Source organism: Chrysoperla carnea, chromosome 4 (genome assembly GCF_905475395.1).
Source record: "Chrysoperla carnea chromosome 4, inChrCarn1.1, whole genome shotgun sequence".
Taxonomy (NCBI): Eukaryota; Metazoa; Arthropoda; class Insecta; order Neuroptera; family Chrysopidae; genus Chrysoperla; species Chrysoperla carnea.
In genome coordinates this window covers 61,448,613-61,592,791 of record NC_058340.1, presented here as the reverse complement: position 1 = coordinate 61,592,791, position 144,179 = coordinate 61,448,613, and the positions used below count along the sequence as shown (strand labels likewise).

The 144,179-nt window shown below is 28.0% G+C and overlaps 4 protein-coding genes across 5 annotated transcripts; 2 read left to right on the top strand and 2 right to left on the bottom strand.

Annotated features, from left to right (window-relative positions):
• Window positions 1-36,861: 36,861 nt before the first annotated feature.
• LOC123298151 (myc protein) lies at window positions 36,862-102,631 on the bottom strand. Its single transcript, XM_044880068.1, has 3 exons — window positions 102,594-102,631; window positions 100,283-101,528; window positions 36,862-38,611 (listed from the first exon to the last, which is right to left on the bottom strand). The coding sequence occupies exons 2-3, from the start codon at window positions 101,346-101,348 to the stop codon at window positions 37,806-37,808; spliced, it is 1,872 nt and encodes a 623-aa protein (XP_044736003.1). The 5' UTR covers window positions 101,349-101,528; window positions 102,594-102,631; the 3' UTR covers window positions 36,862-37,805.
• A 2,551-nt stretch (window positions 102,632-105,182) lies between these two features.
• LOC123297363 (G patch domain-containing protein 1 homolog) lies at window positions 105,183-108,021 on the bottom strand. Its single transcript, XM_044878994.1, has 2 exons — window positions 107,901-108,021; window positions 105,183-107,830 (listed from the first exon to the last, which is right to left on the bottom strand). Exons 1-2 carry the CDS (start codon window positions 107,965-107,967, stop codon window positions 105,186-105,188), a joined length of 2,712 nt encoding a protein of 903 aa, XP_044734929.1. The 5' UTR covers window positions 107,968-108,021; the 3' UTR covers window positions 105,183-105,185.
• A 1,134-nt stretch (window positions 108,022-109,155) lies between these two features.
• Window positions 109,156-116,460, top strand: LOC123297804 (zinc finger CCCH domain-containing protein 18-like). 2 transcript variants are annotated; one of them, XM_044879594.1, is made up of 7 exons: window positions 109,156-109,303; window positions 110,262-111,422; window positions 111,484-111,773; window positions 112,984-113,913; window positions 114,526-115,065; window positions 115,129-115,462; window positions 116,233-116,460. In XM_044879594.1, exons 2-7 carry the CDS (start codon window positions 110,279-110,281, stop codon window positions 116,457-116,459), a joined length of 3,465 nt encoding a protein of 1,154 aa, XP_044735529.1. In that variant the 5' UTR covers window positions 109,156-109,303; window positions 110,262-110,278; the 3' UTR covers window position 116,460. The 2 variants fall into 2 exon arrangements, with proteins under 2 accessions (XP_044735529.1, XP_044735530.1); XM_044879595.1 differs by lacking the exon at window positions 109,156-109,303 and adding an exon at window positions 109,639-109,755.
• A 6,974-nt stretch (window positions 116,461-123,434) lies between these two features.
• On the top strand, window positions 123,435-134,501 carry LOC123297592 (UBA-like domain-containing protein 2). The gene is made up of 2 exons (XM_044879319.1): window positions 123,435-123,687; window positions 132,430-134,501. Exons 1-2 carry the CDS (start codon window positions 123,577-123,579, stop codon window positions 132,673-132,675), a joined length of 357 nt encoding a protein of 118 aa, XP_044735254.1. The 5' UTR covers window positions 123,435-123,576; the 3' UTR covers window positions 132,676-134,501.
• Window positions 134,502-144,179: the final 9,678 nt, after the last annotated feature.

Sequence of the window (144,179 nt, the reverse complement as noted above, 5' to 3'; positions counted from 1 at the left end):
TACTTAGTTAGTTTTATGCTGAGTATTTATTAATACGGACAGAGCCGAGCTAAGCGTACGAGCGTGTTACTGATAATAAACTAATTAAGTATTACATAGTTAATCAATTCTTAAAAATGCTTTATAGTTTATTTTTACTTTCATAAATGTATTAATATTGTAACTTTAATGTATTTACCTTTCTGTCATTCACACTTTTTTAATGTTCAAGTGTAATTTGAAACTCAAATAAATCCAACAGATTTTGTCGATCACTTGTACTACTAGCAGATTATGAAACGTGGATTAAAAGAGGCAATTACCCCTGTAATTGTAAAAATAATGAAGGTAAGAACTTTAAGCATTTAGCAAATAGCTTGTAGAGCCAGGTCAGAATTGATTAGCTGCAGAAAAAAATTTTCGATTTTTTCGAACGGATTTGTCATTTTTCATTTAGAGCAATTTTAAATCAAAAAATACAAAATCTACGACGCTAAAAGATAAATATCTAAGTAAATGTCTTCAATATCTCCAGAATCGTTCCAAAATACAAGCTTCTCTATAGAGTTTCAGGCAATGTCTCAAAAACTACTAATTAAAGTGTAAAATAAATCCGATTTTTATATAGGTTTTGGGATCAAAATATTACCCTATTTATATAAATCAAATTTCATCAAATTCTTTGAAATCGGAACAATTGTTTTTCCTCTATTTTGAATAAAAAAACATTTTCAAGAGTAATTTTTGTCAAAAAAATTTCAAGTCCAGGGACAATAGGGTGCATAGATTCTGAGATTCCCCCCAAAACCCTATACGAGAAATGCTGAAATCCTATACAAACTATTAATGATAATTTCTAGTTAAAATGAAATTATAACTCTAAAAACATCGATTTTCCTTATTAGAAAATCTATTCTCGATACAGAACTGTAAATTTCAAAGGTCGAACATATTTTCTCGGAAAATCGTAAATTGTTGTTAGCTAGTTTACAGGTGTGGGAAAAAACTTGTAAAATATATTGTTCATTTTCAGATAGTGGGAGGTAACTTACATATACCTACAACAATCTATTAAAAGTCCCATCTGCAAAAACCTACCTTACACGGATGAACGGATTAATTTTAAACACTTGTATAAGTAAGTAGGTACCATAGTTCTATTATTTACTTATTATTGATTGAAAATACCAATAGTGTATTGAATTGATTGATGTAAATAAGAAAAAAAAAAGTATTATTATAGGATATTGTGTTCAAGGCAAGAGGAAACATCCAATTTTTTTTTTCTTCCTTTTAAAAATTATATTTGGAATTGTGTAAGTAAATATCCTTTTTGAATAATACTTTGAATATGTATATGTAGTGTTTTTTGTTATGTGTTTGTCAGATATACATCATGATGCCTAAAAGAAAGTGACAATCGAGAGCGTTGCCATACATAATTTTGTTACGTTTATATACCTGAATTTAATATGTATTTGTTTATGATAAACAATATTTATTTTATGGGAATTTATGAGAAAAAAATTTGCAAATAGTTTCTGTACAAAGTGTTCAAAAAGTAAGTACTCATAAACAAAGTCCTGTGTCGAGACTTGAAATCACTATCATAAATTTGTAAAAGTAATGCCAAACCTTGTTGTCCCATTATACAGAATTAAATATTTTAGTCCATAGTATAACAAGGTGGAAAAAAATTATTTATTTGCAAAAAACCGTGATTTTAAAAACTCAATATCTATAATTTATGCAATACGGTGGTTGCCATATGTCGAGTTTGCCATATTGCCCATAAAAATGTAAAACTAGACTTGATACTTAACAAAATTTGAAATTAGAAAGAACTGTTAAGGTGTAACCGAACAACCGAATATTGTGAAAGATACGAAAGAGAAGCGCCATTGCTATGCTCTTCATCTTGTTTAAATAGATAAGTGCTAGGGTAGCTAGGTTACCGGACCATAGGGCACTCCAAGAACTTAAAAAACTGAGTAGCTTGTCACAAATGCCTCTTAGCTATCAAACACAACTATTGGACACCCAGGGATACTGTTTGCGATCTGAAGGCTGATTCTGACTGAAGCCAACTTCTGATGCTATAAGATGTATTTGAAGAATAATCGGTGGTGCTCAGGGAATACAATCTACCATCGAGAACGTCCATAGGTAACATAAAAGCAGCTATTGCAGATTATTGATTAAGAAGCAAACATGATCAAAAGTTTGGGTATACCAATACATCAGATCCAACACAGCAGTTATCAAGAATGGGGAAATTCTTATCCATCAGTGACCTAGTCTTGCTAAGACAACCACTGCTATTTAATTTTAAACTAAACTTTAAAATTAAATAGCAGCCTAAAATGGCTCGGGAAAACATACAACATGCCACAAAATTTTCAATATTTTCATACTGTACCCATTCATCGAAAAAAAGATTGGTAGTGGCCCAGAAAAAAGATTTTCATTATTATCGAGACCATTTATTATCATATTGCTTGCAATTGTCGCTTCCTATAGAGCCGCAAATCACTTAACAAGCGTCAAAGCAAAAATCGAAGTCTTGAAATTAAACGGTTTAAGAAGTATTATACACTGACATTTTTATTAATGTAGCACCAATTGTTACATCTTTTCTATATTCCATTAACATTCTAGACTTTTCAACAGAAATCAAAATATAATTCAATTCCCAAATGGTGGGCTGTACCTTTCTATTCAATAATAACATAAATCATTCGACATATACATTAAATATTAACATCGAAAATTATGATGTTTTTACCTACTCAAGAAATCATAGATAGAAAAATGGATATATTTTCTACGAATCACTGTTAGAATTTAGAAATTTGGCGCCAATATAAGTTAAAGAATGTCACGAGACATCATATTACTGTAGTGTGAAATTTTTCTTTCACCTTATTTTTGCATGTTACACTTTTGAAAATGCATAATAAATATTAACATCATCAAGCGACTTGTGTATATAAAATTAACTGCAGTTCTTTTGCAAAAATATATCCACACTCAAATTTTTATCTTCTTGATTTAGACACCCTCGCGGATTACAACCTTTGCAAATGCACAAATTTAAAACGCACAAGAAAAAAGAAAAATACATTCATAAACTTTGAAATTTTCGAATTTTTGTTAAAATGTTGAATATTGATGACTTTAATTAGAACTAAATTTGTAAATGCCATTCTGAAATCATTTTTTTTACTTAACAATTAATATAGCTTTTTATATTATATCCTTAATACAATTCATTTTCAGGAAAAAGCAGTTTTAGCTCATTAAAATTTGATTGATGATTGATATCGAATTTACCACATAATCCATAAAAGTCTAAAAATAGACTTGATACCATATCAAAATTTGGAATTAAAGTGGATTAAAAAACGAATAAGCATTCAAAGATAATTGCCTGCCTCTTTCTTACAAAACAGAGTTTTATATATAATCTTTATGACAATACTCAACAGTGACGTCACTTTTTAAGTATATTCCTCCTCGTTTAATAAAGACCTCATATTTTGCGTAGGGACTTCTAAAGATTTTTCATTCCGCGCAGCGCGAATTTACCACCTAAAATTAAAAAAAATATTTCGTCACCATCCCCATGCCTGGCATATCGATCATTGGTGTCTTTTTTGCTGAATTCTAACTGATATTTGTTATGCTGAATTATTTTCAGGCAAGAAAAACTCCTGCAAAACAAATATATAAATTAATATCTGTATCCAAAGCGTCTTAATCAATCAAAATCCAATATTATTCCAGCCCAAAAATTAACTAAAGAAAAATATTTTCAATCGTAAGCGTAATTCTCAAAAGAAGAATTGGGCATTACCATCTCTATTTCTCAAGGATATTGGAAAACCAAACCTATTCAAACCGATGTAAACGGAAACTATTCCAGATTTTGATGGATTCTAATGCCACAATTTTCTTCCGTGTGCAATAAACAGACGAATTTGAAAATATTTTTCGATTTAATTTTGTTTTAAACAGATTGCAAAAATTTATTTTACTTCGAGTTAAGTCGACAAAAGTCGCCATGAATTTCGTTCTAATCAAACGTCAGAAAATTAGAACCCTTCGTAAGTAGTTCAAACGATGACGATGCACATCAAATAAAACCCACAAATTAAATGCAGTTATTTCCCATGCCCTCCATCTATTTATACACATTAGATTATATAATATAGATGCAAGTTACCACACTACAAGCTAATAGAAAGAATACCTAGAAGGGAAAAAAAATTGAATTTCAACCAATCTATAACATCCATAAGCCCACCAAAAAACCGACGACACACACGAGAATCAAACAAAGATGGCAAACAATATTTATGAATTTATTCACAGAAGAATATGGTTATGATATAGTAAAGCAAAAAAGATTTATTTCAAAATAATTTTTACACATATACAAAATAATATATCTACAGGATGATTTACTAATAATAAGAAGCATTTTATTTTATGCAAACCCAAATGTTCATTCAATTTTTTGGAACTATGTTCCTTATCGCACGATATTTGTTCGCTGGCTGGGAGTTAAAACCAGAAAAACTGTAACACAAAACTGACACCAAAAACCGACATCTAGGTTACATAGGAATCAAAAACTTATTCAATCGATCCAGGTTGCCATGAATTTGGAGTTTAATAATTTATGTTTTATCATTTAAAAAAATTGAGTTGTGAAAGTTATCTGAAGTTAAAGAAAACAGAGATAATATAAAGAAAGTACAATGCAATTTTTGTGTTATGTCATAATAAATATCCTGATCAAACCAAACGTAATGTAGTTGCTTACAAACTGGGTTGACTACTAAATCAGAAGTATGTCTTTTTTAAACTTATAATACAACTATTTTATACAGTTAAAACTAAAAGTAGCGATACAATTAAATTCTTTAAAGAATCAAACAAGTATTTGACTTCTAAAATTAATACCTTAAATTTTCAGAAAAAATGTTTGTAAATAAAAAAAGTAAGCGCTACATTTATAATGTACCAAAATCGGAAAAAAGGCCAAATATTTCACGTCACAAACTTGGATTATTCATTGGGCCAACATCATAAAGTCTGCTAAAAATCACAGCTACCGAATTTGACGCCACATACCCCATACTTTCAGATGACAATATTTCGTTTAAATGAATTATTCATGAACATTAATTGTAATTGTAATTGTTTCTAAAAGATCATACTGTATATAATTTTGAGGGATACCAAAAATACAAAAAAAAAAAAAAATAACATTGTCATAAATATATAGCAACGCTCATAGATCATAGATCATACACATAGATCATAACTGTAATATATCTTTTTACTTATAATAATAATAATTCTCGTCTATTCATTGTGTCTTTTTACAACCAGAAATTTTTAATGAAAAGAAAATATTACGAAGAAAAAAGGAACTTTTGTTTGGTTGGTTCATACACATACATAGCATACCCAGGTATACTTAAAATTTATTTATTTTATAAAAACATCTGCTCACTCGGAGAAGAGAAAAGAAATAATTTCTTTTAGATAAGTACAAACAATTGAATTTAAAGCAAAAAAAAAAAGTAGGAGAAATTGGTTCAAATTACCGTAGCTCCTTACACATTTAATTTTATTTATTTTTATTTCTTTTCAAATCGGAAGCTTTCACTATGCTGTAAATGTTTATACTACATACATATTAGGCACAACAATATGTAGATAAATTTTTATGTACGGTACTGTACCGTAAAAGTACAGTTTTACGATGCAGATTTTCTAAAGTTTTATCATATTGTAAAATCAAATTCTGAAAACAGAAAAAACTATTTTTACAAAGATTATTTCTTATGTAATTTGATTAGGTAGTATTAACTAAGGATTTCGATAAACTTTGATAACTGTAGATACCTACCTACCGATAATAATCATAGTTCTAATAGGGTATTCCACTATTTTTGAAAAAGTACTTCAAAATGTTGATTTTGCTAATAAAAAGCCACCAAAAATTTATTTCGGATAAATACACACGCGCTTTCTTGCCAAAAACTTAAATTAAATTTTAAACCTTTTTTAAACTGTCAAAAACGCGGGCATCCAATTTGATGACGTAATATGGGTATCACTATACGAAATAACACAAATAAGTTTGACAGATATATTCATAGACATCTGATTATAATAAATATAAATACTTATCTATGTATATATTATAACCAACTGTCTACACTGAACTAATTAAGTGTCTATGACTCATACCGCTATGACATCACAGCAGGGATTGCCCGCGTTTTAGGTCACGTGATATAAAGTTTAAAAATTGCGATTTTTAATTTAAATATCTTAAAAGAAAAATGTGCTTTTATGACTCGAAACAGAATATTTAAGTATATTTTATTTATATTTAAGTATTATTTATATTTAAGTTTTAAACATTTCTACCCTTGAAATTTCGAGCTGTCGTAACTATAAATAATGCCTAAAAAAGCATTCACATAAAGCTTCAATCTTTTAAGCTCAATGATTGAAATATAGTTGAAATATAGTATGGCAGTTTTGTTTGAAAATTTGTTGTTCCTACTAAGTTTATCAAAGTCGTTTTGAACTCCCAAACTGATTTCCTTCTTTGCCAAGGAGTAACCACAATTACTTTGCTAAAAAATTATTGGATGAATTATCTTGTTATTAATTATAATATCAATACATAACTCTGGACTCCCTCCAGCCTGAAGAATCTTTGAGTTAACACCCTAAAAAATGAAACTATTCCCAAGAGTTATCCTTAAATAATAATGTTTTCATAACATTTTTTAAATACTACATGAATATTAAATGTTGATAATCACAAAATGATAATGCACTTTGTACCTGTCAACAAATATTTGATTTTTTCTTAATGTCTAGATTTTTAAAATAATAAGTAGTTAAATGTTTCAATAATTTTATTTCTTACAACTACAAATATATATTTTTTTCTAGAATTAAAAAAGTTGTTAAAAACAAAACCTCTCCTATGCATGTGCATCAAAACTGAGAAAACTTCAACAATAATTTACGATTTGATTATTTTTTGTGTAAAACTAATATTTACGATAATATTAAGAAAATAATATTTTTGCAAATTGCGGAAATTGATCCTAGAGTACATCTCTCATAGAAAGCATATGTTTAGTCTCTAAGCCTCATTTTAAGACAATTATAAAAAATTATCCATCATTAGATAAAATTAATTTCTGAGATAAGATTAATTGAAAAATTTTTTTTTTCGAATTCTGGATAGATGATGACCCCAATGATGGCACTCTCGTGGTCTGCTTGTTCGCTATACCACCAGAGTCACGTTATTTAATCACTTCGTAGATTGAATAATAAAAAATGGTTTTTCCCATTTATGTTAGCTCTCAAAAAAATGTATAAATATTAACGGATGAAAATTTATTTCGAAATATTGAAAAAAAAAAAAAAAAATAGGCCACCATTAATCATTGATCTATAAATGTAATATATAGGTAGGGATAATTACAATAAATTATTGTATATAATACGTAATATTCATTAATAAGAGTGCAATTTTATTGAATTAAATTGTCAGATAGTTTTCATGTCAGTAAATTATAATGTACTAATATTCTAAATAACTATAGTTTTTTTTTTAAGTTTAATAATGTGAAAATTATTACTATAAAAAAAACACATTATGGTCACTGATTGACATATAAGTTTTATTATTTATATTGCATTCAACAGTGCAATAGTAATCATATAATTGACTATTATTGTGCAATAATACAATATAATTGTTGTAAATATTATTACAATACTATGATATTTGATAAACAACAAAAAGTGGTCAAGAGTGTTATGCACAATATGCACAGGTTAAGGTTCTGAAGATCTGTTTATTTTTTACTTAGTTTTATTATGGAATTTCTTGGATTTCTTGTTCAGTAATGATAAACAAGCGCGAATCCAGCCAACAAAAAAATGGTATAGGCACAGAACAGCACTCAAAAATCGTCGAAATGCGAATCGGAGTATGAACTCGCTCATTATCGATACAGTGTTTTTTTATAAAGGAGATGTTTACAAAATATATGACGCCCTAATCCAAATTTTGTACAGTGTATTTGTAAATTAATAAACCTGTCAAATGTTGGAATGTTCGCTCACAAAAATTACAAAAATACATATTTCGAAAAAAATCTCTCTGCGTGAGATACGCTGGCCAGAAGAGTTACGCGAGAGAAAATAAGAAAATAAGAGGTCCACGAGGGAAAATAAGAAAAAATGATTTTCTCTTACGTAGGTTCCTCTTTCTCATTTATAGACATTTTATTGGGTTAAAAAGGCGGGTTTTGGCAACTCTCATTTGTAGAGTTTTCTTGCTTATCCAGATCTCAGGTATGACTGTGGACGATAAAACCGAACGGCATGTGATCTACTTTAAGAATTCCCGTGTGTGTGAATGTCGCTGCCAAATAGCTTAATCGGCCGTTCAATTAACAATCTATCATTTTTAATAAACAGCGTCGTTCAACATGCTGCCTGAATGATTTTCGGCTGTATCGTCTAATACAACATTTAATGAACAGGCTGGCTGATGTCTAGGCCATTCATATAGTAGGGAGACTATTTGAAAAAAAAAGTCTTGTTTTTTGGTAATCATAATAACTTTGTTTTTAAAACAAGCAGATCTATTTCTAGGATCACATTTTTCTTAATCATTATAATTTATAAAGTTTGATTATACTTTCATCTTAACAGAACAACCTACCAGAAGTTGTACACAACTCGAAACTTAACAAAGCTAATATTTTTCTTTACTAAAGCATCCTTAAATGATGAGTAAACTTAACATATGAATGTTATCGTGAGTTCTCAGACTATTAGGCTTCATATTTATATTTTGATATGAAAATTATTTGAGTCAAAAAATATCATATTCCACAAACTGAAGGCTGGCATTGTGTTTTATTTATTGCAATTAATAGAGAACGGATTCTGCAGTAAAAAAGTTAACATGCACACACTAATAAAAATTAATTTCAATGGCAATATGAATTTTTTTTATTCAAGAAACCTTAAGGTAGTACAAGCGCCAAGGCAAGTATAGACTTGCGATTGAAATTATTTGTTTTCAATCTTATTTTCAACTTTGATGATGAATTTTGTACTATGAACTTCATGAATATAGACGAAAAATCAGAATACAATTTTTCGATATTTGCCTTGGTTTTCAAGTGTCGAAAGCTAAATAATTTAACAAAATTTTCAATTCCCGCTATTTTGAAAATTACTCCAGATATCGAAAAATTGTATTCCTACTTTTCGTCTTATATTGTCAAGTTATAAAACATAATTCACCATTAAAATTTAAAAAAAAATATTTTTTTTAAATTTGTGTCCTCACTACCGTGCTCATACACCCTTAATTAGTCGGACACAACGGGTTTTTTTTTTCAAAAATTTATTAAGGTTTTAACTTTATTTTTTTTTTAATTTTCATCGACTAGTTTTAGAGAAATCTATGAGAACATATCATCCATCTACCGTTTTCCGATAAGACCAATGCTAAATATGCCTACTTTTGAAGTTAATTATTTATTTAAATAATCGTGCAACCCCCTCTAAAATTTTCAAAATTGAATTAGACTTAGTCCAAATTCATGTAAAAAAAAATCAAGCCTTTTATCTAAAACTACCTGGGGCTCGTACATCCTTAAAACATAAAGATACGTTAAAAAAAATCATGGTGTTTTTGGGTTAAAAAAAAGTTCTTTTACAATTTTTCTATTTTTACAAGTTTTAGACTAAAAACCATTTTTCTTAAAAATCTCTGATTGGCTGATTAGTATGCGACGAAGTTATTTTCTCAGCAAACAAGGATTGAAGAATTAAAAGATTATTTTTCCCTTTTTATTAATTACTCAACACTTTCTAGTTTGATCATTAAGCACCGATTTTTTTTTTCTTATTAGCGTAAAATTTAAAGTATTATAATCCGACCTTAAGTAATTACAAACAAATTAAATGTAATTAAATTAATTATAAAATATGTATTACTAAATATTTAAAATAAATTAACTGATTAATTAATAAAAATAAATAATTAATTCTGTATGCACTTTTGTTTATTTAAAAAAAGTTTCCCATTTTATTAATTATAGCATATTGTTCAGTACCAGTAATAAGTTAGAGTAGTATTTCAAATACTATAACAGCAAATTTTTATCCAAGGTGAGATTTTAATAGAGACATAATACGTAGAGAGACATAATACATGCTGTTATTCATGATATTCAACGTCGTCTTATCTGCTGACTATGCAAAAATATAGCCATGAAAATTTATTAAGAATATAATATAACAAAGGACCCCGCAATATTAGATAGGAAAATGGTTGTCTGTGAAACTTTTTCTAATCCACACTTAAATAATCTTTGGACCGTTCTGATCAAAAGCTTTTACCGCCACAAAAATTTTTAAAGAGTAGTTTTCGAGCCATAGGCAATCAAAGCTACCTATACGTTATATTTATAGTACCTATATGACTAGGAAAATGGCTTTCAGTGAAACTTTTTCCAACCGTCGCGGGTAATATAACTATAATGTATGTGCAGCTTTGATCACCAGTAATTCGAAAACTATCCGTTAAAAAATTTTGTGGACGTGAGAGCATTTGATCAGAACAATCCAAAGAACATTTTGGAGTCGGTTTGAAAAAGTTTTTCAATATTTTTATTAAAACAGTCAACCATAATATATATGTAGCTTTGACGTTAAAAGGTGTTGAGGCTGCGAGAGTTTTTGATCAGAATTATCAGAAGAAAATTTGGAGGAGGGAGGGGGAGGGGTTAAAAGCTTCACAGGAAGCCATTTTCCTATGATATACTTAAACTGTAATATATTCGCAGCTTTAATCGTCCATAGCTCGAAAACTGTTCATTAAAAATTTTTGTGGCCCTGAGAGCTTTTGATCAGAATGATATAAAGAATATTTAGGGGAGGCAAGCTATTTTCCTATCTTATACTGCGTGGTCCTTTATTAGGAATACACAAAAAAAAATTTATAATTTAACAACCAATAGAATTGCGGAAAATTTTCAAAAAATTACACAAAAAAGTAAAAAATAAATAAATGTCGAGACTTCCCAAACCCAACTGTCCATCGAATAATTATTGAAATCGAAATTCTGATTATCTTTCGCTGTCTTCTATCCAGACAATAATATTCCATATCAAATTTATTGAAAATTGTAAAAGAACATCTTACAATATATAAATGACCTTTCTGTTTCATGTTAATTGAATAAAATAAATAAATAAATATTAAAATATAAAATAAATACAACCTAATAATATTTATAAAATATTATTAAATAATTTATTATTATATTTTATATTTTTTAAAGACCTTCAAGTTATGTGATGTTGGAAAAGTTTTTATTTATAATGGAATGAGTTATACAAAGTAATTGACCGAATGAAAATTTCATAATTATATTTTTATCTTTGTTGTATGCATATAAAATGGTTATATTGTTTATCATTTACATGTAACTTGATATTATCAATCATTATCAAACTATCATTTGTTATTTTATTTGTAAATTGCTCAGTTGGTAGGGTAAAGTGTTGAGCCATGGAGACAATTTACCTTGCTATAGCATCCTTTTATTATGGTACGATTCATTAATTACGTAAGCATGATATTGACGATTTTGAGAGATTTTGCTAAGAAGGGGGATTCCCTTTTCCCCGTTCTTACGTAAACTTCAATCTCGGTTTTCCGAATAATAAAAATTGTTAGAAAAGTATCAGTCATACGAAAACTCACAGTTTGACGTAAATTAATGATTTTTATTCTTCAGCTGATAATTTAATTAGGTTTTATATACTGTTTCATTTCTATCAGATATAGATTATCTTTATATTATTAATATTTACACCTCCCCCTGGACATGAAAAGATTTTTTAAACCACAATAGAGGGTTCCTAAAAGTAAAACATTTGTAGCATTTTTAATCGCATATCTCCTCTGAGTAAAAAAAGTTTCCTAGAGTAAACTGCAAAAATAGTAGGCTGATGAGATACCTCCCCAGATACGTTCAGAGAAGGTGAGCCTTGGTATATTAGAGTGTGATCCTTAGTACATCATAGTCTTGTACAATCGATAACAGTTAATTTTAATATAAACAAAAACATATATAATCAAATTGTGATCCCGAGGTGCAGTACTATTCCATTCAAGTAAGACAATAATTGTGTTAAAAATCATCAATAAGAAGGTAATGATGATTTTATAAGGACAAATCGTATTTCTATTTCTTTCTATCGACAGTTATTTATATTTTTTATCATAATATAAGCTTTGAATATCCAAAACAACTCCTGGCACCTAGAGCCCCATTTGCAGAATATTTTCTTAAACTTTGGATGTATATGTATCACCACGCAAATAAGTCCAAAAATGGACAGGGTATTTCAATAATTAACTCAGTCAATTGTTTGTTTTCACTTTCTATATCAAAATGTTAGATAATAAAAATCAAAATAAATTTTCATATGACCATCAAGGTAAGGCACATAAGTGTGCTATTTTTAACCCCCGAACTAAAAAAAAGGGTGTTATAAGTTTGACCGCTATGTGTATGTGTATGTGTGTGTGTGTGTGTGTGTGAGTGTAGCATCGTGGCGCCTGAACCGATACGATGAACCGATTTTGAATTTTTTTGTTTCGTTTGAAAGGCAATTTAATGGAAAGTGTTCTTAGATATGTATCAAATGCGAGTTTAGGGTTCCGAACCCGTAAAAATTTCTCGGGGGTTTTTCAAATTTTGTAAACTTCACTTGTATTGATACGACTGTAATTAAGTTTATCCCGAGTTGGAGATGGTCAATCAACTCTAACTTTTAATGGTAATTGTATTATGATATCTTGAAAAAGTATACACTTTAGAATTTACAAATTTTGTTTAATGCCTTTTTTATATAATTCGAGGTGGTAAAAAGTTTATTTGAAAAAATTGATTAAAATGCTTTTACTTCTCTATCCAACTCTGTTAATGAAAATATTAAATTCAATATTAAAACACACTTTCTTTTTCCACAAAAAACAAATTAATGACTCAAATCAAAAGTATTATAATCCGTTAATTTATATAATATACATGTATACATATTGTAATATATGTTTAAAGTAAAAAAAAAAAAATTGATTAAAATCCAACCCAGAAGAAGAAATCCTTGGAACGGGGCCAAATACAATACGGAAAATTAAAATAAATTGTTAAATACAGTGTTTAGAGACAGATAGACAAACTCTTTCACCGACACAACGATCATGCACATAAATATATTAAATTTACATACATGTAGTAAAACACCCACGATTTTTTCACTTTGCATACATACAATGTATGTATTTTTTCGTAGTCCAGTTTTTATATATTCTGATTTTCACAAAATGTTAGCCTTTCATTTTTTTAGGGCCATTTTAATATATTATACCTAATAGCTCGTTTTTTAGCTAACCAATCACAAGGTAACTTCTGCAAAGGTTGCAGAGTTTGACGAGGGACAGCATGTTCTGACATCATAATGGATCTATTAAGGATCTAAAAGGTAAGAGATAGAATAACACTTTAAATCAGAAAGTTTCGGACAAACATGTCATTGTTTCATTTAATCGAAAGAAAGCGTTAGTTACAGAAAAATGCTTTAGCCAAAAGTTGTCAAGGTCAGTAGAGGACACTCGCCTGTGTCCATGACTTTAACCTTAAATTCCAGTTACAAGGTCATTTGACTTTTTCTTCGAATGATCTTGGACTTAGAAAAGATATTAACACAGACGACTGACTTCCTTGAATTTTGTTATCCTTAATAACTTTAGGAACTATGTTCCTTATTGCACGATACTTGTTTGCTGGTTGGGAGTTAAAACTAAAAAAACTGCAACAGACAGCATGTTAATCCGACATATATGTTACCTAGGAAAATAAGACTTTTTCAATCGATTCAAGTTGCCGTGAATTTTGAGAAAATGCCCAAATGTTTTTATAACTACCAATATGTATTTTTGTCAAAATTTTATTTTTTATCATAAAAATTGAGTTGTGAGAGCTATCAGAAGTTAAAGAAAACAGTAAATTTAATATCTTGATCAAACCAAACGTAATGTATTTACATATTGGATTGATTATTTAATCAGAAGGTATGTCTTTTTTAAACTAATACTACAATTATTTCATACAGTAAAAACTAAAAGTAGCAATATAAAATTAAATTCTTAGTATTTAACTTCTAAATTTAATACCCAAAAATTTTCAGAAAATTATTTTGTAAATAAAAAAAGTAAGCGCTACATTTATAATGTGCCATGGCACGAAAGGAATATAGTTCCTACCGAGGGTCCCACGACTCCTCGATTTTTTATATAAATATTTCTAAGTCGTATTTCCTCTGAAAACTAACGATTTTCTAAAAAATGTTTATAATAAAAATCGTTAGTTTTTTTATGAGGATCAACTTTCTAATTTAAAGTGCTTACCCAGTTTCTTACCTTTTAGGATATAAACTGATTGTTACAGCAACTCGGCAACTACGTCCAATCTGAAGTCAGAACATGATGTCCCCCGTCAAACACCGACACCGACTCCAAAAATAACAATAATTTTAACTGCATTATATTATCGTTATTTTTTTACTTTTTAGTGCATATTATTATTTTTGGAAAAGATTTTCTTTTGGAGTCGGTTTTCTTTGTGTTAAAAGTTTTTTTTTACTTTGTGATTTTTAGTGAATCTGAAGTACACTAACTAATTTTTCACTAAAAAAGAATCATCGAAATCGTTTGACGTGATATTGAGTTATTCGTCCTGTTGTCGTGCATAATGAATGCAAATTTAAGACTTTTATGGTTTTCTCATGGATGCCGTTGTCAGAACTAGACCAAAATGAAATGGGACCACACAGGAAGCATCAGCTTTGAAACAGATAAAGAATCATCAAAATCGGTTCACCCAGTCAAAAGTTCTGAGGTAACAAACATCAAAAAAATAAAAAATAAAAAAATTCAGTGAAATTGATAACCTCCTCCGTTTTTGTTTGAAGTGGGTTAAAAATCGGTATGGTTCCAAAATTTTAACAAATTTAAAATAAAACGTCTATTTTTCCTGGACCATGAATTGTCTATGTATATTCCATACACAGTTAAATCGATCGCATAAATACGTACGTCTATGCTACATTGTAATATGAATACATTTCACTACATATTATACTAACATACCGACTATTTATCTCAATTCTCCTCCGCTTTGAACTAGTTCTGGAATTAGGACATTTAAGTTATTATAGCATGTATATGTTTTGTAACTTATCTAAAACAATAATTATATACCGATTCATATTTATGTGTAAAGTTCAAAAATAAAATACAATTTGATGGAGAATCATTTGTCATTCAGTTTTAAACTTATTTTTGTAGTAACTACCTCTTGTCCGTGACAGTATGTGATCGGGAACGTTCAATTATTTTCTAAATGAGTATCCAGAAATAGAGGAATTAGTTTTTTTTTAATTTAATGTGTTTGATCTTTCAGACAAATAATTATTTTAAAATAAATTTCGAATAAATGCATTATTTGGGCGTATGTTTTCCTATACCCTTTTGTTTCGAATTCCTGTAATTCCTTATTCCTTATTCCGCTTTATTCCTTATTCCTGTAATAAGGAATAAAGCGGATGCAGATACATCTGAGATAATATAGTTGCCCAATCGCTTTTAATAAACGTTGTACCACCTTTAACAAAATTTGAGAAGATATTCGAAATGGATTTACTAACAGGTCCTACTCTTCGACTTTAGTTAGATGAGCTATCACAGGAGACTCCTCTATTAAGACTTTGAGGTTGAGTTACTCATTTTACAGTCACTGCATAAGTCAAGAAACAAGAATAACAATACACACACCTTTGGCAAATTGATTAACCAAAACCCAAAATCATCAAAACAAATATTATTAATCCCACAATCCATGTTTGTCAAACTATTTTTAAAGTCAAGTAACTTTGAAGGTCTGAATGACTTTGATGGGGAGTAAAGAGCTGGAAAAGAGCAAGAAGAAATGTAGAGCTCGCTAGTTACAACCTTACTAGTCCTTTTTACCTTTTATTAATTTTATTTCCTTTATGTAGAAAATGATTTTGGTCTTGTATAGCCCCCGCGGCTGGAGATTGTGAAATGTTCAACCTTCTATGGTTCATCGGCTTAGACAAGCGTCTTTACATATCCCCTAAAGAAAATTAGTTTGGGGATAATGGGGTTAGATTGAATGATTTTGGAGGTCAGTTAACATATCCATTACGTATGTAATTTTAAAAAAATTCATAAATATTCCGAATCAGCATAGATTTTGCTAGGCCTTGGTTTGCTCGGCTAGGCCAAAGCTTATAAATTTAGTTCTGATTTTCAATCTCTTGCACAGTATAGGTTGTTTGCTTAAAGGCGCTTGATTAATAGCAAGCACATACACTGCAGGTGAAAACCTCGTCTGTAGAAAACACGTAAATAAATGCACATACTTATTATGCATTATTCTTAGAACTTATGAACACACGTAAAATTCAGGTACAAAAAAACAAGGATACCATAACAAACGCGAAATTAAAGTTTGTCTTTCTTGCACTCTTGGGCAAGAAACTTGGACTTGGGCCAATATCTGACACCCAGCGTTGAAATGATGTTATCATTCAATGCTCGTACAAGAAATTGGTATAGTCTTGGTTTCCAAGCTTGTCCCGATGAACAACAATCTCCATTCAAACTTGAATCAAGTACATCTATCTGGGTATATCATAGAGAAGTGGAAGTTCTCATTAAGAGATGGTCTTCTTCTTTACACATAACTCTGATAAAAAAGCATCGCTGTTATTATTAATTACATCAGTTTTAAAAAATATTTATTACCTTGTTTTCAAGATTTAGAGCACAAACAAATAGTTTTAATATAATTGGATTATATATTTAATAATTTATTATAACGTTAAATCAAAAAATTTTCCTAAATATGTGTTACTTAATCAAAACATTACTTACTACCTTATAGCAACAAACCAATAACTTAAAGGTCTTTTTCATTTCTCCTCTCAAAGTAATTATGTTGTAAATCAACTTTCGCGAATTTATTTATAACATATTTATATTATGATGATATTCGAGCAATAATTTTTACGGTAATAAAATTTATTGACATTTTATTTAACTGATAAAAAAAAATATATCGTTTTATCAATTAAAAAAATTAATAATATATATAATTTAATTCAAATATAAAAATGTAATTTAATTTATTTTTATTTCTGGCCAAAAAAAGTATCTTAATTTTTTTTTAATAAAGTCTTTATAAGTAATTGGAATTGAGTTCCAGTAAGGTGGTACATAGATTACTAAATTCAATTATATTTTTATTACAAAACCAGAACGATTTTTTTCAAAACCTTATTATGAGCCGAAATATTACAAAATAAAAATAAATAAAATTCGAAAAAAAACTAGATTTGCATCATGAAAAGGTAAAACAGTTGGAAATTTTCATTTGTAATGATGCAAATCTAGATTCAGTCGAATTTTATGCATTTTTGTTATGTAATGTTTCGGCTCAAAATAAGGTTTTGAAAAAAATCGTTCGAACTATCCAAAAGTACATAAAAAATCGGCAATTTAAACAAAATATGAGAGCCTGAATTTTTTTGAGAATATTTAATTTAAAACAATCTGATCTAAAAATTTAAATAGAAATATATATTATTATTACTCGAACATATCTAATTATTATTTGCAATACCATATTATTAATTAAAAATTAAAAATATATATAATAAAAAAGAAAAAAAAAAGATTTTAAGTTGAGGAACCTGATTCTAAAAAAAAAGTGCTAGTTAACATTTTGTATTTGTAACAGCAAACAACTACTCTAAATGTTGAAATAAATAGTTTTTAAGATTTGTAACATTGATTAGCGCGAGATACACACAATAATACCTACTCCTACCAATAAATTACCTAGTTTTTTGAAAATATGTACTCCAAAAAAAAAAAAAATATATAATAATAAAAGATTTTTTTTTTTTTGAATATGCAATAACAAAATATGGTATTTGCTTAAGGTAGTACTATCGGTAGTAGACTTTGCATTCAGAATTTAATGAAACTTGGCATAGTTGTCCATTATCATAATTAACCAGTTATATTTTTAGGGGCCATCAGAGAACTGAAAATCTGAACGTCCAGTTTTGTGAAATAAAATAAAATCTGTGATTTCCCATAAGGATCAATGTTAAAATATCTTTAAAATACCTTTTTTTTAGTTCTCTGAAGGCCCCTAATAATATAACTGGTTAATTATGATATCATAATGGACAACTATGCCAAGTTTCATTAAATTCTGAATGCAAAGTCTTAATTAAATTCTGATAGTACTACCTTAACAGTTTAACATCTACTCAAACTTTTTTTTTTTTTTTTAAATTGATGGTTTTTTTTAAAAAGAAAAAAAAAACCGGAATAATAACCCCGGTCAATATTTCGTTTGTTGTGTTTGGAAACCTTCTAAGAAAAAACAACAATTAAGTACTTATTTTTATCTCGTAATTGCTTGTTAAATCGGTCAAGTGCAGATCTTACCTCCAGAGTAATTCAAACATTTAAAAAAATTCCCATAAGTTTCAATTTTTATACAAACCAAAGCCTCAGAGGTCAAACATTGGGAGGAACGTAGTTTTTTTTATTATCAAGTCAAGAAGACATTTTGTATTTTTTGACACACTGGTATTGTGTTTCTGACACAATCATTATGGCATTGTAAGATTATGGCGTCCATAAAATATAAAAATACTCAATGTTTGAAATTATAACCATATATACCGTAACTTATACTGCAAATTATTTTGCCAAGAAAATTTATCAAGAAAATTACGTAATTTGACTTCATTGCGACCCTACCCTGACGTAGCTCAGCGTAGATTTTGAACCAATCCCCCTTCTCCTTGACCTGGTTTATGGAACATTAAAATCTTTAGTAACTCCAAATGTTAGTATTAAAAAAAATTAAAAGACTTAATGGGTACCCCGAAATATACATTTAGGTATCTGTAACGCTCATCTTCAGAGCTACAGACATCTCTGCAAATCGTGCTCCATATCGAACTTCTACCTAATTCGTTGAGTTTTCAAAAAAGGTGTTTTTAATAAAATTTGTCATTTTTATGGGAAACATTTATGATGAATAAAGTTTTGCTCTATCTCGAACAATTTATTATATGTATAGTTTTGCGCCATCTTAGTCCCCATAAATAGTTTTACTTTTGTATCTCTTACGTATTTTTAAACATAGAGCGGATTCGAAAGTAATACGAAACGATGTGCAAAGTTTCTGACACCAGTACACAGGCACTTTACGACATAATGCTTGGCACAGCGTACCCTGTAAGATTCTATAAAAGTCATTCTATAAAAGTCATACATAAACTTTAAAAGGTTTCAAAACTAGTATAGAGAGTATTTAAATACTTAACTCTGTTAGTTATATTATTTCAAGTTACTATTAATCTTTATTTTCTGCATTAATGCATTTTAAAATCTATTGTCACCATATTACAAAAATAATAATAATAATAATAATAATTCCAATAACACAATATTTAAGATTTTCAAGTGCGTGGTAACTTTACCATAAATAACAACAATATGCATTAAAATATTGAATGAAAGAAAAAATGCAGGTCGTTTGATTGCTTCCAGGTAAAATTATTTAACAAAAAAGTAACTATATAGTTCTTCAATAATTAGAAAGCAATAAATCAGTTACAAAAAATTCGTGAGTAACAAAGTACCATCACTTAGGTCAGATTTCTTCATCATTAAATATTTCTTATTATAAATATATTTTTTATTGAAATTGAATTTTTCGTATTTTAATGATTTTGAAAACATGTGCTTTCTTAACCTGAACTTATTAATTCACATACAAATTATTAATCCTCTAACTTCATTTAGAGAGAGTGTTGAGAATGCAAAGCTCCTCAAGAGGCTGAGGATTTAAAACCTCTATAAAGGCACAACCTTGACACTAGTCTAACTTGCAAACCAATTTTCAACCCTCTACCTCCAAACAGGGAGAATTGTCTAACGTTATTGTGCTTGTATTGAATTCAGAGTCAACATGTGTTTCGGATTGTTTCGATGGCGCACACGTATCTCTAACTCTGATTAACGCAAACTATCACTGCAAGCCTTAAATCATGAACAATGTTTAGCTGATACGTTCAAATGTTCAATTTTTGTAAGCAGTTGCTTTGGCAATATTTAAAAAAAAATATATTATTTTACCAAAATTTTTCTATGTTCCTTATCGCACAATATTTGTTTGCTGGTGATACCAAAAACCGACATCTAGTTCACCTAGGAAACTTTTTCAATCAGGTTGCCACGAATTTTAAGAAAATGGAAAAATGTTTTTATACCTGTCAATTTGTATTTTTTGTTAAAATCTATTGTTTTATCATTTAAAAAAATTGAGTTGTAAAAGTTTTCAGAAGTTAAAGAAAACAGAGATAATTTAAAGTAAGTACAATGCAATTTTTATGTTACGTCATAATAAATAGCATAATCAAACCAAACGTAATATACTCACATTGGATTGACTACTAAATCAGAAATATGTCTTTTTTTAAACTAATAGTACAGTAAAAACGGAAAGTAGCAGTAAAATTAAATTATTTAAAGAATGAAACAAGTATTTGACTTCTAAAATTACTACCTTGTAAATAAAAAAAGTAAGCGGTACATTTATAATGTACCAAGGTACGAAAGGAATATAGTTCCTACCGGATATCCCACGACGCCTCTCCTTTCGATCTTTTTTTATATTTAGAAAATGACTCTTTACCGGCTATAAGTGCACTGAGAAATTATGATAATTTAACTTTGTCTTCCAGTAAATGAAGTCCTGCTGTTATAACTTGGTCTACCCTCTCGTTTGACATTCGAAACAGTACATAAGTCTATACTTTCCAGGGGGTTTTAAAAAAATATAAAGTTTGCGTAGTCTCATTTATACTTATTACCTACACCGACACAATAACAACATATGGAGAATATGCAACAAGTACTACACATAGGTATCCCACAATCACATTACATTATATTGTATAGATAATAAGTATGTATAAGATACACCAGCAAAACCACTAATCACAAATACCAACAATATTGGTCAATTTATTTTTTGGTTAATCAATTTATCTTCATATTCTTTATAAGATAGTGAAAATTACTTTATAGTAAATCACAACTCTTGAAAATTAAAGAGAAATTTCATATTAAAAATTATGTCCCGAAAGGGTACTAAAAAACTGTAATAATGTCATAAATATCATCTTCGCTAAAAAAGCGAAAATTTTTTGTGTCTACCCAAGTAAATTATTTTCATCGAATTTATTTGATTTAAGATCAAATAGCAGTTTTTTGTCAAAATGGGTGAAAAAAAATAAAAAAAATTTGCAACATTAATGTATGTCAAACAAGCAATACCCACCCGCTTTGCTGAGAAAGTTCAACTTTAAAAACAAAGAATACCGCGTTATAGCCCTCACTTATGCTCCCTTTTGTTCACAATTTTGTGGATTTTAATTTTTTGGTGCGAAACCAAATTTTTTTTTTATAAAATACAGTCTATGTTACTTGCTGACAATGTGGCATTCTATTGGTGAAAAAATTTTTAAAATCGGTTAAGTAGTGGACTCAGGGCCGGATTTAAATTTCTGCCGCCCTGGGGCACTAAAGAAAATGCCGCCCTATGACTGAAATTTTATTTTAATAGTTTTGATATCTCATTTTTTAAGAATTAGAATAACTAATTAATTGCAGAAAAAAGAACCGCTTCATAACGAGCTGACCATCTGGTTGCAGATAAAGTTTTTAACGCAATTCTTTTTTCAGCATGAGACTGTAAGACTTCCCAGCGATGCGTCGATGCAGTAAAAAAGTTGTATAAAGTTTGTACTGTATGAAAGAATGACGCAGCTTCTGGGGCGCATTCTACTGCGTGAACTCCAACTAAATTCATAGAATGAACAGCACAAGGAGCATGTTCTGCAAGATATAATTTCATGAATTCTTGCCTGTAAGCCCGAATAAATCCCTGATACATTATTCGCGTTATCATATGACTGACTTTGACAATCTGAGAGATCAAGATAAAAAAAACTCAAGAACAGATAATACAGCAACTAGCAAATCTTCAGCTTTATGTCCAGAATGCTCAATAAACATGAGAAAAAAAAATTTTTTTAATTCTTCAAAAAAAAACTATATTTATCAATTCCAGAAAAAAAAAATCAAATTTTATTTTTTCAAACAATGTTTATTTAAAAGAATTAGTTATTTATATATTGTATAGGAAATGTTTTCTCACTTTACAAATTTTGCCGCCCTAGAAAATTTGCCGCCCTGGGCGCTAGCTCCGACTGCCCCTAGTGTAAATCCAGCACTGAGTGGACTCAAAATTGACAAACTTTCATACAAACTTTCATCTCCTATATCACCCCCTTAGGGGTAGTATTTCGGAAAATCCTATAGGATGCCTACGCCATACACATAACACACTCTCCAAGTTTCAGGTCTCGATCAGCGGTTTATGCTGTGCGTTGATCAGTCAGTCAGTCAGTCCATCAATCAGTTCTTCAAGACAAAGCATTTTATATGTATAGCAAATTATTTTTCCTAATTTTTGACGTCCCTACAGTTTTTCTTGGAATTTCCTTGGAAACAAAGTTTAAGAAACATTGAAAAATTGTTTTAATCGAATCATAAGTAAAGGAGTATACAACGTAAAGTGTCTAAAAAGTTCTAATGTGTAATGATGATGTTGTGAACAATAGGTTGTTTGGGGACGATGTGGGTTCTTTTTAAAAACACTGGATAGAGTCTCTCTTAGCTGTAAAACCCAATACTATGGTGTGTAGAGTAAAAGGAGTATCTTCTCTTATGGCTGTTGTCCACAAAATGGTATTAAATAAAGTGGCTATAATGACACCTAACTCCCAAGTCTTCTCCAGTGTGGCCTTAGCCTAAAATTCCTCTTTGGAAGGACTAAGGCCAACTATCTCTAAAACACACTATCGTTATCTTTTAATACTCTGGTGTATTGTGTACCCGCAAGTCAAATAATTCAATCATTTAGCCTCCACAACTTACAAGTAATTAAAAAAGCAATAACAGAATTAATAAATAATAGCTTATCATATTACAAAAACAAAAAAACAAAAATTCCAATACCTAAGCTAGCTTAACTTACATTTAAAAAAAATAAAAATTGAATATACCAAGGGCGGTACTTAAAGTGAAAGTGGTGCAATGCCAACTCACACACACAGTCAATAAAATAGGTAATTTTATTAAAGTAATATATAATTATCTATGTAATACCAAACCACACTTTATTAGTTATAAACACCTAAATAAAATGCACATTTAATGCCCTTTAGCCAAATGTGATATTCAAATATAAAATAATAAGTAGATATTATTATTTTTATTCTATATCATTCAAATATAATGTACACATTTACAAATACTACAGTCATTTAAGGTAGTACGAGCACCAAGGCAATTTAGGATTTAGGATTGAAATTACTTGCACCTTATTTTCAACTTTTATGATGAATTTTGTTATAGCTTCATGAATGTAGACGAAAAATAAGAAAAAAAATTTACTTTTTTTTAATTTGTGTTCCCTATCGTGTTTATACATTCTTATTAAGTCGGACACAACGGGTTTTTTTTCAATAATTTATTAAGGTTTTAAATTTAATTAAAATTTTTTTTTTTCCACCGAAAGTTTTTTGAGATCCAGATAAGAAAAGATATAATCCAGATATCAAAAAATTGCTATCTTAATTATAGCCTAATTTCGTTTAATTATAGCCTAAGCTCCAACGAAAATGGGAAGAAAATGCAAATTTTCACAACTTTTTCACATCATTTTTACCATATCCTATTATTTTTTATGTTATTGTCATCCAATTAATTTTCAAACTAATAATTTTGCAATATGGGAGTGATGGTTATTTAGTTTCTCCTTGAAATGTGTAGTTTTGATACGGAATATTTTCTTGTGGAAATTAATTTCCACCAACTAGTTTTGGAGAAATCTAAGAAAAGATCCACCTACCGTTTTACCATAAAACCAATGTTAAATATGCCTACTTTTGAAGCCATTTATTTATTTAAATAATCGGGAAAAACCTTCGCCTTAAAATTTTCAGAATTGATTTTGACTTGATTCAACTTCATATGAAAAAAACAAAGTCTTTTATCCAAAATTACTCTGGCGCTCGTGCATCCTTAACCGTCTTGAAATACAAAAGCACATAAAAGTCTTTGATAGCGTTTTCCTCGGGTCCTGTGAAAAACACCAAAATTTTAACAGTAACTTTTCACGTTGTTAAAATCGGTAATTCAACAATTTTATTTCAAAAAATAGTAAGGGAGACATTTACAATCAAATTCTACATGTCACCAAAAGTTTACCTTGCTTGCAAAAATTAAGAGGTAAAATCCAAAATGATTGTACTATAATGTCATAGATTAATAGTCGCTTATTAGTTATTACTTTTATTATTATGATTATTGAGTTTAGTATTATGACCTAAGCAATAGTAACACGAATACGCTGGTTTATAGGTTTTATAGGTTGTTCTTAATGTCAACTTAGATACTATATTCAAGCCATTTCTTTTAACAAATACAAGTCATTAATAAACAAGTAAAAATTTTAAAGCCTCCACCCGACCTCATTTTCAATGACGTGCATGTCATACATAGGATCTTACAAATACACTGAATGTTAAAAAGCGTGGGGGTATATTTCTTAAAATAAAGCTTTACATTACAGTTAAGCGTATTAGTTCGAATATTTTTTACACCATGATATTTGCCTTCCAATTAATTTTATAGTCATTCAATTTCCGCATTTTATCCAGCGTTTTTTAGCCCTCCAAAAGGCAAGAAAGGGAGTTAATAAAAGCAAAAACCGTCACGTCATGGCTTTTCTTTTTCTTTTTCGCTTTTATCTTGTTGTCCCCCTTCCTTCTTACAAGTTTATACTTGATACTTCTTCTGTGCTGAGTTTAACATTTTGCATATGATATTCTGATGTTCCGGACAGCAGTTTTGATGTTCTCAACTGCCCTCGCCACTATTGAGAAAGCTGAGCGGATTTTTCTAAATTAAAGTTGATCAAAAACTTTTTGTGTAACTCAATGTAGCAAAATAAACTCAATAATTTAGCGCTACTGTCTATCAAAAATCAAAGAGCGCGAAAGAACTTCAATAAAATAATAAATGAGTTTGCTTCCTTAAATTCTCGGGAAAAGAAGTTTTAGTTATAAGTTCTTGCATTTTTTTATATAATAAAATGTTCTGAATTGCAAGTATATATCATGGCTGTTTCTACAGGTTAGTATAAGATGTGAATAAAACTTTTTGATTGATAAAATACAGTTATTTTTACTTTGCATTTCCACATAACGAGTGATTTTTGGATGGGTCTCCTAATTTGGTTTTGCCCTAGGTCTTTTTCAATTCTACTTTCGGCCGGTGTACACATACTTTTGTTCAAAAAGAACATACATTTATCTGGTCAAGTAATAACTTTTTTTTTTCCAAAAAAAAAAAAAACAATGATTTGAAATAGCTACAAATAATAAACGTTCGTTAATTTTATTGCTGATATTGATTTGATAAAAATCAGTTTCAAGTACTTTTCACATTTTATAATTTCATTGAATATACTCTGTTGAATATCCAGTATTCTATCACATTTCAGTAATGCAGAACCAAAATATATTAAGTCGAGTTTCTATACAAAATTGTACAATTTCCATAATAAATGGTTATATCATTTCTATAATAATATTGTCTACATGTTTTAAGAAAATATATGAAACAAATCTACTAACGCAACGATTTTATTAGCAACACAAATCTACTCGTCATGTGAAATTTCCAAGAGTATTTTTGCGTTAACCTGGAAGCATTTGCTTTATACAGCGTTCAAATTCAACTTTAATGCAAAAACTAAGAAAAATCTCCAAAAACTGAATTTTGATTTTAGCCATAACTTGCCAAGTCCGATACGAATTATTCGTTGAACTTTGTAACCCAGAAAATCAGAGTCAAATCACAAAATTTGTTGTGAAGGATCCGAAAATTCATTTTAAGGTTGATGCTTTGTAGTTAAATAATGTGTTATTTTTAGCTTTACAATACCACACAACTACAAAAATATATAATACATTGTGTGCAAATGATGCTTATAAATTTGATAATATAGATATCGTTCTTCAATCATCAATACTCCAACTATAGTCTCTGTTCATCAAATGATGAATCTTCGATGAATTCATAATTAAATTAAAAATATATTTTATACCATCGGCAACCTTATATTTTTATGGTATTATTATAATCTCTCTCTAGATTTTTTGAATTGGAAATATCCAATGGAATGGATTACCTATATGATTCATCATTTTTTCATCCAACTTTGAACGATAAAATAAAAAATGGTTCCCGATGACCTAGGAATTTTTTGTGATTTTTGAAAACTTTGTCAAAAAATATATTTATAAAATTTTATTGAAATTCCTCTTATTATTCAATCCTTGCATATCTCCTTAAGAATTTTTCGTCAAACTGACTCGGTCGCCCAAAAAAATTAATTTCAAATCACAGCAAAGAGATTTGTTTTTAAATCGGATTTCTCGCCTCATCATTTGTATAAAATGATAATACTTCAAATACAACAATAACATTTGTACAATGCAGTCTGTTTTTAATAATATAATCATCTAATACCTAATATGAGTAGGTTGTTGAAGTGTATGACTGTATGTGTAATGTCTATCTCTATAGTGTAGTACTTATTGTATGTAGTATGCATGTGAGTATTATTAATACTAGTATGATCAGTGTATTTATACGGTGTTTTATGAATGAAAATTTAATAACAGGAAATAAATAAAATTGTACAAATATACAGTTTGTTATTATGAAGCAACTTAACATAAATAATATTATTATTTTTATACTATACTGAATAAGTGAATACTCTTGTTGTATATGTGTTAGTGTATGCACATACTATTTATAAGCTGGGCAAATTTATTTTAAACTGCATGAGAGTTGCATTCTACAAAAGTGAATCAAACTTATAATATTATTTTAAAATAATTTCACTTAAAGACGTTAATGTGCCACCAATAGTATTAGTATAGTATCAAGATTATATTATTTAGATTTTAATTCAATTGAAGTTATTTTTGATAAATATCGATTTATGTATATACTTTAAACTTCAACGAAAAATTCAACGAAATTAATTCGATAACTGTATATTTTTTCTTTCTTAAATCCTTTTAAATCATGCTTTGTATTATCACAATTTTATTTCTCTATTTATATCGTATACGCATGAATGTCCTTAGGTGTCATAAGAAAAATTAACATCTAACAGAGTATGAAGGAGCTATAGTGACTTGTTAGCCCGTACCAAGGATCGTCGAAGAAAGCCTAAGACTTTAGCCCATTAAGTTACATAGACTAAGCGTCAAACGATTTTAAGCGTGTCAACATCTGAGGTAATTGTTTGGATCAAATACATCATTTCGACGGTGTAAAAATGTCAAAACAAAGTGTTGATGTCATATTTGTCATTGTAGATTCGTTAGAAAAAAACGTAAAGTGTTACTTATTAAGTATTTTTTAAGTCAAAAAGCGAAAAAGTTCAGTGAAATCAACATTTTTTATGTAAAACATTTTGTGATAAGAAAATTTGACATTCAATGTATATGTTTTTGATAAATGGTTCTATATTCTTTTAATAAATGTCCCTAGCTAATAGTCTAAGATCCCAATTAGGATCGACCTTCACCCATCTGTTTACCGAATGAAAATTATTTTTTATGAAATATAAAATGTTAACAAATATCCCTGCAATGGGTTGCCTAAAAAAATGTGGTCAAGACTACTTTTAGTGAAAATATCAAGAGTAAAATTTTTTGAAATTTTTCACTGACTTACATATCTAACGAATATTGATCTACTCGAAAGTAAAAGCCATAAAGAATATGCAGCAGCTATGCTGTCTGCCTCTTTTCGTTCACTATTTTCGCATTTATACAAGTTGTGAATAGTAATTACGTTCATCTGTTAATTCATTGCCTCACATATATAAATAAAAATAATTTTATTGCAAATACGGTGCTATATGATTGTCCACAAAATATCAGTCAAAAAATAAAGTTTACAAGCTTTCCAAGTTTTGATATTTTTATTAAAAGTTGTCTGGACCATATTTTTTAGGGCAACCCACAACAGGGATATTTGTAAATATTTTACATTTCATAAAAAATAACTTTCATTCGGTAAACAGATGGGTGAAGGTGACCTTAATTCGGATCTTGTACTATAAGCAAGCAATTATCTCAGATGTTGGCACACCCTTCACTGTACAGAAAGATACGCGATGCTTAGTCTATGTACTTAATGGTTTAAGCCTAGGACCTACAGGAATCGAAGATGAAGCTGAAACAAATTTACAATGAATGTCTTGATCTCATCATAAATAAAATCAATCGACGCTTCTCAGATACTTTTCGTTGGAGATACTTTTCAGATTTCATGAAGCTTTCGTCGAAACGTTCGAATTGATGGCAGCTGTTGAGACTTGCAAATCAACGTTTTTGACATTGACTGCAATTAATAGGCCACAGCGCCTGTCAATGGCCCATGCTCGCATGACTGATCTGATGTACTTGGCTTTCGAAAGATATTGCACAGATGCATTGAAAATGAATATGATTTCTCCGAAAAAGTTTCTTTAGTATATTCAATGTGAACTGAAGGGATGGATATGCATCAAATACATAGTACCCAGCTATTATTTATCGAATAATTTTTTCAAATGATGTTAAATTTACAATCGTCATACCTATTCAGTTTTTTTACTCATAGAGCAGCAATTCATTCATCATGTTTAGTAATATTCTATACACACATATTATATAATAAACAAACATTTGGTTTATTGAGTATAGTTTACATACTCAATAATCTGATTAGACATTAGACAACCCGACATACATCCACAATATCCACATATATTCCACAATCCACACATCTACTCAATAATGATCATCATATCATCATCATATCTTATTATTACTTAACACTTTAACTAACATATACAAAAAAAAACATAGGTAATCTACAGTGTGTTCACTTCAAAAGTATTCACCCTTAATAATTTTTAATCTGAGGTGATTATTGTCTTCAGTGAAAACACGTCGTTTTATAAATCGCAGAGGAAGTTTAAAAATGGTACCTAGAGAATTTTAGGTTTCACCCCTTCACCCCTAGCCACCCTAACTTTTAAATTTCAAACACTTCCAACTTTGTTATACCTCATTTTGATAGAGCATAAAATTCTCTATTCAACCATGATAACAAAAATGAAATCGATCGATTGGTTCTTAAGATAGACTACACAGAAGATTAAAGCTACCCACCCTTCTTCATATCTAAATCGAAAACATGTCGATTTAGATATGAACGGGGAAGTTCAAAAATTGTACCTAGAAAATTTAGGTTTCATGCCTTCATCCCCACCCACCTCAACTTTGAAATTTCAAATGGCACCCCCTGCCTTGTAATACCTCATTGGAAAGGGCATACAATTCTCTCTTCAACCATGACAAAAAAAGAAATCAATGAATTGGTTCTTATGATAAACTACACAGACGATGGATTTCATACTTTCCATATTCTGTGTTGTCCAACTTCATGTGGCACCTCCTACCTTGTGATACCTCATTTGAAGGGCACACAATTTTCTCTTCAACCATGATAAGAAAAAGTGAAATCGATTGATTGGTTCTTAAAATAGACTACCCAGAAAATGGAATTAATACCTTCCATTTTCAGTGTAGTTTATCTTAAGAACCAATCGATCGATTCCATTTTTTTATCATGGTTGAATAGCAAATTTTATTCCCTTTCAAATAAAGTATAGCAAGGTAGGGGGCGCCATTTGAAATTTCAAAGGTAGGGTGGCTAGTGGTGAAAGGGTAAAATCTAAAATTCTCTAGGCACCATTTTTTAACTTCCGTAGATATCAAAATCGACGTGTTCTCACTCAAAACAATGTTCACATCAGATCATGAGTTATTAAGGGTGGATACTTTTGAAACATACTGTATAACTTAGTATTGTAATTGTATAAACAAAATTATAACTACACACAAATCGAATAATGACTGATTTTATATCACTTTTGTTTGAAAAAAAAATACACAGTTTTACTACTTTCATTTTCAAATAACTATTAAGTATGTATACAACACCCGTTTTATGTATGGTATTAGTTTTATCATAAAATAATTTAGGTTATGGTCATTGATTGTATTTTATTGGTTAGTTGATTGTTCTTAATTTGTTTATGCATAACGTAACGCTGCTTCCCACAATTTCATTTTACGAATTTTGAATCTGTATACCGGCGCTAGTGAGCAGCTGCAATGAAAATCTAACGCTTTCAACCTATCAGTAACCAAGTCCAGTCCAGAGGGAAAGAGGGTATGTCTTCCCAAATAATGTTTAGGGAAAATAACGTTAGCAAAGAAACTCTATCCAGTGTATAGTTTACCAAAAAAATGTATGCACTAATGAAATTACATTGGAATGTACCAACTCGAATACCAATTAGGAAAAAGGAACTGTCCAAAATGTCCTGAAAAAAAAAACATTCTAGAAGACCACGATCATCTACCGGCTCCATAAGAGAAAGAGAAATCATCTAAAGATTTCAACAATCTCCTAGAACATCTCCTCGGCAAGCTCTTTATTCGCTCTAAGCACAATCAATGAGTTGAAAGTAGTTATAGTAAGCAAATATGCTCAATTGCCAAATATAATCAATAAAAAAATATTAGATATCAGATATACCTTCCGTAACCAGTGACAACCTAATCAGTGACAACTAAAAATACGAGTAAGACAAAGAGACAGCATTTTTTTCTACCTATCTCATTACTGTTAGAGAAACTGGGATAGGTAGAAGAGTCGTATACCCGTTTCGCTTCCTTCTCTATGAGCCTTGCGGACTTGGATAAAGGGACACAAAATAAAGTTTATGGCACACAATAAAGTTATAACAATGGTAGCTTCGGCTTAAAATAACTCGCCCATGCCTGGTCTATGGTACTGGCAAAGTGGCAATAAAACTGTCCACAACAATCACTTTGTCTCTTCACACATCTCTCTGCCCGTATTTGCTTTACAGTTGGATAGTGAGCGTTCAGTCCATTCTCTATGTCTACGGTCAAGAGTTTATTAGAAGATTTGAATTAAAAACATCAACTCTATCCTTTATCAAGAATTGACAGATTATCTTTACTTAACAATTTTATAAAACTTGTATTTGAACAACTAATTATTTTTATCACTTTTTAACAAATTTTCACAAAATATTTAAACCAGTTGATATTATAATTAACACCATAAACCATATTACCTAATTAATAATATAATAATAATAATCACCATTATTAGCATGGCGGCAGTACTTTCTTATCAAATTAACAGATACTTAAAACTTACCCACTTTCTATTTTTGGTACTAAAAATAACAAGAAACAATTTGAACTAATTCTTTGTAAATAAAGTCAAACCTCTGTAAAAGAAGATTCCTTCGTCTTAACATAAGTAGGTATATAAATAATTAATAGGTATATATCGAAATACTCTTTTGTATGAGCAAAAGAAAGTAATTTTAAATAAAGTATTAAAATTGTGTTAACTCTTTTGACGTGATCTTGTTAAGTATATATAAAAGAAAGGCTCCACGAAGCCAAAAACTTTTACGCCAATTATTTTTAACCTTTTTTTTTAGATTATAATGAAAACGAAAATTCCAGAAAATTTTCTGAATAAACAATTTTCAAACTTATTGAAAAATTAACTTTAAGATAAATTTCCAACGATTTTAAATTCTTTATAGTGTTCACAATACACCATAATTTTTTTCAAATTATTAAATTAATATTGATTACCCTAAAAAATTATTTAGTGTGAGATACACGTTTTTGATGACATTACAACAATATACAAGTAAAATTTACAAAATTTAAAAAACCTGCGACAAAGTTTTGGGGTACGGAACCCTAAACTCGCACTTGAAACTTATATAAGAACACTCTCTCCATTAAATTACGTTTTTCCTTAAAGCATTTTGAAGATCGTCCCCAATTTTTTAGTTTTTTATAGGTATAGAACCCTAAATTCGCACTTAAAAAAAAAATTAAAATCGGTTCTTCCGTTTAGGCGCTACGATGCCACAGACACACGCATGTAGCGGTCAAACTTATAACACTCCCTTTTTTTTAGTTCGGGGATTCAAAAAATGACTTAAAAAGACCCATTTTCAGCTTTTAATTAAGATTATAAATAATGGAGATCGACTTCCGGGAGTGAAAGTTTTTTATTGAAATATCTTTCCTCTTCTTTTAGAATTTTTTTTAATATTAATATTTTATGAAAAATTGGCGAAAAAATAAATACCTTTTTTTCATCTTTAATTGTTTATAAATTTTGCAATTTTTTATGTGCTGAAAAATGTTTCTGGTACATTTTTCTAGACATCATTCCGAATCCAACGAGCTGTCGTACGTATTTTTATGACCAGTATTTCTATATTTCACTAATTTGAACTTGTTGACTTTTTCGTCGGAAGTTTCGTGAATAAGAAAAATTCACGTCGTTAAGAAATAATTTAAGAATACTAAGTGTAAAATATGTACTTACTGTAATAAGTGGCATCAACTTGAAATACTTACCTATTTTACACTTTGATAAAGCAGCTTAATAATTTCTTTGAAACACACAAATATTTAACTCAAAATTCAAATTTTTATGTTTCTAATAACTTACGATACTTACCTAAAGATAAACTAGAGCAATAAACTTTATTTAATCCGTTACGGATCATCAGTACATGAAATACAGAAAGTTCACGAAAGGATCAAGGAACGGATAAATATATAAATAATCAAAAAATCGTTTTTGAATCAAGCATTATTGAAATATTGTTTATTATTGATTTATAATAAGTTTTCTTTTATAAGGAACTACAACCAAAAAATTATCATTTTGTATTTTCAGCCAGAATAAAAAATTCTCATCACTTCGTCATTTATAATCAATTATTATCATAGGTGAAAAATACAAAAAAAAATTATTTTATATTTAAATAACAAAATATATATAAATATATATTATATATACATACATATTTATACACATATATAATATACACGGCGTTCCAAAAGTAACAAAACCTTACATTCAATTTTTACTTAACCGTTACTTTAGGAATACCTTGAATCAAAAAAAAAAAACTATATAATATTTTTTAACTGCTTACAAAAAAAAAAATAATAAAATAAAATAATAATTGAAATTATTTTTTATTTTTAAATAAGAAATTACAACAAAATTTAAATAAAAAAATTAATTAGTTGTTGTAAATATTCTTCCTTCTTTTTAAAAACGAAGAGTCATTGAGAAAAAAAAAATCACTGAAATCACATATAATTCTCGGATTGTGGTTAAAATTGAGTAAAATATTAATTTAATTTTTCATTTTTCAATTCAGCGTATTTTTAAATTATATCGATGGATGCAAAAAATGCTATTGGAGCATGAACATATTTAAAAATTAATTAGAACAAAATTTGAGCAAAATTTCTTTCGCTTACGCTAATTTTCACCACAAAGGCTCTTCGTTTTTGTTTTTTTTTGAAAATAATAAGATTAATTAACATATTCTATCAACATAATAATTAATATAATCATAATGATATATATAACATCCCCTTCCGAACTTTTTTTTCAAATAAGTACAAAAAAATAAAAACAATAATATAATATTTGGAAAAAAAATGTTTTTTTTTATAATCAAGTGTTCACATTTTATTATAAATTATATCAATCAACCTGTAATATTTCATTTTTTGACCAAACACAAAAAAAAAAATTCATATAAAATTAAAATTAAATAAAAAAAAAAATAACTTTGGTAAATTTTCTATAAATCAATCAGAAAATGAAATTTACATGATAAAATAAATTGGTTTTGGAACACATTTATAATTAATAATTAATTAATAAAAAATATGTATAATAAAGATTAATAATTATTTTTTTATGTACAATCCTCTGATATCATTGATTGATAATTTCAAAAAAAAATATATAATTTTGAGAAAATTTTTCTTAATAATTGTTACAAAAATTATCAATTCATTTTTTTCAGGATAAAAAACATTGCATTTACACTATGAGTGGAAGAATCATCGAAGGGCGTTTTCAAAACAAAAAAAATTTCGAGTAATATTATTTCAGTGATTGTACATTTTCAAGAGAATTTGTTTTCGTTTTATTAAATTGAAAAATGAGTTGTAGAAAATTTTTAAAAAATAAAAAAAAAATTATTTTAATTTTTTTTAATGTGAAATATATTCTAAAATATATATCCAGTAAATTATTTATACATTTTTTTTATTTTTTATTTATATTAATAAAATACATAATCTATTTTTCTAGACACAACTTCTTACTTTTTTGTGACACGTAAATGTATGCTTCAATTTTTTTTAACAGGTACTTAAACAAGTTTAAATTACATATTCCCACACTTTTGTGACAATGTGTAATATTAAACTCAGGGAGGTAATATGTTTCACTTATTTTAAAAAAAGAAAAGTTTTTTTTTTTTGTAATATTTTTTATATTTTTTTTTACAATTTTTTTATGTTTTTTCATAATTTTTTTCTTTAATTTAAAAATTTTCACTGAACTCATTTTCCAATCAACAATGACAGAATTTTTTTACCTTTAATAAAAAGTGTGTGTAAATGGTTATAAAAATTAAACTCGGATTTTAGGTACATTTTGTAGGTTTATTTTCACTTGAAAATAGTTTTATTTTTTTTTTTAATATAATAAATTTTTCCTTCTCTTCAAAAGTGTACTTAACACAAAATTAATTATCTACTTAAATACAAACAAAATTCACTGAAAAATGATTTTTGAACACATTTTCATGAAAAACAATAGCGTTGATTTCCCATTTGCAAAGATTTTCAATCCCTATCATATTATATGTAAATTTTTGCGTTTTTAACTACTTAAAAATTAAATATTGAGAAATAAATTAATTAGGAAAGAAAAATTAAAGAATAAATTCTTCATATTAAACAACCGTTTTTAATTCCAAAATTTTTACATAAATTGAAAAAAGTTTTAACCTACCGTGTGTGAATTTTCTAGGATTAAAAATTTTCTTTTACTTACATGTTATTCTTAACATTAATGTATTTAAACATTGAATGCTTGACACACCAATAATAAATCTTCTTGAAATACATGTCACATTAAAAGAGCGATGTTATTTTAACATGTTTTCTTGTGGTTATTTTAGGTTGTTCGACTTCGCATGTGGATTTCATCAAGTTCTCTTATTATCCACTACGTCTCAAAAGGGCATTTATTATATTTGATTAGCAGAATTCTGAGTAGGCCCTTTTTCGTCTGTTATACAAGTTCAAGATAATTAAGTATATAAATATACGTACGCATTATATTCCTTAATTTAATTTTAAATATAAAGGATGATTATATATTTGTTTATATAGAATAATACATTTTGTTTTGTTTTAATAATTACAATAAATTTAATAGTTTATGAAAATCAAAAATACAAAACCTGTAACCATTTTTTTTAATTTAAAAAAAGTTTTTATACTGAACGTAAAATCATGTAATGCTAGTAGGGATAAAACTAAAAAAATTTGATATTAATTAGTTATCAATTCAATCGCCTCGTTTTGTTTTATTCCTACCAGCGTAAACTTAATTTCATTCTGTTTTATAAAATTTATAAGAATAATATCAGATAAAAAATTGTATTTATACATATGTAGGGAGTGAAAAAATTCTCTCCATATAACGAATTGAAATCAACATGGTTGCCACAGATAACATTTTTCCGTACTGAATGAGGCAACCTTTGATTAAATTTTTTATATATTTTTTTCTGAATGATTGTTTTTTTGTTTTCATATAGGCTACAGAACAGGCTACATTTTCCAAAGCAGTTCACAAAAAAAAAAAAAAAATGAATTAATAATTCTAAAAACAAAAAAATGGCAACTTTTCAAGTTATAAAAAAGATTAACAAAAAAAAATTCTGAAATATTTACAGTGTTTAATTTTAGGAAGTGCATTGATTTCAAAAAAAAAAAAAATCTATATATATGTTTTTTTACTAAATAAAATGTTTTCTAATCGCGATCGCGACAGTTAAAAAAAATGAAAAAAAAAACTGTTTGTTGCTATATTTTTGTTTTACTATCCACTAATATTTCTAAATAATAATTTTATTTTTTATTATCATAATTAATTAATTCATATAATATATATATATCTTAATAACTATCCTCGATTGAGTTTTTTAGAAGTAAAAAAAATCACAGATCAAACAAACGCTATATTTTTTTTTAATTATAAGCGTAATTATTTATAATAATTTTTTTTCATATTATTAAGATTATTTTTTTTTCTATTTACACCAAAATATTTGAAAAAAAAAATCATTATTATTCATAACAAGTATAAAGCATATTTACCATTTATTTTTTTTAATTTTTGTATTTTTTTTTTAAATAAATTTTCTGTGTTTTTTTTGAGGGGGGTATTCTCCATTTTCTTTTTTTTTCCAGATGTAATTTAATATTTTCTCAAGAGCAATTGTTTTTTCTTAAAAATTTTAAACAAAAATTAATTAAAGTAAATTAGATCGTACTCAATCATTCGAGGGGGTGTTGATTTTGTGTGAATATTTCATTAAGTATTTTATAAGTTATAGATAAAAGATATTATTATTTTACTTTCGAGAACGTTCTTGTAATATTCTCTTTCTCACTTGTTGTTACAGTGTCTTTCTCTCATTCAAAGTGATTTTTATTTACTTTATTTTTATTTATTTATACACATTTATTATATTAGAGATATAATAGTTAATAAGAATAATAATATTTTTAAATATTTTTTTAATTAAAATTCATGCATACTTTTTCGTTCTTCCTCATCATTTTGCTAATTAATTTTTTATAATAATTAAATCGCATACCACATACAATCTCTAACCTAACATTTTCAAACGTCAAATAATATCACATAAGTGGTTTATGTCACTCAATAGTCCAAAAAAGATAGTGCTATACATATTTAATATAATCTATCCTTGTTTTGTGTCAATAGTCTATATTTTACAATTTGTTTACACTAAACTGACGTCATAATATGTTTTGACAGGACACACTTTGTTTATAAGCGATGTTTTTAGCATGTCTCTAAGCATTTTTGTATGCGATTTTTTAAAATTACACACCTCGTTTTATTTTAAAATAAGAAATAAAATTGTTTCTAATCAAAAACAAAATAAACGAATGATGTTTGTTTTTGAGAGGATGGCTACCTAATCTCTTGGAGCCGTTCTAATTAATTCAATTTGAAAAAAGATGAAAAATCAAAGAGTTATTTTTAAGCATTCATTTGCATTTTTACGATCACACTATTTATCAAGTTGTTTTTTAGGAGAATAAACCCTACACACCAACAAAATAGAGGATTTGATTTAACGTTTTGATGCTAACAATCGTCTTAAATATGATACTCTAGCCTTTAAACCATCTTGGTGCCTTTTTAATTCTAATTTTGTTTGTTGTAAATTATCCTCTAATCGACTAACTTCATGACAATATTCAGCAGCATCACGTAATATATTTACCTTGGCAGCCCGTTCTTTATTACATACAGATGGTAACAATACACGTAAATCATCAAATGCATTACGTAAGTCTACACGACGTTGTCGTTCCATATCGTTATGTAAACTACGTTTATCACTGTCGGAATCACTTGAATCACCTGAGCCACGTTTACGACGTTGTCTGTAACTTCGTCGAGCACGTTTTACACCTTTTGATGTGGATTGTGTGCTTGATTTTTGTAGGTTATCTGTGGCACCACGTTTTTTGTTCACTCTTTGTGGAGGTGACGATTGTGGGGTTGGGGGTGGTGATATTGTTATATTAGGAGAATGTTGGTCTTTGATGTTTCGACTGCTGTAGCTACTGCAATTTGTACCACTACTGTGATTTGTTGTGACTGATTGTTGTGAACCACTTTGTTGCATGTACTCAGTTTGTGACGTAGGAACTGTTGTGGGAGTTGTGGTACCGGTTCGATTGTTATGATTTGGTAAACGTGTTTTTATTGTACGTCTACGTTTGTTTATCGCTGTGGCTACGGATCTTTGAAGTGTTTGTCGATCATATAATGAGGGATTTGTTGGTAATGGTGCTTTTTGATGGTATTGTCGTAGCATTTGATGGTGTGTTTCACTGCCGTATACATTTACAACGTCAATTTCTTCTTCTTCTGTAACAATTAGAAAAAAAAATTTATTAGCCTTTTGTTTCCATATCAAGAAAAAAAAGTTACAAAAGTTCGAATTATTTAGCAACTTAAACATCTGAGATCTGAGTAGTTCAGAGTCGATATGTAGACTGAAAATGCGAGGCAGTACAACTATTTTCGATTGCCAGGGTGCGATCTAGCTATGAAGCCGCAACGGGGAAAAATTAATATTTACCGCCCTTACACTCATACTATATACAGGGTGTCTTCTCTAATCTCATAAACTAAAAAGGTTAAGATTTAAATACTTGGAATTATTTCACTAAAATAAAATCCAAATAACAAATAAAAACGTAGAAATGTTCAAAAAGAAGTAATAGATTATGCAAACTGCTTAGGTGCTTAGACATACAGGAAATACTAAATTCACACATAATGACTCACAGACATCGCCAATTTTAATTAATAAAATAATCTACTTTTCACATCAATTACGATTATATACAAACAAAACAAACGAACGGGTACATACATAAACAATTTATGTAGGAAGATAAATATCTTAAAATGTATGCGGGGGCGTTAATAGAACTAACGTACTGAAAAAACTCTCTTTCTGCGCCAACAACAAGAAATACTGCGATATGTCTGAATGACGATCATAGCATACAGTATTATTATTATTATAACTGCTTGAGAAGTGGGTCAATGTTCCTCTCATGTCAACTACATACACATAAACACCACCTTTGCAAGTAGACGATGATGGTAAACTGAGAACTATTTCACCACCGACAGCAACCTCCGCACATCGGGAGTACACCGATATAATAACGATAATATTTGACGACAATTCTCAATAATATCTCTGACGATGATATCTTCACGTTCTTTGAAAAAAAAAAAACTTGATTCATTTAGACGGATTCACTCACAATTGTAGAGAGCACAATCTCTCTGAATTGGTTTTGTTTTACTTCGAATTGTATAGACAGAAGAATAAAAATGTAATATAAAACCGACAAATAGACGCTATAATTTTGTTACAGTCTATTACATTGTATGTATGATGCGTTCTCATTCGTTGTCGACTTCGAGAACACCAAGATTGTGTGTATTGTGTGTGTGACTGTCTCTGATGGTGACTACTCTGGGTAAATTTATTTTTATATACATATTATTTCGTACATATATCGACTGGAAAAAATTTCAAGTATATATTCTATTTCTTTCTGGAACTATGATATTAAATACCCTTCATTGCCGTATAATATACTTCCAACCAAAAATAGTTCCCTGTCAACATTTACCTTCACTAATCTGACTATTTCTTCCTGAAATATCGATTAGTCATGAAGTTTAGACACATTTACTCAATTAAAGTGGTAAGAAAAAGTTATAAAAGCAAGTGAAATTTACAAAATTTTAGAAACCCCCGACAAATTTTTCGGGTACGAAACCCTGAGAATACTCTCCATTAAATTACTTTTTTTTCTTACTTTTTTTCTGGTTTTTGAAGATCATCGCCTATTTTTTAGTTGTTCCGGGTACGGAACACTAAACTTGCACTTGAAACATAGCTAAGAACACTCCCCATTAAATTACCTTTGAAACAAAACAAACAAAATCCAAATCAGTTCATTCGTTTAGGCCACAGACCGACAGACACACATAGCAACCAAGCTTATGCACTCACTTTTTGGTTCGAGGTTAAAAATAAGTTGCTCACACTAAAATCACGAACAGTTATCCGAAAAGTTTTTATCGAAAACCAAATGAATTTGTGATATAAAGCCTATTACTTTTTTGACATTGCTCAACTGTTAATCGAAGCATACTTTCCCCATAACTGTTTAGATAATTATCAACTTTTCACCTTAATACAGCTTTTTCACAGTTTACTAACGTACATTAAAGTGAAATAATATGAAAAAAAGCTTAGCACAATCTTTGACAGATATAAATTTAAAGGTATTATAGCAGTAAACTGAAGAGATTGTTTTAAGTCTTATAAAACACGATGACTATATATTTGGGGACTAAAAAGATACGATACACACATTTATAAAATGTTATGTAGAAAAACTTATGTCGAAATTCGAGGGGGAGAAAGTACGATGAGAAAGTTTTTTTGAATAATACCAGAGAAATTAAAACATATTTTATGTTATGTGAAGTAAAACATTTCGTGTGACATTTATTAGATCGAACAAAAACTATCAACAAAAACAACGAATAACTAAAACTACTTGGTCACTATGTATAGTTAGTTTCATGATGAAACCTTCTAGTTTTTTTTGTTTTTTTATTTATGTTTCATTTATAGTCTCGCTGAACACTAAATTCTAATTTGGAAAGTCATCATAGGTTTGTTTTACTCCAAGCACGAAACACCGAAGAGTAAATTGAAAATTAAAAGATTTATTAGGTTTTAATTTTGGTCACTTTTTTAACAAACTGAAGGTTTGCGATTGGGTCAATCACATCACTATTTTGTTATAATATTTAAATATTGTAGAACCAACTAAGAAAAGATTGTTTAAAGCTTTGTTGCATTTCAAAACAACAATATTTGAAGTTCACCAATATATTAATAAGGTACATAATCTAAGCTGTACTGACTACCCATGCGGTTGTGTCAACTACACCTCTCAATCCTATACGGTAGTTGTATCACATTCGAGGCTTTTTTTTTCAGTGTGAGTTACTCATTTATTATATGTAAATAATCGTTTTGTCGAGCATGTAAATTTCACAATATTAAAAAAGGAAACGATCTAAAACATCACGAAATTAAAATCAACCCAAACTAGTTTACTTAAGTCTAAAATCCTTAAATGGTAAATAATAGTTTTATAAAAACTCGAAACATTCAATAATGATTTTTCTAAATGGTTTGTGATAAAAACAGACCTAATTTTCAACATAAAAAAGCAGAAAATAAAACAATTTCTAAATGAGATAGAGATATACAATCAAAATATATTATAATGTATTTGAGAGATTAATGATATTCCCAACTCTTTTCGACATACAACCATTTTCCATTATTAGTTAGTATTGTCAATGCCCACACACATTAGTTAAAATCAAATTTATAAATTTAAATTAGTGCAAAATAATATTCAAATAAATGTGTACAGGATGATTCAGAAAATAATATACATGATATCAATTCTATTCTGCGGAAAAAATGTTCAAATCTAGATAAAAGAATATTGTGAAATTCATATCAGAGCGTGATACTAATTAAAAATAGTATCCCAATGGTTCAGAATATCTTAAAAAAATTTCTTTAGCATTATTAAAAATTAAACGTTCCTACAATATTTAAAAAATTGTACAAACGGTCTCATAATGCAAATATCAAACATTTTCACGATCTACGTCCTTGGAATTCTAGATTTTTCTTTATATTTTACTCTTTTAACTAGTCCGATCATGTCAAATCAAGTAATAATAACAAAAAAATTTTCACTTCTCACAAAGATGTTGAAGTTTTTCGAATAAAATTAAGATCAAAATTATTTGTATTATGTGATGGCTTAAAAAAATAACAGGCAGAACTCGAATACTTCAAATGCTGACTCAAAGAGGTCCGGTTTGGGTCCAGAAAAATATTATTCGTTATTTTGTAAGTAATAGGGTATTCCACTATTTTTGAAAAAGTACTTCAAAATGTTGATTTTGCTAATAAAAAGCCACCAAAAATTTATTTCAGAAAAATACACTGTTGCCAAAAACTTAAATTAAATTTTAAACCTTTTTCTAAACTGTCAAAAACGCGGGCATCCAATTTGATGACGTAATATGGGTATCACTATACGAAATAACACAAATACGTTTGACAGGTATATTCATAGACATTTGATTATAATAAATATAAATACTCATTATCTATGTATATATTATACCCAGCTGTCTACACTGAACTTACTGATGGTCTATGACTCATACCGCTATAACAAAACAGGTGGGCTTACCCGCGTTTTAGGTCACGTGATATACAGTTTAAAAATTACGATTTTTAATTTTAATATTTTAAAAGAAAAATGTGCTTTTATGACTCGAAATCAGAATATTTAAGTATATTTTTACATAAATTTTAACTTTTTTTCAAATTTCATGATTTATTTTTGACTAACGATAATACCCTATTGAAATTTTAAAAAATGATATTAAAAAAAGAAGTAGACATTCTTGAACACTCTGTACACCAAATGATATAAATATTCAAAGTTCAATCACCAGAATAATATAATGATTTTCTCTCTTCATCGCATTTCATACATACATTACAAATATATACACGGTCTGGTTCCTTATTACGGTTAAAAAATTGTTGTTTTTTTGATAAATTTTTATTAAAAAATAAACATTTTTATCATTTTATATTTTTTTGGGTGTCTATGTAAAGAAATAAATTCATTCAAATTTTTATATACTTTAAAAGTTTTTCTTAAAAAATTATTTTGTTGATAAAAAAAAATGATGTTAACTTTGTTGTAACTTTTTATAAAACTTGTATAACATTGCATAATATTTTTTTAATGATAACACAAGCACATTCCAAAATTTTATTGAAAGGTTTATGAATAATAATTATATGATATGATGGAAGATATGTTTTTAATACCAAGTGAATCAACGAAATTGGCCAACAATCGCATAAAAATTTGCACTTAGAATTAAAAGCTATCTATGGACACGCTAGTATTCGCACTGCGTGTGAGTTTTTTTGGAGGCGTTTCCATGGTAACGATACACTACTTTAATTATAGAATTGTATGGATGCATATATAATTGTATGGATTGCATTTATCACTTACATTGAAAATTTAATATTATTGTCTCACAAATTTAAATAAATAATTATGATAATTTACATTTGAAAAATAATATTTGTGCAATTTTATTTCTTATTTTCACAATTTTTAATGCATTAAGTTTAATTTATTAGTGTTTTTCAATAATTTTAATTTGACATTTTCTATAACATGTAAAGAATTGCAAATTAGCTATAACAGACTCCTTTTTCGGAAAAATTTTTCACTGGAAGCGCTGGCATCGTTTTTATTGTCCCTGCCATGACTACGCACAAAACGAATAGAAAGATGGAAATTTTCATTCGACATAGTCTAAAATGACTTTAATTTAATCTATCGTTTTACCATAAAACCAATGTTAAATATGCCTACTTTTGAAGTCATTTATTTATTTAAATAATCGAGAAAATTCGATTTATACATAGTCCAACTTTATATTTAAAAAAATCAAGCTTTTTATTTAAAATGACGGTTCTGGGCTCGTACATCCTTAAAATTATAAAATATGCAATTGCGGCACTTACAGATTTAAGGCTAACAGAACAACATAAATTTAAGGTTAATTTGTATTTAATCCGATAATATTTAAGTGGAAGAATTTTAAAATAATTGGCTCACTTGATTAGGTACAATTGTAATAGTGTACATTTTTTGTGAGACATTTTGTAAGTAGATAAATTTGGAAAAGTATGGATAAAAAAAAAACGTAAAGGTTAATGAACGTACGATCATATATATGTAGTTTAATTAGTATTTATCAGAATATAATGAGTATCTATAACTCGTATGTGTAACACAAATATGGCTAAAGATTGGCAAACAAACGGTGAACAAACAAATTTTTTCAATTGTATTGTGTATATTTATTTTGTGTGGATAATGCACTCCCAATAATTATCTCAGTCAGATCAAACAGACTGAAGACATACGCTGAATTAGAATGAAGTTGTTGGAATTTTTTGTTATTTGTGATCACAAATTTATGTGGAAACTTTTAATTTGTGCAGACATCCATTTAATACTAGTTTTTATGCCCAAACGAAAAATATTTCAGATTATAGCATTCATATTTTCAAGAAGATAAAACTTTTTCCACATCAAATAGATCAGGAATACTTCCAAAAATTAAGGAAACTTCTGTATAATTTTTGTTGAAATTAAAATTTTCTAGTAAATTAAACACATAACCCCAAAAATGTATTCCCTTGAATAAATATAAGAGATATTCAATTCTTTTAACGCGGAAACAACTCTTCCATGCGTTAACGGTTCTTTGATGACTTGCAAAATTTACAATATTTCAATAAAAGCTAATTTATGAGCATATCACTAAGGGTTAAAGGATTTTTTGTAAGTCAATTAAAATATTGAGAGTTTCAAAATGATAAACAACCTAAAAGTGATCACACAAATTTTATTTATGTACCCTCAAGTAAAAAAACAATGGATATTAAAATTGAACATTTGTTTAAAAATTAATTCTTAAGGTAGAACGAGCACCAAGGCAAGTTTAAACTTGTGGTTGAAATTATTGGTACCTTATTTTCAACTTTGATGATGAATTTTATTATTACTTCATGAATGTAGACGAGAAGTAATAATAAAATTATTCGATATCTGCCTTGGTTTTCGAAATATCGAAAATGAATCTTATTTGGTTAAATTAAGCTTCTTCCATAACATTTTTTTTTATCTACGGACCGCAAAAAAAAAACAGATTGAACTGATTTGTAATAATGATGACAGAATAAGCTCTCATAATAAACAAGTTTTATTGGGTGTGGTCACGCGGTCGGTCTTTACACTCACATAACAGCAGAGTTGCTAGATACATTTTTTAACTTTTTTTTTTTTTGAAATTTAAAGATAGAAAGTTTTTGCGGGGGACAAGTTAACATATATATTGTCTGTAGTGTTTTTTAACCGACTTCAAACAAAAAAGGAGGTTCTCAATTCGACTGTATTTTTTTTTAAATGTTTGTTACCTCAGAACGTTCGAATGGGTGAACCGATTTTGATGATTCTTTATCTGTTTGCAAGCTGCTGCTTCCCGTGTGGCCCCAATTAATTTTGGTCAAGTTCTGACAACAGAATCCACGAGAAAACCATAAAAGTCTAAAATTTGCATTAAGTATGCACGACAATAGGGCGAATAACTCAATATTACGCCAACCGATTTCGGTGGTTCTTTTTTTAGTGACAAATTAGTTAGTGTGCTTCAGATTCACTAAAAATCACAAAATAAAAAAAACTTTTAACAAATTTAAAAAGAAAACCGACTTCAAAAGAAATATTTTTCCAAAACAAATTAATATGCACTAAAAAGTAAAAAAATAATGATAATATAATGTAGTTAATATTATTGTTATTTTTGGAGTCGGTGTCAGCCACGCTAATGTAGCAAACTGTTCTGTCAGAGTTGTTTCCTTGGCTGACACCGACTCCAAAAATAACAATAATATTAACTACATTATATTATCATTATTTTTTTACTTTTTAGTGCATATTAATTTGTTTTGGAAAAATATTTCTTCTGAAGTCGGTTTTCTTTTTGTTAAAAGTTTTTTTTTATTAATAATTGATACTGTTATTAAAACAAGAGTTTCTATTATTTAAATTTTGTTACTATGCGCTGCGCTTGGTAGCTGGTTACTAGGCACTCTCATTGACAACTATAGTATACATAATATATTTCAACAAGTTTAAAAACTGAACCACCGCACAGTAATGCCAAAAGAATTCTCTCTGTTGCTGTTGCTAACTTTGATTGGTTCGCTTCCATATCGACATTTAATAATAATATAAAAAATTTCTTCAGGCGTTTATATTGTACACATAATAAAAATATTAATCTGACATCCCAATGTGTATATATGGATTAAAATATTACAGTTAAACCTTATCTTGAATTATTTATCATAAAGTTCAAATTATAAATCAAACAATTCTTTTTTTTATGTTCTTTTTTTTCTTGTTATAAATTCCAAAAAAACAAAAATCTAAGAATAATAAAACATAAGTATTTAAAACTTTCTTAGTTGTCGACAAGACATGATGACTCCTTCTGATAAGTTTGAATGCTTGAAGATACCATTTTCTAGATCATCTAGAAAAGCAAAGCTAAAATCAATTTGAAATTATTCATTTTCTTCTCTAAAAATCTCTGGAACTGTTTTGGAGATTATTTATTACTTGCTCTCACTTATCCCCCTTTTATAACACTCGAAATAGGAATTATAATTTTTTTCATAATGCATTGAATATGTCAGAAAACCCTGGTTGAACAGGTGGCCATAAATTGTATCTCGTTCACCCTTTTTACAGAAATCTTTAATTTATGCTTAAGAATGATGTTCATAGATGGCGCAAATCTTTATAAAATATTGCTCATGTGTTATTCTCATATAAGATCTATATTATTGTAAAGTTTCATTAAAATCCATTGAGTAGTTTTTGCGCAACAAACAAACTTCCACATTTATAATATATAGGGACCCACTCTATTCAAAATTATCCATAATTTTGACTCTTATTAAATTCTGAAATCAAATTCACTTGAAAATAGCATTATTTCAAACAGATTTCAAAACTTCTATTCAATATAAATTGATTGTATTGAAATCAACTTACGTTGAAAATAATGTTATTTTTGCCGATGGTGAAGCTCTGGTCGTAGATGTACCTTGTTAAAACCACTGTATTTATTACCGTATATTAATAAAACCACACAAATTATTAGATAAGAAAGGATAAATACATTAATATGTCATGGGTGGTCTCAAATGATTGAGAAAGTTTCAACTTGATATTTATAAAAAAAACTTATTAATAAAATTATTATTACTTATTCCCAGCAACAACATTCAAATTGAACCGAACAAAAAAAAAACCAAAACGAACTTAAATAAAAACAAGTTTGTATAATTTTTAAAAGTTGGTTATCCATACTACATTTTTTTGTGAATATTTTTTTTATGTTCGTTTCATTGTGCATTTCCGCATTTTATTATCACCAAAAATAAAAGACTTGTATGTTGTGTATTTGACGTAATGTAAGCAATTAAAGTAATTGAACCGTATTATAAGCTAACATTATATCCACCAACCAACAAAGGTCTGTTTTAATCTGAATTTTGGCTTTTGAAATTTAATATATTGGTCATTTTTGACATAGCTGTCCAAACCATACCAACACAAATGATTCCGTATCAAAACTACACATTTAAAGGGGAATTGGATGACAATAACATAAAAAATAATAGGAATGTGGTAAAAATGATGTGAAAAAGTTGTGAAAATTTGCATTTTCTTCTCATTTTTGTTGGAGCTTGATGAAATTAGTCTATAATTAGGACGGCAATTTTTTGATATCTGGATTATATCTTTTCTTATCTGGATCTCGAAAAACTTTCGGTGGATATTATAAAAAATTTATTAAAGAACAAAAAAATCCAGACTTAATAAGGATGTATCAACACGAAGCTTTCAATATTTCGAAAACCAAGGCAGATATTGAAAAATTTTATTATTATTTTTCGTCTACATTCATGAAGTAATAACAAAATTCATCATCAAAGTTGAAAATAAGGTATAAATAATTTCAACCACAAGTCTAAACTTGCCTTGGCGCTTGTTAATTACAAATTAACAAAAAAAAAATGGTTTGATAAAGTATCAAAAATATAAAACAGACCCAAAAATATCTATAAAATACATTTTTGGTGATAAAAGAACATTGGAATCACGACTTGGTTAATATCGAACCACCATTTATTGTTCAGATAGGTAGTTAATTTAGCAAACAGAATAATAACAGACGAATAATGAGAGGCAACAAGCGAACAAGCGAGCGGTGTTGCTTATTGAAGAGTCCAAACATGACAACAAGTAAAATAAAACAACATTCCTCTCCCAGGCCAAAAAAATAGCCGTAGGTCATTATATTCACCAGAGTTACATACACTGTACCACTGTACCACTGTACGTACCCATACCAAACCATACTACCATAATAAAACATGGTCTAAAATCTCATACATATACATAATAATGGATTTTTGAAAATATCATTTCTATTATATGATTTTTTATTTTAAACACAGCGGTTATATCTAGTTCAAATTGAATCAATCACCCGCGATTTTTATCGATTTTTATTATCAATAAATACCACATCGCGTACTTCTCTTGTGAATGAATTCATTCAAAACATGAATTTCAATCCGTATGTCTATGTTGTCTAGAAGCTATAGGTAATAATTTAAATTCTTAATAGAGTTGGTACAAAATTGATTGAGATCTTCATCATTGTTCAATAGCAATTATAACTTAAATGTAAAGATCACATTATGAACAATAAAAAATAAATAATTATAAAATACGTTAAAAGTTCGCGATTTTAAAGTATTGAATTGATAATTGATTGAAATATGAAAAGGATAGAAAAGTGTAAGCATTATAGAAATGGAATTTCTACTAATTGAATTTTTTTATACCATGGAGACAGTAATTTCTAACCTTATTTCTGGCAGTCGCGAATAGGAATAGGAAATAGCTAGCATATGGAGATCGAAGTTTTGACACATAATATTATATTTATTTCAATATAACAAAATATTCTAGTAATCTATAAAAAAAACAAGTGAAAGCAAACAATTGACTGAGTTAATTGTTGAGATACCATGCATAAATAGTGTTGATTACTCTATTACATTGCACAAAAGTTGAGGAAAGTTTCGAAAAATTTTATAGTTTCGGTAAAATATTTTAATAAAACATAAGGAAGTTAGGCTCATTTTCAAAATTCAGCAGAAGTCGCACGAATAATATTCAAAAATAAAATAAACTATCTTTCAATTTTGAACTAAATCTAATAATAAACGGTAAAAGAACACTAGAACTATAAAATAAAATTTATTGAATAAAATGAAATTTAACCTCGGACTTGTATTATTTCAAAGAATTTCAATTATCTGAAAGATTTGAAACAGTATCAAACCATTCGTGACAAAAAAAAAAACCATAATGTTATCAATTTTGACCCTGACAGTTATTAAAAACAGAAAATACGTTGACATATTATCTGATGAACATAGTGAATAAGAGAGAAGAAAAAAAAGTGTATATTGATAATGTAAATAACATTTTCCCGCAGCCCAGTAAATTGCTGTATCATTACTAGTCAAGGGCATGACGACATTAAGGGTAGTATATAGCATGTTTAGTTGAATGACCTATCTACCCTAAAGAAGAAATGGAAAAAAATAAAATAAAATCAACAATGCCGATGCGCTTATGCTGCTGCCTCTTCTGTTTAAGAAAATATCAAAGCAAATGTTGTTTGTAGTGGAGAGTTTATATAACTACACCCCGAATAAAAATCGTCGCAACGCGTCAAACTAACCCTCTTTACAACAATCGATAAAAACCTTCCTGTTATTTTTTTTCTTCTTCAACATATTTATACACTAGTACTAGTCATTTTTTCGCTAATATTTTCAACCCCATTTTTTATTTTTGTCATACAAAATTGAAAACATTCCTGCATTCGTAATTTTAAACGGAAATTAATCATTTTTTCCTTCAATTTTTTATGGTTTGAGAATAATAAACTTGAAAAATATTTCTTGAAGAATACTTTTCCAAAAAATTAAAAAACTTATGATCAAAACGATATCGCAAACACTTTTTGTTTCAATCGGCTTACGAAAAAAAGGCTATTATGATAAAAGTAAGTTATAATCAGTACTTTACAGCTTATAAAGTCGAAAAAACAAATACTTAACGTAAGAATAAAAATATCAAAAGCTCACAAAAGTTATAAGCTGTTTTAAATATTTTTCATAATTTAATATTCAAAACAAGTATTTGGAAAAAAAGAAGGTTTTAGAAGCACTAAGGACAAGTCGACAAAAAAGGGAGCATACATTAAAACTACTTAACAGATCGATCATATAGGCATGATGAAAATATAAAAGCCTAAGTAAGTGTATTCTATGACAAGAAAATATTACAACAGGGCTAGAAAAGTACAATATCTCAACTCCATTATAACATACACAATACAAAACATTTAATATATAAAAAGAAGCGTCGCATAACGTCGCGGCGCGGTTCTCTCATCATAATGGTGGTTAATCTGCCAACGCCCGGTCGTCGTATCTCTTGAGCATGACGTCATTGCATTAAAAACTATACCCCGCATTACACCATTCACAGTCAGACGAGTCTATCCGTACGTCTGACCCCGAGGAGTCTGTCTGTCATCAAACATCGACAATAACGGCGACGTACGAAGTATATATATGTATTGGTCTCGAATACGTTATACGACGACATTGTATCCCGCCTAAAATAGTGCGCATGACATAAAAGTTTATTGCTATTTAATGGGAATTTTCATGTATGGTATGATGAGGTATGTAGAAGGGAAACGCAAAGGTAACAAAACAGAGTAAGGGATGATTGGCTCAACTGTCTGATATTTAACGAAAAAAAAGTTTACAAATTTACAGAGATACTAAAAAGTTCTTTTTTTTTATTTTTTGATTTTATATTGGCGAAAGTTGAAAGGAATGTGGTCCACATGTTCATATTAAAAAATTTATATTTTTATATTAAAAAAATAACGCTTAAAGCAAATCACAAAACTTGTAATTTTATAATTAAAATTGGATCAAAGTTATAATTAACACTTAGTTAACACTAGTTGCAAAATATTATTATTAAGATTTAATTTCACTTCCGATGCGTGACACAGAAATCGATAAGCAAACTAAAACATGATAACAGCTGTTGTACAAAGTTAAACCTAATCCCACCGACCTTAAGAATTTTAAACTGAAAATTGCGTAATTGCTGTTTAACGGTTTCTGAGGAAATCACTAACAATTCAAAAATATTGAATAATTCCGAAATTCCCCTGAAAAAAAGCTTAGTAGCCGAGCGGATTAAAGTGCCGACTTTAACCGTTTGTCTCCTTAGGCTTAGGTTGCGAATTCGAATCTAGACAACGGCAATGTGAACAATTACAATTAATGGGGCGAAAAAATTGATCACACTGTCTGTGAAGTAACCGACTCCACCTACATCATAAATTTAATTGTATACGGATGTAGTTTAATAAATAAGGATTAAAAAATAATGATGTGGGCGGCCTCTGTTATAGACCTATATGTCAGAGAAATGGAGGTTAAACTCCACTACTATTATTTTTTTTTTCGAATTCCGAAAATCCTTTTTACAAATTTTTAATACCAAATATGAGCATTTGGAATTATTGAAAAACTCATAAAGTATAAGAAATCATTGAATAATTTTTAATAAAATATCGGTTGCAATATGAACTACGAAAAAAAAAAATAAATCACTACCATCAACACATGTTACCAGAAAAGTTTTCGTGAACTCATTTTCTCATATTCTCTATATATTAAATCTTTGTAAACTTTTTAGAAACATTGTTAATGCGTCTAATATTATAATACAACCAAACATTGTCGTTCGTCAGTCGAAAAACTTCAAGTTGAGGGTAATGTTCGAAGTTAGAAAAGTCATGATGATGGTAGAGAAGTAAGAGGTATACAGAACCAGGCGCGATATTATCGTCGACCAATCAAATATACCAAGCATGTGAATGGCCTTGGACTAGTAGAATACTATATATACATATACTCACAAAATACTATCATCTTCATTCCCACATTTTTCCACAACCGGGTGGTAGCATTTTTTTTGCCAAACCACCCTTAATCTTCTTACAACGAAATACTAACAGAAAAAAAATTGTTCTCGATATTATTCAATATAGAAAATTTTCTTGTTACCCAAAAAGGGCCTCTTTCTGAAAATACAACATCCCGCCCAAATGGTAATGCGCAAGTGATTATTTGTATATGTATACTGTTTGTAAAATTGTCTAGTCGATCCAGACACCAGACACATACATAGGATATTCATATCACCAGTATGAGGACCCCGCGCGGGTAACACAGGATGAAAGTGTGTAGAGTTGTTCAACGAGTTGGTTCACTATATGGGGTTTTGTTCTGTTGTTAGGGTAGGTTTTTCAAATAAAACTGGATTGAGTCGTTCTCGTTTCTCTCCATATTAAAACCAAAATCATTTAAAGTAAGGCACCTCTCTTTGGTATCAAAATAATGTCAGTCAACAAATATATACCTATACAGACATGTATGAACTTGACGAAGGGCACACATATATAATAACAAATAAATGAGAAGGCCCTCTACTCTACGTCTTGTACTCTTCTGGTAGTCTGGTGTATGTTTGGTGTACATGATGTACCCTTATTTTACTCACGGGATGTATACACTGGTATATATATAAATGTAGGTTTGTTAAATAATATTTTTTGTGGAATGAGTCCAGACAGTAGGATTTATATTAACAAAGAGAAATGTAACACACAAAATAACTATAAAATTGCTTATCAAATTTAAATTATTATTTTCTACGTCGTATTTTTATCGAAGAAATAATATTATTTACTTCTTACAGTTTCTAACTACAATACGAAAATAACTAGAATTCACCACTTAGATTCATTACCAGCACTAATTACGAGACTACAATTGGTTTTCTGGTTTTCACCTAGCTGAATTTTAGTAAAAACAGTTTTATCAGTCTTGTACAAGATTGCAGTACTGAGGAGAGGGTGCAAGATCATTCTTACGCTTGTACATCTGACCTTGCAACAAGCAGGACTGCTCATATATACTCAAAATATTCTTATCTTAGAATTCAGTTATCCAAATAGTTACTACAAGATCCGTGCAAAGTTTCAAAATGTATCAAATATAGGAAGTTTCGATCGAATATTCAAGATCGATCCCTTTTAATCTTAGAAATCTTCTTAGGAAAAACATACTCAAAGTTCATCCTTTTGTGAATAACTGCAGTTGCGACATCAAGCAAGACTTTACTCAAAGTAATACTTAAAGTGATAAAGATTTCAGGATTAAAAAGACATTCTTGCACTCTTAAAACGAAGCCCAACTTTCTTCATTATTACTCAAAATATTTTTATTTTAAAATGTTAGATTCAAGAATATAAATAGACTTCATCTGTCCTTCAAAAGGGGGTAAGAAAAAGAAACCAGAAATAAAATTGAAGAAATAAAGCTTTGAGAGAAAAACATGGAACATTTCAGTTTTTAAGTGCACAACAATTATTTCAGAAGCTTCCATAATCAAAATGAATAGTAAACAACTATCTACCTTCTGTCGGCAACCAGCTTTACTCAGCCATTCGTAGACAACTATAAATGGTTCATGAAGATTGATAATTATGGTCAACTGAGTGAAGTTCTCTAAAATCTTTTTGGGTTTTTTAATTTCAAATTATATATTTCCATGTTTCAATTGATTGACATTCAGTTTGAGTTTTGTACAACGGCCCATAAAAAGAATTTAAACATTTTTGTGTGAACTATTAATATTTACTTTATGAATGTGTAAATTTTTAATTAACAAATTATTATGCATGTCAAAAACAATGAAACAACATGTTCTTTAATCGATTCATTTGATGTTTCAGCACATCGAACAACAATCACATGATACCAGTTTTTTATTTTATTTTTTTAATATACGTGATAAAAAATTTTTCCTCACATCTGTATGTGTGTACGTCTCTTAAATAATAACAAATTTACCAATTATTATTATTAATAATATTCTTACAATCAAGTATGTATGGTATGACTGACCCTGACTTTCAAATTTAAAGAGTTAAATGAACTGGGTATATTATATCAATTATTTTATATATTTATTTATTTATTAAGTACTATAACCTTAACAATAAATTATCTAATATTCTAGAAATAGGTTGGTACCCAGGTGTACTCACTATATACTTGATTTTTTAACACCGAGTGTTAATGAGTCATTTAAATGCACGAAAAATTTAATTTTAATTATTTTTCAAGAAGTTTAAAAAATATATAACTAAAATCTCATGCACAAAATATATTCTTAAAGATATTCGAAAATAGGTTTTTTTCAATCCTAAAAACATACTTTTGAAGTCTGAGTACTATTTTAAGATAGCATTTTTAATTTTGAATGAAGTGATTACAATAATTTTTACCCGACTGTCAAGAAGTGGCTATGATTTTCACGCGTATCTTGTATGTATGTATGTATGGTATATTTGTTTGTAAATTTCTTTATTACCTCTTTCGACATTTAAGGTATCGTTATATTCGTCATAAAAACTCAAATGTTATTAGGTAGGTGTTACAAAAAAATAGTTTTAAAAAAATAAATAATTAAAAAGTCAAAAACCCGACCAATTTCAATCAAACCTGAAAAGAAAGCAAGTCCAGTAGTTTACATAGCGACTCTAACAGTCTAGATTTTAATGGAGCCCGACTATTAAAGTCGCTACTGGACTGGTTACGCTCTTTTCAGAATTGAATTAACGCAGGCGGGTTTTTATTTTTTTAATTACTTATTTTATTGTATGTTTTAAAATTATTTATAGCAAAAAATGAAAAATTATCCGAGATTGTTAATTTGTCCCTTTTCAATACCTTATATTTAAAAGTGGAAAGTATACTAGTTGCGGAATTCAATTTGTAACAGGTTAGTTTTTAAATAATTTATAACGATTTTGTATATCAAATCTTATAGTTAACTTATAGTATAGTACATACCATATTTAAGATGAACATATTTTTGAAAATATTATTAAAATACGGAAAAGATGTTTACCTGTAACAAAAAAAGAAAAAATTTAATAAAAACATAATATTTAAAAAAAATGAAATATATATTAGAAATTAGGCGTAATTAAAGCTATATTTAGCATTTTTTCAAAAAACATTCGATTTCAATATTATTCTGGGAAGAAAGAATTGATCTTATAAAAATACAACTTCTTGATTGGATTGACTCAAATAATTTGAGTATGAACATTAATAAAATTAACATCCTTGTATTTATAAAAAATAATTTCAGGTGTTACGGTGATGTTTATTACAACTAAAAAATTTAACTACACTAAAATAATTATCATATATTGTTAAAATTCTATTTTAATTAGACAATTTGTATTATAATCACATATTTTTTATGTAACCAAAATAAAAAAAAACTGTAATATAAATGAATTTTTATTACAAGAAGAACAGATATTCAGTTTAGTGAATCATTAAAACTATTTTATGTTTTACGATGATAGGCTTCTTTAATATTTTTACACACTCTCAAATAAAACATGTTAATTTGAAAACAATTGTTTCTTCTATTTTTAGGTAAGTTGAGTGTGTTTGTTGATTAATGATATTATTTTTTTGTATTCAAAAATCAAACCGAATAAAAATTTTCCCAACTAAATATGGTAGAAACATTATAATTTTATTTGTTTTGTTTTTAAGTCTGTTTTAAAATCTTCAATTGTTTTCAATTCCAAATAAGTTTAAAGAAATTTTATACCGAATTCATATCAACTTTATCACTCTGTTAAAAAGATTTTAAATTTTGATAAAAGGGTATAACTAAAGATTTTTATTGGAATTATGTTATTTATTCACGATATTTATTTAATTGTTGGGAGTGAAAACCAAAAAAATTGCACCAGACTTTTTCAATCGATTCAGGTTGCCATGAATTTTGAGAAAATGCAAAAAAATTTATGTTTTATCATTTAAGAAAATTGAATTGTGAAAGTTATCAGAAGTTAAAGAAAATAGAGATAGTTTAAAGTAAATACAATGAAATTTTTATGCTATGTCATAATAAATATCCTAATCAAATCAAAAATAATGTACTCACATATTGGGTTGACTACTAAATCAGAAGTATGTCTTTTTTAAACTAATTCTAAAATTATTTCATACAGTAAAAATAAAGAGTAGCTATAAAATTTAATTATTTAAAGAATCAAATAAGTATTTGACTTCTACAATTAATACCAATTTTCAGAAAAATATCTTGTAAATAAACAAAGTAAGCGCTACCTTTAAAATGTATCTACCGGGTGGCCTGGCAATACAGATTCTTACATAAGAAAAAAACCTTTTCAGAGATACGTCCTTTTATCAAAATACGACAGAACAGTTGTGCTTGTATAAAAGTTACAATGACGGTTTTTATCGAACCTGCCATGTTATTAATTTTAATGAAATCAGATCCATAAAGAATATATAAAAAACAATGTCATTTTTAAAAAGAAGTTTTACTTTTTTTTTTTTAATTAAAATTAATCTGAAATATCAGAACAATCTCCGGTTGTATGGAGCAAGTTTAACGATTGCAATCAAATCAAAATTGTTGAACGTAAATAATTAGCTTGTAAAAATTTTTTTAATAGCCCTAATTCAGATTAACGAGCCGCACTTTTTAAAATTAAAAAAGAAAACAACTTTGTATCATCTGATTAAAATCATCTGGGCTCGTTCATTGTCAACATTCATAAAAATATGTGTTATGTTTTTATGACTTTGTGAAAAAAAAAAAAATGAATAAACATTTAAATAACTTTATTAGAACGTCAAAATTGACCATCAAACATACACACCGCTGCTCACCGCACACCAGACAACAGACAGACACACAGACATCACACACAAATTTATTAAAATTTAAAGTAAAAATAATGGTGAATGATCCCAAGGCCATGAGTTTATTACACTTGTGAATTAAAAAGAATGGCGCAATTTAATATATATACGTCTTTCCTCTTTTATTTACCAGCATGTAATAATCCGAGATGGAAATCACCTTTTGAAATCAGATCATTAACTACAACTTTAATTACCATCAATATTTCTATTTATTTATACTAACCTAGAAATTAGAAATGTTAGAAAATATTGGACATACAAACATGGCCAGATGATAAAATTGTGCTAAAATTTATTTTCTACAATTTCGTGATAGATATATCGAGTTATTCTTTGAAGTTTTTCTTCAAACATTGAAGATAAATTTTAAAATCGTTGCCCTTTTTGAAATTTACTTGACCCACACTTTTTCTGGCCACAATCAAAATTCAAATCAAGTTATTAAAATTTTGGAAGTTTTTGGAATTATCAAATTTCACAATCTCTGCTATTATTTAAAAAAATGATCAAACCTAAAAGATTTCCCATCAATAGTAAAAATTTATAATTGATCGCAAAATTTTTGTCAAGAATTATCTCGCAATGACTTTATCGAAATGATTAAGATGATACCATAAAAATTTGGTTCCCAATTTTTGAGATGAAAACAAAGACTTTCTATCAAGGTGTTAATAAGTAAGGTAAATGCTGTTTGGATGAATGCGGAAACAGATTATAATTTTGCGAAGGTCTTTCTTGACCAATGGCTTCAAATTTTTTTTTGTGTGTATTTAATCCGGGACGTATTATTTAATAAAACTACGTAAAAGGAGATAGATATCGTTTGATTTCCTTTTTATTAAAAAAACTCCTGACTGCAGCATTATCGACATGTGAATTGAATATTAAATAATAACATAAACTGACGTTGTTCACTTAACTACTGGACCTGATTAAACTTAATTTACTCAAAAAGAACGATTTATTTTAGTTTCACCTTGAATTTTTGAGGTACTTTTTAATTTTTTAAGTAAATTTTTATTATATAAACTTGAACACGGTTATTCACCATATTTTTATTAAATAAAATTTTGTGTTCATGTCCTACATAAAAAAATTATTGCTGTCTGCATGGTACTTTAGTGTAATTAGATTTTTTTTAGCCTTTTGATTCAACCATAGACTAGTTTTATGTAAAACCACAAAAATTGAATATTCATTTCCTTAATTGTTTTGTCTGTTTTTTTTTTGAATATTCTCTAAAATTTAATTTTTATTTAAAAATTTTCTTAATATTATTCATTTGTAGGGCTTTTTATGAAACCAATACTAATAATTAAACAAAATCGAGAATTTTTACAAGACAAATCTAAAATGAAATCCAAAGCGTTCAAGATAAGAAATACATAAAAGAAATAATTTTTGAGGACAAGAGACCTTAACTAGTTATTAAATTAAAAGAGACTTAAGAATGTACGAACGCCACGGCAATTTTGGATTTATTCTAAAAAGTTTAAGAATGGGGAGGGGTGAGTTTGTCCGATTATTTAAATAAAAAAATGACTTCAAAAGTAGGCATATAAGTATTGAATACAAAAAAATTACACGGTGTGTCAGTGAAGGATGTATGAGCACGGTAGTGGGCACACGAATTTAAAAAAATACATTTTTTCAACAAAATAAGACGAAAAGTAATAGTAAAATTTTTTCGATACCTGAAGTAATTTTCAAAATATCAAAAAATTAAAATTTTTATTTAATTATTTAGCTTTCGATATAACGAAAACCAATGCAGATATCGAAAAATGTGATTCTTATTTCATTCATGATTAATCATCAAAGTTGAAAATAAGGTACAAATAATTTCAACCACAAGTCTAACCTTGCCTTGGCACTCGTACTTTCTTAAATAGAATGGATCGAAACGTTAGTAGAACATTATTCTAGTATTCTATCGAAAAATCTTAGGAATATTGTCTCGTTTAATAATTTCTACTGAGGTCACAATTTATCTGAGAAACTTCTGAAAGTTTATGAAAATTTTAAGAAATCATTTAAAACTCTCAAATAATTTTTGTTAAAAAGAGTTTAAAAATCTCTTTAATTTTCTAAGAAAACCTTAACTTTAAAATGAACTCTCAAAAAAAAAAAAAATTAATTAAAAAAAACGGTTCATTAATCTTTCATAACATTTTTTTTACTCATCGCATGATACACAGAAGAGAAAAAAAATCAGCTGATTAAATCAATCAATTTAAAAAGATCAATGTAAAAAAAACGAAACGAAGATTAATTAAAAAATTCTTAACAAATTAGATGAAAAAAAGAGATTGGATTCTATAACACGTTTAGACAGAAAAAAAAGCAGAACAAGTAGAGTTAAAAATCTCGATTAAAACGAAACGACACATAGTGAACGCGATAGAATTAAAATTAGGTCACTATGATTAAATAATAAAATAGAGCTATATACTAATAAATAGCACACGATATAATAATTTTAAATGCACCTACCTAGATGAAATAGACAATGATCATGATGGTCTACTAAATATCGTGTGCTCTCTTTCTCTTATTGCTTTGCCATTTATTTTATATATATATATATATATATATGTGCTATGTTCGGCTAGACTAGGTTAGGATAGGTCATACACCCTTATCATCATTTATATAGTCAACCATTGCAGTATGACACAGTGCATCAAACACTGCATACATAGTGTATTGTATATAACATGCATTTATATACAACCGAACTCTCGGCGTCATTCAGAAGAGAGGCCATAGTACATACTACATAGTGTAGGTACTATATGCAGTTAGTTTGTCGGTTGATTGTCGATCGCTAGTTGTAGGCATCGCGTCAGAAGTTAAGCCTAATATAGGGTGTTAAAAAATTATGCCTCATTACTTCAGAACGTGGATATTATTTCAAGCAATGGTTAATTTAGGAGATGTACAAGGATTGGATAACACTAGGGATTTCAATAAAACTTTATATAAATACATTTTTTGATTATCAAAGTTTCCAAAAATCACAAAAAATTCCTAAGTCATTGGGCTTTTTATTATTATTTTATCGTTCAAAGTTGGCTGAAAAAATGATGAATCATATGGGTAATCCTTTTCAATTGGATATTTCTATATCAAATAATCTAGAGAGTGTGATAAAAACTAGATAAAATATTTAGACAATCTTGTAGTTTATAAATAGCACCATAAAAATATAAGGTTGCCGATGATATAACAACAAAATTTTAATTGAATTATTAAAATTCGAAGATCCATCATTTGATGAACAGAGACGACTATAGTTAGAGTATTGATGATTGAAGAGCGATATCTATATTTTCAAATTTATATGCATCACTTGCGCACAATATTTTATATATTTTTGTAGTTGCGTGGTATTGTAAAGCCAAAAATAACTCTGTAATAAAGCATCTGTTTGGTTTATATGTATGTACCGTGCAATAAACCAAAACTTTTTTTACAATACTGTAGGTTTACAATCACCTTAAAGACAGTGGCGGATTTATTTGCCACAAATTTGGACCATAAGAGTACTACGACACATTTGCAAAACAAATTGCTCGCAAGGTTAACTTTTATGTTGACCCGCGTTGGCTAACACCAGCACTGCTTATAGGAACACATTCAAAGGAAGTTAATAATCTTTGAAGAAATGATTGATTCTCGAAAAATAAGAATGCTAATTGATTAGGATTGATATTGTTCATTGACTGATCAATATGTGCATACAGACAGTTGTAAAAAGAGTATTAGTTTAAAATACACGTCAAAATTTGTCTTGGCGCTCGTACTACCTTAAAATAAGAATTTTTAAACACATTGAAATATGAAAAACTGACGACATATTTTATGTAGCACTACATGCTACTAACTAGTGCAGTCAGTGCAAACGAACGTCGCGGCACGGCTTATATACTACCATCATATCATTATAGTAAATGCAGCAAGCGCTCGCTATATAATAGTAGTAGAGTGAATATAATATATAGTATGACAAAGATAAAAGAAGGAAATGCATTTTGTATCGATTATAAGAGAATGTTTGACGTCATATTTTTACTCGATACTACTACATATTACTAGGAAGCATAGAGTAAAATAGCATACATACTTAGAGAGTTACACGTATAGGCAGGCATACTTGATATACTCTACAGGCAAGGCAAACCGGCAAAGCAAAACAATATGATGAGCTCAATACAAACTCTCTCACAATAATATGTACAACTAAAACTTATTATCATTTATTGTTTTATGTGTTTTCCAACTTTGTTTCTATGTAGTTGTGGTGACGACAACGATGACATACCATTTTAATATCATCGTTATATTTGAGGATGAAATACATTGAAAGTTTTATATATTTCAGGATAAACTTTTCTTTTAATTTTGGTGTCATACTTCGTAACAAAAGTTGGTAAACGCATTCTTACCCTCCAGATGTATTTACTCAAAACCAAACATATTAAAACCACATGGAGAAAACTGGGAAATTTTATCAAGTGTTCAATCGTAGGATATTACTTGAATATTGATAATTTTAGCTATTACTTATATTCCAAACTACTAGAAGATTGACTACGTCTGACGTAACCGAATCAAAGTTGTCGTTAGTGAAATGTAAGGATATAGAAGTCTGCAACACAAGCGGGTAGAAACCGATACGCGGAAATGATCTACGTATAACGAAGAGTCGAAGAAAAATTGTGGGTTCTTGAGGAAGTCGAATAAAAGTTTCGGAAAATCTCCCTTGCAGGATTTTTACTTGCCAGTTGTCTACTCATATCGAGCATGTGGCTTCCATGGCTTAAACTTCGGTCCAAATCTTTCCTTACACTTCGACGTATATCTCCAGGACCATCTTTTGAGAGACTTTTCATGAAAATCAGAAACATTTTTAAGCATTTAATTTTCGTTTAAATAAAGTAACATTTTTTCAAAGTTACGAAAATATTAAATAAGACAGTTGAAAGACTAAATTTTTCGCAAATAATTGAAGGAAATCTATTTTTTAAACTGTTTCTATGAAAATTTGTTGACCTGAGTTCACTAAACTAACAAAAAACTATCGACTGTAATATATTTGTTGCCATATGTTAAAAATAGTTTAAACTGAAACTAACAAGTAAATTTATTCTCAATAAACAAAACCACTTGCTAATTATTGACCTCAATATTTAAGTGAGAAGTGTTAGCTATTTATAAAAAATTTACCTGGTGCCAAAATTTATGATATACTGTGAAAATATAACGCGTCAATGATCTAGAATAAAATCAAGTAATTTTCCATATTATTTTTAAGTTCAACAAAACTTTTTACTTTTCTTTTTTTTTTTTTTTAGAGTACACCCTTTAAAAAATGCATGGTAACCTCGTTATATCATATCAGGAATAAACGGAAAATGAACTTTTATATAGAAAAATACTAAGAATTTTTTCAATTAATAATTTATGACCTATTTTTCAAGGAATTGGAAACTATTTTCATTCGAAATTAGGTCAGTTTTAATAACATTTGATTTCATAAAAATTGAAGTTGCATTATTTAAATGTTTTTTTTTACAATAATTGGTTCCTGGAAAATAAACAGGATAAATACATATCATTTTTGTTACAATATTCGCATGTGGGAAGTATAAATAAAATACAATATCGATCTGTAGTCTAATATTTGTTACTAATAAATGGCATGTTTTGATCAGGAAATCATCCATTTTTATAAAAACTAGTTAACAGAAAGCTTTTTAGTTTTAGAATTTAATTACAAAACGTAATATGACTTTATCGGGTTTCATAATATTGCGCAATACTTGAAACACTTCTTAAATAGCTTAAAGTAATTTTAAAATGATCCATTTTCAAGAAATACAAAATAATAGGTTGGCTGATAAGTCCCCGGTCTGACACATAAATGGCGTCGCTAGTATTAAATGCATATTATTTTTATATAGTACCAACCTTCAAATGATTCGTGTCAAAATTTGACGTCTGTAAGTCAATTAGTTTGTGAGATAGAGCGTCTTTTGTGAAGCAACTTTTGTTATTGTGAAAAAAATGGAAAAAAAGGAATTTCGTGTTTTGATAAAATACTGTTTTCTGAAGGGAAAAAATACAGTGGAAGCAAAAACTTGGCTTGATAATGAGTTTCCGGACTCTGTATTTTTTCCCTTCAGAAAACAGTATTTTATCAAAACACGAAATTCCATTTTTTTCACAATAACAAAAGTTGCTTCACAAAAGACGCTCTATCTCACAAACTAATTGACTTACAGACGTCAAATTTTGACACGAATCATTTGAAGGTTGGTACTATATAAAAATAATATGCATTTAATACTAGCGACGCCATTTATGTGTCAGGCCGGGGACTTATCAGCCAACCTGTTAGAGTGCCCATGAACTCAAAAAAGCGAGAGTTAGTAAGTAATCGTACCGTATAGTCATCAAACCAGTCCCGATGAGTCATGGGCATATAAAATTACAACTCAAAATGAATCATTTTCAATTTTTTTTTTCGTTACAAGTGATCGTGTCACAAAAATTTTCATTCAAAAGATTTGAATTCTTCGTATCCATTAAAGCATAACTTTATGAAAAACTTCAGTTATTGATGACTAATATCACTATAAATAAATAAAATAATTATTTAAGATTGCGCAAGGTTTGTACAATTTATTTAAAATAATCATAATAAACATTTCTGTGTAATAACTATGTTTATGTAAGTAGAAATTAACATCAATACTGAAATAATTCAATTCTGTTGTTTTAATAAAATTCATGTTGTTCTGTTGACATATAAATTCTAAGGTCACGGTAAATAATTTTACAAAAAACAAAATTTCATTTTAATCATTCGTAAATTTTGTAGCAGATTTTATCATTAAAGGATAATTTTATATCCGTAAAGTGTTGCCTTTTTGTGTCACAAAATCTCAATCTTTATATTATAAATGCGAAAGTAAGGTTGTTTGTTTGTTACGCTTTCACGCTAAAACTAGGGAATGGTTTTTAATGAAACTGTACAATAAGATAGCTCATACTTTAGAATAACACATGAGATATAATTTATAAAGATATATTAAAAAAAATTACAATAAAAAATAAAATTTAATCTGACATTATGTATTTTAAATTTTGACAGAAATCTTTAATTTATGGTCATCATTTTGAACCATTAAATTGAAGTATTCTGTAAAAATTTAAAATAGTTAATGTCAAACAATTCATGGCCAACTTTTCGGATATGCTCAATGAATTATGACTATTTTACATTTAACAAAATTTAAAACTGTGCACATCAAGAGAGGTGGAAGCTATAAAGCGGTTTTTTTTACTTTTAAGTCCAGTGAAACGGCGGTTAAGCTAGTTTTAAATAAGATTTTAGGATAAGTTTGCATTCCAAACAGAGGGCATCGAAATTGATAGTAACCAATTAAAAAATATGTCTACAAAAAAATTTTGTTTAAGGTCATGATACAGTTTTATGCTTACCAAATACCATTGTTTATACATAAGATTTGTACGATTAAAAAATCTCAAAAATAGATACTATTCTTAAAATGTTCAGTAAATGTTATTTAAATTAACGGTGAATTAAACAACAAAAACAAAAATAATGTTAACATTCATTGGTTGTTGAATTCTTATATACATACTTAAATATAAATTCCAAATTACACAATAATAAGACGATTTTTGTTTAATAAAATCGTGCATTTTAATGATGTCATAAAATCAATCTTATACAATGAGTTTTCAAGAAATTGTAGGTATGGAAGGAACTATGAAATATAAATATATCTTTCAAAAATTATGTATTTATTTGAGCGAATATTCAATACAGTTGCGATTCTCGTTTATTAAGAAAATAATTTATTATAATAAATTATTTTTATTTCTTAAGATATTTCGATACCGTAAAGATCGTGAGAAATTAATTATCAAAGTCGGTGTTTTTTACCAAAATTTTGGTTTGATTTTAAAACTAAAAACTTGAAGAATATTGATAAAAGTTTTTTATGTAAATGGTAAAACATTTTTAAAAGCACTTATTGGCTGAAAAACCAACATTACGACTTCTTCATATACCACCATGTAAAAAGGGCTGTTTTTTTCACGTAAATCTAACAGAGAATCGACATGAAATTTATTCAGAAGGCGTATTAAATACTCATTAATTAACACACAAAAATTCAGTTTTTTTGGTAACACTTTTATTCTGGTATCGAAAATGGCGAAACGAAACGGTGAATTAAACATAGTTTAATCGATTATATCGACAAAAAATTGATTGTAATGATGGTAAATTAAAACTAAAATTTACCATGTAAAATTTTGTCGTAAATATAAATAAAGAGTAAAGGTTATCGAGGCATGACATTTAAAATCACTAAAAATTCCAAGAGAAAATATTGAGAATTTTTATTCTTGAAAAATATAGAAAATAAATTTTCCATAACTTTAATATTAAACTCAAAAATTTAGTAATTTGAACACACGAAATAAGTTTCTAAAAATATATTTTAAAAGCTATAAATATTATAATAATTAATTAATGATAATTAACAAAAGAGTTTTATTATAAATTTTAAACATTGTTAATTACTCATTAAATAAATAAAATAAAAATATTCTGCTTATAAAATTATAAATAATTTTTAGACATACATTCAGACACACAGCTATACATATACACCTACACTTACATATATAAACAAATACTTTTGATGTATGTGAGAAAATAAATAAATATTGATTACTTCCTTTTGAAAAAAAAATAATTTAATATCTGATAAAAGTAATAAATAATAAACACAACATGTTTTAAAAATGACCTAGTTTTTAATTTGTGTGATAATGAAAGATATTTAATTTTTAAACACCTTTATTATTTATTTTGATATTAAATCAAAAACCCTTATCTCTTTTACAAGTAATGGTGACATAATGATGTGGTCTGTTGTTTTTTATTTTATTTCCGGGGTAGATTTCTAATCTTTTGTGTTGCAGGTAAACAATATAATCTGACAATTATTCCTATTTAAAATACTTAATTTTGTAATTTATTTTTTGATTAAAGTATGTTTAAACTTGTTCAAAATTTTTAATTACGTTTTGAAGAAAAATATTTTTTTAAAGAAACTTCATAATTGTTTAGATGTGTGTACTCCAGCCCACAAATAAAACTAGCACTGGAAACACAGCTAAGAACACTTTTCATTAAATTATCTTTCAAACGAAACCAAAAAAATTTAAATTGGTTCATTTGTTAAGGCCAGAGGCAGATAGACACGCATAGCGGTCAAACTTATAACATCGCTTTTTTTGTTCGAGTGTTAAAAATAATAAAAATAGGCCCTAGAAATTTTACATCCGTACTTTTTCACATAAATCACACTTCCAAGTTCAAAAAACTCAACGTCATCACAAGAAGCATGTGCAACCCGTTTATGCCTTGTAAATATTTATTTAAATTAAAATAATGGGTAATGACGTTAAGAAAACTTACCAAAAAATATAGTTTTCAAAGTAAAATGTCGATATCTAAAAAGTAAGGATTGAAATAAGGCTTACCAGCCGCAAATTTAAATATGAAATTGATTTACACAGTTTGTTAAAGAAAACTTGATTAAGAGATAAAGAATATACGGTTGTAGGATTTGTAAAAACTTGGACTTTGAATAAAATACGCAAAATATTAACATAATAAGAATTGCGCTGCATTTAACAATTATTTAAATAAGTTCATTATGAATTTTACATCGGTTTATTTATTCACTGGGAAAAACAATGTTGTTTTGATTATGATTCGACGAAAAACAAATCACGTGAATGTCACATCCACAGTTGATAAATATTTTGTAATATCTACGTAACATGAATTATTTCTAAAAATACGACAAGTTATAAAATAATAACAATTATTACCATTAATGATTTGTATAAATGTGTATAATATTTATGTACAAATTGCACAAAATGACTCAGCATCATGAAGAGCGGGCGGCTAATATCATACAAATAAATGTACATTTACTGACTGATACTGTAGTACTACATACAATAAGTACTTTTTATGAAATGAATCAAACTGAATAAAATAAAATATAAAATGAGCAAGAAAAAGTATTATTCATTTCACATAACATTCCACATACATCTATAAAATAATTTTCATTGGAATAATCATACAGAGAGATTAGAAAAGATTGATTGTTTTGTAATTGTGAAAATAATTACCACAAGTAATTTGATAAAGACACATTTACTAATTCCTATTAAAGAAAATTGGCATATAATATGCAGTGAAACGATTGAAATAAAACTTGTATGTTCTTTTTTCTCTACAATATTTTTATGTAAATTTAACCTAAAAATGAGGAAATTAATTTACCCGATTTTTTTGGAACTATGTTCCTTATCACACAATATTTGTTTGCTGGTCGGAAGTTAAATCCAATAGCAACAGACACCAAAAACCGACATCTCAGTTACCTAAGAAACTAGAGCTTTTTCAATCGATTCAGGTTGCCGTGAATTTTGAGACTACAAAAATCTTTTGATGAACTGTCCATTTGTATTTTTAGTCAAAATTTTATGTTTTATCATTTAAGAAAATTGAATTGTGAAAGTTATCAGAAGTTAAAGAAAATAGAGATAGTTGAAAGTAAATACAATGCAATTTTTATGTTATGTCATAATAAATATCCTGATCAAACCAAACGTAATGTACTCACATATTGGTTTGACTACTAAATCAGAAGTATGTCTTTTTTAAACTAATACTACAATTATTGCATACAGTAAAAACTAAAAATAGCTATAAAATTAAATTATTTAAAGAATCAAAAAGTATTTGACTTCTACAATTAATACCTAAATTTTCAGAAAAATATCTTGTGAATAAAAAAATTAAGCGCTACATTAATAATGTACCAAGGTACGAAATGAATATAGTTCCTACCGAGTGCCCCACGACACCTTTCGATCTTTGGAGTATCTATGTACTTTTAGTGTTATTTTCACAAGTACAAAATACTCTTTAAAGAAAAATCAGATGATTCAAATAAAAATGTGTTTCATCATGTTCTTTGTCTGTCAATCATTTAAAATCATTCGGCACATCAGTTTTATATTAAAATACGCCTCTTTCATACCATTATATGTATTTTTCTATCTTTGTTTTATTAATACACATGATTGTGTGAGTGTATATGTTTATTAAATACAATGCCTTTCAAAAATCAATTTACCCAAAGCGATCATTGATTTGTATGTGATTGCAAAATATTATTTTAAATGCGAAAAAAAAATAGATTTTTTTTTTAGAAGCTTATCTGATTAGCACACCCAATATAAAAATGAAAAGAATGTGTTTTTTGAAATTGGAAGATTTTAATCTAGATTTAAAAAAAGTTTGATCTCAAAATTTAATACACTTACTTATTCTCATTATTTTATCGATATCATTTTAAATTTGACTGACTCTCTCTAATGAAAATTAGAGTGTTAGATCCTTGAAAGGTTTTGGTGACTCGATAACAATTACGGTCAGTGGGCGAAATGGAATAATCGAAATTAAAGATGCAAGGATGAGCCAAATTGTGCTTAATTAGTCGGACACAACGGGATTTTTGTGTTTTCAATAATTTATTTTAGTTTTTTTTTTTTTTTTTTTTAATTTCCACCTGCTAGTTTTGCAGAAATCTACGAAAAATCATCCATCTATCGTTTTCCCATAAAAACAATGTTAAATATGCTTAATTTTGAAGTCGTTTATTTATTTAAATAATCTGGCAACCCCCCCCCCCCTAAAATTTTCAGAATTAATTTGGATTTAGTCTAACTTCCTGGCGCTGGTATATTCTTCATATTTCCATAAAATTAACAGAACATTTTTAGAAGAGCGGGTTTTAACTAGACAAGGTTATAGACAACATACATTCACATATAAAGGATCATAGATAATGTACATTACATATATATTTTATATGAAATCAATGGACTGACAGACTCATTTTATTGCATTTTATATTCATGTTATTTTCACATAGAACTAGAGAAAAACCATCATAATAGTATTTTATTATTATCAAAGTTTATCAGTTTGTATGTCTGTCTGTCTGTCTGTAGTTTATGCATGTGAATTGTGGATGTAGATGACCGTTTTTATAATTCTCATAGAGTAGTCAAGTTGTTCAATTGTGAAATATTTATTTGAAAATTATTATTATTATTATTATTATACAGTTATTGAATTGAATATATTGGTTCGTGTATTTCCCAAATGAAAAATAAAAACAATATTATGAAATTCGATTGGGAAAATCCATCCAATAGAGGATGGATGGTGGTATTGATAAAAAAAAATATTATTTTTTTCAATAATTATATTAAACTCTGTTAATTGAATTTATTTGTGAAAAATTTAACTTGCTGCAAAAAAAAACTTTAATGTTTTTTTGTAATAGCATTTTGGTGTCATATATATGGTAATTCTGTTTAGTGTTTTGTTTAATTAGTTTTCGCCGTTCTGACGAGAATGATATCGATTAATATATTTGAAACTAGAGTGATCAATCTTTCTTTTCTGTTGAAACTTTTTATATCATGCATATATGTACTATGCAAGGGATACTAAGTTTAGTCCCAAGTTTATAACGCTTAAAAATACTGATGCTAAGCAAAAAATATCCGGTTGTCTGTCTGTCGTCTGTCGTCTTTCGTCTGTCTGTCAAAAACGAAAAAAGATATCAAGTTATATCATGCTTAGGACGTAAAAAGAGAAGTCGAGTTCGTAAATGAGCAACATAGGTCAATTAGGTCTTGGGTCCGTATGACCTATCTTGTAAACCGTTAGAGATAGAACAAAAGTTTAAGTGTAAAAAATATTCCTTATCAAAAAATAAACAACTTTTGTTTGAAACATTTTTTCGTAAATATCACTATTTACCCGGGAGGGCGCAAATTAGGCGTATATTGTATTGTATGTTATCATGGGAATATCAGTTATGTATGTGTATGTAATGTGATAGAATCATCAACACTATCTATGCATGGTATTTCAACAACTAACTCAGTCAATTTTTTTTTCACGACTTGTTCGACATGAATTTGATTCAAACAGATTTTAATGAAATAGAATTCTTGAAATAATGCATGAATCCCTTTTTGCGCCACTCAGTTGAGAAGACATTCTTCGCATAAAAATGGAAAAATGATTTCCGTGTATTTCCTAATTCAATTGAATATTTTCATAGTAATAAAAGTTGAACTATTTAAGGAAATAATTCAGTTGATTTTCTGAACTTCTCTTATTGATAGGTAAATAAAACGCTATTCATTGAAGCAAACCAGTTCTTCTTTAATAATATATAAATAATACAAAATTGAATTCTCTCAATGAACCAAGAAGAAATTGTGTTGAGTGCGGAGGAGTCAGAAGAGTAGAGTATTGAGCGTAAACGAACATGACATACACATTTAGAATGTTTTGTTGAATGAGAAACAAATTGAAAAATAAAATAAAAAAATCCAATCACCATTTTAAATTATATGTAAATTCACAAGAAATTTTTATGACTGATATATAATATGTATGAATACCTAAGTTAATTTTATGAAGTACAAACGCGTTTTTTATACGATATGGGAATTTTAAATTAACATATCGTTTTGTTGTTATGTGAAGTACTCAGGTTGAAGAGAGTCACTTCGTTCGTTCGTTATTGTCGTTGTGTGCCAGTGCCATGAACGCATTACAGGATGTCAAAGAAATATGAAATAACGACCCAACAATGATTTTATAACAAAGTATACAATTGGTTATTATCGTTAGTCAAAAATAAATCATGAAATTTGAAAAAAGTTAAAGTTTATGTAAAAATATACTTAAATATTCTGATTTCGAGTGATAAAAGCACATTTTTCTTTTAAAATATTAAAATTAAAAATCGTAATTTTTAAACTGTATATCACGTGACCTAAAACGCGGGGAAGCCCTGGTGTGATGTCATATCGGTATGGACCATAGACCATCAGTTAGTTCAGTGTAGCCAGCTGGGTATAATATATCCATAGATAATAAGTATTTATATTTATTATAATCAGATGTCTATGAATATATCTGTCAAACTTATTTGTGTTATTTCGTATAATGATACCGATATTTTTGACAGTTCAAAAAAGGTTTAAAATTTAATTTAAGTTTTTTGGCAAGAAAGCGTATGTATTTTTCCGAAATAAATTTTTGAAAGCTTTTTATTAGCGAAATCAACATTTTGAAATACTTTTTCAAAAATAGCTATTGATGAATAATAAAAAAAAATACCTCTTGTACGTAGTCTAAATGGGTTTTATTTGTTTTTAGATTTCATTTTTTGAGTTTCAAGGGTAACAAATTAACCTGAAAATCAAGTGAACTTAACCTTAACCCATAGAAATTTTTAATGCAAGAATCTTTCATTAAGACGATTTCCATCAACAAAATCAATTTCTTAGCCATTTACATATAAGCCACTGCTACTTCGGTTGCATTCTGTATAAGCAAAACACATAAAGACAATTCGAAGAATTAAAACAGGATTCATGTACTATATGCTATGTATGTGTGTGAATGTATTAAAGTGGGGTATATTGCAGCAGCAGTCCACAGTACTGTCACGGTGAGGCAGTGTGGACTTAGAGAAGTTGGGAGTATAACGACACTATACAGTACACATATTATTAGATAGAATTGAATGAGTCATTTTACTAGTATATCGTCGTCATTATCCATACAAAATAAATGAATAAGTGGGAAATAAATGTTCGTCTATGATACGAAACCAACAGACTCACATTACAGACAGACAGACTGTCTATAAAGCTATTTTTACCACCTACACGTATTAAATTGCACTTTTTTTAGTACATAGCACATTTTATTAGTTTTTAAAGTTTTTTAAATTTAAATAGTGTTTAAAATAATATAAATACTTTTATTTAATTACTTTCTTTGTATGAAAAAAAAAGATTTAATTTCGTAAGTGTGCGTCACAAGTTTTCGAATTTGAATTTTGAACATCGTACGTAGGTTCAATTAAAATTTAATCGAAATTTTCCATCGAACTTACGCCAAATTTAGATTTTAAATAAATTGATAAAAGTGCAATATTTATATTTATATTAGGAAATCACTACGTCTAAAAATAAAGCGTTTATAATAATTTTAATAAATGGTATTGTCGCAGTCCGAATTTGTAACAAACTGTGAATTTTATTTTTTAAATACAAGCTTGCTTCTAAATGAAATAAAATTTATGTATAGCTGCCATTATTTTAATTTGATTATTTCCCAAATTTTGGTTCATTGGTTCTTAAATTTGCGAGCTATGCAGTCCGTACTTCTCGTAAACATCGCCATGCACACTAATGAGATACAATGAAGTTCAAATTGATTTCTGACTCCGAATGTAATATAATAAACATTAAATCGCAGCACTGATTTAGAATTAGATAGATAAACAAACATAGACGAACATAATTACATTCATACAGACATATTCGTTACCGGTACAACATTGTACCATAAATACCGAATAAAAATGCAACAACAGTAAAAATATTACAAGTAGTAATATAGTAATGTAAACAAACACAATAATACTGACTTTTGTTTCGATTAATGATTAAGGTTATTCGATTAATAAAGACATAATCAATTCAAAAATAATAAATTATTATCAAAAATGTGATGAGTCCTAATGAATGGTACTCGAAAAGAAAAATAATGACATTTTTTTCATGAACAGAAGAACAATATTTCTATTTTATGTTATCCAAAAATTATCAAATTTTAAATTAATGTTGTATTGATTGTTCACAACGTTGCTGAATATTTTTATTTGACTAATATTATTTATCGGAAAATTCCAACTTTAAAGTGAAAAATTGCTTATGATTGTGAAAAGTTGAACACATTTAAATTCGAGTCGTTATAAAAAAAAAAATTCAAATCAGTTTTTCATTTATTAATTTTCAGTTTAGATCGAATAACCTTAAAAAGTAATCAAAATATTCTTTTTATTATGTTATATGAACAAGTTAATGACTGACGAACAATCTATCTATCTTTATTGAACGATATACATAGTGGAGCACAGATATGTGCGATTTTAAAAATCCTGTAAAATAAAAACCCGTCAATTTTTTCAATACATAGAAAAGCATCTAAGTAAATTACAGAAATTGAATTTTTAAGTAAACTAAATTGCATTTTTAACTAAATAATTTAATTTAGTTATAATTTGTTCTGATCTATCAACTTTTGTCTTTTTTTTGTGAAAGAAACTGTATCAAGTGAATCGACCACCAACTGACAATGGATAGTTCAATTCCTCTTTATATGATGGATAAATGGAGCCATTTTTTAAAGTCAGATTCATTTAGTTAAATTTTTTGAATGCTTCAAAATCGCACATTACTTTGTCTCATTCTGTATGTAGTATTTAATAAACTTTATGTATTAAGTATGGTGGAATGTGAAAGGGACATTTTTGTCTGTTCATATGTCTGCAACATTTTTCAACATAAATATCAAACTACTTCTTTCTTTCTTTCATCTTTTTTTTTATTATTGTAAAAATAATATTTTTATTTTACCGTTAAATATGTTGTACTTCATTCTTTTACTGCTTATATCAAAGTCTTATCATGTTACTGATCTCCACAATGTAATATCGTTAACTTGAAATGTTCACGCGCCTTAGTTTATTATGCTATTGACTTTAAAACTACTATTTTCTTGACCTTTATACATCATTTTTGATTTTTCCGATATTTTAATAAACTGTCCTGATAAAAAAGAAAGTACTAGTTGATAAGTTTCATTACTCATTTTCTTACAGGTTAATTTCTTAGTATTTAAGTATTTTTTTAAATTGGACTCATAAAAAAATATATATGAAATTTGTTTTGCGTTTATTTTGACAATAACAATATTTTGTTTCGATAGGTTGCGATTTTATTGACTAAAGATAATAAATAACGATAGAATTGACTTTAGAATACAAAAAAAAAAATTGTGGAAAATTAAATTTCGGTCTTCTGAAACGCATACAATGTTAATAAAAAATACATACCATTTAATTGAATTTTAAAAATCGAATTCGAATATAAAAATAATGTTTACCTGTAACAAAAGAAAAATACAAAAATTAATTAAAACATTTAAAAAATTTCCTTTAAGATTTTTTTATATAATATTTATTAAATAATAAATACATTAAATTACTATAAATAACGTCATCGAATTAAATATAATATATGATATTAGGACAATATAATGTTGACGTTAACTTTGAAATAAACACATACTACAATCAATATAAAGTGTACAAACTAACTTTAACTAATAACTCATAAACTACATTCCATTAAAGAAGTACAGTTTTCCTTTTTTAATAAATTTATAAAATGTTAGATAATCAACACTTATTACTACTATATTTAATATAAATAATATATTTAATTTATTTATAATTAATGTTTATAAAAATAATAAAATAATAATTGTCTAATGTAAACCAGTTTTAGAATTTTATTTATACATTGATTGGATTGAATTGTGGTGGTAACTTAATTTGTGATCTACATTTTATTATAAAAAATACGAAATTCATATTTTCATAAATTTAATTCCATAATCAATATTCTATCTAGAACAAAGTTTCAAACTATGCTTATTTTAAAAAAAATTCCACGCAGTGCTGTGATTTCATAGCGGTATGAGTCATAGACCATCAGTTAGTTCAGTGTAGACAGCTGGGTATAATATATACATAGATAATAAGTATTTATATATATTATAATCAGATGTCTATGAATATATCAGTCAAACTTATTTGTGTTAACCATAGTGATAACCATATTACGTCATTAAATTGGATGCCCGCGTTTTTGACAGTTTAAAAAAGGTTTAATATTTAATCTAAGTTTTTGGCAAGCAAGCGTGTGTATTTTTCCAAAATAAATTTTTGGTGGCTTTTTATTAGCAAAATCAACATTTTGAAGTACTTTTTTAAAAATAGTGGAATATCCTATTGAATTTATTGCGAGGTATTTTTGGTATCACAACAAATTTTACTTTGCAATCTATTGAGCCTGACGAAAATCTCAAATTTAAATGAATAATTTTATTAAACAGCAGATAAAAAACATTAATTTTTTTTTATCTTTATTAAAAAACCTTCAATCTAGAAGGTCGCATATTTAAATAATCAAATTTTTATATTAAATTACATAATTTTTAAAACAAATATTTTAATTGTTTTAAGAATGACCAAAATTATAATAAATTAACTATAAATTAACAATCGATTTGCTTATTTCTTAATTAATTATAAATTAACAAAATTTTAAACTTGTCAAACCACTTAGTGTTAATGTATGTTATATTGGATATCTGGGAAGTTAATATTATTAAGGCCCCCGATGGGTTTAGAACTAATTTCCTTTTAAAAGTTCATTCATTGAAATATTTCAATCAAATAAAAATGTTATTCAATAGATGCGACAAACGACATTATTGTTGTGTAATAACAATCAAAACTCTTCAGGGTCAGGTTTAACAGGTTTTTTAACATTATTTTAAAGGGTAAACATGGAGAATATAGTTCAAGACGGTACTTGCTTTTATTTATCATTTAAGTGAACGAGAAGTAAGTTGCTTTGTATAATCCCTGCTTTTTTTCGCTACATTTTCACGCTACTATTTTTTACTTGTTCCGAATCTGTTGGTTTTCAAACGAAAGTTTCCGGTTTTGTTTTATCCTATCACATCTACGATTATTGACGATTTGTTTCGTACACACCCAGTACATTAATTTTTATTTCAAGCATAAAACAATTTCTTTCCAAATATCTTGTATCTATGAGAAAATTCACGAACTTGAAGATGCTGATATCAGCTGGGAATTAAAAAATTAATAGAATTTTATCATAAATTAAAACAAAAATTAGATGTCATTTAAATTAAGCATATTATTATCGACTTGTTCAAGGTGATTTTTTTAGAAAAACTTGTTTAATTTAGCAACAAAAAAATATAAAAATTCAAGTTATTTTCACAAATTATTGTTAGAAATTAACATAAAAATATAATTTACGTCTCAATTATACCGTACATATTATATTTCCCTAAAATAAAAATAAAAATTGTATATTTTATGGATAAATAGTAAACATCCCAAGCACATGCCATACAATCCCTTTGGACTGTCCTCAAGGGTGGTTTATTGCTTTAAGGGTAAAAATTATTTACTTTTTTTTTTATTACAATAGGTACTAAAATTTTATGTTTGATCTGAAGTTGGCGAAAGAGATCAACATTACTCAGACATAACATAAGGCGTACGTCGTACAATATGTACCACCATCAACCCTCAAATAATTTATTTTTAATAAAGGTAGTAGGATGAACCATGCATACCAATAAATACATATAGGGGTTGATTTTTATTTATGTTCAGATATTAAAATCATTTTATTTCAAATTATCTTATTTTAGTGTTTATATAAACAATTTTTATTATGTTAACCAGAAAACATCTTTATAAAAGTCGGTACCCAAGTTTTATCCAAACTTTCGGCATTTTAGAGAAAGAACAAGCAAGATAAATATTCACTGTTGTATTTTCGAAAAAACAAATTAATTCAAAAGTGAAGATGTTGAATTAAATAGGAGTAGTTTCAATAGTTCGGGAGTTCCACAAGGTTCGATTTTAGGTCCAATATAGTTTTTTATTTGATTAATTACATTATTGGAAGAGAATTGATTCTCATAGAGAGAGATAAACCTTAAAAATTTACTTTATTTATCTATATAATACTGTGTCCAAAAAAAGGTGACATTTGAATTTAAACTTCGCGCGTTTGTCGTGCATTATGAATTCCTTCCGCGCGGCCAAACAGTCAACAAGGAATATCATTTGAACGTTATGCGTCATTTGCGTAAAGCTATGCGCGGAAAAAGGCCGGAATTGTGGAAAGTTAATTCATGGTTTTTACACCACGATAAATGCACCATCCCATACTGCACTCATAATTCGTGATTATTTCGTCAAAAACTCAACCCATATCGTTCCGCAACCACCGTATTCACCTGATCTGACGCCGTGCGACTTCTGGCTGTTGAGCAAGCTCAAAAGAACGCTTCGGGGACACCGTTTTGATACGATAGAGGAGATTCAAGCCGCAGCGAAGACGGAACTGAAGGCAATCCCGATAAGTGGCTACAATCAGTGTTTCGAAGATTGATTGGGATTACTTTTTTAGGGGATGAAATTGATTTGAAAGAATAAATAAAGAATTTTCAAAATAAATACAATGTCACCTTATTTTTTTTAAACAAAATAATTAAAAATTTGCACTTTGCGCTGAATAAATTTTAAAGACGCCGTACATTCAACTTGGACAAGTTCAACAAACATATGGCGTAAATTTTGTAAATTCAGTAATATTTTTATTTTAAAAATTATGACATCGGAGACGGACATAGAACAAATATGTCAATTCACAATGAAGATGCATTCAACTTTTTTATTTACATTTATTAAAAAGATATTTATTTATACTTTATATATATTTTTTTTTAAATTAATTGATACTACACAATTGAAACATGTGAAAACAATTCAGGTCATTTTATAAAAATAGTCAAAGAAATTATAACTAGTTTGCAATTAAAATTATTAAATGCGTGTTTAATTGGACGATCAATTTATTTTAAGAAAAAAAAAGTCTTGTCCTTTTATGAGTCAAAACATCACTTATTAGAGTCGTCAGACTTTTAAATTATTAATTTTCACTATATTTAATTTACTTGTTTTTGTATCATTATTACTTGTGTAATTAGTCACAAAATAAGAAATTGTATGTCTGTCTATACAATTAAATTAATTGATCATATGAAATTTTACGCCATACCAGGCAAATTCTAATAAAACTACAATTTATTTAAATTCATATGATTCCAATTTTTAACTACAATTTACTTTTAGCAATAAGGATTCTTTTACCCAGCGTAATCAAATTTTCAAATTTCCATTTTAATAATGTAAAATTTAAAACTGAATCCTGTCCACTCCTTTTACAGAAATCTGGAATTTATGCTTAAGAGTGATGCTCATAGATAGCGAAAAGTCAAAAAAACGAATTTAATATTTTAATATCTTTATAAATAATAGCTCATGAGTTATTCCGATGTATGAACTATATTATTCTTAAGTTTCATTAAAATCCATTCAGGAGTTTTTGCGTGAAAGACTTACAAACTTACTTTCACATTTATAATTGATATAGGCCTAAGTCAAATTCATTGTCATGACAAAAATGAATTATAAAAGAACGGTAGATTATTACTTCTTCACGAAAAGTGTATTTTTAAACATCAATCCTGAGAAACACTTTCTTAAACTTCGTCAGAATTTTAAACCACGAACCCACCCACACAAAAAGTATACTATTTTTAAATTTGTCTCAGGTATTAAATGAATCGATCTAGGAAATAAAATACAAAAAAAAATTTCCCAATCAACTGTAATAAGTACTTTTTTTTATTTCTTGGAATTTGCAAGTACAAATATATTTTTATTTTCTAAATTTGCATAATTCTTTGATTTAAATTGTGATGATGATGTAAAACATTGAAAAATTTGCATACCTAGGTGAAAAATAAAATTATTAAAAAAAATTCAAAGGCCCCCTTCCTCTCACGTCCCTCCTGTAATAAATAATTCAATGCCCTTTTCGTTAATAAAAACACAAAAAATCATCAAGACACACGCTTATGAGTAATGTAATTTTTTGTACACCCTTATATATGGGTAAGTAAATTTTTTTTTTATTTTTGGCATACGGGCTTTTAGCTTAGGGGATGATGTTTGATATGATGCTGTTGACCAGCCGGTAACATAGAAAAAGATTTTATTTTATTATTATATCTAAGTTAATTATTATATTTATAATACACGAACAACAAAAAAAAGTTGTGTTAAAATGTATCTCATCCGAAAGAAGGTTTAAAATGATTCCTGGAAGGACACATTAAAAATATTTTGTATTTCTATGATTTTGAACCTAACATAAAACCTATTAGACCTACAAAGAATATATGTTTAACACTGTTTTTAAGTTTCTCAGGTAATATTATAATAATTTTTGCAAGAATAATTATTTAGGGTTTTAGTAATGTTTGCCGAGTACAGTAATCATCATAAAATTCTATTTTTATAATTTTTGTTACATGCAAATATTTCTTATAATCATCGGTTCTTCATTTCTTATAAATACTTTAATTCTTTTCAAAGATAGTCTAAATTACGTATTTATCCGTTAATTTGAAGTACCATTTTGCTATTCAGTAGAAATCGGATGAAAATATGTGAGACTTCTTGAAAAAGTACCCATATTATCCAAAGCTTAATGATATAGCTGAATAAAATTAACCTTCCGATTATTTTTTCTTAAATATAAATGGTTTTTTAGCCCTAACTATTAGTAGATTTTTTTTTTGGTGTAAATAAACACTTTTTTCTATTACTTTTAAAATATTTTTTACAAATTACCGACATGATTTTTATTTATTTGTTTAAATACTTTTAAATACCATAAAAGTGTTTAAAAAGTTATAAGCTACCACTTCTGGGTACTTAGAGAACTTATGTAAACATTTACCAAAATCGATAAAAAAAAAAACAACTTATTTTCCGTCTTTGATATTAGTGTTTTATATTTTTTGTATGGTGGTGGGTTTTGTATAGGAAACTTTCTAATCATTCTGAGTCAATAGTTCTGGAAACGATTTCGTGTATATATCAACTCGAATAACATCTACCCACTTACTTTAGAATAAAAATTTTTAATGACTTTTAAAAGCTAATTTTTAGTAGACAAACGGTATATTTATATAATTATATAAAATCAAAATGTAAATTTTTATTAGTAATAAAAATAGATTTAATAAACTGAAGATTTATAAGAATTTCTATGAATTAACTTAAATGATTATAAAAGGAATTCTTTTCAATGCCATATTATATGCGCGCGATACCCTCTGTATTAGTACTTATAAAAACTGAACAAGTGATCTTATGTTTTTTTTTTATAAAGTAACAATTCACGATCATATAAAAATAAAAAAATTCCGTACCATAGTAGAGAAAAAAATGTATATTTGCGAAAAAAATTAATAATTTGTAATACGAAATCTTTCATGTATCTATAATTTGCATACTTAACAGTTGTGATAATTTGCAAACCTTGTATTTCAAATCTAAACAGACAATTAAAATTGATAAAAACATTTTTTTTTTCGCTTGTGATATGATAAGAATAGAGGCGCTTTTAATGGAAAAAACTTTTGGCTAAAATTTAATTACGCGCTATAAACAAAGATTAAAAAAAATTAGGTCAAATTTTTAAAGTAGATAAACTATTTTTTTATATTTTTTGACAAAAAAAAAATTTAAATGTTCAAAATTTAATTTAAAGGTTATCTGAATAAAATTGTAGGTCAATTTTCTATTACAGATTTTAATAACAATTTTTTTATATTCTTTTTTCCCATACGAAATCGTTTTGGAATGTAATGTTAGTCTTATTTAAATTACCAAACGTGATTCATATGATTTTGTAATGGATATGTGAAATTGTATTTGTGATAAGACTTTTTATAATCAAATCATTATCTAATAACCATATATTATGCCTTAAGTCTTAAATTAACAGCCTCCATCACAGCACAAATTATCACAATTGACAAATTGGTCTTCATTAATTTTCGCATTCAACTTATATAATGATTTACAAAAAGACCCAAAGAATCTATGGTGAATACGATAAAGAAAATGTAACATTTTGTAAATTAAAACATGTTCAGGATTAAATACAACGATTCATATCTTTGTGAAAATCAGGAAGAATAGTTATTAAAAACCTTGACTTTTTAAAAAATATTGGATAAAAATGTGCCATCATTCTTCTGTGGAGGTCAAACTAACTAAAGAATTTCTACTTTGCCTTAATCGGGCTAAAAGAACACGGTTTGCGATTGAATTCGTTGAGTCTAATATAAATGGTGAGATATCAAAAAAAAATATATATAATTTTAACGAAATAATGTTGATAATTTATAATATATTAAAAATAATGATGTGAGTTGTCTCTGTTATAGATGGTTATTTGAAAAACGGAGGTTTAACCCCAAATATTTTATATTTTTCATATTTTTAGTAAAACATACACAAATATTGGAAGTAGAAGCCTTTTTTAGAGAATTCTACAAAAATTGAATCGTTTAAAAGTATTTTGTTTATACTTATGCACACTTTTTATTTATATTGATGTGGATAATAATTTTGAACCATAATGTAGGTAACAAAATAATATATGCGCACATATTTTACTACATAAAAGAATGTGGAATGCGATCTACTCAAATAAAACAGCGAACAGAACCGTGCTCCGGTGAGTCAGTTCAATGTTCAACAAAAACGAGCATAGTTACTAAACATAGCTTTGAAGTGCAACACAAAATAATGCCAAACAGAAGAACTACTTAGCTGTGAGACACTAAATAATAACACAAACTCCTCGAACAACAAATTCAATCGATTTTGACCGCCTGCTTAGTATTTTAATTTCATTGTAAATATATTTTTTTTAAAAAAAAAGGCAGCCACTACAGTAAACGAACATACAAACAAAAGTTATTAATGGATTTGTAAATACTAAGAAGAATTTCTAAGAAATATCAATTTTTATTCATTCATTCACTAAAAAAAAAAACCTGAAGAGATTTTTTTTATCTTTTGCGGTCGATACGTTTAAAAAATGTTTAGGGCAATTAAATTGGTTGGAAACTAAGTTGTTATGAAATAAAAATTTTGTGTCTTTCATTTTGATTTCTATTCAAAAAGAAAGCTTTCTTTTCAACTCGAAAAACAAAATCTCTTTGAAGTATGGAAAGACTGCGAAAGTATGAAAATTTTAACTTTTCAGCTAAGTGGGATGTTTTTCAGAAGGTTTTTCTCATTCGAGACTGCATGGCATAAAAATATGTTACAGGTATGGTACATAACAAATGACTTCAACAATGAGTTTATCTGCAATTTTCTTTAGTTTTTTAGGAACTAACAAATTTCGTACACTACAGTTTTCCACACTTTTTCTATCAGTTCAATTTGACTGGTGAATAATGTTTCATCCCACGCTATTTAAAACAAAGAGTTTAATTTGACTGGACTACAACTATTCTAGATAGAAATGACATCATATGACAATATATTTATAAATTAGATACATTTATTAAGTTCATTAGACACCCAAAAACAATATACAGAATGGGTTATAAGTAGATATACTATTTCATTCAATATTATAAAACAATTAATTCAAGAAATTTTTTTAAATGAACGTCTTGCAATATCAAGGCTATATATACGCTGTACCAATGGCAAAGAGCAATATTTTTCAATTTAAATACAATACATTGGTTTAAAGAACATTGAAACAAATAGTATATCTACTTATGCCTCAGTCTGTATATATAAAATAATTTCGTATGAAAAATTTTGTTATTTTACCATTAAAATACTGTCGCATATGTAATAATGATCTAAAATATTTCAATGCTATTTTCAATTAACTGCAATTAAAATTAAAATAACTTTGAAAACTGTGATTTTATACTATTTTAAACTAGAGTGATACCCATCCGCTTCGCTGAGTTTAAAAGTAAAGATTGATAAAGATTGCTCTCGGTTATACCCTTTCTATAACACTCGAAATAATGGCAAGAATTGTTTTACACAGGTAAAATATATGTATGGTTTTCTATTTTTTTTAAATGTATAATTGTCGTAATTATTCATTGAGTATATCAGAAAAGATGGCCGTGAAATATTTTATATTGACTATTTTTACAGAAATCTGTAATTTATGGTAATGTCAAATTAAGTTAATTTTTAAATTTTTTTTATTTTTTATTATTAATATATCTTTATAAATTATATCTCATGTGTTATTCTGAAGTATGAGCTATATTGCTGTACAGTTTCATTAAAAACCATTCGTGAAAGCGTAACAAACGAACATGCTTACTTTCGCATTTATAATATATAAAGATTGAATTGAATTATGTAGGTTTTCAATAAACATTTTTCAATATTTTTACAGAAATACAAAAGAAAATTATATTTTCTTCTTTTATTATTATTTGATGAAATAAACAAATGATTTTATTGTACATTCTTAGAAATTTTCGTTAAGAAAATACACGTAATTTTCAAATGAAAAATTTTCTTAGAATAAGAATGTTTATTGTCGCCCACTGTTTACATAGAAGAAAATTATCGATTTTCATTGTAATCAAATTTTAATATATTTATTAATTTAAAATGAAATAGTTCGTGTAGTAAAACCTCTCCTAAAAACTTATTCTTGACATAATTATCATATAAGAGCGATTGAGTCTTGGATAAGTCAATTCACACATTAAAAGTATTCAAAAATGAAAATAATTAAATAATTAATAGTACAAAAACCTTAAACATCCTGTACGTAATAAAACATTAAAAAAATAAAACTAAATATCTTGGTATTAAATAACCGTTTTTATCTCAAAGTTATTTATGGATTTAAAGTAATGTATATTTAAAAAAAAAAATTCCCATAACTGATAAGAATTAAAAATAACATTCAGTTTTAACTAATATAACAAATAATTTAACTTTGACCTTTCTTCTTCCTACCAAAAATCTTTATTTCATTCAAATAATTAAATACAACTCCACACATTAGAATTACAAAAAAAATGAACACCATGATTTTTTCCCTGATAAAACTGTTAATATTGATGGCCACAACATTAAAGTAACAGATGGTTTATATTAAAAATAAATAAAAACCCCTAAAAATCTAGTACCCTCATTTGTAGACAAAAAAAATCATACAAATTATAATATCATTTTTGGATATTGATTTATTTTTGGGAGAGCCCACATATTTGATATTATATTTGTTAATTTTAATTATTTATTTGACAAAAGCTGCAAATATTCAGACATATACTTTCTCCTAACAAAAATTTAATTAATTTTTCAGTTATGTTAAATATTTTCTGATCAATTGATACTTATCATTGTCCATTTCGGAATTTTAAATATAACCCCGCAAGGTTGTTTAAACAATTAAAAAAAAATGTTTGTACCGTTAGAAAGTAAAATAAAATAAAAGCCTTCTTATTGCATGCATAATAAATAATATGCAATTTTTATTTATTTATTATACAATACAGTGAAAGTCATCTTTAATGTCATTTTTTATAGTAGGAAAACTATCGACGAACGACAAGTATATTGTGATAAGTTTTTTTAGAGTTTAAGGTTATTTATTGCGTTGAATGCCAAGAAAAAGACAAAATTATTTTACAAGATTACTTACGGGGAAATGTCTTTATTCTAGTGATTAATATTCGAGAGGCAGTTTAAAGTATTCTCTTTCAAGAAACTCTTTCAACAATAAAAGCAGAAAAAAAACGAGGCGATGGAAGACCTTTACAAAAGATGGTAAACTATTTTTATTGTTCTAGAATCGATATTTCTACTCTACTTTTAAAATGAGTAATCTTGACATAGCTACATACATAAGGTAATTCTAAAAACTACAGAATATTAAAAAAAAGCTTTGCGGCAAATTAAATCAAATGTGATAATTATTGAGAAGAAATTACGTTTGCGAAAAATAAGTGGCAATAATCTATTTTGCACTGCATAATAATTAAATAATATTTCGTACCTATAAATTTTTACGCAATATTATTTAAATATCTGAAATCATAATTAATATTAATAAACAACAAACAATATTATTTATTTAGAGAGAATAAATAAATAAAAAACTAGTACTTAAATAATTAAAAGGTATATTTTACAATGCGTCATCTCTTTTCTATGTAAGAATATTATGTAATAATTTTTGCATAAATAACTATAATTTTTTTTTTATTCTAGATAAAAGACAACATTTAGACGCCATATTATTTTTTACTTAACACCATCTCTTTATCTCATTCAAAAATATCGTCTTACTTCAACTGCGTGGATCGATTTGAATGTACCTACAGCCGTCTCAATAAACCTCACACAGTCAGACAGCTGATTCTGTATTTTCATTTGAATAATATGTTACATATTTGGGAAGTCCCACATTTACATATTGTATTAAAAGTTTTTAAGATTAATAGTTTTTAACACGATTATCGTGAATTATCATAATAATTATATATTATTAATTATTATTTATTTATTAAAAGAATTATTAATACATGTATGTACATTATGTATACTTTAATATTATTCTATCGAGTGATAAATGATACAGTAATCATACCGAAACTGTATATAATTGATTATTTCAAACATTCCAGATAAATAAATCTCGTGTATATTTTAAACGACGTTGCCAGACATTCACTTTGTCAAACCCCCATTAAAAATAAAGAAGATAAATTTAAATTTCATTTTTAAACGAATTTTCTTTCAGAAAATGTACTTTGCCAAATTTTTTTCTTATATCCATCGACCTTTCCAAGTAAATGATATCTGAACATTTACATCCGATGACAAAATTTGATCGAATATTATATCAAAAATGAAATATAATTTAATTAAGAATATGTTCGCCAAATATTTTATAATTTTTGCTACAATGAAACTATATATAGGGTGGAACCTCGATAACTCGAACCTCGTTAAATCATAATCCTTAGTTTACCCGAAAATCTAAAAACACGATATCTGAAGTTATTTAAACTTTGTTACTCGACAAAATGTTAATTCCGTTCGGGAGTCGAGCAATCGAGGTTCCACTGTATTGGCAAATTGTTAATTTGGCAACTAGTTAAGTTTATAATACTTAAAAGCCTTTTATTTGTTAACGTGTTTTAAGTTAACTTATAAACAAAAAGCTAATAATAAGTTTATTTTTTCGATGATCGAATATTTTTAAATTTCTATGATATTCATATTCTTTTCAGAATTATTTGCCAACATAACAATGAATTTAGAGACCAAAGACCTAATAAAAAGTTTACGTTAAAGCTGTTTATAATAAAATTTTATCGATTTCTGATATTCATATATAAAATAATAAATATAAATATATTTACTTAAATAATAAAAAATATAAAATTTTTATTAATAATATTTGTTATTTCCAAATAGTATTTCAGTTCTTATAGTTTGACAAATAAACAAATAATAAAATGATTAAATATTTGTGCTGCATGGTACCAAATCAATCAAAAACCATCAAGAGTTATTGGGGAATGAAATGTACCTATGTGATATAATTACGTTTCTAAATTCATAAAAATAAAACGGTTCTTCAACTTTTGTGTATATAATTATATGATTTATAGGTCTCGTTTTTATTTTATTCTTGGTATTTAGGTAACTAATGAGAAAGTAATTAAATTGTCAAATAATATTTATTTTTAATATTTCATAGATCACTGATGTTTAAAACCACTGCCTGCGTCCGCTCGCACGGTACATTTGTGTTGATTTAATAATCTGATAAATTTCTCTTTCGTATCAGTGATTAATGACGCCATTTACTAGTTTTTTAAAAAAATATTTAGAAATGGTGAATCAAATCAAAGTTTTTTAAATAAATTAACATGTGATTACAATTTTCTATGATATTCTTGAAGGTCAAAAACTACTGAAGATATCGAGATGCAGTTTTTTTTTTGTCATTTTATTGATATTTTACTATGTGGCAACTTCGTGTTTATGAAAATCCGTCCTTTAAATTTCCTTGGTGATTAGTGATCATTTAAAGATAATATGAAAATAGAGCTTGTGAAGCAAAAGTGAATTTTTGAGAGAATGTGGCGTGTGTTAAAATTTAATCCCAAAAGTCTCGCAAAAAAAAACCTTTTTCTCTAAAATTAATTCATTTTATATTCAATAAGTTATTTTCTCAATTCAATAGAAGACATTTTCTAAAAATGAAATCATTGGGAAATCCATTTTGTATTGATTAATTATTATTTTCCTCAACCGATGTGTAATAATATTGAATTTTATAATTATTTATTTTGTAGGCGCCACTTATGTTTTTTGTTGCATTCTCAAATAATTATATTGCAATTGTTTCATTTACATAACTTTTTTTTTTATCATTTTAATAATTGAAAATATCATAATTATTTTTGTCAGTGATTCATTTATACATTTAAAGTATTGACAAATGCAAACTGTATTTCAATGAAGATACGAAAGGTATATAGTTCCTACTATGTGTCCCACGACACCTCTTTTTTTCGCCAATAATGTAAAACCACAATGCATTGTAATCAAGTAATAAAAATTACATAATATCAAAAATGATAAACAAATTCGTTTACTTTACGGTGACCTTGTACTAAATTTTTAAAATATATATAACAAAAATCGACCCAAAAACAAAAACAATTGTTTTAAATAATATCAAACAAAATACTTCAAATATAATATATTAAACATATAAGGAAGTACACAATATTTTTTTTTTTTTGAATAATTTTCTCAGATTCTTTAAAAACATAAACCTATGCTATTACACAATACATGTAATGATTAAAATGTATACATACACTAACATTTGATTGTGTTTAAAAGGAGCCTCACAAGTGTTATAATATTATATATGTACTATGTACCTACCTATGTATGACCTTCGCCTCAATGTGTGGTCATTGGCCTAGCGGTCATTACAAATGATGACATCATTGTCCTCTTCTGTGTTTTAAAATAATATGTATGTATGTATGTATGTGTGTGTGTGAATGTAAGAGAACTTTAGTAGTTACCTGTCTCTTTTAATGCGTGAAGGACAACATTATATACCATTTTAATTTTTATATAAATAATCATTATAATGTATTACCAACAATCAATTACTTTACTTACTTAAGAATATTATGGTACATTTGTCTTATTTAAATTTTTATTTGACTTTGAGAAAGATACACAAAATATGTGTATTTCATGTTTTAAGTTCAAGATCAACGCAGGCGGATTTTTTTTTTCATTAACGCTACGTCATGAGATGCGATATGCATAGGGTAGCGGGTTCGATTCCCGCTGTCGCAACAAAATTAATTTAATAAATAGTTGTGATGGGCTGATGTAGTGCATGGTATATGCATGTAGGAGGTGCACTCGGCAATTTCAAATGAAATTATCAGCTGGAAAGGTGGTAAAACACATATATGGTATCTCAATGGGCTTTGTAGTCTAAGTATGTCCTTCGTGGACAGCCAATATAACCTAACCTAACCTACGTCATGAGAAGTCCTGATTGAACCTCCACTTAAATACATACATGAAAGAAGCGGCTATAACGATATCGATTATAACGAGATATACGCAAATATATCAGCTGTATGTGTACATATTGGCATACAACTTGCTTAAAATGTACGAATTTTGACAATAGTTTTATTCGCCAGATCAGTTTTAACCAAAATTTTTGGTTAAATAGATAAATCGACATTTTTTACAATTTTGAAAATACTATTTTGTCATTTTTTACACGGAAATTACCAAGAAAATAATTTTATAAGAATGATTGGAAATACTAAACAACCACAAAATTATTTATAACCTAAAATTTTTTTTAAATAGCCAAATCGATACTTTTTACAGTTTTGTAAAAACTATTTTGTCATTTTTTTCATGAAAATTACTAAGAAAAGAAGTAAAGTATAAGAATGATTGGAATACCATCAAAACCAAAAAATTTTCGAATTGGATTTGATTCTAGTATGTTTGTCTTGTTTTGAGCCTTAAAATATTGACAGCAGTATTGAACAATATTTGACATTTGAAAAAACATAAAAATAAGCTATTTTTATATCCTCTTATTTTTATTTAAAATTTGTCAGAAATGATAAAAATTATTTTGCAAAAAATGTTATTTTTCAAGTTGTTTCAAAAAGTTCGGGTTTTTTAGGTCAAAATACATAAAAAAAAACTTGGATGCATCTAATTTTCCAAAATTAAATTATAATCATTTAAAAAAAGTCATGATTTAGCGTTAACTAACTACTCCTTATGATTATTACCGAAATAAACTGACATGCTAATTGAGTTCTTAATTTGTTATGTTTGTTGCGTTTTTTCAAACAAAAAAATTTAAATATATGGTAGTTTCAAATTACATATATCGCGTCCTTGAATATCTATATTTAAAATAAAATTACAAAAAACAAAATAATACGAAATTCAAAAAAAAAATAAACAATTTAAAAAATAATAGTTCACATGTCTGTTGTCTGGGTTAGTAGTATGACTGCAAAAATATTGACTCACTGAACTAACAGCGGTAAGTTAGTTATTAGTGTGAGAGCCACATATTTATACAGAGTGGCCACCACTAAAACTATTTATTTTAAATTAAAAATCAATAAAGTATTTATCTGATCTATAAAGTGAATTTTAGCAAATTAATATTGCGATCGGATTTTCGATTTTCCAAGTTTAAGAGCAAATTTCTGATTTAAAATATGTTTTTGGAATCAAATTTTGACTTAAAAATCGGTTCAGATTCCAGCAATTATAGCCACAAAATATATTTCTTCTGGAATTGTTAATATTGTAAACAAAAATGACTTTAGCCCACTTGTTTGAATGCGTAAACATACATGGCTAAAACTCGCTTGTTAGTATATTCTGTAACACTGTTAGTTGATGTATATGTAAGTAGCAAAGCATGAATATGTTTGGCCACACTGTATAGGTAAAAATATTATACAAAAACAAAAAACTTATACGCCCGCTTAATCACAGACAATAGTACTTTGTTACCAAACAAAAATAAATCGGCCGGTTTAATATCAAAAAGATTTTGTTGAAATTCGATATACACAATATTTATGTATGCAGCAATGTTGATTTTTTTTTTGCTTTTTCCATTTTGGTAGTGATTACATTTTTCTAAGAATTGCAATAGTTCCAAAAAAATATCTGGTTTTGTGTTGTAACCAATATTTTAAAATATATAGAGTGTTTATTTTAAATGTGGATATATTTAAAAAATAAATAAATAAGCGCCTCAATCTTTTATGTTTTATCACAGTTCATCAAATTTTAGAACGCTTCCACGCTTTATCATGATAACACAGATATAATATTTTGTCGGATTATTTCAAATTCCAGTGATGATTTTGTTTTGTTATCAAAAATAGAACCAATAGAAGGTTTAATTTCCAATGACGCGGCCAGGCAAACTACAAGCAAATGCTTTAAGCACATTGAATCGCACAATAATTTTCTTAATATTCTCCGTGGGACTAAACGTCGTAATGATCGAAGAGAATTAAGGAGTCTAACTTATAACAAAAACTATCTTTTCTGATTTTTTCCCAAGCGTTTTTTAAAATTTACTTTAATTACCAATATAAAAAAATATTTTTATTAAAATAGAAATGAAAAATTATTCGCGTGGGAAATACTCAACCGATAATACATTGAACCGTTGTGTACCCTTGAATTAAACAATCAAATTAAATGATGGTTGATCAAAGCACACATATGGTCAATTAAAACATAAACATCCCGTATATTTGATTTTGATTCTTTTTAAATCACCGACTTGAAGAAGTTAGCCAATGTTTTGATCATCATTATTTTATTTTCAGACATAAGTCAATCCCACGCCTGCCAACCAATTTAACAATATGCAACTTTGTTGCAAAAAAGCATTATTAAATTTTGATTGACATACAAATTTCGAGACAAGGTCTAATTTTTTAATTATAATAATTAATATAATAATTTGAATGTAACCTTTTAAATTAAATAATTATAATTTTTTTTTGCATCTAATTTTTTTTGTTGGTACCATCAGACGAAATCAATTGATTAAATTGTTCCCTGTTTGTACTTTTTAAAACAGTTTGTCCGACCAGACGTAAACAATAACAACACATGTCAAATTAATTAAGTTTGCCAATTATATTGTGGGTATACCTCTCTCACTAAATACTGACCTTAGTCTCTCTTTTGACTATTAGAACCGTCTGGTGTTTGCTGTAATCTCTCCCCATGTGTGTGTGACCCATTGTGAAATAAAATTATATAGTGGTAGAATCAACTAATAATTGTATTTTAATTTTGTAATATGGGTCACCACCACATAGAAAATTATTACGAAAAATAAATTGCTTTTTATATACATTTTGCCAAAAGGGATATATCAACAAAAAAGGTATATTATTTTTAGAGTGACGAAGGTCATTTATTTTTATCGTTTGATGTTAAAGTAGAAACGTATTGAAATTACATGTAATTTATTCGCTGAAATTTTTTTTTTATGTTCTCCGTAGAATAAACATTCGAACCTTTACAATTTCGTCAGGTCTGTTTAGATAAATATGCTATTATAAGAATTTTCGGTGTGAACTATCGATAATGAAATAAAAATGGTAATCAGAAAGAAGTTAAGTTTACGTTAGAGTCCGAAGAAATAAGGATCCAAGCGGCAAAAATATATGTAAGCAGGAAAATTTAAAAATAAAATTTGCTACAATTTTTCATCATTTTTCTTCCTATCTGCTTTATCTAAGAAATTTCGGTTGAGGACATTTCTCGGAAAGGGCCAAAGCGGCACTCGTTTTTCCATAAAATATATTTAAATTGATAAAATTGCATGCATTTGTGTGTTATTTCTTTTATAAGTGATTTTCTCTAATTCTTAAGGCATCAATATTTCAAAAACTATGGAAAATATCGATTTAGTCTTATTTCCCCAAGTTCTAACAGAAACCACACTGATATTTGAAACAAATGTCTCATATAATTTCTTTATAAATAATTTCATCGCTTTGCGAGGAACGTCTTTAATGTTGCAATGAACAATCTTTCAACCGAATCCTTTCAGATCTTTATACTCAGCACAATTGCCTCCATTTCAAACAGAATCTTTTTTATTAATTTTGAATATATTAATGCTAAAAACAAGTTATTTTCTGTACCATGATTTCTTAGAAATCTATAACATTTTTAATGCCAAATTTTCTCATACAATATATACAAACTGATTCTGTTGAAATTGAATTAGATTGTTAAGTTTGTATTACTTATCGTGTTTTTGGAATTTAAATTAAAAAAGTATAACAATTATTTTTTATTTTTCTTCATAGTAATAGCAATAACGAACGAAGTAAGTATAATCGTAAAGCGCAGCGATATAAAATATGATTTAATAATTAATTTTCAACATAATTAAAATAATTAATATATAGATTATCTGTTATTATTATGACTATTAAGATATTAATTATATAATTAACAAAGTTATTTAATTTATACATAACATTATGCTTTGTTGTACAGTAAAATTTGTATAAACAAATTTAAATGTTATGATTTCATTGTATTTTAATTTTTCAAATCAAATTTAGTCAAAATAATTATTTTATTCACTTTCGATTTTTCGGCATCTCAATAAAGGTTTTTTTTTCAATTGTTTTAAAATTTAACGCAACATTACAAACATTTTCATAAAGAGTATCAGAAGAAGATCAAATAAGTTTAAAGATATTTTTTTGTTTATGTTAAAGTTCTATAATTTATGGCAACTGAACAACTAGAAAAAATTGTTTTTTAAATTTTAATTATCTGGTTTTTTAATAAAGATTGTCGCAAATTCATTAGAATAATTTGTTAATATACTTTTTAAAGAAGTTTTACTGTATGTTAAAAAATGCATAATCAAGGATGCATTTAACATAGATTTTAACTGTTTAATTTACAAGTAATAAAAATATTCATATCCGTTTTTGTAAAAAAAAATATATACATATACAAAATAACGAAATAATATCGTTCATTAAGAAAATTTTCATTTATCTGCAAAAATAAACTGAATGAAAATTCCACTATTCTCATATAACTAGAGAAAAAAATCGGTATTTTGATATCCAATTTCCTGTTTATATAATTTATTAGTCTAAGTATAATTTAAATAAATATTGTTTATATGTAAGTAAATTTTTGCAAAATAATAAAAATAAATAAATAATTGCAAAACGGATATCTTGAGTTTTTTTTTATAATTTATTGGAATCATATTCTACTATGCAAATTTTTTATATAACATTATATTATTGTTTACTGAAATTATTTACTTCCGATATAAACATTTACTTAGATACAATACATATGAATATGTGAAAGAAATTTCTTCAAATAAGGTATTCCACTATTTTTGAAAAAGTACTTCAAAATGTTGATTTTGCTAATAAAAAGCCACAAAAAATTTATTTCGGAAAAATACACACTTTTTCTTGCCAAAAACTTAAATTAAATTTTAAACCTTTTTAAACTGTCAAAAACGCGGGCACCTAATTTGATGACATAATATGGGTATCACTATACGAAAAAACACAAATAAGTTTGACAGATATATTCATAGATATCTGAATCCTTTTTTGAATTTTATAATTATTATTGTTAAAACTCTCATTAAATGCAATTTATACTACATCGGAAGTACTCATATATTTAAATTAAAAAAAAAAAAAAAAAAAGCATAAAAATGTATTCTTTTGTAATAAAATTAACTGTTTATAAATAATTATTTTATTATAATTTTTCAATTAAATAATAAACTGATTTTTGATGGCACCGTATGATATATTTTTAAAAAGAAAAAGAAATTGTATTATCGACGAATTCAATTTGCATCTAATTAAAAAAAAAACTGTGTGATTGAGGCGGGTAGCGTTATTAACAATTCATATAACTTTTTTTTTCATAAATTAAATTTATTATTTATAATTTTTAAACCGTTTTAAACATCCGATGTGCGATATTCAATGTAAATTCGAGTCAAAAGGATTCTATTTTTTTTATCAAGAAAAATCAACTTAAAAAGTCAGACAAGGGACAAATTATACATAAGTCGTGAATTATTGAGGCAAAAATACAAAAGCTTCAGATTCAAATAAAAACATGGTCGATTTTTCAACAGGTATTCGAGTTCATTTATAATTATTATTTTTCAAAATGATAATTTGTTGTGTAACCCTAACTGTGTATTATTGTTATAAAAATAAAAAAAATCTATATTATTATTATTATTCTTTAAAACAAAGACCATGGTAAAAAATAAAATTTTTTGTAATGTGTGAAATGATTAATTGATTACTTATTGCCTTGAAAAATTTGTAATTAATATTATTTAAAATGGTATTTTGTAATATTATTAATTTATACATAGAAATATAATATACCAATAATAAATACCATAATTTTTCAATAAATTCTTTCAAATACGGAATTTTATAAACAAAACGAAAAAAAATTTTATTTCAAAATGGAAAAATAAATTTTTATTGTAGGGAATTCAATATGTAAAAAATGTGATTTCCTGTCCGAAATAAAATTGCATTTCTCTCTTCCCGTTAATGGTCAATAATTAAAAGGGTGGGAGTACGTTAAAACAAGTATTTTGTTATCAGGAACTTGTGCCCTGAAACAGAAGCTTTTGGAGGCGTCGTTTCCCACCCTATTAGATTATTGACCATTTTTTCGAAACACACATGTTCCTGATTCTAAAATTAAGTGTTTTAACGTACTACTCGCCCCCCCCCCCCCCTTAATTACTGACCTACAAAAACATTCTGTGTAAACTTTACGTAAATGAATTTTCTTATAAGAGTTTGGGATGCATTTTGTACCAATAATACCAGAGTTCATTTTACGAGAAAAACGCAATAATTTCAGATTATTGAAAATTTTGTATAAAATAAATAATATACTATTTGATAGTGTGATAATTGCAAACTGTACAACAACATTAACATTACAGGTAATAACCTTGATAAAATTATTATACTATTATTCGAACCCAAAGTTGTAACTAAAACAGCATTATCATAGATCGACAGCTAACAACACTTTCAATACTCATAAACTTTTGTACGTCATTGATACAGATATTAAATTTGTCCTTTTTTCCGTTAGCTTAAAAAATTCGACAGAAAAAATTTAAGTTGTTTGTTAATTTATAACGAATAACGTTCTAAATTTTTTAATTTTACTCGATATCTTAGTAATTATGCCTTGTTGAGCCCCCAGGGTTGGAATTGAAAATTACTTCCAATTATTATCTTTTATAACAACAAAAAAGATTGTTTCAACGGCAGCTACACTTTCTAAGACAATTAAAAGTGTTGTTAGCTGTAGATCTATTATAAAAATGAAATAATTATTATATATTTTTAACATAGCACATCAAATATAAAAAGAAAAATAAAATATATTATTGCATGTAAACTAATAATAAAATCCCGCCATACGCATGCGTTTTAAACATTTTTTTTATTTTGGTTTGTTGGTTGTACAATCATAGAGGAGAACGTCGAGAGTAGTGGCCCTGTAACCATACGTCCTAACGTTACTTGAGTCGATGTCAGTTTATGGTATGGTATTATTATAACGATGGTATGTGCGTGGGTTTCGACTTCGATGTTTGAATGTAGTAGATTTTTAGTTAATTCATTTATTATCCCAGCAATAAGGAATTTATATATTTAACAAGAATGTTATTATTTGAAAATGGTATTGTCGAATTCATATTATTTGAACAGTATGGCAAAACTTTGTATTCCTAGAAAAAATGTAATAAACCGGATACTATGAGAACTGAAGTATAGGTCGTTCAAAAAAGTCATTCTAAGTGATTTTACTAGAACAGTACATTTAATTCACACATAATGTTATAGCTATTCCACTTAGAATGGTAAAACACGTCGATATTTGTAGCACAGAGTGTACTTTGCCAACATTAGTACTACTAAATTCGCTAGCCAATAAAATGCTAAAACGTGGAAAAATGTCTCAAATTCATTAAAGCTATGATCTTCGAGGAAAATGCAGTTATTATGAACCAAATTTCTGATTTCGCAATAGACACCCGATTATCTTGAAGTACATTTTGACATACTCCGACTTTTATCTTCTGAATAGAATGCGAAAATGGAGAGAAAAACCGTAAGAAGGAAGAAAACGTCTCAAGTTTACAACAAATCTCAAGAAAGCTGTTTGATAAGACAGAAACGATGATCCCCAAGATGATTTAATCGGCCAGACTGTAGTAATTATCGAATCCTTGGCGTAAACTCAGCCTAAAAGACTTATTAAACATATATCGTAACGTTAAAGTAGAAGAAACTTTTCGATCTCTTCTTTTTCATAATAGTCGCATTAAAGAAAATTACCACCATTGTAGTTTTAGAGAAAATACCATGTTTGACATGCGTTTTAGTGTGTGAATGTGTATTATATACGTATGTATATGTATCCATTTAATTCCCGCCATATTTCGATGTGACCTTGACGAAAATAAACGAACAACCACACGTACGTTAATAGATATAGAGAAGAGGTACACAAATACACATATACACAATACCAAAGTGCAACGACACTAAAAAAACCTCATACCATCGAAAACTTTCTAACAAATATTAAAACTAAAACCAAACCACTCCGACCACCCGCTCTCTTACAATACAAATTTTCATTTCTCTTTCTATATCGTATAAATTATATCAATATCTCTCTTACGCAAAATTCCGCAATTCTGTTCACCACTCTTCTCTCTTCGATGATATAACAAAAAAAGGGTACACGATAAAACAAGCTTTGTCGCATTATTTTTTTTTAAAACTAGAATTGTCATTTTATAGCGTAAAGTTTGCTACGACAAAATAAATAATAAAAAACAACGGCATTTTTTATTTATTACAATGTATATGTCAATATATATATGCAGAGACAGTGGCACCATCTGTGAGCTACATCTAATACTAATTTTAATTGAGAGGCCATCTGTAGATTCTTTCAAGTATTAAAAAAAATTCGCTGTGTCCGACTGAGTAAGGATGTATGAGCACGGTAGTGGTGAATATTTTTTTTCAATTTTGATGGTGAATTATTATATTATTGACAATATAAGAAGAAAAATAAGAATACAAATTTTCGATATCTGGAGTAATTTTCAAAACATCGAAAATTGAAAATTTTGTTTAATTATTTAGCTTTCGATATTTCGAAAACCAAGGCAGATATCGAAAAATTTTATTCCCATTTTTTTCTCAAAAAGGTACAAATAATTTCAAATACAAGTCTAAACTTGCCTTGGCGCTTTTGAACTACCTTAATTCATATTTAAAAATCCTTTTCCGGAAGATTTACAACTTTTTATAAAACATTTCTCAGTTCAATGTCTGTATGACATAGTTTGATTTTCCTTCTGTGCCCTTCACATGGAAAGCTTCAATGTGCCGGTTATGGTATATATGTTTGCCGGTAAATATGTGTGTGTCTGTGTGTATACTCTCATACCTAAATATCGTACGTACTACACATAACTCGTAAATCCCAATATATTCGCGTTTGCCACACCTAAGTAGGCAAGCAGAATGTGAATTGTTATATAGAGCAAAAAAAAAAACCCTTGAAAAATATTTCGCACTCATATAAGTATATATATTTTTGATTTACAAGTTTTTGTGGAGTACGATATGATAATATATATGTTAGAAAATTTATTAGAAGGAAAAAATTTTAAAAATGCGCCTCAGGTGATTTCTTTTGAAAACCGGATTCCACTTAATAAAAATTTATGTCCTATTAATAACAAATTCCAATTTTTTTTAAATGGAAATTGGGGAAATTATAATTTGTTCGAAGAATTTTGGTACTTATTAGAGATTTAATTGAATATTAATAAGGCATTTGGAAATTTAATATGCAAAAAAAAAAATTTAATAGCTTTTATTCATAGAATTTTTAGTGCTTAGTGCGCGCTATTTTTCCTTATAATTAGTATGCAAAGTCTACTCTCATGATTAAATAATTTTTAATAATACAAACAAATAATACCCAATTTATTTATATTTTTAGCCCTTGTTTAGCAAAAATCACGCTATTAATCCATATAAATTGAGTATCATTATGTAGTTTTTGTATCAAGAGGATAGAATGATTTTATATCTATTTCAATTATCAAAATTCTATGTTTTATTGAGTTTTCACAATTTCACCTATCATTATAATTATGTAATAAAAAATTATTAAAGAAGAACACTGCATTTTTTTTAATTATGGGTCCTAATAATTGATAATAATTTTATAAAAACTTCTTTTGGATAAAGAAGAAATTAATTACTATACGTATATTAATAAACGAACGATAACAATCAAGGAACTACCTGATTAATCAATAAATGATGTTTGAATCAGTTGGGAAAAGCAAAAAAAAATATCAAACATAAATATCATAATCGGATATCATTTGAAATAACGCCAAAGTTTTATATAATAATATTACAAACACATATAGAATAGGCAAGATAATATATAGATATTTAAAACGGAAATTGATATTAAAAACGTCACTTCCTTAAAATATAGAAAGGAAATTCATTTTACTTTATAATTTATTCAATAGAAATAACTCTTATGAATCAAATCAAAGTGACTTACTACTAGAAGTATTATATTTTGCAAAAGAAGATGATTAAATTATGCTCTTCAAAAACGTTTATATTATTTTTTAATTTCAGAAATTCAACTTAATTTGATAATTTAGAGCTTGTCCAAAACATGTGAAATCGTTTAAAAAAAGCGCTCAATTTAAAAATTTTTATTTAATTTAGACATATACTTATAATAATACAATTGTTGGGAAGTTGAAATTAAGTTTATCTCAAGTAAATAATTTGTTTTTAAATTATTGGAGACGATATACAAATTATTTGATCAAACAACAGTTATTACTGTTGACTTTTCTACGGATTTTCCAAGCTGTGACTAATTTCAAAAACATATACCGTTAACAGAGTGCTTTTTAAAGTGTTCTGTGTAATAAAAGCTTCAGTAATACCAAATTCAAAATAAAGTGAAAGATAGAAGAAATAAGATTTTTAAACAAATATTTTTTGGAAACAATATGTTCTGAAATCAATATGTACTTATAATTTTCCTAGAATTATCGACTCGTTACGTTAAGAAGAATATACAGGAATTAAAATTTTTGTACTTTAAAAACAAAATATTTTTTATCTACTTGAATACAAAATCAATTCTTGGAACATTATTTGCATCTATTTTTAATTATTAAAGAATAATTTTAAAAGAAATATCAAATATTTGTTGATGAAAAAAATTAAGCCAAATTATTTAACAAATTTCTCAAATTAGAAGAAAAAATATTTTTTTATTAAAAAATTTAAGAAAAGTAATCCGTCAAAATTAAAAACAAATTTAAAGATATTAAAAACAAAATATTTTTTATCTACTTGAATACAAAATCAATTCTTGGAACATCATTTGCATCTATTTTTAATTATTAAAGAATAATTTTAAAAGAAATATCAAATATTTGTTGATGAAAAAAATTAAGCCAAATTATTTAACAAATTTCTCAAATTAGAAGAAAAAATATTTTTTTATTAAAAAATTTAAGAAAAGTAATCCGTCAAAATTAAAAACAAATTTAAAGATATTTAATTTCATTTAAAAAAAAAAAAATTGACCAAAAAAAACTTAAATAATATCTAAATAAATTTCGATTTTTTGCCCCAATTTCATAGATCAGTTTTTTGTATTTTTAAAATACGTATTTTCGACTACCAAGTAGTCATCATCAGTACGAATTAGCTAGTGATTACTCTTGCTAATATGAATGTTACTCTTTGCTAATTTGGTGGCGGACTGCACAATGATACTTGTGCCTACAATTTATACTGTTCATTGTGCAGTCCGCCACCAAATTAGCAAAGAGTAACATTCATATTAGCAAGAGTAATCACTAGCGAATTCTTACTGGTGATGACTACTTGGTAGTCGAAAATGCGTATTTTAAAAATACAAAAAAACTTATCTAGGAAATTGGGGCAAAAAATCGAAATTTATTTCGATATATCCTAGAGTTCTCATTTATTATCTTCGATAATATTTATATTTAATAATATCTGCCAAAAATTATTCTGAAAAACCTATTTTTTTATCATTAAAAAAAATTACTTGAAAAAAAAATCCAAAAATAAATTTAAAAAAAATTAATTTATAATTCCCAAAAAAAATTTTGTTTCAATTTTTGAATGGAATGAAGTTTATGATAAAAAATTAAATAAATAAATGAATTGCACAAACCTGAATCAGATGGTGTATCAACGCCCAAATTTTCAAATCGTTTCGATGATTCTTTACTGATATGATAACAATGATCCGATTCAGCTGATCGATGATAAGCATGATCCGGCATTATCGATGTCACCATAACATTATCATTTTTCACCACATTTTTCTTTTTCATCGATGCGGGTGGTGTTTGTATCGTTTGTGAATATTCATTATTATCACATTCCTCTGATTCTGATTCCGAAGATTCGGAACCCGATGACACCGATGAAGCACTACTATCATCTTCCTCATTATCACCACCGTTCGTTTGTTTTTTCCCAGAATTTTCTAATTCTAGATTATCATGTAAATAATCACATAAATCCGCTTCGGTGTTACTTAACGCTTCATTTAAGATTTGCATAACTGTTTGTTTTTCAGATGTTATATAATCAACAATTTGTTGTAATTGTGGATTACAATCCATGCTGTCATCTTCGGAAGACACTTCTGGTGTCTCGTAATGTTGTACATTACCATTGATAACAGCTTTTGGAACTTTCGAAAATGAATGATCATGTCGAATATTATTCTTAATTTGTTGATTATTTTTCGAGTTAATTAACAAACTTCGACCGGATGTTGTTTGTTGATTTATATTCGAACTACAACGACGATTTGTATTTTGATTTGATTGTTGTGAAGATGTTGAATTCTGTTGACATGTACTTTGTTTTTTATATTTTGATTGTTGTGGAGTTTCGTGATCTTTCGATGCACAATGTCCAGCCCACATACAATCATGATTTCGTATTTCACTTGGACGTGATAATTTATTTTCTGGGAATCCTTTATCGATCATATCCAATATTGGATCATGGTAATCGGTTTTTAATGATGGTAATAATGGTGATAACGGGAAAAATTCATTCATCGGGCAATTATCAAGTACTTCGAACTTTTCCCATATATCTTGGGTGTTTGGTTGTTGATCTTCGAACACTTCATCGCCTACAAGCGATACTAAATTATGTCCATATGATGTTAAGAGCATAAAATCCATATCGGATGTCGTTTCAGAATTTACGACCAACATTTTGTTCTAAGTCTTTAAACACGATTTTTTTTACTACTAATTTTTTTTTTAATATAAATTAAATGTTCACTTAAATCACTAATATCACAAAAATACTTGAGGGATAATTTTCTTTTCGAATTTTAAATTGTCTTTTGAATTTTATTTTAGGTCGAAAATGTTCTCTGTTGCTTGATATTTCTGTAAGAAATACAAAAACATTTTTTTAGAAATTTTAAAGATTAAAACACTTTTGAAGCTAGAATTATTTTGACTTTTGCTATTATTATTGGCTAAAATAAACCATATCAAATTTTCACCAAAATTTAGATAGCCTACAAACCCCAAAAATGATTCAAAAATTATCCCCAAAGTTAAGAAAATTGGCCAATAATATCTACTTAATGGTAGGTAAATATCTTAATTGTTGGAAAAAAAATGTTTAACGAATAAACTTTTCAAATTCCATCAAAATCAAAGCTTGATTTTGAGTTTAACAAATCAAAAAAGATCTAAATTTGATCGATCGATTTTAATCGAAATCTTTGAACAAATCTATAAGCTAACAAAATTTTCTCCAAGATATTTGTCAAAATCTATCTAAAACTCTACATTATTATTTAAATACCGAAAGAAAATCTTTATAAAATATTCATAAAACAAAATCTTAGACTAAGTAAGTCATTCTATTTTGAAAAAGCGCCATTTCCTCGAAAATGTAAAAAAAATGCAAAATAAACAGTTGAAAAGCTTCCTTTAATCAGTATATTCCATTATCCGATTAAATTGTCTTTGCTATCTTAATAGATCTGATTAAGTATGTGTATTAGTTAGACATAAGGGGAGCCAACGACCTCAATAGTTGATCTGTCATTTGCATGCTTTCATTAATATTAAACGTTGATACGCCCAAGTCATGTTGACAATTTTCCAAATGTATCAAATTTATTATGGAAAATTTAATAATGTAGCCTAATAAATTTTATTTATTAACTACCGGTTATATTAAACCAAAAAAAAAAATTATTTAGATATCGATAAATAAATTGACGAAAAAAAAATTAAAATTAAAAAAAAAAATAAATAAATAAATATGGAGGGAAAATTTTGTGGAAAAATAAAAAAAAAAGCGCCACGTATGTCAAAAATTTACACGTAAATTTCATATGGTGTACTAAGTGAGCATTGAATAGCCTAAGACCAAGTACTTATATACATAACTCACTAACAAGTTGAAACTTAGAAAAAATATTATTAAAACTTTACCTTAATAAACAATTATATAAAATTGAAAAAAACAAACAAAATCCAATTAACGAAAAAAAACAAAATATTTTATAAAAATATCAATTTCTTGTTGAAAATAAAATATATAATAATCACTAATTTTTCACTGTTGTGTGTTCAATACTTCAGTTTTTTTCGCACGCACAAATTATTTTTACAAATTATATTTGATATAGAAAAAAACACTGAAACTCTGTGAATTATTTTCTTAGACAACAATAAACTGCACTCCTTTGATTTAGTAAAACACCTCATATACATGATAATTTGAATTATTGAAAATAATTTGCTAACAAAATAGCAAAAATGATGTGAAGTTACTTGGATCACTGTGATCACGATACTGGAGGATAAACGAAGTGCAGTTAATCCTACTCAGAGTACTAAGAGTAACTAAAATTCATATCAAACATTCATACGTATTACTACTATAGCACACACACATACATGTACAGTTTTACATCAATTGGCTAGTCGACCGGCGCGTCCTACCGGCTTACAACTTCAATTCATATATATGAACATAGTATAAGAATCCCGCCGATTACATTTTTTAATGAAAATCAATAAAAAAAATTATTTTTGATATTTAATATCATCATAAATACATTTTAATACATATTATTTAAATATTTATCATAAAATTTTCAGTTGTTAAATCATACTTTTATTAAAACTAAACTAAAACTATGGTACTACTTTTGGTCGCGGATGAATTTCAATACATATATACGTGTACATATTAGATAAATTGATTTTAAATCAAAATTAAACAATAAATACGTATTGATTTCTATTGAAATTCATAAATATACATAATTTTAATGATATTAAGTAATTTTGATAAGCTGTTATTTTGTAATTGAATTATTTTTGATATAAAATATGTTAAAAATGTTGGCGCTATGTATCAACCATTTTTATTTATTTGTATGTGTATGTGTGTGTGGTGTGTAGTACTACACTTTCCATACATAATAGATTGCTCTTCATATTTTAAGTGGGAGAATTTTGTATGAGCGGCATTTTCAAGGCCACATATACATATGTAAAAATTTACTATACACTAAATATGTATAGTAATTATTCAATAATAAATTTTATTAATCTTATCGATGAGGAAGATTTTTTAATATTCAAAAATTTATTTTATTCAATGAATATTATTTTGTATTTATCTACAAATTATTTTATCAATTTTTGTTTCTTTTACTTTATATAAGTTATGTTTATAGTACCAAGAGATATATTTTTTTTATAATTGTAAATAAATTTAATTTATTTTAATTATGCACTTTTAGTTGTCATATTTATTGTACAAAATAAATTATTTATGAAATATTGTCTTAAAAACTTGGAATATTTTATTCAAATTTATCAACAATTTCATGTTTCATTATGTAATGTTGTTTTATTATCATAATAATGAATTTTTTATAAATAAGAAATAAACAGGAATTACATTGTTGTAAATTCCTGAAATTCCTTAAAAGTTTTAATTTTAAATAAATATTAGACATCTATTAATTGAAAATGTAGCTGATCCCCCATTCTTAGAATACTCTGCACCATCTGTTGTTTTTGTAGTGTACTAATTTATTAATGCTATAAGAGAGTGGTAAATATCTAAGATATTTAGTTATGACAAAAACCATAATAACTGATATCTAGTTCAGTATGAATAGGTTATATTATTCTATGATTATGAAAAACAGCGCGATTTACTTCCCAATGACCTACATTTTCACCTGCTGAACATGATTTTTTTTATACAGAAATTTGTTTTCATTTCTATTTAATAATTATGAACAAAATATTTGTATAAATTCAATAACCTTGTTTTGTTAAATAAACAATAATTTTTTATTCTCTACTCAAATAAATTGATATTTCCGATGAAAACTTCAAACCAAAATTCTTCGCAGTTACAGTTACACTTCCTTTAATTAAGGAGCTGATATATGAAATTATCAGGGGAAAAGGTGGTAAAACACAAATATGGTATCACTAAGGGCTCTACGGTCTAGGTGTGTCCATCGTGGACAGCAATTGTAATCTACACTTCCTTTACTTGGTACAAAAAAAAAAAAATATTATGATATTCACTTGGGGCCAATGCCCAGGGCGGAAAATTTTCAGGGGCGATAAAATTCGGAGGGTGTAATCGCGGAAAAGTGTAATCGCGTGTTGGAAATATCTTCAAATTATAATAAATAAATAATAACATTTTTTGAAAACTTTAAAATGTTTACAATTTGATACTTTTCTTGACATACTTAGCAAATGATAAGTACGGCCTATCAATCATTTAAATAACGATTGAAATTTTGTAAAGTAGACTACACATGATTTATACACGGTTTCCTCGCCCTTTGAAGGAAGAAGAAAAAACACATTTTATGAGGAATAAAAGGTTGCTACACTGGTCCGATTGAAATTATCGACTTATGTTCGGACTTCAGTTTTTGAATGAAAATAAAGACAGAAATGGAAGACCGTAATTACGGCTAGAGGATAATGAAAAATATTTTTATAAATAATTTTATTGAAAATATTTAAGATTTATAAATTTTATTCCGAATCGGAATGTTTTTTTCGTTTATGTTTACTGGACTTTTTATGTTTATGTTTATGGCTTTTCTTTGATTTTTTATCGTGTTTATTTTTTTCTGACTTGGAAGATGATCTTTCAATCCACATAACTTCATCATCACTCTTGTGTTTTGATTTCCCTTCCTTTAAGCTTTTTTGTTTAATGGAAGTTGTTGAACTTCTAAAAGTAGGTACCGATGGTAATTTTGGACCATACGTGTCTTCATCTACATCAATAATTTTTATTTCCGGTTTCTTATATTCGGGCCTTTTATTTATTGCATCCAAATCAATATTGGCAAAAATTCCTGTCGGTTTCATGTGAGCCAACGGTATATTTGTTTTTACAACTACGTCTGGAGGTTTGGGTTCAGGATTAATTTCTTGTGGTTTTTCACGATTCCTCTGGATAGATTGTACTTCAGATAATAAATCATTCTTAAACAGATCGTCTAGTTTTGATTTATTTGATGTTTCTTTAACTGGTTCTGGTTCTTCGTCTGGTTCGTTTTCTGAATCACTGCCCAAAAATATTGCTTTGTAAAGATCAATTTTTGTTTCGGTATGTAAAACTACGTCTTCCACAATTTTTTCTGTTGGTTTTGGAGGAATAACTTCAACCACTTTTTCAACTTTGGATTCCTTTGAAATATCTTCAATTGTATTAGATTCTTCAACTAATTTTGGTGAACTTATTCTAGATGTCGAAAGAATTGGAGATATTCGATCGTCAATTTCTTTTGAAGTACTCTTTTCCGAATTATCATTTTCTGTATTGCTGTTTTCAGTAGTGTTATTTTCTTTATGAAATTCAAGTATTTTATCTTTTAATTTTGAACTTTCTTCTTCCATCTTTTGCATATTAGAAATTTCCCCTTTGCTATATTGATTTGCTTCAGACGCATTTAAATAATCAAAAACTGAAAAATTCCTTTTCTTTTTTCGTTGATTCATTGGTGGAAGGTTGTCAACATTTGGTTCAGAAATATTAAAACGTTTACATAACAATGCGCCCGGATTCCAAGGGATTTCTTCGCGTGTTAATTTTCCAAACATTTTACGTTTTGCAGCCTCTCGCATGTCTGGAGTTCCATGTTGATATACATTTTCAACTGGAGCTAACGGATTATTAAGATCTTCTTGTTGCTGTGCTGTAACAAATTTATCAAAAATTAGAAAATTCATTGGTTTTGGTTTAAACATTTTCGAAGCTTGTTCAAATTCAAGTTCTTCACGTTGCCGTTCCCAATCAGTCATTGAAATTGGCTGAATTTCAGTTAATTTTTCTTTTGTATTATTTTTTATGAATTGCAAATATTTTTCATAACGTTCTTGTTTGTCAGGATTCGCTAGGAATGGTTTAAATTCCGCTGGTTGTATCCGATCACCAATTATTGGAGGTTTAGGAATTTTTTCAGTTTCTTCAAGAATTTTGGGCGACTGCAACATAGTTGCACCGCCACCTAAAATAACAGGACCTTTAGAATTATCTTTCTGCGGTTGTTGAGCTTTCGACTTTGATTCTCCAAGAATTTGACTCCGTTTTTCAGCGTCCAGTTTCTGTTTTTCAACTGGTTTTGGGTCTAATTTTTTAATTTCTCGTAGTTTTTCTTCTGATACCGGTTCAAATCTTGAAATACGTGCACCGTGTTTAGGTATAAAATTTTTTGGTAATACTGGTGGTGGAAAGTTTTTCCGTAAACTTATAGTTTGTGTTCCAGCTACAAAATATTCTAAAATATTTGATGAATCTTTTATGGCCTTATGTTGTGATTTAGCTGAATTACTACCCAATTCAAAATCATATTTTGACATGTCATCTTTACCATATATATCTTCATCATCTTCCTCGAAAGCTCCTACACCGAAAGCTTGACCTTGTATTGACAATTTCTTATTATTTCGTTCAATCATCGTAAAATGGCCAGGTTCGTTAGAAAAACCACCTAAAACGTTAATGTTTTTATTCAATCCTTTATAACCCATACCACAAGAATCTTCTTTTGGTTTGCAAATATAGGGATCATAATCATCAGGAGCAAATGTAATATTTTCAAAATCATCATCAGAGACCTCTTCCTCACTATCAGATTCGCTATTATAGTTTTTCCTTACAAATTCTGGAGGCATTTCACATCCGATAACACGTCTTTTCCGGGATTTTTTCTTTTCAACCCTTGTTAATCGTGGGCCTACACCTTGACCTGGTTTCCATCCCATTTGTTTCAACAATTTAACTCCAATAGTTTCCTTAGCAGGTTCTAAAAGTAATTGTAAAACCGGTTGGCCTGGAATGGGCTGATTAGAGGACGGTAACGACCGCTTTTTGGCTTTACTTTTGATGGAGTTGTAATCATCGGTGGCTCGTAAACCTTGAGGTGCAAATCCATGTTCAGCAACATCTTCATCATCCATAAAATCTTCAGGTTTTTGAGCATATTTAGTTGCTTTTTGTGATCTAGAACTTTTAAAATCTTTCGGAGCCCAACCTTCTAACGAGCCTACAGTATTATAAAACCCAGCTGAAAAGCCTCCAGTGAATGCACCATGAAATCTTCTTCGACCATAGGCATCTGTGGCTATTTGATCTTCAATATTTATTGGTTTCTTTGATGGTATCTCATCTATTCGGAAGAGTTAAGGTTAGATCACAATTTTTTTTTAAATTATCTTGTAGAATTTTTTAGTACCTACCTTCGTCTATTGGGTCTAAAGGAGTTCCATAAAGACAAAAATTTTCTTCTTCTTCAGAATCAGACATTTTTCATTATTTTCATTTAATATTTTGAATCATATTTTGACATTTAAAAAACACATATTTTGCAACACCGTAACTCAAAATTGGTAGCAAATTCTAAAGATGGTATTTAATGTACAAAAACACCCATTACGGAACAAAATATCTTTCCTCATATTTTTGCACCGAAAACATTTTCTAAGCTTTAAAAAGACCTTCATGAGTTATTATTAGGGCAGCTTAATAAATAACTTTTATATTCGCAAATTATTCTAAAACAAATGAAATTTACTAAATAAAGAAAATCCCCGACAAAGTTTTCGGTACGAAACTATAAACTCGTGCTGAAACGAATCTAAGAACACTATTTTTTAAATTACCTTATTCCTTAGAGCCTTCTCCAAACTGAACCGATTTTGAGGATTATGGCCTATTTTTTAGTTGTTCCAGTTACGGAACCCTAAACTCGCACTTGAAACATAGCCAAGAACAGTCTCCATTAAATTATCTTTCAAACGAAACAAAAAAATCAAAATCAGTTAATCCGTTTAGACGCTACGATGCCACAGACAGACAGACACACACACACACACACATAGAGATCAAACTTATAACACTCCTTTTTTTGGTTCGAGGGTTAATAAATACAATGTTGGGTAAAATACAAATTGTAAAATTTTTTAAGAAACAGAATTTGAAACAACCATTACTCAAATTGGTCAGTCAAAGAAAAAAGATAATTATTATTCGCAATTTAGGAAAAAATTGATTTAAATCGTTCACCATATATTCATTCCTAGTATATTACGCGAATAAATCATCTGAGCCAAAACTATGTGCAAAATTTCAACATGATGGGAAACTGGGCAGTGTATCTGAAAAATAAGCTCTTTTTCTAAATTTAAATTAAATAATATTAAATTGTAAGATAGTAGATAAGTGAGTGGCTCTGGAGGTAATAAGAGCGAACTTAAATTGCCCGCCTTGTAATGATAGAAACGATAAATATAAACAAGCCTTTAGAAAAAAAGAGATTATTCACGAAAGTATTTAAAATTTTCGATATAATTTTTTATATTTGTTATTAAATGCAGATCTTTGCTCTATTCTTTTTCATTTTATACAATTTACGTTGATATAAAAAAGGATAAGAATAAAAGTAGACAAAAATTGACAACGATGTATACAGGAACAAGGCCAAAGCCGGCCGCCATCATTGTTTCAAAGCAACTAGAGATATTTTTGAAGAATACAAAATAAAATAAAAAATATATTTATTGAAATTTTTGATTAATTTTATTTAAAACTTGATTTGTGCATCATCGGCAAGAAATTAACAACGAACTTACTGGCAAAAAAGGTAAGGTTGATATGTATGTGAAAAACGGTGTCCCCATGTTAATAATTGAGTTTTAAATTGAAAAAAAAAAAAATAATGTTTCTTAAATCAAGCAATCAATCCAATGAATTCCAACATGAAAAAAAATATTCATATGTATTACAAAAATATAAAAATATATGGAAAAATGTATTCGTGCTTCTCATAGTTATTAGCAAAAGTAAAATTGTGAAAATCCTTCAAAGTAGTAAAAAGACTTAAAGCAGTATATTTCTACCCAGTTAGTGATGTGTTTTAGTAATTTCTTAGTAAAAAAGTTCAGTTTAGTACAAGTTTTACTGCAAAAATGTAATAAAGTATATGAAATTAGTGAAGAGTTTGTATATTAAATACGCGGAGTGTTTTTTGTACGTTTTATCATGTGTTGCTTTACGGTTCTACTTCGATAATCAAATGATTCAAATGACACGAAGGTAAGATTGTTACAAGCAAAGGAGACACTTCAAATCAAAATATATATAAGAAAAATGTTTCTATTGTTGTCCTAACAATATGAAAATTTCAGAATATTTCAATAATTTTTTTGATTCAATTTTACGCAAAATAATATCCATTTTTTAAATTTAACAATTTTTTTCAAGTGTGAACGCATTTTCAGAGTGTTATATCAATATTTATATTATTTACATTTTATGATTTGTAATTATAAGAATTAGACTTAAAATAAATTAAAGCGTTCAAAAAGCTTTTCCTCATAACATTCGTTTGAGCCTTGCTTCATTATTTAAAGTTTTGCAAAATCTATAGAATGATAAAAAAGTAAAATATTTTAAATAAATTAACTATTATTTTCAAGGCTTTTAAGTATAAATTACTAGAGACGAATTGTTTAGATAATCAATAATAAACAGTCTAATTTTTATAAATTATTTGTAATTTTTTATACTACTTAATATTAAATAAGTTTTATATGTAACAGGAAATTCATCGCAGGAAATGGATTCAGACGATTCACTTGATTCGTCAAGTTCAGATTCGAAAAACGATAATCAAAATGACGGACCTGCAAGTCCTGCATCAATGCACTCAGCCCGCTCAAATAACAGCCAATCACAGAGTTATGGATTTCAATCTCGTTCTCGTTCACCAACACCAAACGAACCAAGATCACCATCATTTGATTCACGATCACAATCACCCTCATCTCCAGCAAGACCAGTTTCAAAATCACCAATTAACAATGACAATAGATCTAATTCTGCATTATCTCTGAATTCATCACAAATGGATCATTCACGTAGTCCACCGAATGGTGATCGAATATCCCGTAATACTGTACGCAGTCCGGAAAAACATTTTTCTGATCGTGATTCGGTTAAATCATCTAGATCGATAAAATCACCAGGTTCTGACAGAAGGTCTATTAAATCAGCGCACGATCGATCATCTTCTAGAGAATCTGTTAAATCAAATGATTCGAATCAATCTCGATCAAAAAGTTCGATGAAATCTGTTAGCCCAGATCGTGAACGTTCTAGATCAATCAGTTCGAATAAATCATTAAGAGGAAGATCACGATCAGTCAGTTCAAATAAATCGAATCAAGAACGGTCTGTATCACAAAACTCAAACAAATCAATTCGTGAACGATCTAGATCACAAAGTTCAAATAAATCAATTCGTGAAAGATCCAGATCACACAGTTCAAACAAATCAATTCGTGAACGATCAAGATCACAGAGTTCTAATAAATCAATTCGTGAACGATCTAGATCACATAGTTCAAATAAATCGGTTTCAAGTTTGAATCGAAATCGTCCAGCGTCTCCAAGTTCTCGTCCAATGTCCCCAAGCTCACGACCTATGTCACCAAATTCAAATAAATCGATTAGCCGACAACAGTCAAGGTCACCAAGTTCGGATCGTGGCTCTATTTTGTCTGCAGAAACGATGAGAAGATCTCGTTCGGGGGATAGTGATAAATCTAGATCGAGCCGATCACAAAAATCAAGACAGGATGACGATGGTAATTCCTCGGATTCGAGTGCATCAAGTCGCGGATCAAAACGACATAAATCATTTTCATCAAATGTGTCTGCGGCAGTGCCTTTAGAATCTCAAGCTGAAGAAATTTCTGATGGTATGATATTTTTATTTCTTATAAATGATATTTTGTTAAAAGTATTAATAATTTCTAACAGGTGAAATGGAATTGGATGCTGGAAAAGATTCTGATAATGAAGCTGAAAATAAAAAAGCAAGCGTTGATAACAACATTCAGATATCGCATGAAGATTTGTCTGACGTATCAGATTTGGATTCTTTGGGTGCACAATCGGAAGATGAAGATGATAAACCGTCATCTCCAGCGAAAAAAGATGATGAAACCATTTCTATAAAATCATCTAAATCACCGAATGTTCCAACCGATTTAAGACAGAAATTAGATGAAGCTAAAAATAGAAAATCGGTTGAACAACAACCTGTTAAGGTAAGGTCTTTAAAATTAAAAAATTTTATATAATATTTAAAAAAATGAGTATCCGAAATAGGAAACTGTTTGAGATTTTCTTTGGCGATGAGTGATACTGACATTCTATGTTATAAAAATCCTAAAGCCTATGCTGGTTTCATAATCATTAAAAGGTATAAATAACTTTCCCCAAAATTCAACATTTCAGTTTCATGTATTTCGAATATAAAAAACTCAAAAATTAGTTCTTTTTTCGTGAACACATATGATTAATCAGGTCGTAAAAATTTTTAAAATAATGTAAATACTCTACCTAATCTACACATATAAAATGATTTGTCCTGAATGACTGACTGAAGCATCAACGCACAGCCTAAAACATTTGTCCAATCTACTTCAAATTTTGCATAAACATGTTTTAATAAAATTGATGGAAGATGTGTTATTTTATTGAAACTCATAGCCTCAGGGGGTTAAAAAGGGGTAAAAATTATCGAGGATAAGTGATGGAAAATGATGTGAAATTTTATAATGCGATAGTCTTTGAATTTTAAATTGCAGTTACCTAGCGAAGCGAGAAGGTCAACTTCTAGCAATTTCAGAAATTTTTATTTTGCGGTTTTTTATAGGTTGATAACTTGTGGTTTTAAAATTTTCCTCTTTAAAAAATGAAACAATATATTTTTGTAATGCAATCACCGTGATTTTCGTTTAAATCGGGTATTATAAAAATTCACATAGAGCTGAAATTTTATATTACCTCAAATTCATCAATTCAAATGAAATACTACCCTATCACTTCAATCCCACTTTGAAAAGAACTCAAATTCAGTAAATATCTTTGAATTTTGTTCAAATTCAAAGATAAAAAAATTCTTATACCTTTTCAACAATACGTATTAACGTAAAAATTGATAGTAAAAAATTTGAAAATTATGCGATTCTCTACTAAAGTCTGCAAACGATCCCACAAAAATTTAATAAGATTTATAAAACTATTAAGTCTTTCAAGAAAGCTCTTGATGCAAAACTCAAAATTGACCCGAAAAAAGAGAATAGTAGTTTCATTAATAAAATAAGATCTCCATGAAATTAGGATCCAAACAATTTCACATCAATCCTAATGAAATTGTTTTCTGCCTGACTCGATTACAAGAGTTGATTTATTTATTTGTTTGTGTGTGTGTGTGTGTAAAATTTTAATATTTAAATATGAATGATTTTGAAGCTTCCAGAAAAAACAAGTAAAACTGAGGACTGTGAAGAAGCATTAGATTTTGAGGCTGAAGATGGAGAATGTGTTGAAGAACCACCTAAAGAGGATGCAAATAATGGCGATGCTGTTGAAAACGGGGAAATCTGTGATGAACAAACTGAGGCTGAAAAAAAGAAAGCCGAGGAAGATTTAGAAGAAGGTGAAGTGACAGATGATGAAGAAACTCGCCCCGAAGAAACCGAACCGCGACCAGTGTGTCGATTTTACTCACGTGGACAATGTACGTGGGGTGCAAGTTGTCGATTCTTGCATCCAGGCGTTACAGACAAAGGAAACTATACAATGTTCGAAATGATACGACCAGTAGTACCTGGTCCACCTCCGTTTGGAGCAGATTTTCGCGATGAACGACCTGCTCCATTTGGACATCCATTAGCACGTGCAGAACCACCTCCAGCTGAATCTGCTTGGGAGCGTGGATTACGTACAGCAAAAGAAATGGTACGACGTGCTATTAAACGAAAAGAGCAAGATATGGACTTCGAGGAGAAAAAAATGAATTTAACATTATCGCAAGATGAATTAGATAAAGAAAATGGATATTACACACGTGCCGCAAGTCCTGTTCTAGTTGAACCGTCCCCACCACCACCAGTAAAACATTATGTGAGACACGCTCCCCCGCCTGCTGTCCCACACGATCCATACTATCCACCCCCACAACCTAGGCATACAGATGAATACTATCGCCGAATACATCATTATGAACCACCTGCACCTGTTGTTCCCGTTCGACAAGTTCGTATAGAACCAGATTATGAAGCCCCACCACCACGAGAACGAGCTCATGGAGGCTATCGTGAATTACCTACACATAGAATGCCTGACTATTATAATGATAAATATGAAGAACGAACTGTAACCGTGAGCAGTGGACACAAGGTAAGCAGTACAAAACGAAAATCGGTAGAAAATAGATGGAGTTACAATTATTTAAGTGCTCGTGGAGTATACTAAAAACAGTTTTTCCACAATAACTTGAAAATTTAGGGGTGTTAGACAACTTTGAACCACATTTTCATGATGTTCTCACCAAGACCTACAACATAACATTTTGCGATTAAATTATATTGAGTAACCATAGCAATAAAATGTATGGTTGATAAAAATAATTAACAAATTATTAAAATGTTATTAGCTCTTGAATTTTACGATCTTTGTCGTAAATTATTTTTATTTTTTCTTTGTATATATCTTTTTTATTACTTCCTCCTTATTAAACATTTCATATATTCTGATTTATAGATTTTGAAACTAAATTTAGTGCATAGATGCAAAATTCATTTATGTCAAAATATAATATTTTATAGTTTAATAGAAATAGTTTAATTTTTTTTTCGAAAAATCCGCTCAAATATCTTAATAGTCGCATACACTTTTGGATACAAAAGCATGCAAAAACTCCACTAACTACCACGTAATCCTTACAAATTTCTCGTGTACGTTTAAAGAAATTTGAAATGACATTTTTCCTTTTATTTATTTACATTTAAGCGTCCACATCGACCAAAACGAGAAGTAATTGTTCAACGAGTAGAATCAGGTCCTCCACCAGGACGAGGAGACGAATGGGCTGATCCTTGGATGCGTTCTAAATCACCAGGACAACGAACAGGTGCTGGAAGATCGGGTGGTGCTCGTAGACAATCCTACAGTTCAGGGTCAAGTTATTCATCATCAAGTTCATCACGTAGTTCATCGGCGTCAAGTAGGAGTTCATACAGACGACGTAGTCATCGATCACATTCAAGATCTAGATCTGGATCACCGCGTATTCCACGTAGACGTCCTGCTGTCCCTGCCAGTCCAAATCAAGTATATCGTCGAGGTGGTCCCGCCGGTGACCAAGGTAGACGTCGTGGCCGTGGTGTTGTATCACCAAGTGTGATTGTTTCTGAACGCAAAGCTGCGCATGAAAGAGCATCTCTAATGAATCCACCAGCCCCCTCACCACGAAAAGCACATAAAGACATTAGGCCTCCATCGCCGGGAATGATGCGCACTAGCGCACAAAATCCTCCAGCGCCAGTGAAGGTATTATTTATAAATTTGTTAACATTTTATAGTTTTTTACAACAACCATTTTTAATGTTCTAGATGCCTGGAACTGACCAATTTGGTCGTACAACAAAACGGGAAGTAGATCGTATAACTTCGGAACGGCGTAACCTAGATCCAGATCGTAAAAAAATCGTAGTGGCAGCTGCATTAGCGGCACGTGTTAAAGGGCGTGTAAATCGTTCGTCACGTTCCAGTAGTGGTTCAGATAGCTCGAGTTCAAGTGGTTCAGATTCTGAATCTAGTTATTCAAGTAGCACATCAAGTCGTGATGATGGTGGTGCAGCAAATAAACGTAAAATTTCTGCTGATAGTCGTATGGAGTTGGCTGCCATTGCATTAAAAGCAAAAGCAATTGATGCGCTTAAAGGAGGTAATCATTTAAAAATATCAATAATTTAAAATCAGTAAATCTTTAGGAATTTTGAATGAGGCAAGATATGAAAAAATGAGGCAAAAATGATGTTGTGTTTAAGATCTACCGTATATATTTACTTCAAGTCTCAGATGAACTTAGCTTTATTTTTTTAATCGTAATCTTATAACAAATAAAAAATATTAAGTGGTCGATGATATTGTGGTTGGATTCAAGAATTTGATCTGTTAAACAGATCTTTTTTGCTCGGAGCCTTATGATCTTTTGTTTCTATTTACATTGCTTAAATTTGAAGCATTTCTATCTTTGTATTTAGTTCATTATATTTTTCACCTGTATCTTTGTTGCATTCTTTTCGTTGATAAACCTTTATACCATTTAAGGGCGGGTTATCTTTGCGATATTACTTTTGTTAGACTTATTTCTAGCCTGCATGCCAATACAACCGTTCTTTAATCTGTTTGACCATTGGACGTCCAGCATTTATTCCAACACCTTTATGACGAAGTTTCCCACTCAGTCTGCTCTGAAGTATGCAAATATATTCACCAATTAATCCAGTGGTGTGTTCATAAAACTAAGCTTTTGTGCCTCCTTAAGTTCTACATTATTTGGAATATTACTGTTGTATGGGTTCATTGCCCATACTTGCCTTACTTCTAAAGGCTTCAGTTTTGAAGCTTTTCTGTACTAGTATTTTGATAAGAAAGTAAAAGATGACTGAAACTGCTGGTCTACATTTAATTTAATTTATTTTTAATTTGCAGAACGAGCTGCATTAGAATCAAAGAAACGACCGGCAACATCTCCACCAACCGGTGATGGACCTACCGCTGCTAAAGTAGCAGCACTTAGTAAAACTGGAACAGGAACTTCAGCCAGTGGTGCAGGTGCTGGTGGTGGTAAAAAAGCAACATCTAGACGTGAAGAATTATTAAAACAATTGAAGGCAGTTGAAGATGCGATAGCCAAAAAGCGATCAAAAATCAATTAAAATAAATAGGTTTAATTTATATTAAAAAATAAATATATATTAATTAATTTAATAAATAAGAATAATTCAGTAATTATTTCTTAATTGATTTTACAGTTTTTATAAAAAAACAGAACATAATTATTTTGGTTCATCGATAGACAAGTTCAAGCAACGATGTATACTTATTTTTTGTATAGGTATTATAAAGCTTGAACATACCTAATTCTATTTCATTTTTAATCAGAATTAAAAAAAAATATTATTGACTATTTTTAGGAAGTTCTTTTTTTATTTCTAGTTATTTTTTTGTATTTCTGTATTTAAATATGGACCAAATTAACAAAACTTTCCAAAAAAGAATATTGTTTTTATTATTTCAATTATTTTAAGGTAGTACGAATACCAAGGCAATGTTAGATTTAGGATTGAAATTATTTGTACCTTATTTTCAATTTTGATTATGAATTTTCTTATAACTTCATGAATGAATAGAAAAAGTTAACGTAAAATTTGGTATCGAAAAATTTTATTCTTACGTTTCGTAATTTCCACCGACTAGTTTCGGAGAAATCTATGAGAACATCTCAACTATCTACCGATTTACCATAAAACCAATATTAAATATGCCTACTTTTGAAGTCATTTATTTAAATAATCGGACAATCCCCTCTAAAATTTTCAGACTTGACTTAGTTCAACTTCATATAAAAAAAATTCAATTTTTTATTTAAAATAGCCTTGGTGCTCGTACATCCTTAATTTTTTTCAAATCAAACGAAACAGAGTAACTTTTGCAATCATTTTACACGAATTATATTCAAGGTTTGCAGTGTTTTGTTATTTGTTGTTTCCCACTTGCTGTTTAATTATTACCAGTTTGTTAAATATTTACAAGGTGCATTCTACGAAAGGAAATCTTTAAAAGGGATTTTAACCTTTTTTTGAGAACACTTCCAATTTGAGCGTCAAACTGAAAGTAGAGGGTCAGTTTGACAAAGCTTGGTGATATTAAATGGCGCATTACTCAAACTAAACGCTAAGTGTTACATGGATATAAATTAACGCACTAATGCCAGAGCTCGGTTTGATATTCGAATATAAATTACTCTCTGGAAAAGTTCAGATGTTTCGAATTTTGTAGAGCCAAAAATAAAAAGAAGAGATCTATGAATATTACAGTAACTTTATACATTACAGTTGTTTTTGACATTCCATTCCACGACGTTTTTCAAGTAGACTAAACTTGCTACAATAAGACATTAGAATGGACTCTACAGACCCAATAGATTCCGAGATAAAGCCTTACAAAGTTTATCAACGTAACTTCAGACATCAGAACTTACGTCAAATACGGTAGTTCTGATTTTTAGCAGACTTGTTTATGATGTTGGCCCAATGAATAATCCAAATTTGTGGCCTCGAGCGCCGAACGCAACAAAATCAAAAATCGAAAAAAGCCGTGAAAATTTCGATTTTTTTTCCAATTTTGTCGATCATAATCCTAAAGGGCTAGTTTTTGGAGTATCTTTTCAAGATGTTATTAAAGTAGACTAAATTTGCTACAATATGAGACTAGAATTGTCCTTGTAGACCCAATAGTTTACGCGATAAAGCTTTTCAGAACTCAATCTTTTTCTAACTTCGAAATATTTCAGACGTCATTCGAACTACTCTATCGAGGCGTAGTTCTACTTACTTCCGAAGTAGTGATCTAGTGTTGTTCAGGGTCAGAATTAATTCAGAACGATAGAATATTGCAAAGTTCGAAAAAATGATAACTTTGAAAGAATTCTCGGACTATTGGGTCTACAACAGGAACGATTCTAATCTCATATTGCAGCAATTTAGTCAACTTTAAAAACATCTTGAAAAAATACATCAAAAACTCTTAAAGGTTAAAATCGCCAAAATCTGAAAAAAGTCGAAACTCGCATGAAACTTGGATTTTATACATTAGACCAACAACATAAACAAGTCTGCAAAAAATCAGAACTGTCAGATTTGACAAACTATCCCGTACTTTCAGTCAAGGTTACTGTATCTGAATGTCTAATAAATGAATTTATTAATCAAATAGCGAATCGAAACAAGTATTAAAGGGTATTTTACAGATCGTAAAATGTTTCCTGTAGAATTGAAATTTTCCTGAATGACATATTTTATACTAGAAATATATAGCAAACAAAATTAATGCACTCGTTATTAAACTCGGTTTCTGTTTGGTTTGTAAATTATGTCTTTTTGGCTTAAAAGCATAGGATGGTATATTTTACATTCTAGATTGAAATTTTTTTTTCTGAAATTGTTTCCGCGTGATCGATTTGTCTTAAATAATATTAAAATAATCTAAGTTTCGTTGTTCGTGGTTGGCTCATACAAAAGCGATTTAGGCGACAAATCTTTTTCCAGACATTTGCCACATTTTATATAGATCCTCGATTTCTTTATAAAAAATAAATTATCTGTTTGGAGTGGTCAATATCTGGACCATACCGTTAATCTACAGCCAACCGAGGACATTTGAATTGAGCATATACTCTATTCTTGATGAAATACATAAATTAAATAAACTATAAAATTTTCAGATGTTAATAAAAATTTTGTGTGAATGTGGCGTTATATAAAAAACTTGTAATTATTGCTAACTAAATTTTTATAAACATAAAAATATATCGTTGAATGAGGCGAATTTTGACAATATATTGTGTATTGATTAAAATTTAATCGAATTATTAAAATAGAAATCTCTTAGAAAATTTATTTCCTAAATTTGGTTAAAATTCGCCTCGCATTAAAAAAGTTAACATAGTAGTGTGTGATAATTTTTGGATTTTCAAAATTTTTATGATGAAAATGAAATTTTACTTGATATAAGCTGTTCTAGCAATTGAAAATTAAACATAATCTTGAAAGAGCTGTTGAAAATGGCAATCTTAATCTATTGGAAAAGTGTTATTATTTCGAGAAAATTTATTGGGGAAAGGATTAGTTTGTATTCGAATGATAGATAAACCGTAAAATTTAGACCTTGTTTCCTTGGCTCTAAAACAAGGCTCTATTTAATTATTATTTATAAACTATCTATTTTATAACAAACTTATCACTCCCACTTAATTTCTATCCTATTTAGACTAGGAGATGAGGATTGATTTCTCGTTTATGTCTCCCAGACTACTGCAAGATTGGAAAAACTAATAAAATTTTAGGAGAACCATCTCGAAAATTAAATTTCTAATTTTACACCAAAAATGGTAGTTTAAATGAATTTATCTGTGCTGTCCTATAAAATAGTAGAAACCGATCGGCATACAGCATCGTTTTTATGCAAAATTAGAAATTAAATATTCGAAATGATAATCTTTTCTCAAATTTTCCTACAATTATAGTAGTTTTCAGGTACCTTCCAATATTCACAGAGTCTTGTATCCCTGTATAGCATATTAACAATTAATAAGCTGTAATCTAATTAAATAAAATCGTAGCGAGATGTGGTTGACTATCTGTGGTAATATCATTAAAAACAGCTTAAAATAATAATTGAACTACCATGATGACATTGAAAACAGTAGCATTTTTAGCAGTTTTTTCACGATCCTCGCACAGATATGTGGCAAGTTACGATTTAACTTATCTAGACTTATAAATTTGCCTATATATGGGTTTCTTAGAAAAAAGAAGATAATATGATGGAAATTTTTTAGAGTGGACACTTTGACTGAATGAAACTTTAACATAAAAAATTTTTTTTTAATGACTTGATGTTGTTTTCTAATTTGCAAAAAATGAGAATCTTGTTGGTGATTAAATATTTGAAATTAATGTGATTGGCATAAGCTCCTTGGTTAAACATTTTTTTGTTATAAATCTAATTTTTAAAATTAACGATTGTGCAATTACACTAATTAAATAAAACTTGAAAACCCAATTAATTTATTTATCGCAAGTGACAGAAAAGGAATTAATTTTTTTTTAAATGTGTGTTTTTTATGTTTGAATTCTCGAGCGTACAAAACCAAGTTTATACTTTAAAGTCGGTATGAACGAGGCTTTAAAATTAAATGAATACATTTTAATTATTTTTATATTGCTTTTTATACTTGGAAAATATAAAAGCTGAATTTAAAAAAAATAATTATGTAATTTAAGTTTTCACTGATTAAGATTTTCGAATTATAATTACGTATTTAGTATTTTAGTTACAAAATATATTGTAATTCAAAACAAAAAATTAAACAAATTTTTATATTTAAATAAGTTTTATATAATTTTGAACCTTTAAAATACAAAAAATATCATTTCGAATTTTTTACAAAATCCTTTTGATTACCGGCAGCCATTACAAGTGAAATAGGAGCCACTAAAAAGGCTTGAATAATCCTCAAGTTGCAATAAAATTATTTCTCTGATAATCAACAATGAAACGCTATCTTAACTTGAGCCCAGTGATACATTGCTAGATATCTACATGTATTTTTTCAACGATTCAAGCGGTTTTACTAATAATTTTGTAATTAATCTCGTTGTCTCGTTGTAATTAATGATTTCTCCATCTTTCTTCGTAGGTAATCTGCAGATCTGTAAATCTGGGGTGCATCTAGTAAGCTGCCACTTGCCTTGAATTAATCGGCAGATCCTAAAAATCAAGCAGATTTCAAATTTAAGATTCCGACTATAGAGAAAAATAAAAAACAAAGCAAATTTTCGAAATTGAGTGGTTAGTGCGTTTACATACATTGACAATCAATTATACTCTTAAGAGATATTATCAGTATCAGCTTTATAAGGAGTCAAATCGTGGCGGAACACCGAGGTGCCAAAACTAGAGAGCAGGCGCCAATTCCTGACGAATTACTAAGTTGCCAAAGCTAAGAAGACTAGTGCCGCCTGAGTCAATTAGAAAAGAAAAGGCAATAAACATTAGTACACACAAAGCATACGCAGGAAAAATATGCCAATGCTTTGCTGTCTTTGTTATTTTAAAATTCAGTTCAAAAATTTTTATAAAATGGAGAAAATTTCATTTATAAACTCAAACCACTACATTTTTAAATTTCTCAAAACTATTATTATCCTAAGGCTTGAATGTTTAGTTTTTTCGTAGGAAGCAGTTAAAAACGAAATTCTTGATTTTTTACGATCTGTTTACAATAAATATTTGAATGTAAAACGCGAGAAAAATGGTAGACTAGAAATAAATAAGTTGTAATACGTGAAAACTCATAATTTTCATTGAGAGAACCAGATACTATTGAATGAGAAGGATAGTAATTACGAAACCGTTTTATCTAGGAAATTAATATTTTGCGCACTTGCTGTAGTAAATAAGTATCAATCAAACCCAATATTTTGAATCAATAATAATGTTGTAATATTTGTTGCTGCATTTTAAACCAAAAAAGTATGATTCATGACAAGTAACAACATTAGGACCTATTTTCAGGTTTATTATATCGTGATAGTTTTTGAATGAATTTCCTTAAAAATTAATCACAGAGCAATTTATTTAAAATGTACACAATAATATACCGCTCTTTTTTAAAAATCAATGCTTTATGATTTGTTATTATAGAAAATGAAATAGATACATTAAATAGATAAAGATGTGCATAATACAAATATGACTGTGAATGAGGGCATATATTCAAGGAGAAGATGTCAATTGTATGAGCTCATGGAGTTGGAACGTAAGGGGAAATGTTCTCGTACACTCAGAATTGAACGAATAATAAAATGAAACAGCTAGAATAATATTATGAGTGTTTTTATTTTTATACTTAAATCCATATGATTTTACACCCATTTCTCCGTATTTAATTTTCTATCAAATATTTAAAAACTTTCAAATCATGGATTTGAGTTTGCTAGCGTCATATGTTTCTGAATACGATTACAAGACCCACTTGTAAAAAAATTTCTGAAAATTTTCCTCATGTTATTGAGGTTGTTGTCTTGCTATAGAACATAGTGTCAGAAAATTGAAAAAATTGTTTATGCTTTTTGAAGTGAAAACCTCTCTTAGCACGTTGAGCATTTTTTGTGTTAACAAATATCATGGAACTCACATGATCCATACATGCCACATTGAAAACAACGGTTCTCGCCCGATTACTGAAGTTAAACAACATTGAGCACACTTAGTCCTACGATAGATTTTATTATTTATAATAGTTGTTTATACACACGTTAATAATTTCAATTTACAAATTATGAAATTTTACTGATTTATACTATAATTAATTTAAAAATTAAAAGAAAAACACAGTTATTGTCTCTAACTCGATATAAACTTAATTAAAGTTCGGATCATTAACACGGAAAGCATAGGAGAGATTGTATTTTTAACCAGTTTTTTAATTCTAGAAAAAAAAACTGTCAGAAATTTTCAAAAAACTCACTGATCATTGATGTATTTGACCCTTCCCCATTGAACTTTGATTCATGAAGTACATGACTTTTTATTTCTGAGAAAAATGTGACTAATAAGTAAGTATAGCTCTGAAAAGCACGGTTCTTTTAGAAAATACAGGAATAGGGTTGTGATATTTCATAAAAACTTAATGTCAAAATAAACATAGTTAATATTTAGTCAATTCAATATATGTACTATACAAATTTCTTGAAGACAAAACGTGACTTATCTTAAAATCCTTAAGAAGAAATTCGCTTAGTTTACGTAACTTTTGCGTTACGGTTTTTTTGATATTGTACTGGTAGTCAAAAAAAAAGAAATTATGTATAATAAAAATACCCATCGGTCGTGGTAACAGAGATAGCACTATAGATAGTACATGTTTTGAATGTTTTGTTTGGATGACGATGAAAACAAGTAAATAAATACGCGAAACACATCGACGCAGTAGCTATTGAGCAGATCATAACACTACCATACAAATACACACACCATAGAACAGAGTGAGATAAATATAAAATACGCGACGTATTTTCATAGAAATACGTACGATAAAACTCACTCCTACTGTTATTATTTTCAGTGAGTTTGTGTATATGAACTAGTGTCGTTCGAGTTCTCTCTGTTGAGTTGATTGCTTCCGTATTAAGTTTATAAATAAACAAAACTATTCCAATTATATATTATTATTTAACAATATTTATAAATATAAATACCAAAAACAAAATGGATACAGCTCTACGAGAGCAAGTTATGATTAATCAATTTGTATTAGCTGCCGGATGTGCTCGTGAACAAGCTAAACAATTATTACAAGCTGCTCATTGGCAATTTGAGGTAAACACAAACAAAACTTAATTTTTTTTTTAAATATTCATGTTATTATGAAAATGGCTACCAATGAATTAATATACCGGTATCACGATTTAGGTATATTTATACATCATTAATATAGCTCCGGTTTTATTCCATTACCTCCCCTCTTTCATTTCACTCAGATCATCTCACTCATATAATACATTCATCGTTTTTCTTCCTTCTTCCTTTATCTTCCTGTTTTATTTTGTGATAGTATACAAATATTTCGATGAAAACACACATCCAGATTGGTCAAGGGCTAGGCATCATCTAGTCTCAAGGTCAATTTCACATTTTACCGGGCTCAAAATATAAACACTATTATTTTATTACAACAATAAAATAGTCATAACAATTACTTTTGTGTGTTATGGAAATTTTTGTTTTTGTTTACATTTTACATAGAAATTTTTCGAATATTTTATTCATATTATCATAAATATTTTTATTATTTTATTGTAAAAAATGTTTTTTAGAGAGAGTTTTTTTATTCTTTTGGGATTTTTTTTTTTATATCAAATTTTATTTTTTTATTTATAAACTTATTTTATAAATTAAATTAATCGATTTCTAACAACCAACTGAGGTAATTATTTAATTACCCTGCATATGCTTGAGTTGCAAAGTTAGAACTTGTATTTATAGTTATTAAGATTTTTAAATTACATAAAATACATTCATAGGGATAAATAATGTACAGGGTGTAGCATTATTAATATTGCAAAAAATTTAAGACAAGGTTTCTTAAATCAAATAAGAAACAAGTGGAAACAAACAATTGACTGAGTTAATTGTTGAAATACCATGTATAGACAGTTTTGATGACGCAATCGTTTGTTTTTTGACGTCACGTAAATAAAGAAAGATTTCCACTCTTAAATAGACACACACATAACTGATATTCCCATATTAATACATACTACAAAATGTTCACCTAATTAGCGCCCTCTTGGGTAAATAGTGATGTTTACAAGAAAATTTTTCAAACAAAAGTTGTTTATTTTTTTATAAGGAACATTTTATACATTTAAACATTTGTTCTATCTTTAACGCTTTACAAGATGGGTCCTACGGACCCAAGACCCAATTGACCTATGTTGCTCATTTACGAACTCGACCTCACTTTTTATGTCTTAAGCACACTATAAAAATTTCAGCTTGATATCTCTTGTCGTTTTTGTGTAATCGTGATGACAGACGGACAGACGATAGACGACAGACAGACATACGGAAATGCACTAATTAGGTGATTCTATGAACACCTAAACCAAAATTTTTTTCGTAGCATCAATTTTTTTAAGCGTTACAAATTTGGGGCTAAATTTAATATACTTTGTATATTTCATATACATGGTATAAAAAATTAAATATAAACTTTTAAACAAAGCTAGACGTTTTCAAGACGATATACCTAGGTATTTTCTTCCTTTTAAAGCCTTCCTGTATTTAACAACCTATGCTTTCCTTTTTTTTATACCCATAGTAGTTAAAAAAAAATCTTATAGCAATTTTATTATTAACCTGGATAATTTTTTGAATGTTCATATTTTACTGCTGATTAAAATTTTTATAATCCTTTTTGAAATGATTTTATTGATTTTGAAATGTGTCATGATAAACAGGCTTATAAAAACATTATTGACTTTTGTCAATAAGATATTACCTATACAAAATAACCGAGTGGCTGACAAAAACGTTTCATATACCTATATTAATACAGTTAAATCGGTTGAAGGGGCCAAAAATTATAAGCGTTATATGTGATATGAACATGTTTATTATTTTTGAGGGAATTTAAACAATCAACTCAGTCAATTGTTTGCTTTCACTTTTCTAATTTGAAGTTTTTCACAATTTCGGATTTACATGACAAAAAATAACATTTTAAAAGTGTTCGTTTTTAATATAATGGGCTAAATTAAAGTATGTACAAGGTGTCCTAAGGTCAGAGACCCATTTCAAAATGAAATAACTTTCTTCAATGAATTAATGTGAATACTTTTTTCTTTGAAATTAATTGATTAATGTACCACTTTTTAGTGTGTGTACTCCTCTAAGTCAAAAGGCAAAACTTAAACCATTCTAAGTGTTATTACTATAACATTACATGTGATTTATATATAATGTTATAGTTATAACACTTAGAATGGTATAACACGTGCATTTTTTGTGACACAGAGTATACATGCCATTATAAAACACTAATTAAGTGAATTTATTTGTATATACGTGTTGTCCCGCCTTAATTCACACCTATGCAGATTGCAAATTCGATTGCACGCTCGTTTAATTGTACCATATGGTAACTTTTAGTCATAATAATAATGTCACACAGCTATGCGTGTTTCTTTTTATTTTCATTTATTATATAAGTAGGGAAATTTTTATGATTTTGTGGAAAATTAATTATAAACTTTCATTTGAAAAACACTTGTAAAAAAATTGTAATATAGAGAGTGTTTTTTTATTTAAGTTGTAAAGTTTAAGGATACAAGTCGCTGGGGCAATTTTGGATAAAGGGCTTGATTTTTTTTAATATGATGTTGGACTAAGTCTAAATTAATTCTGAAAATTTTAGGGGGGCTTCCCGATTATTTAAATAAACAAATCGAGCAAATTTGAAATGTAATAAATTCCTTAGATTATATATAACGTGTTTAAGAATGGTAACATAATTAAATGCTAACAAATGTAAATAAATATGAATAATCGAAATAATATGTAAATTGAAATTACGTTGTCTTTTGTAAAAAAAAAGGTAATTTTGAGATTATATTTATGAATTTAAACAACACTATTCATTGAAATTGGCAGTTAATTTTAGCCAACTCAGATTTAAAAAAACGTTTTTACGATTTTTAATTATTGTCAATAATTTTTCAATAAAGTCAATATCATGGCGATAAAATTCTTTTTAATCCCCTAACCAAAAAATAGGGGTGTTGTGACCGCTATGTGTGTATGTCTGTCTGTCTGTGGCATCATAGCACCTAAACGGATAAACCGATTATGATTTATTTTTGTTTCGTTTGAAAAGTAATTTAATGGAGATTGTTCTTGGCTATGTTTCAAGTGCGAGTTTAGTTCCTTACTCGAAACAATTAAAAAATAGGCCATGATCCTCAAAATCGATTTAGTTTGGAGAAAGCTCCAAGATAAAATGTAATTTAGAAGAGAGTGCTCTTAGATATGTTTCAAGTGCAAGTGTAGGGTTCCGTACCCGAAAAATTTGTCGTGTTTTTATTTAAATTTAGTTAATTAAATGCTCGTCCAAAATTTTATTTGTATAAATAAATTATTGTTTGCCATTTGAAATAATATTTTTTTGTCAGGAAACCGGATGTCCGTAAATTATGATGTTAAAGATGTATATGTTGAACTTCCACGACATTACTAACTGTACGGTAAATTGTGTGGTGCAACTTGTAGACGAGACCTATGTGTAGCAGACGGTAGACCACTTGCTGCATCAGTTTTCGCATAGTGTTAAAACAATACTAAAACGTCGGGTCGCGTCGGCTTACAATATTGATGATGATTACCGGTACTAAATATAGGTGTTAGTACATATAATTAAAAAAAATACCAACTTTACACATTTAGAAAATAGTCGCATCAATGAATGTTTTTAGTCGGGAGTCCTCAATGACACCTCCAATTTTGATGATTTTTTTCTCAAAATGATTCTTTTTGTATATTATTTAAAATCAGAAACATTTTTTCAAATTTTACGAATTTTTTACTCGAAAATTGGAGGGTTTAAAGAAAAATATCTAAAAACATTTTTTGTTAATTTTGACCCCAATTACATGATAAAACAAAATAGTTTAAACAATATCCTACCGGGTTACCCACCGGCAACCTACACTTTTACGTTCAGAAGCATGTTTTAAACGGAATCCTGCAAAAATTATCCATGCGAAAATTAATCATGGTCAAGGACGGATTTTTCCGTATCTAAGAAGTCCATTGTCTTGATGTTCCCTTAATAATTACATTCGCACGATTCATCATAATATGGATAACTCTGTACACTATAATTGCAGCTTCGCTTAGAAACATAGCTGTTTATTTATAACTATAACTATAAATATAATGACAATCTGTGTACGATATATTATTTTAGTCTTTGTTTTAAAGTACTGCCCAATAATCTTAAAAAAACATGATTGCCCATAAGTTAAAATCTTGAAAAAACAAAATTTATTGAGTATTATTTTCTACGATAAATAATATTTGTTATTGTCTCTTTACTTACAAATACATTCAAAACGTATTAAATGTTAAATATTTAAAGATTACATGATTTTAGTTCAAGAGGAGGTGGTATAAACCGAAATTGGTCTATAACATTTTTTTCAGTCATTGTATTCGTTTAGCCATAGATTTACCAGCTTCGCACTTTAACGAAAATATTTCGGGTTTTCTTAAAAAAAATATAGGCAATATTATTACATCAATAGTATAACTTTTGTGTAAAAATACATAATATTTAAAAAATTTGAATTTGACGAATATTTTTCAATTTTTTTCACACCTGATTAGATTAGAATTACCAAAATTTTTTATACCATTTACAATTTTGAAAAATCCAAAAATTTAGTAAATTTTTTCTTCGAGCAATTTTCTTGTGAGTGTGTCGAGCAAAGTGACAAAATAATTTTTCTTTCATGTAAATACTTTCTGTTTACATCTTGATACGACCATTATTAACGAAACTACCATCTACCAAAAATCACTTAAAAAAATTTGCAAATGTAAAGTGGGCGGTAAATTTTGTTTTTTAAGCCTTTGACTGCATATTGGAAAATTCTTACAAGCCATATTTAAATTAAACTTTCAAAAGATAAAATACTAAATTTATCTTTAAAAAAAATTGGAAATTTTAACTTGTAGCACAATAAAATCAATGTTTAATAATTTGCTTTCGTTTTTGTATTAATTAAAAAGTTGTGTGCATTTTTGAAATAGTGGTTGGAAATATGATATGTGTTTTATGTCATTTTTATTTTTGATATTCTGATAAAGGGTTTTCCCGCAATTTCAATAGAATGATATACAAAGATAAGAAAATTCGAAGCGGTGTACAGAAATAAATTGGTTCTTGTACTAAGTAAAAACTCTTATCATATTTTCATATTATAAATAATAATTTATTCAGTAATAATTTTGAAGAGGGCTGATAATAATATGATTATTTTACATTTTAATATTTGACAGTATTCGAGTTTTTACTTACACAGACATACAGACACATGTACTAGAGTAGATTGATAAAGCCGTGGTGGCTATGACCTTCGTAGGTCGATCCAACGATTTTCTGATATTAGTGGGTATTCATAAATTACGTCACGCAAAATTTCTAACGCAAACTACTCCCCTATTTTGTCACCATCGTACAAATACGGATTGGTATTTGACTTCTTGTCATATCCAAATCGACGAATATGGTGAATGTGCGCGCATCGTAAAACAGACATGATATTATTACATTAGTATTTATATGTTATGTTATGGTCATTTCTTTGTATATCATATAGCCGCGCGGGTTAAGGCATGAGCATGTATTTTGTCATTTTAGTGATTACTTAGTTCGAATTCAGCAAATTCAATCTAAGGTCACTCGGATCAAGAGTAGCTAAATTAACTTAAATTTTCAAGAGAATTCTCTTGAAACCTGCCAATTTTGGCAATTTTTAACAGTGTAATTTTAATTTACTTCAGTATATTTAGTTAGTTAATCTACTATCGGAAGGGTTATTGTACCAGTTGTCCCTGTCTAAATTCATGCTGTATTATTGTATTATTTGAATATTGCTATTATGAGGAGACATCCTATACAATCGATTCATCCATCTGCATAAAAACTAATTATAATTTTAGTTTTATTTATTTATTTTTTGTTTCACAGAATAATTAATTTTTATCACATCAATTTTTTTTATGTGTTTAGACTAATTGAACTTTAAAAACATGTAAATATGAATAAAAATGTTAATTAGCATCATAATATATTACAATTTAGTAGATCGTACAGCCAATTAAAAATAAATGAATCAATGTTCACTTTAATTTTTGCTTAAGGTAGTTCTATCCCAACAGCCTAGTCAAAAATTATTGACTTATTACCTCCATACTATTCGCATTTCTGTCTCACACGTATTCTAGGCTGAATACACATTTCTTCTCTCTATTAAAAATAATCATAAATCCCAAATAATTTTCTTTCAAACTCAGAATAATGCCTACCCGGAAGGAGAAATTTCGCCGAAGTAGAATATTTATGGAGATTTTTCCATGTTCTAAAATTGAAAATTCGAATATCTCTGAATCATATACATGTAATATATATCAAGGTATACTAAGTTTAGTCCCAAGTTTGCAACGCTTAAAAATATTGATGCTACGAAAAAAATTTTGGTATAGGTGGTCATAAATCACCTACTTAGTTCATTTTCGGTTGTCTGTCTGTCTGTCCGTCTGACAACACGATAACTCAAAAACGAAAAGAGATATCAAGCTGAAATATCAAGCAACATAGGTTAAGGTCTTGGGTCCGTAGGACCTATCTTGTAAACCGTTACAGAAATAAAACATACGTTTGTAATATAAAAATGATTCTTTTAAAAAAATAAACAACTTTTGTTTGAAACATTTTTTCATAAACATCACTGTTTACCCGCGAGAGCGCAAATTGTATAGTATGTATTATATGGGAATATTAGTTATGTATGTGTGACATGTATGTATGTGTAATGTGACAGTGTAATCAACACTGTCTATACATGGTATTTCAACAATTAACTCAGTCAATTGTTTGTTTTCACGTGTTACTATTAGTTTAAAGTATAAAGAAGTTACGTTGTCTTCAAATGAGGTTATTTAAATATTGTGGGGCAATATCTGAAAAGTTGAAACAGCTTAATTTTGGCAAAACTTCATCTCAGAGGTCTTTAAATCGATATGCAACAAAAGTTTTTGCATTTAACTTGCATACTCTAATAATTAAATGACTAATAGAATTGGAGGCGCCTGAAGTAATATTTGAAACGGTTTGTTGCCGGTAGCAGTGGCGGCCACGGAGTATCTCCCAATTAATTATAGTTATTCAATTATTCATACAATATGTATTCGAATGTTTGGATTGGATATAAATATTTTTAAATAAACAAATATTACTAATTTCATTTATTATATTATTTGCAATGTGCAAAATAAATAATATTCCAAGATAATCATGATTCATGTCAATATATAATATTGTTATTATTAGTATTATGTGTTGACGTCATTTTTTATTATTATTATGATTCCAATTTACCATCTCTTTTTCACTAATGGCATGTGTGAACTGTGGAGTGTGATCAGATCAGATCATAATAAACAAGTTTCTTAAAAGTTAAAACATATGTTTTAATAATTTCATTCTAAATTACAAAAGGTGGTGTAATCATGGATAAAAATTTGTAACATCATTCATTTACAATGAAATGTTTTAATTCTTTAGTTAGGGCCAATAATGTTACACGCTTTTATTAACTTTTTATATATTTATGTAACGGAACCTTTGAAATGTAATTTTCATCCGCTTCAAAACGTCGAATTGAATTGAAGCTGCTTCCTACATTTAAGGACCGATGACAATACAATAATTAATAAGTATGTCCTATTATCCTGATCAAGATTTTCAGGATTAACATTTTTTTCATATCTGAAAACACATACGCTGAACTAAAGAGTAGAAAATAAATAATAATTTAAAAAGTTGAAAATAATTTCTTTAAAGTTTCAAAAAAAAAAAAAAGAATAGAGTGATTAAGAAAAAAATCATTTTATCGTAAAAAAGCGTGGGTTGCTTCTTAGAGCATTAATTTTACCAATATCTGTCAGTAAAATATTTAAAACTAGAGTGATACCCACCCACTTCACTGGGCTTAAAATTAATAATTGATAACGATTGCTCTCGCTTATTCCCTTACTATAACACTCGAAATAATGGTAAGGATTGTTTTCCACAGGTAAAATATATGTATGGTTTTCTATTTTTTTAAATGTATAATAGTCGTATTCAAACTATTATTTACTTTTAATCATCGTAACGTAGTAACTCGTCGTAAGCTAGTACTTTGGATTGTTTATTTCTTCGCTTCTTCTTCAGAGTGCGCTCAAAATTCCGGAGTTTTGGTGGATAACATATCGAAAAGCTCTTTTTACATAATAAGGCCGTTATTCTTACTTAAATCTACGCAGGAGCTTTGCCAATATATTTAGTGGTCTTCACTGTATCCATTCTCATTATTTCGCGACAAAACTGATATTTTATTCATGACCCCGTCCAACTATCTAAGCGGCCTTCTTACGTAAGATTCAATCTCGTGTTGTCGAATAATGTAAGAAAAAAATTAGATACCCTATAACTGACAGTTGGGCGTAAATTAAATATTTTTATTCTTTTGCAGATAAGGTTATATTAAATTCCTACTCATAAAATTTTACGTAAGAATGGGTTTTAGAACCCCCCCCCCCCTTCCCTCATATAAGCGCATGTATAGATCCATTCAATTTTTATTCTCAGACTATTCTAGAAATAAAAAATAGACTAAACAATAAATAGAAAATAGCGATTTCAATTTCTTGAACATTTTAAACCTAGAGAACTTAAACTTTTAGCTACTCAAAACTTTAAAACTGAAATTAATCAAATTTTCTTTTTATTTGCAGACTGCCCTAAGCATATTTTTCCAAGAAGCTGCAATACCATCTTGCGGTTCAACCGCACATTTTGGACAAGTGATAACACCATGTAATACACCAGCAACACCACCAAATTTCCCAGACACATTATTAGCATTTTCAAGAATGACAACTGGTTCTTCATCAAATTCATTATCAACAACCCCACAACAGCAACAACAAATGCTTCCAAATACGACCGCACGACAATCGCCTCAAACTACCCAGCGGTAAATGAGTGAAATCATCCAAAACTTCATATGGGAATTAACTAACTAATGTATAGGAATCTTAGTTATTCCATGTTTTTATTTGATTTTCTTTTGTCATAGTTTTGAACATAAATAATTTAAACAATGGGATGTTTTCTTAAGTACAAAATAATAAAGACATTATTTTTAGAGTACATGGAATTTTGTCACAAATTAGTCGAGGTTGTTATTTCGAACCCATTATGTGAGTATGTGATATCGACAAGGAAGCGTTGTCCATTATTAGCGTGTAGTTTTCAAATTGGCAAATAAATTGTGATATTTATGGAGTTCAAGCATCATATGTCGATACTCATACCACGCTTAGAAATTTTTTATTAATAAATAGAAAATTTCCCATTGACGATTTTTGTTGCGAATAATTCAATAATCGCCAACATTTTTTTCTATAAAATAAAAAACCAATGATTATTTTTATTCTGATCCAATTTCCTTCTCTAGTTCGGTGCCAATTGAAGAAAATAATTTTTTTTTGTTTATATTCAGAGTATACGACGTTATTTTTCGAAATTTTATGTTAGTTTTTCTTAATTTACAGAACTGTGTTTTTTTTCATGTATATTTATTGAATAATTTTCTGTAAATAATTTATTTGGATACTTTAAGGTCATTAAAAACGAATATATGGAATTTGGGTACCAAATTCTTTAAGATAGAAGATTTTATTTTGTTAACGACAATTTAAAACAAAGATTCTTCGATTCAGAAATTGAAATTGAAGTTCACATTACAAAATGTTTTAAGAACGGAAAAAATTTTCCTATCAACGTTGAAGTGCTAAAACTCACATTATAGACTGCAGTCATATGGACAACAAAACGCAAATTTTCAACGTTTGTATTGGTAATACAGTAGATCCGCGGTAATCCGGTCCCTGTCCAATCCGGTATCCCTTGTAATCCGACATAACTATAACGGTAATTACAATGCAGATTTATTATAAATACATTAACTCTTCGTGACTGAAAAAAAAAATGATTGAAATCTTGTCACTTTGATTTGTAATTTGTCGGATTACAGGATATTATTTTTCAAAAAGTTCCGTGCTACAAGGGGCTTGTTGCTCTATAGTCCGACAAAATCGATAAATCGACCTCACCTTGCAAAACGTTTGTTGGATTACCGCGAGTCCACTGTACTTTATTTTAAACAGAGAGGCTTACTTGAACGTCAATTTCAACGCATTTAATAGGCCTATTTAATGCTGTGCAATTCCAACAAACGTCCTTTAGAAGAACATACGTTTAAATCGACGTTCGTGCATTAACATCTTAAACATGTACAAATGTAACCGTGTACACATTGAGTATTAAAGATTGTTTCAATTCGTGCTTTTTTATGTATAACTGCTTATCTCTTTAGTGGAACTAATTTCGTTAACGTGACAGAAAGGTATAAATGAAGTTGTTGGTCAAAATAACTTTATTTGAAACGCACTTAAATTAAAAATGGCATTGAATTAAACACTCGTGTCTCTCGGGTGTTTTTACATGCGAACAGATTTCTAGATGAGTTTCCATCAACGGTGAGACCCATATATATTTTAGTGAACAATCTATAAGATAATGAAATCTTAAAGAGTTAAGGAATTCATAAACAGTGCCCAGATTGCATATATGTTTAACCGTAAGACATTATTTGACATGTTTTTAAAGACCCTTTCGTATACTATTTAATAAAATATGTATATATAAAATACTTATACCATTTTTTGTATAGATCTTAAGTTAAACCAACTTTGTAAGTACATATTAAAAGAAATATAGTAATCAGTGGCTAAGCTGCAAATTTCATAGTTTTTCATTTGTTTATCCACTGCCAATTTATTATCTTACAATTTATTAGATATTGTACAATTGATATATTTATTTGCTACCACCTTCATCAGAAAATATAAATTGAACTTTATTTTAAAGAAAACACTTTTTAAAATATTATTTTTGTGTTTGACGGAATTTGTGATTAATTTAACATACTTGTCCGATAAAAGTGAATCTAACTGAAAGCCTCGTACCCTATCCCATCTGCCTGTTCATACTGCGCTCACTTGAGTCTTAATCGACCTAAATACATCCATTGATTGAACTTTTGACATGAAGAATCGATAATTTTAAAATATTGTGAATAGTGCCTAATAAAAAGGGTAATGATTTTGATTTAGGTATTTCATACCAAGTCTTTTTGGTTGACTAGAACAAAATATTTTTGCTCTAGAAATCGCCGACTTCAATCTAATACATTCTTTTAGTGGGTAGTTGGAACAAGTAAATATGATTTAAAAATAAATTTGCTAAAGTGTTAAGCTTCCATATTTGATTAATACACTGTCCGTTTTTTATAATTTTCTTTTTTTTTGTTAAGTAAACATAGAAGACACTAATAATAAGCACTGATACATATTTTTTGTATTCTGTGAATAGACAATTTTTCCTTAGTAGCGCTTTGGACTACTCCTAATACTGAGGCTCAAAACTCGAATATAGGAGGAAAATAATTTTGTAAGGAGAATCATAACAAAAATATGAAGTCATAGAAGAAATGGATGGTTTATACATGCCTACAAAAAAAGAAGAAACTACTTTTCCCAAATGTAAAAGACGCAAATCTTTTGGTAAAAATAGAAAATTATTATCAGTATCGGACATAAAATTAGCCCGAAAGAAGTTTCCTAATTATTCTTCATGCGTTCTGGCGAATAAAGACAGATTATCATTAACGCCTCGAACAGTAACTACTTTTTAAATTATAATATTTAAAGGCTTGTTAAAAATTTCTCCAAATAGTAATTATTTATTAATATTTTAATTCAGCCATGCCACTGATATTTAAATAAAATAAAAAATGTAATATTTATTGTGATTGTTAATTATTTAGTTAATTTTTACAATTAAAAATATTATAAAATAAGGCGCACACAGTTAATAATTGCAAAAATGAAAATTAAATATTTTTCATTAATTTTTTTTTTCGGTGGCTTGTGATAGTTCTTATATTTTGAATGAAAGAAATGGCAAATTATTTGCTCAGTAATATCTAAAAAAAAAATTTATTATTTAAATGTAAAAACCAAAATTAATTAGTAGTAAAACCTAATATACTACTAATGGTTTTATTATAAATTATATATATTTTTTATCGCTGTTGCCAATACAAAAATTAAAAGTTTAAAATAGCGGTGTCGTATTAATTCGTATTTTGTTACCCATTTAGCTCTAATCATGACGGAATTACATATAAGATCAATGAAAATAAGAAAACTCATCACTTATTACAGCTTAAAGCATCCGCAATATGCAATAACCATATACGATACTTACTTTTAAACTTAATTCAATATTTTACAATTAATTTCATATTATAATAATGTCTTCCTAATCTTTAAATTTCTGAGTTTGTATTGTATTCTTAATTGAGAACAAATTTATCCATTTACGAAATTAAAACAGTTGGCAACACTATTTTAATATTATTCGGTTTTCTTTGTTTGGTGAGTTGTCTGTTATTTGAACAGGGTATCACAAACCTTAAATTATTTTCACATAATTTTGTTAGAAGATATGATTTGTCATAACAATTTCTTTTAAGAAATTCTGATAATGTAGGACAGGCATCATATCGATTATTCGACGTCCAAATTTCTGATAGGGTGCGATAGTCAAAAATTATTATATAATGTCTCTTACATATTGGGTCTTACCGATAGAAATTCTCTTCGGTGGGCTACTGACACTATCACGGACCATTGTAATTGTAGATCCGGGCAGATTCCCGTGGATTCAGTCTTAAAGACATACTTTAAGTACAATCACCAAACACTAAATTTATGCCCAAAGAAGTTTTAATTTAAATTTCAAATGAAAATATAGTTATTCAAAGTAATCAATACCTTTAAGTTGGACTTCAATATATGACTTAATTATAGATGATTTTGACTTTTCATAAAAGTTAAAATAATTTCGATGTCATTGTAAAGTGCATATAAGAGATTTATATAAATGAAACGTTTCTTGCAAAATTGCAACGAAACAAAACAAAAAGGATTTAATTATTAAAGTAGAACTTTTTAATTGACAAAAATTATGTTAAAAATGGATTTTATTTTAAATTTGATGTAAATATTTAAAAAAAAATTAAATGTATGCATGATTAATAAGGAAATCTGTATAAATTCTGCCTAATATTAAAAGGTGCTTTTTCACAACCTAATTCTTATAAAATGCAACCTTTTCAGGTTTTCAAAAAAAGAAAAAAACTAAAAAATAATGTCTGTAAAATTGCAAACTGCATGCATACACTTACACTTATCACTTTTGTGACTAAATAAAAAAAAAATGTTTTTTGTTTCATTAATAATTTATAAATGTTTATTTTATTAAATACTGAAGAATAAAATCATTTTGAAAAGCACTATTTTCATTTTTATTTGTTTTACACACTCTTGAGTCTACAGTATTTTTTTAAATAGTATATGCAACAAATATTACGTAAATGATATAACAATTTGTTAAGCAAACACACAATTTAATTTACGTAGTTCGATCTTTTAATTCTGATTTAAAATAACTTATATTTAGCAAAAATATAAAATCGAATCAATTAAATTGTACTATTAGACTCGAAAACAATTTAAAGTTCAAAAAGTTGGCCTCGATAAAACAACTTAAGTATAGTATGTTTGTAGTCATATTTAAGCTATCGGTCTGAAAAAACGCAGCAGAGAATTTTTCAGACACTTGGTAACAATAATAAGGATTAAACAATAAAATATTTTGTCCGATAAATATGTTGTACCGATGTGCTAGTCTACCACCTTGAACTGAACATGCCGTACTAAAATATTTTTTATTTTCAATACATACAAGATTACTTTTGCTGAATTAATCCAGTGTGGCTGCACATGGTAACACTATCAAGTATGCAACAGCATTACTTTTCACAAGACACAAATGCAGCTGCACCGTTGGATTCAGTCAACATCTATGGTCAACACACTTGCCTCGAATCAATAATCAAGTCATCTTTAATTAAGGATAAAGTGAAATTCAAGATGGTCTGCCCTGAATCCAACAAATTTTGTTGGAAATACTATTTTGTATCTGGTTTTATCATACAAAATGTGTCTCCATTAAAGGGAAGGTTGCATTAAGACATTTAATACAGGCTATACGGATACTGATTTCTTATACAAATATAACTAAAAGAAAGATAGTGTTCTTATCCTGACTCATACAGAACTAAGTAGAAAAGGGGTGAGACAGCAGGTGATTTGTATATTAACACAAACACCAAAAGTTGTTACGCAACTCATACAAGCGCAGTAGGATGGAGAATATTTACAATATTGTCTAAAGTTATTCAAAGTTGATATCTCGTAGTGTTCCGGATAAAACGACAAATTTGACTGTGCGCAGTCTGAGCAGAGACTAAATCAGTAAATGAGTCCGGACGACAGTGTGGCTCGAAATAAAAATAAAATTTTGTTAATATTCATAGGAAAGATATTTTATGTGTAACCATCGAATTTATCAACTGTACAATCGAACTACCTAATACCTAGCAGGGTGTGCAAACAAGTAAAGGAGATGATTGAACTTTTATTTTTTAAACGATAAAGAAAAATACCTCTGGTAGAGATAAAAAGATGTTATGAGTTTGTAAGAAGACGTTTTCCTAGATATTTAGGTCGGGGGAATTGATTTAAGCAGCAAGAGATAACCGAATATGCAATTAAAAAGGTAATTAAATCAATATTATATTCTTTCTTTGTATATATTTTATTTGAAAAATGTTATGTAATGCGTTTTTATATCAATTTATATATAGTTTTTCAGTTTAGAAGAAATAAAATATTTAATTTATATTTTTCACATTGGTTTGTAAGTATGTACCATTGTTTTTTGTTTTTTTTTGTTATTTATATTAATTTTTATTATACGTATTATTTCAGTATTCAGTTAATTATACATACTTTTTTTATAATACTGTACAAATTGTGAAATCATATTTCAATAATAACAGCGATTCACAAATTGATTTATACTTTCAAGTAAGGGTATCAAGAACGTATATAATAAGCTACCCTTTCCAGTCTAATTTTACGTCCTTAATATTATACTTTGGCATGCGTTTGAAATTAAAAAAAAAAATAATAATAACGATATTCGAGGCTACTTGAATAAACCTCCTTATATTTATATAGGAATTTACTGCTCCATGCGTCTGGAATGGTCGCCGTGAGCCTGTTTATTGGCTAGTGACGGCCAATGCTTGTCTTCCAAATTTATACCAGAACGCCGGTATACTAGTCGGTTTTTGATTAGGTAATTTAATTTTTTTACTTTATTGTACAATTAACTGACGTTTTTCACTATTATACCCAATCCGTAAATACTTTATTTAGTTTTAGTAGAAGTTTGAGTAATTTTAGGATTATTTATTTTTTTTATATTGTAAAAAGTAATGACCGCAGTAAACAGAAAAATTTGCGTTAAATAAAAAACGAAAGATTGGTTTAGTAATACACAGCGCAACAATATTTAAATCTTGAAGATAAAAAATTTCCTTGGTGGTGTTGATGGAGAATATGTTATTGTCGATCATCAATACGTCATTCATTTGCGGATCGCTGTTAGAATAATAATTTAAAAATAAAATATTATAAAAAAGTTATGAAATTTCATTAAATGGTGAAAATTTCATTATATTCAACAAAATCCAATTGATTATAACGGAATTAAATGAAATTTTCAGCTTTATCCATAGTTATCTCGAGAAGATTAGATACAACAAGTGAAAACAAACAATTGGCTGAGTTAATTGTTGAAATACCATGTATAGACAGTGTTGATGCGCAATCGTTTGTTTTTTTGACGTTACGTAAATAACAAAAGATATTCACTTTTAAATAAACACACACACAACTGATATTCCTATATTAATACATACTATAAAATTTGCACCTAATTAACGCCCTCGTGGGTAAACAGTGATGTTTACAAAAAAATGTTTCAAACAAAAGTTTTTTATTTTTTTTATAAGGAACGTTTTTTACATTTAAACTTTTGTTCTATCTCTAACGGTTTACAAGATGGGTCCTACGGACCCAAGACCCAATTGACCTATGATGCTCATTTACGAACTTGACCTCACTTTTTACGTCCTGAGTACGCTGTAAAGTTCAGCTCGATATCTTTTTTCGTTTTTGAGTTATCGTGTCCACAGACGGACGGACGGACAACCGGAAATGGATTAATTAGGTGATTCTATGAACACCTATACCAAAATTTTTTTCGTAGCATCAATATTTTTAAGCGTTACAAACTTGGGACGAAACTTAATATACTATGTATATTTCATATATACATGGTATAAAAATGATCATTAATATAAAATTCAATATTCAATTTTTTTAGAAAAAAAATATGCAATTTTTAAAATAATGTCAAACCATAGACACAAAAAAATATAACTTGTTGGTATAACTTGTTATCTCGTTACCAAATTTTTTTTATATTGACGTAAAAAATTATCTGTTAGATTAAAAGTTTTTGACTAAAATTGCTTGAAATATGAAAATGTTATTCAGTGTGCATGAAAGTTTTTCTAACAGCGTTTTATTGTAACCATCTTCTTTTTATTTTGTGAATATAAATCTCGAAACGTTTTAATTTTAATATGGCATATAAGTTTAGAATTCACTCCATTTCTGAAAGTATTTCATATCTAATCTTCGAGAGATAAGCATTAAGCCCAGCGTATATAAATCAAAATAAGAACATTGATTTCGATAACTGCTGTTAGAATAAGAAGAAATATTTAAGCTTGTTTTCTTTAGAGAATATCATATAATTTACGATATTCTTTTCTCAAAATTTGAATTTTAAAGTGTTTCACACTTTAGCAGCTACAGCAACCAGCCGACGAAAACTCGTTGAGTTAGCCAAGGCAGCTACATATATTTAGATTGTAATAAGGGGCCATGTGTTGAACAGTGATGGAGCCTTCATATTCTTCATTTATCAGAATATCAAAATTTTAATTATCATTTTCAATCGGAAAATATACTGTCGACATCACTTTTTTGTAAACCTCAGCTAAAAATTATTTTAATTTTACTGGCAACTATCCTGAAACACTTTATATATTTCTGAGCCCCGTTTTCTACTTATTTTAACATATACGTTGGCATGTTATAATCTGTCACAAATTTATGATTCACATCTTCAGTAGATGATAGAACATATCAATTTGAGAAGAAAAGTCTATGGTAATGAAAACGCTTTGTTTTAGAAATATGGTCACAGAAAGTAGTGACGAAAAATTTGTTTGGAAATGAAGATACATTAAACATTAAGGATCTTGCACTTTTCAGGGACAAAAGTTCATATGGACTATAATATAATTTACCAATGCTTTGTGACCTATGTCTTCTTCAATGATTGATTCACAAATAATTTGATGAGTTCTATCACGTCTGAACGTCATGAAACATAATTTTACACCGCTCATATAATTTATTTATAAAATGTTTATCTACTTAAATATTAACATTTATATAATTATATTAATGAAACACTTTTGTGAGAGCGAAATACTTATATATGTATATATATATATTATTTGGCCTATATTATACAAGAGTTTTATCTGTACTTATTCTTGTACTCAGTTTATTATATAATCGGAAACACTTTTCGTTAAATTTCAGTTCAAAGCTTTTCTTCTTAACATAAGTAATTCTCCAAGTAAAAATTAATCCATAAATTTACTAAATCATTTTTATAACAGGGAAGTTGACTAATTTAACACAGTAAATTGCTAAAATTTTATAGGCCGCCTTGTCATATTGGGCGCCCGTAAGCTACTCACAATAATGCGAACTTTTTCATAGCAAAATACACAGAAAATATAAAATTCAAATACCGGTTTCAAAAAAAAAAAAAAAAAATAATAATAATAATAATAAGAAACTTTAAATTAAAACATAAAAAGGCAGGCACCAGAAGGGTGTAGCCTATTTATATCGGTTGTTAAGGCTAGAGCGAAAAAGCACAATAGGTAGTATTAAAAAATAGATAACCATAATTTAGAATTTCAGTATGTGTTTTCATCAAATATTTGCCTTGCTGACGCTACAAATTCATTCGCCAAAAATGAACTGTACTTTACAACACTTATTTTTTATTTTTGCCACAGTGGCACTGAGATCTTAGCATTAAAATCCAATATTATTTCTTTTCCAAAATTAGTCAACTTCCCTCTTTTATCATAAATTAATATCATTTTCCAGATAATTAAAAATTATGACATGGTTAGCATTTACGTATATTTATTTTATTAATAAAATCTAGCCAAATACAGACATCAAATATAGTTTCTGAATGCGGAATACCTCTGTAATACTTAGATTCATTTTTGTTAGTTTTTTTTCTTATTATACAGCCGAAATAAATCCGCTTACGAAATCAGAAAACTATTTCGAATTTTTTACCAAGAAGATTGGAATTTATACGTATCATCGTATTTGATAAAATAATAATAGCGTTTTCTTTTGAAACCCTTTCGCTGCTCTATTGTGATGCCAATATGGTCCTCATTTTCTATTTGAGATTATTTTTAAAACTAGACAAAGCGTACTAGAGGGGTTCTTTATATTCTTTCGAAAACGACAAGTTCGGGCTTGTAAGCTATAATGGCCAATCGAACATTCATTTTATATGAGCGCCAGTGAGCAAGAGGGTAACCAATAGAAAATGCTATGTATGATAATTGGTTGTCGAATTGGTAATTACTGAAACAACGTCGCGTTTTGAAAATTAGCGTATCTCTAGGCATTTATAACTCGGTGTATTAATATATCGACAATATAGAGGGGTGATAAATGTCTAAAGGTAGGCGACGATTAGTTTGGTAATAATCATTAAGACTTATCGGTTGTATCAAAATTTTCAAAATAATAGTACAAATAAATTATCAACAATCCAGTAAAATATTAAATTTATTTTATTTCTTTGGTATGAAAATGTTTTTGTTTTTCTCAAAAAATTATATAGTTTTATTTAGCAACAAATTTCTACGTACCATACTGCTTTAAGTTGTATTAAGCTAAATGTGAAATTAAAATACGACACTCTTTAAAATGAAAATACATCTATTTATTAAAAAAATATAAAAATTCGTTTTTATTAGCTCATTAAAAAAACGCCAGAGAATTAAAACTTTTTGAAAGTAAAAAAAGAAAAAAGTGACCATTCAAGTATTTAAAAAAGTCACAAAAATGAGATAGCAGATAAAGAAAATTAAATTAAAATATTTTGATCTAAATAAAGCGGGTACGTATTTTACAATCACATTTTTTTAATACTAGTCCGCGGGACAGCACCCTTTTTATTTAATGATCAACGCATACTTGAAACTTCTTGAATGGCTTCTTCTAGGAACCTTTCTCTCTACGACATTTTTAAGGTATTGGTTAGAAAAAACACAGCAGTGAATTTAGCGGACACTATGACCACTTGGTAATCATTAATAATTATTAAACAATTCAGCAAAAATGAACTAACCATGAATGAATTCAAAAATAAAATACTTAAGTACGGTATGTTCGAGGTGGAAGGCAAGCTCAGCGATGCAGTATTTTTGTCAGATAAAATATTTTATTGTTTAACAATTATTAATGTTATCAAGTGATCATAGTGTCCGATAAATAGCCTACTGCGTTTTTTCAAACTGCTAGCTTAAATATGACATTATCATGCTCAATTGAAAACGAAAAACTTTCCCCAAAAAAATCGTAGAGAGAAAGTTTGGCAGACTCGTCAAAAAGAAGCCACTCATGAAGTTTCAAGTATGTAGTAATCATTTAACAAAAAGATTTTAGAACACAAATTTCTAAATTTTTCATCGGGTAGAAAACATGTACAGCAGACATGTTGAAATTTGTTTATTTAAATCAGAAATAAAGCAAAATAAAGCTGTTATTTCATTTATAAGTAAATTGTTAGACAGTACTTCTTAATAGCTCTGTTTCTGAATTCTTAAACTGTAAAAATAACATATGTTTTGTTCTGTCTAAATATACCAAAAACATAAGAAGAAAATTTATCGAATAATCAACATTTCTAAAAAAACTCAAATCTCGCCAATTTAGAAAATGGTTTCAAGCTGGGCGCTATTTGCTTATAATCTTTATAATTAAAGCATACTAACAGGCATATTTCCACGAAAAATGATAGCATCTTGATCACTCTCAACCAATTTAAAAGGTTATGGTTTTCGAATTAGAATCTCAAAAATTATTCACTATCGCTTTGTGTCTAATGATTAAGACTGTAAGAATAATTATTATTTAACCCTCAAACTCATACATTTGATTCTCATAAACTCTCGACACAAAACGGCAGGGGGCTACTAATAACTTTTTGATTATTTATAGTAGGTGGTTTAGCAACTGTGGCTTTGTATTTA

What these genes read in the sequence shown, in the direction of transcription:
- LOC123297592 (XM_044879319.1), top strand. Translation starts at nt 123,577, where the DNA reads ATGGATACAGCTCTACGAGAGCAAGTTATGATTAATCAATTTGTATTA. An exon ending in CTGCTCATTGGCAATTTGAG is followed by an intron (nt 123,688 to 132,429) that starts GTAAACACAAAC and finishes TTTTATTTGCAG; the next exon opens with ACTGCCCTAAGCATATTTTT.
- LOC123297804 (XM_044879594.1), top strand. Translation starts at nt 110,279, where the DNA reads ATGGATTCAGACGATTCACTTGATTCGTCAAGTTCAGATTCGAAAAAC. An exon ending in TTGAACAACAACCTGTTAAG is followed by an intron (nt 111,774 to 112,983) that starts GTAAGGTCTTTA and finishes ATGATTTTGAAG; the next exon opens with CTTCCAGAAAAAACAAGTAA. An exon ending in CCGTGAGCAGTGGACACAAG is followed by an intron (nt 113,914 to 114,525) that starts GTAAGCAGTACA and finishes TTTACATTTAAG; the next exon opens with CGTCCACATCGACCAAAACG.
- LOC123297363 (XM_044878994.1), bottom strand. Translation starts at nt 107,967, where the DNA reads ATGTCTGATTCTGAAGAAGAAGAAAATTTTTGTCTTTATGGAACTCCT. An exon ending in TTTAGACCCAATAGACGAAG is followed by an intron (nt 107,831 to 107,900) that starts GTAGGTACTAAA and finishes TCTTCCGAATAG; the next exon opens with ATGAGATACCATCAAAGAAA.
- LOC123298151 (XM_044880068.1), bottom strand. Translation starts at nt 101,348, where the DNA reads ATGTTGGTCGTAAATTCTGAAACGACATCCGATATGGATTTTATGCTC. An exon ending in TGATACACCATCTGATTCAG is followed by an intron (nt 38,612 to 100,282) that starts GTTTGTGCAATT and finishes TAATTGTTACAG; the next exon opens with AAGAAGAAGAAATTGACGTT.